Source organism: Armigeres subalbatus, chromosome 1 (genome assembly GCF_024139115.2).
Source record: "Armigeres subalbatus isolate Guangzhou_Male chromosome 1, GZ_Asu_2, whole genome shotgun sequence".
Classification (NCBI taxonomy): Eukaryota; Metazoa; Arthropoda; class Insecta; order Diptera; family Culicidae; genus Armigeres; species Armigeres subalbatus.
In genome coordinates, this window is record NC_085139.1 from 28919314 (window position 1) to 29027694 (window position 108381).

Genomic DNA, 108381 nt, shown 5'->3' on the forward strand with positions numbered 1-108381 from the left:
TGATTATCTTTTTGAAGTGGCTCAAAATTTGTACTTTAGTGAACAGTTGTTTGATGATGCACCGTTAGATGAACTGATTGATAAACTTAAACAAAAGTTAGACAAAACTGATACAGATTTGATTCAACGGTTTAAATTTGGGTCCCGAGTACAGCAACCTGGTGAAACAGCCAGTGATTTTCTTTTTTCGCTTAGACTCCAAGCTGAGTATTGTAACTTTAATCGTGATAAACAGGATCGCATACTTGATCGAATTCTCATTGGCTTGACGGATGACGCCTTGAGACAAAAGTTATTAGCGGAATATGGGGACAAATTGAATCTCGCTCAAGTTGAGAAAATTATTTCTACATGGGAGTTTGCTGCTTCTAATGCAAAAACATCAACACAAAACAATTCTCTTGAACAAATCGCTTCTATTGTTGGAAGCCGTGGTGACCTTTTTCAACGAATGGCAAATTTAAATCAAGGACATGGTCCAGTGAAGAGCCGAGTAGGCTACAGACATTTTCCAGGTGATGACGAGCGTATCGCAAAACCCTACAACAATCGCGCGAATCATCGTTCGGAGACTGGACGGGTTAGACAAGAGCGGCACCATGAACAACAAAGGTGGTACCAGGATGCAGTGGTTCACCCGGTGGAACTCAAAAGCGATGATCAACCAGTAAACGACCACCGAGTGTGCTACTATTGTGGAGTTCGAGGACATGTCAGAAGGAGGTGCCCGAAGCTGGAACATTTCAAGAAGGATTCAATCAACAATATTAACTTTTTTTTTTTTTTTTGGGGGGGTCCCGTAGCGTAGTTGGCTACACGTTCGCCTCATAAGCGAATGGTCATGGGTTCGATTCCCAGCCCCTCCGCCAAACCCTTGTCAGTCGTCAGAAGCGCAGTCCGTACGGTGGCGTTTTGGGGAACGCGCCTCACCGACACGGCTGCCTGATGACGACTGGCAAAACTGTTCTTCTCGGAGGCATTCCTCCAAACGTTCTACGATTAATGGCAACCGAACAAAGCAACGATCACTGGATTCACCACATGGACAAATGAACACAATGGACTCACGATGATATGGACTGGCAACGACAACAATAACGAATTATGGACATCTAAAAATAGATTCTGTGTGGACTCTGTACAGCAGAGAACCACAGTAGATCACGGGACAGTAGCTGTTAAGAACACAGAGTGCCTGCCAAATAAATACACGAATAAAAAAAAAAAAAAATATTGTCGAGTATTATGGGTTGTTGGAAAGACAAAAGTGACGATTCGGATCCATGTGAATTGCAGTGCATGCATGTTTCCGCCATTAACAAAAGTCATCCATGTTTACTAGAACTGGATATTCAAGGCCTCAATGTGCAGATGGAGATTGATAGTGGTTCCGACGTTTCCGTGATTGGTAAGAAGCTATTTTTGGCTAAATTCGATGTTCCACTTGAAAAAGTTCCAATAGTTTGATAGTGGTAAACGGTTCTCGATTGAAAATTGTTGGGAAAGTTGTTGTTTCGGTTGTATTTCGGAATATAAAGGCAAAATTGAAACTTCTAGTGTTGGATAGTGATCATGATTTTATTCCTTTATTTGGGAGAACCTGGTTGGATGTTTTCTTTCCCAACTGGCGTAATAGTTTTGAAAAACAAGTAACTGGAAACAGAATAAGTATACACAAGAACAACGATTTAATGATTTATGTCAAGACTAAATTGTCTGATGTTTTCATTAAAGATTTTTTGACTCCTATTAAAGGTAATGAAGCCGAGTTGGTTTTAAAAATTGACACACCTATTTATAGGAAAGCTATTGACGTTCCCGATGCAATAAGGGATAATAGTGCTGATATTTGTTTGCGATTCCCATTGGAGCAGTCAGTTGCTGATTTGGAAAAGATTGTTAGTGCTTGCAGAAGCATGCTGTTATGGCAGAGCAACAAAAACAGTTGAATAATTTGAAATGTACTCCTTCCACAACACTTTTTGATAGAATACACCAAGAATATTTCTACTATAAGCATTACATTTGTTTATTGAACGCTGATGGCTTTTCAAAGTGGATGGAAATTGAACGGAGGAAATATAAAATGAATGTGAAGAATTGATAAAACTACTGTTAGCATATTTGGCTAAATTTGGGTTTCCAGACAGAATGTCAGGTAATGGTCCTCTATTAAATCCTCATGATTTCAAGAATTTTTTTGAGAGGCAAGGAATACGGGTTTTGGACAGTCTTCCATGTAATCCCGCTATGAATGGCAAGGGGAAGAGACTAGTTCGTAAAGTTAAAGATGTAGTGAGAATGTTTCTACTTGACCCAAAATACTTAAAAGCAAAACTGGAGGATCTAATTGGACTATTTTTAATAAATTTTGAAAACAATGTGACGATGGAAGGATTTATTTCTTCTCAGATAGTTTTAGTCCATACTTTTAAACTGTTAATCAATATGATTAATGTACAGAAATACAAAGACAATAAAATCGTACCATTAATTATTTGTGATAATCGTAAGGGTGAAATAAACACTGGATCTAACAACGGTATTGGTAAAATGCCTAGTAAAAATCCTTTGGATAGTCTGATAGCTAATTATGCTCTATGGTACAAGAATAGTAATCGCCATCAGGCTAAATTGTTAAAAGCGTATTTGTTTAAACGTATCTATAAACATATTTCCCGGAAAGCAACTACGGCGAACCGAAGCCAAATGAAGTTCGTTGACGATGTGAGTATTCGGCGACGCCGATCGATGGTGGTGTATGTCGATGATCCCGGTCCATCACCACCACCACGTAGTACGATCGGCGAGGAGCTTTGCAAGGTGCCTTTCCGGGGATTCCTGGAGCGCGAGTTGCAGAGACGAGAAGATGAATTGCCGCCGGTTAAGCCGAATCGAAAACGGAAGTACGTGAATTTGGCGCTCGATGGCCTGCCGAGGCGTTCGAAGAGAACGCGAAGAAGAATCAAAAGTGAATTTCAATATTTATTTATTCGAATTGAATTTGGTTATACGTATATATACTATTAAGTAACTATCGAGTTGTATATTATATTTTTAATGTGAAATACCATCGAGTTACTTCCGAAGAGGGAAGGACTGATATGTATCCTAAATTGGAGTAAACCAATTTAAGCGTGTATGCGCTATAAACTATTTTATAGTTATCGATATGTCAAAGCATAATAAAATAGGCAAACCGATCTATGTCGGTCTCTTTCGTTATCCAGACATCAAGCTAGTAAAACGTCTCTCTAGCAAGCTCGAAACTACCTAAAACTAATCAAGTAATATTGCCTTTCCGCGAGTGTCCGCCTCTGATCAATAATTGCCGTTGCCTTCTGCTTTGTTTCCCGTACATTTCAAAGGTAATGAAATTATTCCACGAAAGATACTCAATTATCGTATTGACTTTAGTTATATGTAACTACTCATCACAATTGAAGATCAAGGTAACATGGGTTTTCCACTTACCTCATCCCACTGGGTTAAGTGGAAAAACAACTCCTTATTTTTTAATCTTTTTCCACAAATTTCAAGCGACCAAAATGGTATGAATACCCGCACAGTTGGTGCAAAATTGACTGTTTTTGATAGCCCATTTTGATTGAACGCATTTAGATCATTTAAAATGGTGTTACACTAATTCAAACATGCACTATCGATTTTTCCTTTTGCACTTCCCCCAGTGTACCTTATCATAGAAATATTGGAATGATCATAAATAGCAGGTATAATCAAAATATAGGTATAGAGCCGCGTACAGTTTCCGTATTTGCTTTATTCGATTGAACATAATAAAGGAGCTTCAATTGACAATAAATACACCATATCACTCGAGCTATTATTGAAAATTTATCACGCCAGAGGAAATACAATATCATTTTTTTCAAACTATAATATTGAATTTTTGTTACTTTCCTCTCAAAACCGTTCACAGAAAATAACCAGGCTCGTATACAATAATCGGTAGGGAGAGCCTTCACTCCGCTACCAATGACAACGGCCTACGGCTAGTAAATTTTGCTGCTGCCAGAGGAATGGCCATCAGTAGCACCTACTTTGCACGAAAGAACATCCGAAAGCACACCTGGAGACACCCAAATAATGAAACTTGCAACCAGATAGACCATGTTCTGGTGGATGGGCGCCATTTCTCGGATGTTATCGATGTGCGGACATTCAGAGGTCCGAACATTGACTCTGATCACTACCTCGTTGTCAGTAAAATTCGATCACGGTTGTCAACTGTATCGAACGAAAGATCACAGCGAACGATGCGTTACAATATCCAGCGATTGTCGGCGGAAGGAGTATCGGCTGAGTACCGCCAGAAGCTCGACGAACGGATAAGTGCAATCAACGTTAGCGACAACATCAACGATCTATGGGAGTCGATCCATGGAGCGTTGAGCACAACAGCACGAGAAGTGGTAGGCACTGCACAGAGGCGACCCAGGACGGGTTGGTTCGATGTGGAGTGTCAGAGAGTGACAGACGAGAAGAACGTTGCCAGAAGCCGGATGTTGGTGTCAGGTACCCGATCAAATAGAGATCGGTACAAGGAAGCAAGAGCAGCCGAAAAACGAACCCACTGCAGGAAGAAAAAAGAGTACGAAGAACAAATGATTAGTGAGGCGCAGGAAAAAATGGAGCAGAACGATATGCGGAGGTTTTATGGAGTCTGTCAATGGCGTGCGGAGAAAGACAGCGCCATCTCCGTCATGCGCAACGTCCAACAAGGGAATTTGCTGACAGATAAAACTGAAGTGGCTGCCAGGTGGAAGCAATACTTCGAGACTTTGTTGAATGGAGGAAGTGACGGTGCATCGGTGAACAGAATAAATACTAGCGACGATGGACAAGCTGTGGAGTCACCTACACTAGATGAGGTTAAAAAAGCTGTCAAAGAGCTGAAAAACAATAAGGCTGCGGGGAAGGACCAGCTCCCGGCTGAATTTCTCAAACATGGCAGTGAGCAGCTTTATGAAGTTCTGCACCATATTATGTCGAAAATATGGGAAGACGAGGAAATGCCTGCTAGCTGGTTGGACGGCCTCATTTGCCCTCTCTTTAAGAAAGGGCACATACTGGAGTGCGCCAATTACCGAGGAATAACCCTCCTTAATTCGGCGTACAAAATTATGTCCCGTATTCTGTTCAACAGATTGAGACCGCTTGAAGAGTCCTTCGTCGGCGAATACCAAGCAGGTTTTCGTGAGGGCCGATCAACGACGGATCAAATGTTTACCCTGAGACAAATCCTTGATAAATTCCGGGAGTATAACTTGCACACACATCATCTGTTTATTGATTTCAAGGCGGCGTACGATTCAGTGAAACGGAATGAATTATGGCAAATTATGCTTGAACATGGTTTTCCGGCGAAACTGATACGGCTGATTCGTATAACGTTGGACGGATCGAAATCAAGTGTAAGGGTTGCGGATGAAATATCGACGTCATTTGTTACCTTAGATGGATTAAAGCAGGGTGATGCACTCTCGAACCTACTGTTCAATATAGCGCTCGAGAAAGCGATTAGGAGAGCTGGTGTGCAAAGAAGCGGTACCATTATCACAAAATCGCATATGCTCCTGGGATTTGCGGACGATATCGATATTATCGGAATTGATCGCCGTGCCGTGGAAGAGGCTTTTGCGCCTTTTAAGAGGGAGACAGCGAGGATTTGACTCACGATCAATACCAGCAAAACGAAGTACATGGTCGCTGGCAATCAACGTGGGTTCATTAGTGGTGGTGGTAGCGAAATAGTGCTGGATGGTGAAAAATTTGAAGTGGTAGAAGAATTTGTGTATCTTGGAACATTAGTGACGTGCGATAATGATGTTACCCGCGAGGTGAAAAGGCGTATTGCAGCTGCAAATAGGGCTTATTACGGACTTCGTAACCAGCTTAAGTCCCGTAGTCTGCAAACGAAAACAAAACTCGCGCTGTATACTACTCTGATTCTTCCGGTGGCTTTATACGGCCATAAGACATGGACGTTAAAGGAGGCTGATCGGAGAGCTCTCGGAGTGTTTGAGCGTAAGGTGCTGCGGATAATACTCGGCGGTAAAAAGGAGAACGGTATCTGGCGGCGTCGCATGAATCACGAATTGTACCAGGTGTATAAAGGGCTGGATATTATTAAGCTTATACAACACGGAAGACTACGGTGGGCTGGTCACGTTGTTCGTATGCCGGAAGAACGACAAGCGAAGATAATATTTAGTAGAGAACCCGGAAGGCCGCGTACACGATGGCTTTTTGCAGTTGAAGAGGACCTGAGGGCGTCCAGTGGAGAAGGATACTCCATTCGGCGTTCATCGAAGAGCTGTAGCCCATCAAGTATCAAGTAAGTAAGTAAGGAATTACAATGTTTTCAACTTAAACTAAACTTATCCTAGCAATAGAAGATTGCAACGATTTTTATCTAAAATTGGAAATTATTTTGCTGGACATTTGTTGCAACGTCTAACCATTAGAAATTCTATGAAGTTCATTGGTACTATACCACGAAGGCAACTTCACAATCATTTTCAAAAATTTGTTTTGAATCCTCTGAAGTGCCTTCTTTCTGGTATTGCAGCAACTAGATCATATTGGCACAGTATACAACATGGCTGGTCTAAAAAATTATGTGTAAATCAAAAATTTGTTCTTAAGACAAAATTTTAATTTTCTGTTTATAAGTGGATATAGATAATTAATATATTTCTCGGGTACTTATTCAAAAGGACGTATGTGATTTTGTAAACAAAGATTGAAACGTTGATTTCTCCAATCTGATAGCACTCCCACGCAAACAATCACCACAGACAGGTAGGGGGAGGCTTCGGCTACCTGTTCGTGGTGCTGGTTTGCGTGGGAGTGCCATCGGATTGGACAAATCAACGTATGAATCTTTGTTTACAAAATCACATACGTCCTTTTGAATAAGTACCCGAGATTTGTTACATTTGGCTTGAATGCCGTCAATGTGACTTTTAAAAGTTTTGACGTGGGACTTACGTTTTTCTTTACTACCTGGTGTCATTTAATATACTGGTGTCATTTAAATTTTTGAAAATCGGGAGCGTTACGCTAGAAGGGAAGATTTCGAACGTTACTAGCGCCTTTATCTTTCGATGGATTTTTAAGATTTATTTATCAATCGACTCGGACACTCAATTTACCAATTTTATTGAAACTTAAGGTTTTAAACGACAAGCTATTGAAAATTTCAATTTTTGTCAAGGCCTATAAAAATTTCATATATAATCAATCTTGTGCATACCTAACACGGACTTCAAAATGCACTGCCACGTGCCATCAGGTCCACCGCAAGATTTTCTTTGTGTATAAAAGAAGCTGTGCCTCCCGTGTACCAGAAAGTATCGGACAAGCAACACGAACGGTCGTGTTTTTAGCTCGTTTCTTGTATTTTAGTTTTGTCTCGTTCGCGCGTCCAATTACTTGTTCAAATGGACGGGGTTGACACGCCGCATGATGCGGCGGATATTTCATCTGGCTCGAAGCGGCCCAAACGTCAGAAAACTGACCGCCAAACGCCACCTGCACACGATGGGCAGGAAAAACAGTTGCTGAAAAGCAATACATTCGCTCCCTTAGCTCTCGTGGTTAAAAATGTCTCGTTCACGACGCTAATCGAGAAAATGCAGTCGTGTGCTGGCACGCGGCCTATGTTCAAAACCACCAGGTTCGGCACCAAAATAATGTGCGCCTCTCCCGAGGAGTCTAATCGTGTGCAGGACTTCCTGCAGAAGTGTGGGTTTGAGTATTTCACCCACGACAAACCAGGAGACAAACCCTATCGGGTGGTCGTACGCGGTCTCCCACTTGCCGACCCACAAGCTGTGGTGGACAGATTGAAAAAGGACCACAACCTCACCGCCCAGGCGGTACATATTATCAAGCGGAAAAAGGAAGGTTCTGCTCAAGAGGAGCCTTTCTACCTGATCCATTTCCCCAAAGGGCTCACAAACCTCAAGAAGCTTCGAGACGTCAAACACATCGGTCAAATTCTCGTTCGCTGGGAGGCCTATCGGAACAAGCGTGCAGATGTTACGCAGTTACCACGGCCACGGCACAAGAAATTGCCACCTCAAAGGGAGATGCAACAACTGTGGCGATCCTCACGTCACTGAGGCCTGTCCCTCGAAAGAAGCGTCAGCCAAGCGGTGTGCTAACTGCGGCGGCCCACATCCGGCTACAGATCGTAGCCAAACGCCAAAAGCGCGCCGAGTACCTACGGATTCGGAAAACAAGCCACTACCTCACATCAACCTATATCAACATCAACTCCCTGTGACAAAATCGGAAAAATAACAAAAACGGCTTCATTCTTGCAGATCATCTCGGCATCAACATTTCAAAAGGGCGAAACTGCTTTGGTAAACAAGAGCTTCTCACGTCGCTGGTGGGCTAATTTGAGCCCACCCACGCAATCCAACGCCAGTGATGGAAGCAGCGAATCCTCTTCTTTCAATCAATGGTGCTGGATGTTGTCGATGGGCTCAAATTAGGCCACCAGCGACGTGAGAAGCTTTTGTTTACAAAAGCAGTTTCGCCCTTTTGAAATGTTGGTGCCGATCTAAGCTTTGGAACATGCGATATTCATTTTCCGGATGGTCCAACTTTCCTCTCTCCGACCGGAAACACCTCAACTATCGACATGTTTCTATCGGATATGGCTCTTTCGAATCCAACAACCCTTCAGGAATTAAGCTCTGATCACTACCTGGTGGTCTGCGAGTTCGATTGCTGCCCTACTCCAGCAGATGATGAGTCGGGATTTTAATCATTGCATTGGCGTAACTACAGGGGGGCTAGGGGGAGCTATAACCCCACCTAGGATCTGGCTAGCCCCCCTAGAAAATTTGTTACTTTGTATAAGTATTCCACATAGGGAGTGAGTGCTAGTAATGGACCCCGTGCGTATAATGGACCCCCTAAACAGAAACCGAGAGTTTACGCTTACAATTTCCTGCAAACTTCCATAGGATGAAGTTGCTTCACTTATCAGGGTAGTAGTTTCATACAATTGTTTTGCACTGGGAGACTGAAATTTAGATATATTAACTTAATTTATGAATGTAAACGCGCCAAAGGGTCCATTACTAGCACAGAAGGGGGGGTCCATAATAGGCAACAGGAACATGTGGAAATGGAACATGTAAATCAAATGGGGGGACCATAATACGTATGTAAACAAACTCGATGTTGCGTATTATGGACCCGGGGGTGGCCATAATAGGCAACCTGGCTACATAATTTTAAAATACATATTTTAGGGTCTGTCTCATTTGGAGAATTAAACTGAAATTAAAATTAAATGTGGCATTTCAATAATTATCAAATAACCCTGCTCGCAGAGCGAGATTACTTTTGACAGATATCGAATCATTTTGCATCGATGTCTTATTGGAATTGCTGGGTAGCATCAACCATTCTTATGATTGGGTTATTTGCTAATTTTCAAACTATCACTTTTAAGTTTAATTCCCCAAATGAGACAGAGCCTTAGTAGTAAAAATGAATGTTTTACCATGTGTTATGTACGAAACGCGATGCTGATACCTGTTGCTTGTCATCTAGTGCTACAGAATGGCAATTTGTCATGAGTCTTACTCTAGCGAAGCAATTGAAGTAAGTTTCCGTCGTTAAGGGGTCCATTACTAGCACTCACTATTGGGAATATGCAATGTGTTACCCCTTGCTACCAAGTACACTGTCGTGCCCCTTGCTGTCATCATCATCGAATGATCACCGACGCGCCTAGCGGAGCGCGCGTAAGCAGAGAAGTGTGCAGTGAAAATTTGTTTTGTCCTATCTTGTTAACCAACCGAAGTAGACGTGAATTCAAAGCTAATTTCTCTATCGTTAAAGTGTCCGTGTTTTAATTCGATTCTTCCCAAATCCCTACGTGATTTCCACTGCGCGTGTGTCCTCTGTTGCTCACAGGTTATGAGCCCAGGAAGTGCGATTAGGGTAGATGTTCCAGAATTGGCCATGTTCCAGTATTGGCCACACGAAGCACATAATTTAATAGGGTAGAAGTACTATATTTATACGCCACCCCAAAGCGAATATTTGCCGTGATATTTGATTATAACATAAAGGATTTAGTGAAAACTTCGAAAAAAAATCAATTACATTATACAAAGTAAACCTTTTTATGCGTATTCCTTTGAGTTTTCAATATTAAGTGTAACTATTCGAGGTAAAAATCATGTTTAAATTTAATGTACGTACATTTAATTATCGCCACCTGTTTTTTAATTTTCGCCACTCCTGGGAGTCAATTACAATTCGCCACCCAAATGAATATATTTAAAGAATGGCAAACAAGCATTAAACTTTGTACAAAAAGAAGAATAAATAATAGTCTAGAATCGATTTCAACGTTTATTTATAACTCAGTTATAACAATTCATGAAAGTAACATATGAATGAAAAGCCTCTCAAATGCGGAATAATAAACATGGAAGCTCACCACGATGCTATCTAAGCCTTCTTCTTGCGAGCTTTATCCTTCATATCTTATTTCAACTTTTCTCTTCTTGTTTCTTGTTCTTTTCGTTTCTGCTTCTACCTTCCGTTGCATTCAGGATAACTTCTCTTTGGAATTCTCTTTTTTCTTCCTCAGCGCCTTTTGTCTTCTTCCTTCTGCTGCTCAAATTCACTGCTATGAATTCATCCGAAGTCAGCACGTGATAAAGCGTTTAGATTTGTATTCTCGTTTAGCTGTCCGTTTTATGGCGTTGGAGGTCTATTCATGTGAAATCCTTCAATAGGGTTCTGGAAGGGCCAGGTTTCGCAGTTTCCGGAACCATCTTCGGCAGTTCTTCCGGGGTAGCCTGTAATCCGCCAGCTGCTCCTTTTTATACTTGAGGTTCTGGAAGGGCCCAGGATTCGCAGCATCAGCAATCATCTTCGACAGTTCTCCCTGGGGTGGATTCGAACCCATCAGCTTCTCCATTCCCCATCTATGGCGTTGCATTGTTAATATCAGCATAAACAAAATCACACACCGGATCGTTTTTCGGGTACGTTATCCTCCAAGCTTTCGAATATACATCTGGGTAGTTTTGTTCCAACGTTGAAAATATTTTGAACAACGGCACTTTACATCTTCCTCATTATCCAAACAAACGAACTGTGACTTGTACTTTTTCACTCTTGTCTCGCCAATAGCTGGTGCGCATTCTTCGAAATTATCCTCTTCGCATTTATGAGGTTATTGCAGAGAGTTTCGGCGGGATTCCCGGAATCGGTTCAACATCATAGGCTCAAATAACGGTTCTTCAGGATCCTCATGAACAGTAGACTTTCCCCAAGCACTTAGATGGGATCAATGGCATTCCGATCCCATGGGTAAAGTCCAGATGCTCGGAAGCCGTTCTTGATGGTTTTACGGTTACCGAATTACATGAGCAATCTTGCAACACTTTGTTGCAAAATTGTGCGCGATTCACGCCAGCCTTCAGGGTTCTTTTCGCGAAATCTCTGCACAGCTTTCGGCCATGCGTTTTCATTGGTTTGAAGACAAGAAACATCTGCCGGTTGCATTATCCTTGTAACGTTAGGTACAAATGCGATCAAAACAATCCCAAGTTAATCGGCATTTCTTTGATGTTTCAACGTTGATATGGCTACTGTGGCCGTCAATAATAAATACACTGGCTTTTTCACTTTCTGGGCCACTAGATAGGGATCCAGGACGTTTCTGATATAATCACGAAAAACAAGGGTGGTTATCCATCCGGCGGTATCCAGATTTCTAGCCACCCCCCACATTGAAGGAACTGGAATCAGCCACAGCTTTTAGGATTGTTTTATGAGGTAGATGATGGTCGGAGGGATGTGGCTTCTCCGGAAAGCGAAAAACGAAAACATGGTTGTTATATTGAGCTTACTTTAGAGGTTCTCTCTTCTCGACGTCGTAGACGTTGCAGCTTCCACGCATAAAAGCAAAGACGGTTTTGTTTTTGGGTTCAGTGAAACGAAGTTCATCTCCATTTATTATGCGTCGCGGATCTTGAAGAATTTCATGAACCCTTCCTTGGTCCAGGAATAGTTCTACCTGCTTTATCATACCAGGAGTGTATATCCGAAAGTGAGACAGTTGCACTGGCCTTCATGTGGAATTTCGGGGTCCGCAACGACATCTTCGGATGTCGTTTTCAAGTGCTGAATTTCACCCATGTTCGACCTGTGATAAAAATCGAAAGATCTTAAATACTAACAGCACTTAAAAGACAAAAGAATTCTGAACATTTTTACCTGGCATATTTTGCTTGAGGAAATTTGTGTTCTCTGGGGTTCGCATCCAAAAAAATCTTCACATTACTCAGCAGCATCTCCTTGGCAGGAAACCCCCAAAGCTCTGCAGGCTATCGTACACACCCATTCACAATTCCGTCTCTTCATCCTGCGTCAAAACCGTAGTTGGTCCTGGACGGAACACAGTTTAGACTTCTTCAGAAGCACAAGTCTGGATCAGTTGTTGATCGAGGAATCTCCATAATGGTTGAGCAGCTTTTGGCACTCATCTCCTTGCGCTGTGTTTATCGCTACATGCAGCAGCTAGTTCGGCCTCGAATATAGTTCCAGTATTCCTTTAATGTCTATTACTCGTTTCGGTATAAAATAAACGTTAAATTAACGAGTGTTTCATAATTAATTTCAAGAAGTATTAACCATTTTCTCTCAGCAGTGGTAATATGGTGCAACGCAACAAAACGCAACTTCTAGTAATTTCTTGTTTACAAATTTTGACAGCTTGGTTAGGTGGCGAAGATTAACACCATTTTGAGATTTGAAAACGCACAAGGATTTGCCATACTGGCGATAATTGAAAACGTTATTATTTGGTGTGTTATATATCGCCATACCTTTTTAAATTAGTCAAAAAAATCATACAAAAGTGCGGAAGTCATTTATCCACACATAATTGCTGGAATCATCATCAAGAGTGTACTATGGCTTAGAGATGCGGTGAATAGTCTGAATATGCAAATCGTTGGATTTAGTGATTTTCCGACAATATCCATATGTACTTGTTTTCAATGAGTTGGAAAAATTAAGTGGTAGAGTGAAACTCGTTTGATGATACATAATTTATCAATTAAAGCAAACGAATTTTATTCAAAACCAGTGCAAACACGATTTGCCGAACTTCAATATATATCGAATTATTCAATAGTCTAAGCCAGCTAAAACCAATTTATATGCTCAGAAATGCTGAATGTTTCACTGGGTGGCGAAATATAACACAGTGGCGGATTTATAATACATCTACCCTATATCACAAGTAAAATTGGCGATTTTTTACCTTTTCAAGCAAAACCGTAAAAATATGAACATAAATCTTTACATTGAGTGGTGGTAAAAAATTAATTAAAATAATGCAAATTTTTATTCAATAATGAAGAGGATTCTTTTGCCGAAACGTATCAGCTACAGAGGCATTACTATATACCTTTTTTGTACTGAGGAATTCATATTTTTGTTAGAATAATAGATATAATATTTTTCATACTTATGCTACTTCACCAAGGTCAGTGTACCAGCAATTTAATAAAGCGAATTTTAAGTTGAACACTCTTTATTTGATCCCAATTTTAATTAGCACAAATTGTTGTTTTTCGCATTTAAAAATTATATGTAAAATATCGCAGCATGCGCCTGTTTTGGCTAACCCCTGAACGCGCTCTGCTTTTGACAGTTCCTAATTTTCGCCATCCGCAGTGACATCGCTATCGATGCATTTTACTAACAGCAGTTTTTCTCAAATTATTTCAATTGTGAAGGTAAAAATGGTTTAAGTTAACGAGGTACGTATACTTTTAATCATATTTTGTGTATGTTTTTTGTTTTATTGTCTCTTTATCACTTAGCAAAAAGTCCAGCAATACTGGAAACAATGTCGTCACGAAGTCCCTCCCGGCATGCGCACAGTGAAGAAGCAATCCAGAAAGTGTCTCGACGAAATCGTGAAGACTCTTTCTGTAAAATCCACCTGTAATAAATACAGATCTCTCGATCTACTATTCGATTCCCGATTGAGCAGCAAATGGCAAAAAACAACCAAACATGGACCACCCAGTGTTCTCTCTAAGGAAGAAGAAGATAAAATTTGTGTCTGGATCATTGGGATGCAACCATAGATATAATTATCAAGATGTTGGGGTCAGAACAAATTAGTACTCATTTTATGGTTTCATGTACTGTTTCGGTACCCAGTGAAATGAAGCAACGCTTCAAAAATAAATTTGGTAAAACTAAGCAATCCTTCAACTTAGAATTTGAATTTGTTCTAATTTTTAACCGTTGTCATGGATTTAACCAAATTTGTTTTGTTTATCATTTTCCGATCGATGCCGGTTGAGTATTTTGGAGACATGTTGGAGAGATAGAATTTATAATTTTCTTCGCATTTTAATAATTCTGTTTTCTTTTAGGTCGTTTCATATCAAGAACAGGTTATAAAAATCGGAACGTGCTCTTTTCAAACACCTTCGAATAAACAATTATGCGGTACGCGGGGCAGCGTTTCGTGATTTCGCTTGACGATGGTGTGAGTCGGCGTTCTTTTTCTGCGAACATAATGAATATAGGAAATATCTTTGGAGACAAATTTCTGGAAAGTTTCCTCGGAAAAATATTCAGAGTTTCCCTAAAAATGTTCAACAATTCTGGCACGTTTTTCCTGAATTTCCAGATGTACTTTTTTAAATTTACCTTTTAATTTCCAAGTAAATTTTATTTAATTAGCAATTATTCTGAGTTTAAATGGTCTGTTTTTAGATATGTTAACGAAAATTGCTTTTAAATTTCAACGTGAAAGTATTCTGAATGGTCGGGGTAATACAAAATGTTTTTTCTTATCCAGAAATTTGTTAAATACATTGGAATTACCACGACAAATTGTCCGGAAACTTTTCACTGAAAAATTTTCACTGAAATTCTTTTCTTGTTTCCACGGGAAATTCTTGTGGATTTTCGGTGGAAAATTCTTTAAATTACAACGGATAATTTCTCTGATTTCATAGAGAAATCTCTTCTACACTCCAACGAAAATTTCTTTCGGAATTCTCCAACAAGAATTTTTACGAAAGTTTTCAAAAGAATTTTGACTTTGAATTTACTTTCTTAAGCTGGATTTTGAACAACCACGGGAACAAAAATTATGGCGACATGAAACATACCTAAAACCATTTTTTTTCGTGGATCTCGAGCATGAATTTTTCCGGTATATGATTAGTAAATCCGTCATATCTATTTGGAAAGCACATTACTATTCCACCATCAATTTAGAATGATTTACCAAAGATGGATAGAGTATACAACACAGAAACTTTCATGAACCGTATCAACACCGTCTTTTACATATTTGTACCGATTTTGAGATAGAGATCATTGTGAAGGAATTTGTCACAAACTGAAATAATTGGGCTATCAGATGTCTCAAAATAGAACCAGCAGTCAAGTGCCGAGTAAAAGAGATAATGGAACGCACTACGGTGCGTACCAATGAGGCGAATTTCGGCTCAGATGCAGAAAAACACTTGAGAATGTTGGTTAATAAATAGCTGTTTGTGATCAAGCATGTTTCTCTAGTAGATGGAATAAGATGGTAGACTTTTAGGTTATATTCTAACTCTGACTCAAGAAATTTCGCTATCTTTTGGGGTTGTATCTTTAGTCGATCTTGCACAGGCAAGACCGTTTATCCAGCTTCTTGTTGAATCAATGTCGCGGAATTAGTGTTTTTCTGCCACCCTGTTGCATTGAGCCGTGATTCCCGCTTGAACCCATGATACCATGCGTCCATCGGCAATCAAGGACTACTTGAAGCACTTCCTTGGAGCGCTGTGTTGGTATCATGGTTCTTTCAACAAGGTAATTCCGCACGAGTTCCGACAGTCACATGGTGCACATCACAGCTTTATAACAAACAGATTGATTGAATATTTTCTTGAATTATAAATTTTAGTGTAGGAAACAAAATTAATATTGAATAATTAACAACACCACCGGAATTTTTTGCTGTCTACTGTCAGGAGGGGACTAACCAGCACAAGTATGGCCGTTAATCGATTGGAAAAGTTGATCATAACTTACAGTTTGAAGTACTGAAGTAACTCACAGTTTGAAGTTGAATTTCTTAAGCTAATATTATGGTTATGGGACATCATATCGAACTGTTTTTTAAATTATACTGGGATGGTCATTGCTCTCCATCAAGCTTACATTTTGTAGTAGTTGTTTTGTTTTGAAGAAAAAAACAGCCTGCGAAAAATGTTGCTATATGGTTTGCAGTGCTAAAATTTGTTCTAAAGAGGCATCAATATATTACGTACTGAAGCAACGCTTTCATGACTGAGTACCGAACCGTTCAGTAGCATACGAAAGGCAGAACCATGAAAAAATCGCCAGTTTCATATTGATTGCTGATGCAACAGCGGTTTCCCCGTACAGCGCCGTTCTCTCTGCTCCTCAAAGTCCAAGAGTTTTTTGTCTGCTAATCCCAGGAAACTCCATTTAAAAAATGGCCCAATTGCCCTGGTAAATATTCTGTGATATTATTATTGTGTTTGTCAATTCTATTATGCTGTTTCTGGTGTCGGAAATGGTTCAACTCACCTTTATGCGGACGACATCCTACATTTGTCCCCTCCCGAACACCAGAGGAAGTAACATCTACTAGTGCTCGTGTAAGCGAAAAATGATGACTAAGGAATTGGTTTAACAGAAGTTTATCAGTAGCGGCTGGACCGCCATGGAATGAGTGATATCCTAATTGACTCACATCTCGTGTGTTTTAACGGAGATGAAACCTCCTTTTATCTTCATCCGAAAACTAAAGAAGTCAGTTGCACAGAGAAGGAAGCAAAACGTCTACGAAGTGGAACAAGCCTGCCTTCGCAAAACGTTACCGTGGATGTTTTCTGTTCAGCGCATCCGGACTGGTGGTAAATCCACTGGTCATTCTTCCAGGGCAGAGAATTCCAGAAAAGGAAATCAGCGCAAGGATTTCCTCAGAATGGGGGACTTGGGCAGAGGAGCGTGGGTGTATGACTTCTCACAACTTCGGTGAATACATGAAGAAAGTTTTCCACCCTTTCTACTGTCAAAAGGAATCAAAGCTCCCTATAATATTGTTTTGTGGACGGCCATTCTTCTCTCGTATCGGAATAGAAGTGGCAGATTTGTGTCAGCAGCTGGGAGTCATTCTAATTGCTTTATATCCTAACACAACCTGCATTACGCAACCAGCCGACGTCTCTATTTTACCAAACCATTAAAAGATCAGTGGAAGAATGAAGTAGATGACTGGCATGTTCGAAGTGCAACCAGATCGGCTTCATTGCGTCACTTTTTGGAGGTGTACTGAAACAGGTATGGGAATTAAAAGGACAGTGTATTAACGGTTTTTCGTGTGTGCGGTTTGTTCCCTTTCGATGCTGAGAACGTTGATTACACTAAATGTATAGCGAAATCACGTCGAATAACACTGTGTCTCCTCCCAGTTCCCAGTCAGCAGATCATTGACCCAATATTGATACACTCGTAACAAACAGAAACAGCTGGATGAACCCCGTACTGTCCGATGCAAAAAAGTGTTGAGGTATTAATCGGAAAATACTTCAGCTACAGTAACCCACCAACTGTTCACCAGTAACACTGACCCACTCCACATCTGATGTGAATATTTCCATTCACAGTGTCTTCTATATGTGCCCATTCACAAAGACAAAATCAAAAAAGCAATTGATTAGGGGAAGATCTACGGCTTTCGAATTCAACGACTAAACGCTGGTTGTCTCATGAGGGAGCAGGTTCTTCAATATTTCTACAAAGAGTTTATTCGTCCTTTACGACCTTCGCAAATAACTCATTTGAGGACGACCACATTGAACAAATGCAATGGTTGAAATTGAGGAGGATGACACAATAATGGGAGAGTTATTGATCGATAATGACGGAAACGTAATTAACCATCTCGGCGGCTCAACATTTTGAGGAAAAGGATGTGGGGATTTCGTTCCTTGAGAAAGAATCGATGGCAAGCGGTATTTGACATAACCACAGACACAGACACCGAAGCACTCAATAATTCCGTTTCAATGAGCTTTGGCACTACTGAAAATATATGCGTTGGTAAGTTATTTGTTTAAACATAATTGCCAGGGTTTTTCATTAATGTTTTCAATATTTTAGACTCAACTTCTGGTCACCCTGTTTCCAACATTCTCAGAGATACAACAAACGTTGTATCGCAAACAAGGAAGAAAAGTATTTCCGAATTTCTTAAGATTCCACGACGAAGCGCGAAGCATCGAAGCTATACCAAAAAATACTTTCCCGTTCTGACGGCCGGAGAACGTATTGAGGAAATAAGAAAAGCAGAGCAAGAAAAACAAGAAATGAAATTCAAAAGAAAGAAAATTAGAGCAGCAGAACGAACAGAAGCTAGAAGAAGAACCGAAGAAGCCAAGAAGGAGCGGGCCGAGCAGAACGAGCAAAAAAAAGTTGAATAAGGAATCAATGAAAAAGAAGAAAAAGAAAATTGTAATTCGAAGAGAGTTCGAAAATTCGTGAAGAAAATTAGAGGCAGCAGAAGAGCTGTGAAGCTAGAGAGGAAGAATAGAAGAAGTCAGAGCAGGTTGAGAAACAAAACACAAAAAAGGTTGAATGAGGAATCAGTGAAAGAAGAAATAAAATGCGTAATTAGAAGAGAGAAAGGGAAGTTAAAGAAGATACACAAAACGTTGAAGCGTTTGCGAGTGTAATGGAATTGAATTGTAATACAATGATTTTTCAATATGAAACAGAGCAAAATGTAATGTTGAAGTCATTAAATAAAATAATCCATTTTTTCTGTAGAAATAGAATCGTATCTACATTCAAGAAAAGAATATTAACGAAAATGGGCAAAAAATCGCAATTATGTAAAACAAATATAATAACGCCCTATCCATCGATTTACTCGTCTGCAATGTATATGGGAGTCGAGTGAAAAAGAGCTTTGTCGACTGCGTTTTGTTCTACTCGACAGTGACTGTCAAATGGTCAACTCAAGTCACTATGAGCGGAATCGTCTTGAGTTACGAAATAGGACCTCTAAATAACATTACGCATTTTTGGTCACTCTTTCAAGAGTTGGTCTGCTTAGCAGGTTTTAATGGTTAGTAAAGCTGGTGAATTCACCAAAGTCAATTTGTTATCCGAAAATGGTCAGAAAGATTGAGGAATCCTCCTCCTTCCCCCTTCAATCAGACATTTTTGTATGGACGTCTTTGTGTGAGTCATTTCCCAGGAACCCCCAACCCTAAAGCGTGACGTAAATCTTATGGACGTTTCCTAATAACATGCTAAATAAAGTTCTTGTCAGTGTTGCTCCTAGCAACATGATGGGCCAAAAGAGAAACAGGGGGTGGCGAAAAACTGGAAAACAGGTGGCCAAACCAGGAAACTAAAAAGTACTGTTTTTATATATGGAAATGTATCAATAATATCGTCATAATTTATTATCAATTTTAATTAATGAGTTTAACAGAACAAAAAGTTTTTTGCTTCATGTATAGTCAGTGATGAATGCGATAAATCCAGGTTTCACTTCTTTAAACGACGTATGAAACTCGTAGAATACATAGGGTGGCCAAAACTGGTACATCTACCCTACGGAAGAAGGAGAATTTATTGAAAAGTGCGGGTTTTCCGGTTCGTTTTTTTTATTCCGTCGGGCGTGTTTTTTTTTGCGTGCCGGCAAGATGGCGGATGCGAGCAAGTTTTCGTTCGCGAAATTGAACAACAGCAACTGGCAGTGTTGGAAATTTAGAATGGAGATGTTGCTCACGCGGGAAGAGTTATGGTACGTGATTTCGGAACCGAAACCACAGACACCGTCAGGAGCGTGGAAGAATGACGATCAAAAGGCCCGGGCCACGATCGGGCTGTGTATTGAAGAAAATCAGTACAGTTTCGTAAAAAGTGCAACCTCGGCAAAATCGTATTGGGACAATTTGCGTGACTATCATGAAAAAACGACGGTTACCTCGCGTGTGTCTTTGCTGAAAAAAATATGCAATCTGAACCTAGCTGAGAATGGTGATGTGGAAAGCCATTTGGTCGAAATTGAAGGATTATTTGAAAGGCTAACACTGGCTGGTCAGCAGGTGGACGATTCAATGAAGGTCGCGATGATTTTGCGCAGTTTACCGGATTCTTTTTGTGGTTTGGTGACGGCATTGGAAAGCCGTCCTGATGCGGATCTCACTTTGCAATTAGTGAAATCCAAGTTGCTCGATGAGTCTGAGCGAAGAAAAGAGCGATCTGGTGATTCAAATGGTGCAAAGGCAATGAAAAGTGCTACAAAGCCGTGGTCTAAGTCGAGTGGTTCTAAACGAGATTTCGAAAAAGTGTGCTACCATTGCAAGAAGCCAGGGCATTTTCAGCAAAATTGCCGCTTGCTTGCAAAGCAGCAGAGTGAAGGAGATAAGAAGAAGGAGATGAAACCAAATGCCAAGCAAGCGAAGAATGAACATAGTGATGTGTGTTTCATGGTTGGCGGTGAACAGAGTGATGCTTGGTACATTGACAGTGGTGCCAGCTGCCATATGAAAAATGACAAAGATTTTTTCTCGACAATCTCGATGAAGGTTGGTCCGAATGTGATTCTGGCCGATGGAAAAGTTACTGGAACGGCCGGATGTGGGGAGGAAACAGTGCATAGTGTTGACGGAGAAGATAATGTATTTGATGTGTAGCTGGAGAAAGTGCTCTATATTCCGCCACTAACGAGTGGCTTAATCTCGGTTGATCGGTTAACCTCCAAAGGATTTACGGTCGTTTTTCGAGTGGATGGATTTGTTGTCCAGAACGCAGCTGGTAAGGTGGTAGTCGTCGGAGAACGGTCCGGCTGCCTGTATCGTTTGAAGTTAGCGGAGACGTCAAATCGAATTCAAGGTAAGGTACACCATCTAAATTGTCAGCATCAGTGGCACCGACGCTTTGGGCATCGGAGGCCCACTGTGATATCGAGAATCAGCATTGAAAACCTGGGTATGGGCATGAATTTAAGTGACTGTGGGATTCGTGAAACATGTAAACCGTACCTAGAATGAAAATTATCCCGAAATCCAATCCCCAACGTAGCGGAGCAGAAGTCCACGAAGGTTCTGGGTCTGATCTACACTGACCTGTGCGGACCAATGAGAACGTCAACGCCTGGTGGAAAAAGGTTTCTAATGACTATGATAGACGACTATAGTCGCTTTACAGTCGTTTATTTGTTGGAAAAGAAATCAGATGCGGTACAGCGAATCAAGGAGTATGTTCGCTATGTGGAAAATCTTTTTGATCGAAAGCCAAGAGTGATTCGATCGGATGGTGGGGGAGAATATGCAAATAACGAGCTTCGAGCGTTTTTTGCTGCGGAGGGAATCAAAGCGCAGTATACAATGCCATATACCCCCCAACAGAATGGCGTAGCAGAGAGGAAGAATCGTTCTTTGCAGGAGATAGCAACAACGATGCTACTAGACGCCGGTCTCGCCAAACGGTATTGGGGCGAAGCAGTACTTACCGCTGCATACATACAGAATAGGTTACCGTCACGATCTGTTGATACTACTCCGTACCAAAAGTGGTGTGGTCGGAAACCAGAGCTGGGACATCTCAAGGTGTACGGGTGTCCGGCGTACGTTCACATCCCGGACTGGAAACGAGGAAAATTTGAAAAGAAGGCACTGAAATTGAGATTCATCGGATATGCGGATGAACATAAAGGGTATAGGTTTGTCGATACCGAGACCAACAGAGTAACGATAAGTCGCGATGCCAGATTCCTGGAGATGAATAATGGGTCCAACCAGGAAGAGAAGAGCGAAGATTCTGCGAACAGTGACGAAGAGTGGTGCTTTGTCCCGAAGCTGAGCGCAACAAACTGAAGAAGAACTTCCTGGTGAATTAAGTGAAGAAAATAGGGAGGAAGAAAGTGAAGAAAGTGAACATGAGAATTATTTCGATATGAGTGAGGTTGAACTTGGAGAGGATCCCCTATTTGTGAAAGAACTTGATGGAGCTTTAAACGTGGAACCTGAAGGTGTCAGGCGGTCTGATCGCCGTACTCGTGGAGTGCTGCCTGACAGAATGTCCGATTTTGTGGTTGGAATAGCCACACATTCGGTGGAGGAGCCTTCAACTTTTGCTGAAGCAGTGGCTAGTTCAGAACGTAATCTGTAGAAGGCCGCGATGGACAGTGAGATCCAGTCACACCAGAAGAACGGAACATGGGAACTGACAAAACTACCTAAAGGCAAGAAAGTCGTAGGCAGTAAGTGGGTCTTCAAGGTAAAACGTAATGAAGCAGATGAGATCGTGAGATTCAAGGCGCGTATCGTATCGCAAGGGTTCTCCCAGCGCTACGGTATAGATTATGACGAAGTGTTTTCTCCAGTGACGAAACACGCTACCCTTCGAGTCTTACTGACATTGGCTAGCCAACAGAAGCTAGTGTTGAAGCATCTGGATGTTCGAACAGCATACTTATACGGAAATATCCAGGAGGAAATCTACATGCGCCAACCTCCTGGATATGAAGTTCGAGGAAAGGAGGAGTTTGTCTGCAAGGTCCGCAGAAGCATTTATGGCCTGAAACAATCCTCTAGATGCTGGAACCAGAAACTAAGCAGTGTGTTACCCAGCTTGGGGTTCAAGTCAAGTTCAGCTGACCCTTGCCTGTATGTGGCGACGAGAAACGTAGAGAAGGTTTATTTGATCGTGTATGTCGATGATTTTCTCACGGGATGCCGCAACGAGAAGGAGATACATAGTGTTTATGAAGAGTTAAGTTACCATTTTGAGATCGTGTGCCTAGGAGATGTGAAGTATTTTCTTGGGTTGGAAGTGGAAAAAACGAACGGAGTTTACAGTCTGAGCCTGAAAAACAACATTGACAAGCTAATAGATAAAGACGCGAAGATGGCAAAAACTCCGATGGATCAAGGTTACCTCAAAGACGAGACAGAAAGCAAACCATTCGAGGATGGAACGATGTTCAGAAGTGTAGTGGGTGCACTAATGTACATTGCTGTTTGTGCACGCTCTGATATTATGACGAGTGCCGCTATTCTGGGTAGAAAGTTTAGTTCACCGACAGAAGCCGATTGGACAGCTGCCAAACGAGTAGTGCGATACTTGAAAGGCACCAAAGGATGGAGACTACGACTAGGAGGAGTATGTAACAACGAGCTAATAAGTAGTAAGTAATTTGGCTACGACGTTACGTTTGCTTGAGGATTTTGGAGTGAAGCAAAAGACAGCGACCGAAGTGAATGAAGATAACCAAGGTTGCCTTAGCTTCGCAAAGTCTGAGAGATCAACGAAACGCTCGAAGCATATCGAGACGAAACATCATTTTGTGAAAGATTTATGTGACCGGGGCGAAATTATATTGAAGTATTGTCCTACGAACGAGATGAATGCTGATATACTGACGAAACCGTTAGGGCTAGTGAAGCACTACCAGTTTACAGAAAAATTGGGATTGTTTGGTGAGAAGCAAGAGGCCCACAATTGAGGAGGAGTATTAGGAATATGCAATGTGTTACCCCTTGCTACCAAGTACACTGTCGTGCCCCTTGCTGTCATCATCATCGAATGATCACCGACGCGCCGAGCGGAGCGCGCGTAAGCAGAGAAGTGTGCAGTGAAAATTTGTTTTGTCCTATCTTGTTAACCAACCGAAGTAGACGTGAATTATAAGCTAATTTCTCTATCGTTAAAGTGTCCGTGTTTTAATTCGATTCTTCCCAAATCCCTACGTGATTTCCACTGCGCGTGTGTCCTCTGTTGGTCACACTCACTCCCTTTCTAGTCCACTGATTGGAGATCGCAGAGTGCCTTGTTGGGGGCAGCAGGGACAGCAGGGACAGCATGGACCATGTCCAAGGGCTTGACGACCCCTCCCCAGCTGTCTGTGAGTCAGGGAGAACTGCCTAGGGCGTGGTGGGATTTAGCAGTGGGCTCTGCTAAAATCCCTCCCAAAAAACCACAAGTGCCCGTAATCAGACTCTATCAAAGCGACTGTGTGCCGCTTCAAAAGCACAAGCCCAGGGAGTGCCAATTGGCATGGGGAATGTCCCTACTTCGGTAGGGTAGCGCGTGAGCTGCTTCGGCAGGGAGTGAGTGATCTGTTTGTGCTGAGGCAGGAGTGTCATAGCGTGTCGCCGCTATTGTCACCTCGAAGCGCAGCAGAAGTCTGAGTATGGACTGCACATGCTGAGGTAGGAGTCGAGGTAGCTATCGACACCTCGAGGCATGGCAGTGGAGTGTTAGAGTGAGCACCCGAATAAGGGTCACATGGAGCGAATGGTCTTTGGAGAAGCTGCTTCGGCGGCAGGGTAGCAGTGGGTTGTACCCACACACCTACAGTTGTGCAGTGTCCCTGCTTCGGCAGGGTAGCGTGTGGTCTGCTTCGGCAGTGGTGTGATTGATCTGCTCGTGCTGAGGCAGGAGTGTCGTAGCGTAATATCTGTAGGCCCAGGCAGTTACCGCTATTGACACCTCGAGGCATGGCAGCGGAGCGCCTGGGAGAGCATCCAAGTAAGACTCAAATGGTGTGAATGGGGTACGAGCACCCAAGTCAGTCTCGCATGGGACGGGTGCCTGTGTAAGCGATAATGAGCGAGTACGTTTAGTACTGCCATCCCCCAGAAGTAGTACTGGGAGGTAGTTCCTGGCGGAAACGATGGTGGAGCCCAAGGGAGTTTAGTCGGTATTACCGGTATGGTCGAGTCCGACACTCCAGTACACTTCCGTGTGGTAGTTTGGCAACTACAATGCACGTGTACTGGGTTAGTGTGTAAATGCATTCTCCCTTGAAAAAAAAAAGAGTGCCTTGTGCACGGACGGAAGTGTTTTGCATTTCATCCGTCATATTTTTGATTTTCTTAATGAAATAATAAAAGATTTTTTTCCAAAAAAATGGATCGGATGGCATACTAATAAGAGTGATTTTTAATAAAAAGAATAGTGTAAACAGGAGTGATTGTCTTTGTGCCAATGGAGTTTATGTGAAGTGAGCAGAAGAACCTCCATCAAGAATGCGAAATTGACGAATCAAGCACATGAATTCGGTGAGCTAGTTCCAGTTGTTTTCTTTGACCTTCAAAGGCATAATTTTCGTATTCGCTTAATTATTATTATTATTTATTCAGACTAAGGCCGAAGTGGCCTGTGCGGTATATAAGAGTCTTCTCCATTCGGCTCGGTTCATGGCTACACGTCGCCAACCACGCAGTCTGCGGAGGGTCCGCAAGTCATCTTCCACCTGATCGATCCACCTTGCCCGCTGCGCACCTCGCCTTCTTGTGCCCGTCGGATCTTTGTCGAGAACCATTTTCACCGGGTTATTATCCGACATTCTGGCTACGTGCCCGGCCCACCGCAGTCGTCCGATTTTCGCGGTGTGAACGATGGATGGTTCTCCCAACAGCTGATGCAACTCGTGGTTCATTCGCCTCCTCCACGTACCGTCCGCCATCTGCACCCCACCATAGATGGTACGCAGCACTTTCCTTTCGAAAACTCCGAGTGCGCGTTGGTCCTCCACGAGCATCGTCCAGGTCTCGTGTCCGTAGAGGACTACCGGTCTAATGAGCGTTTTGTAGATTGTCAGTTTGGTACGGCGGCGAACTCTATTCGATCGGAGCGTCTTGCGGAGTCCAAAGTACGTACACAGAAAGAAAAATCATTTATCAAACTAAAAAAAACGTTGGTTAAAATAAAAAGTTGCGTTGGTTCTTTTTCGTAGAGAGTTGCGTATGTTTAAAAAAAAAACAGATTAATCCACCTACAGTGAGATTTTGACCCTTCCTTAGTCGTAAGGAAATATTGTCAGACTCCAATATTTAAAACGAGATAAAAATACTCATCATCCCACGGCGATTGAACGTATAAAGTGACAAATTAATTGCCTACCAAAAGGCGGATATCATGTGTGGAGTAACAACAAAATGAATGAATACGCACTGTACGTCATGCTGCCTATCTACACAGAAAAAAATAAAATTGTACCTTTAAAAATTGTGCACTTTCAATCGAAAAAGTTGCAAATTTTCGTAAAAATAAAAGTGAAATAACATTAAAAGAAAGTTATGCATTTTATTCAAAAGTGTTTTTTATCTTTTCTGATTGTAATTTTAAAAGTTCATCTTTTCAATTTCAAAAACTGTTAAGGCTCCCCCAAACCTAAGCGATTTCATCGCCGCGACGGCGACAACTAGTCGCCGCGATTCTATCGTTAGGTCGCTGCAGGCAATGCTCTATTTAGGCTTCCATACCAACGGCGACAGAATCGCTGTCGCCAAGCGCTAGAATCGCGTCGCGACTGTCGCATCGCGTGTGTTTGGGGGAACCTTTAAACTATCAAAAAACTGTTCATCTGTCAACAAAAAGCTTTGAACAAAACAGAGAAGAAGAAGAAGATGGTTTCGAAAGAACACTATGGTACATCGTGTGGAAAAAAAGTAAAAAATGAAATTAATTGTGTTCTTTATGAATTTCAAAGTCATATACATTAAGATGAATACATGTGCGACATTAAAAAATAAAATTTACATAGTATAGTACAATTAGATAATATACTAATTATACTTAAAAAAATTAAAATGAAATTAAATTTTGTCCTGTTATAAAGTGCATCTCACTGTTAGCGCACTTTTGCATCTATCACTGTTGCTGCCAACACCTCGCCCTTGGTCAACGGTCAACATTATAACAACAGTCGCAGTCGTTGCAGCGCGTACGGTTTTTGTTTTTGATGCCGGAATTGTTGTGATTGATTTTGTTGTGCTGCTGTTCTCCAGAATTTCTTTAGTAAAGGAACATCGTGATCGTGAAAGATCCGTGAAATTTATTCGACGCACTTATGTCGGAATACGAAGGTAAGTCTTATTTTTGAAAAATAAAATGCTTATGCTAACAGCATAAGCCAACAATCATCAAAAACAGGGCCCGCTCCGGTGTAGCAAAAGCGTAAGAAGTATCGGAGTTGGTTGGCATCAAGCTCATAATGTTATTTATGTAAAATTTCTCTTCTACAGGTAATTTATGGCGCAATGCCCACATATAACCCCAAATGATGCGCACCCTCACTCTGGCCAGGGGCTGGATCCCGGACTATTATGTCGAAAAAAAGTGGCCACCGTGTTGTGGATGGTGAACCAGCTTACAAGCAGTGTATACATGCGTTCAAATTAGGAAAAATGTTGAAATCATGAAATAAAAAGTAAAAGCAATTATGGGGATTCGATTGATTTTATTTAAAACTGAAAGATGATTGAAGGGTACAAGGGAGAAGAGGGGAGGTTCCTTTAATAAAAAATTGAAAATTTCAATTCCGAATGAAAATAATTTGCTCTATTTTTCACAGTGTGAACATTTTCATTTGACAGTTCTACAATTTAGTTTTGAATGTTCAAACTTTTAATTTCAAAGCGCTTGGCAATTTTTGAACCATGATTATGACGAAAGTTGGCGTACTTTTATTTTGAACATATGGAACTCTCTACGAAAAAGAACCAATGCAACTTTTTAATTTTACCAATGGTTTTTTTAATTTTAATAATGATTTTTCTTTCTGTGTATCAGGCGCTCGTCGGAATAAATAGCTATTGTAACATGATTAGTAAATATCGTAACGCTGGTAACATATGCGTATACTTGAAATTTCCAGATACCTCGATATTAATTAATCAAGAACTAACGAAATCAGCCATTGATCTGAACGAAACTCGATAGCGTTCAATAATAACATATATTTCGCCTTATGGATGCCTAATTTTGTAATACTAATCTTGTTTAATACCTTAAAAATGAGTGAGATTTATATGTTAGTAAATTTCAGAATTTGCACACATACGAACACATACATGCATATAAGTGATCTATTAGTGTCTCAAAACATGCTCACATGTGCTATCTATCATCCACTGAAGAAATTTTTGAAATCCCTTTAAATTTTTACGTTTTTGCTTTTATTGTTTGGTACATGCTTCTATATGTTCCTCAATTAAAATCAATTGTTTCTTTGAAACAAATCAGAAAAATAAGCATATTTCCATATTATATCGTTTGTTATAATTATATTTTCAATATTAAAGTGAATTTGTTCCAAATACCATAGATTTTATTTCATAATTCAAGAGATTTATTGATAGATTAATACGTAACACGCCTGCGTAACGCATACAAAGCGAAATTATAGACACTTCCGAAGGAAGGGTCAAAAAATACGAAAACTTTCGTTACACCCATGTTTCAAAAGTGACATACGGCTCTAAAAATAAAAGTACAAACCTTTCAAAACAACATTGTGAAGCTGTCAAAAGAGAATAGTCGCAATCTGCTATCACACTGTAGGAAAAAAAGTTTTATATTTTCAATTTAACACGAAAGCTTTACTTTCTCAAAATTTTGTTTTCCCATTCCTCTATTTATGCTTTCTTTTGAAACTTAATTGAATCTTTTTTTATTATAATTTCATTTTCAATTTATTTTAAATCTAATATTTATTAATCTGGGATGATTGAATAGCGCACATGTGACAGGTGTCCTTGAAATCTCATGTTATCCATCGTTCAGTCCGACTAGCAGCTGTAGTAGTTTCCAAAACTACCGACGAGGCTTCAAAGTAATCCATCGACCCCAGCCACTTCTGAAGATGCATTTTTGAACGTGCAAATTTTTCTTCCTGTTAAAACTGCCGGACCGAATCTGTGAGGAATAAAAAACAAGTGTTGCATAAGGATCTTCATTCTAAATTTAAATCAGCTCCCAACTCCATCCACGCCATTGAAATGCTGGGTTTGGGTACCGATTTTCCGTGATACTAATTAATACACACTGGGCCCCGGTTCTGCATCGTTTCAAATAAATAAACATATTACTTACCTTTTGATTCCGTATCTCTGTCGGACAACGAATTTTCAAGAGGAGTTTCGCGCTGTCGGAGGCCGGCAAAAACTTCAACGCCAAATTAGGTCCGCAGTATAAGCCGTGTGTCGTGGTTGCGAGAAAGGGCAATAGCTCATAATGAAGTAGCCGATATGAACGGCAAGTCGCTGGGAATATTTTCCGCAGCAGATTTGAAGGCCTAAAAGGAAAATATTTATTATAATCCGTGGTACCAGTAAATGCTTTGGTTCTTGAGTGAGGGAAGGCCAATAGTGAGGAGAGAAACTGATCCGTTAAAACCCTATTTGGAGAGGTTTACTGAATCCTATTGCGTAATTCTCGTATCGAGGATGGAACCACTTGCAGCTAAACGGGAGGTTGCTTATGCAACTAGTACCCCATAAATGAATGCATTCAACTAGTCAATCGTGTGTTTTAATTTGTATTTATGGTTTCGTGATCATTTTTAAATTGATTAAATGATTTGTTTCGCTGCATGTTCAATCATTGTTATGCCGAGCTTATCTGCTTCATTATGCACATTATGCAGTTTTCTGACTTGCATGCAACTTCGTTAAAAGTTTTTTGAGGCTGCAGCATCAGCAGTTAACAAGACTGTATATAGAGTACAAAGTGAGTGTGTGTGGACAAGGAAGGAATGGCTATAGCTTTATGATGACCCGTACTACTAATGCTTCAAAATAAATCTCATAAATACGGTCTATTCGCAATAGGATTCTATTCTTCGATGTTAGTTGTCGCTACACAATAAAATTAATCACTATCAAATAGCTTAATTCCTATACTTACCGTTGTATGGTTATCATACAATGCAGACGATGATGAACTTGTAGGTGAAATCAGGACAACACATTTTAGAGTAGAAATAACACCATAATGATCAATTGGCCAAAGAATACTTCGACTAGTCGTCAAAATGATATTAAATTCCTCAAAAACTGTGATTGTTCTCCATGATTTCAGCCACAAATTCATCGTTTCACAGTCCACGCCATACCACATTAAACACTTTATGTAGACATAATAGGCATTAAACAGTTTGGTTATTCACAGTCATCTATACGCGCACACTGATAAGAGCCGATAACGTTATCATAGCCACAGTTGATTACGATTGGAAATGGCTATACTCCGACATAGCGAAAACTTTAGTGAAATACACAGGATTTTGTTTTTACACGATTTTTTTTCGCTCGTATTTTTGATCGTGTGACTTCAATTTACCACCAAACTCTTCGCAACATGTTTCATAAAATCCAGAATAAATCAAAGAAAAATCACATGATTATTAATATACGTTAAACATTTAGGATGAGTGGAAAATTGAGAAAATGTAAATCGTGTAAAAACAAAATCCAGTGTAAATCATACCGTACTCTAGAGTAACTTTGTACATAATGTAAATATAAATCCGGAATTCTTTCTTATATGTTACTTTTGTAGATTATTTTATTTTGCATGTAAAATTGTTGATTTGCATGTTTTAAATTTTTTTAATTTGTTTTATGTAGTTTAATTTGTATATATTTTATTTAGTTTTGCTTCAATGTTGGTTTATTATATGTGTACAGTCAATTGAGTTAATAAACTATAGAGGACGATTGTCGCTGCGGTTCCCTTTGTTATCGTCCCCAAACATGTTGGGTACCTATCTGTCAAAACGTTCTGATTTTGCCTTTGTTGACATTTAGTGCCCTATCCTCGCCAGCAAAAGATGTTTCGCCAGTGACGACAGCGACAAGCGTCCTCTATAGTTTTTTACCTCTATTGTACAGTCGAATAGGATCGCAGGAGACCGGAATCGTAAGATGTTGATGGTCAGTAGAAGCACAGACAAACAGACATAGCACATTGAACATTCACTCATCAAATTCATCGTCGTTCAAACACTAACGACATCTGTTGATTTCAGTTAGTTGGGCAAATCACGAACCAGATGGCGGTAGTGAGCAAACGTCAAACAAGAGCAAATCCGATGCGAGCGCCACGAGTGATCAATTGGCCAACTAATGATTATTTGAATTGACCAGTAAATCAGTGAACGATGGAAATTTGACGAGTGTTATGTCTGTTTGTCTGTGCTTCTACCACAGACAAAGTAGAAGGTTCAAGCCTTGAAATAGAGTGGAGTTGGAATACCAATGATGAAAACTTATGACCCCGACCCATAATCCGTCTGATACTAAAAATGCTACTCTTTCCCTAGATTGCAGCTTTGATTCGGTATTTTTGAATAGATTTGAGATTTTCAGGAGTCAATTTGTGTTAAAAAAAGAGTGTGTTAGTAAGTTTTGTTTTGTTAGTGAAAATTTTGGTTCAGAGGTACGCGTCACAAAGTTGTTGTTCCTGTGTATTAAACAAAAAAAAAATACGGCTTCACCGATTTTTTTACCCGAGCGGGGGGAGAGTGTAACCAGTGGTGTGTTGATCTGTCCAAGATTGTTGAGATTTTCGTGGTTTTTGTATTCGGTTTTTGTTGTATATGCCTTGAAAGTTATTGATCCATTGAAACTTGACCCAATCAACACCCACTGTGCCGACATCAGCAGCATAGGATAGTTCCGCTACTCAACACCAGGTGTACGCAAGGACATGGGAGGCCATGGTGGGTGGTGTAATGGGGACAGCGATAGGGCGAAAATGTGATGAGGGAAAAAGGTAACGGTCAAGCCCAATGCCAAGCCTTTTCGCGCGAACGACCACCATCGCTAAATGGCAATTAGCTTGCAACTTTTGCTAGAAAAAGACGTGAGTCGATTAGCTATCCGGAAAATTAAAACCAAGAAGTCGAAGATCTGTGAAAAAGTTAATTGCGCGACATAGGAGGAAATATCCAGGTATGGTTCAAACCTGACCATCGATCGTCCCTCATCACTAACCGCCACAAATAACCCCAACACCCCCTCCAATAGGACCCCTTTTTTGGCTAGACCTTAGTGCACCCACATCAGTCTACGTGAACTCGGCCGTGGAGTGTTCTTGGAGTCATTAACCAAGCAGCGGTGGACCGCTAGCGTCCGAAGCTCGACCCTACACGATCTGGGCCAGATTTGCCATTCTAGCACGTCCGTGGCACAACTGTCCAGACACCGCCATTTTGTGGATATCACCAACGCTGCAGGCATTCCGTGACTGGGTTCGAGGAGACAAGCCAGCATCGAAACCTCGAGGTAGTGTCCCCCCCGAGACAGTCCAATACGGGCTATAATTGGAGCTACCCGGTAGCGACGTTAGAGGAAGCGTTTGGAGTAGCGGAACGTGAAAGGGGCCCCCACCGAAGAGAAGTGAGGTAGGAGGTAGATTAAGGAAGTGGAAATACGAAGGAGTAATAAAGGTACCTGTGTGTAATTTGAAGAATCCGGTTTTGGTGTTCAAGTGGAAGTTTCCTGTATTTTCTTGGCCGCGATAATCAAGCGCGTACGCCGACCCTGAGGCTATTGAATAAGGGGGGTCTCATTAGTGCTGGGCAGGGATCGCCCCTTTAGTTACAAGTCTGATGTAGGCTTCCTCCATCTTCTCAAAGTTACGTGCCATAATATCTAGGTATGTCGTCGGCGAAGCCAAATAGCTGGACGGACTTATTGAAAATTGTACCACTCGTGTCAATCCCTGCTCTTCGTATTACCCCTTCCAAAGCGATGTTAAATAGCAGACACGAAAGACCATTACCTTGCCGTAACCCTCTATGCGTTTCGAAGGGACTCGAGAATGCCCCTGAAACTCGAACTACGCACATCACCCGATCCATCGTCGCCTTGATCAAACGTATCAGTTTATCCGGAAATCCGTTTTCGTGCATTAGCTGCCATAGCTGGTCCCGATCGATTGTATCATATGCGGCTTTGAAGTCGATAAATAGATGATGTGTGGGCACGTTGTATTCGCGGCATTTCTGCAATACCTGACGTATGGCGAACACCTGGTCTGTGGTAGAGCGTTCACCCATAAATCCCGCCTGGTACTGCCTCACGAACTCTCTTGCAATTGGTGTTAGTCGGCGGCATAAAATTTGGGAGAGTACCTTGTAAGCGGCGTTCAGCAATGTGATTGAGCGGTAGTTGCTACAATCCAGCTTATCGCCCTTTTTGTAGATGGGACACACGACACCTTCCATCCACTCCTGCGGCAGAACCTCATCCTCCCAAACCTTGGTAATCACCCAGTGCAGCGCTCTAGCCAGTGCTTCACCACCGTGTTTAAACAGCTCTCCTGGTAGTTGGTCAACTCCAGGGGCTTTGTTGTTTTTCAGCCGGCCGATCTCCTCATGGATTTCCTGGAGATTCGGAGCCGGAAGTCGCATGTCCTGCGCGCGTGCTCCTAGGTTCATTACCATACCGCCACAGTTGTCTACCATATCGCCATTCAGGTGCTCTTCGTAGTGGTGCCGCCACCTTTGGATCACCTCACGCTCGTTCGTAAGAAGGTTCCCGTTTATGTCCTTACATATATCGGGCTGTGGCACGTGGCCCTTACGTGAACGGTTCAACTTCTCATAGAACTTTCGTGCGTTATTAGCGCGGTACAATTCCTCCGTCTCTTCACGGTCTCGATCTTCCTGCTGGCGCTTTTTCCTCCGGAAAATCGAGTTTTGTCTGTTCCGCGCCCGTTTGTATCGTGCCTCGTTCGCCCTCGTGCGGTGTTGCAGCAATCTCGCCCATGCTGCATTCTTCTCCTCGAGTCGATTGATAAATAAATCTTAAAAATCCATCGAAAGATAAAGGCGCTAGTAACGTTCGAAATCTTCCCTTCCAGCGTAACGCTCTCGATTTTCAAAAATTTAAATTACACCAGTATAGTAAAGAAAGACGTAAGTCCTACGTCAAAAAAAAAAACACATCAACTGAGGTGTTTTCAGCTTGCAGGTGGCGTATGATTGCATCAACATATCCTCCCCATCTTGAATTGTGCATATTGAGGTTGGAAGGCAACTCCCGTGCTCCATCCATTGGTTCTGTTTGCAATTACCAATCGCGGAGTAGCAACTACGAAATGCACGGTCATCATGCTCAGCCTTTTTGGATTTCTCAAATCGTCAATAAAAATCTTCGCTCAAATTGTAGATAATTTAATGAATATTGTTGCAGTCACAATTTACAGCATTTTCATGAGATATTTCACCGGTGCACAAGAGTAGCTATTGTGGTTATTCAGTATGTCTACTTTATCCCTATTGTATCAGTACATGCCACGCAAACACATTTGACATTTAGCTCAGTCAGAAGCAGCGATTTTCCAGGTTTGTAAACGTCCAAACTATTGCGTGAATGTACCTTTCTTGTTATATACTACATTAGCTTTTTTTTGACATGATGAAGTTTCCTACCTGCATTGCATCATTAGAGCAAAAGTACGTAACAATTAATTTCGACATAAATATAAAAAAATAAATATTCGTATGCGGGTAAAATAAAGCTTTGTTCATATGAAGAATGTTGTTAAAACAAAAAAAAAGTGGAGCTGTCCTACTCCCATAGCCCAAGGTTCGTTATATTTTAATCTCGAGCACAAACATTCATCAACCAATGAGGCTAGCCAAACAATTTGATGAGATATGTGTGTAATACATAATCGCTTTAACACAATATTCAATTTGCTATTGTAAGTACAAACTACCGTTATTAAATATTACATGTTCTAGTTAATCATCTGCTTCGGGTGATTTTCTTATTTCATCTCGCGGCAGCAAGGTTTCTGCGCCATCGATGTCACAGTTGTGCGATGCTGTCAACTTTAATGAAGTAAAAAGCCACCCGAAACCATCGATTCATTCTTATGCTAGCAGCCATCTCTTTTGGAAGCAGTGGGAACCAAATCACTTGCAGGGATGGAGGGAAGCCTCCTTTTTGCACTGACGTTCGAATGGCGAAGGGGTGTCGGAATGTGCGCTGCATAAAAGTTTTGGATGAAAAGACACTCCTTACCTGACGCAAAAAAAAAGAAACCGCAGGCGAACCGCGTCGCTCGTTTTACAAAATCACAAATTCCATCGATTCGTCGTCGTCATCGTCATCGTCGTCCGGTTGAGGCAGATGCAGCGACTGAGAGATTCCACCCTTAGCCGAAAGGGGTGGCGGTGCCGGAGGAGGTGTCCGGTAGAACGATCGCGACGGCAGTTCTATCTGCTGTTCGCTGCTCTTGCCGCGACAGAACACGAACATCGGATACGTTACCTCGGGAAACTGTGCCAGACCGGTCGAACTGGTGAAGCTGCTGCTCATCTGGGGTTTCGCCGGTTGAAGAAACTGTAGGGAGGAATTGTTTTGGTTAGTCGTGGCTCACTGGTCTTTGACCGTGAAGAGAAAGCATTTTTGATACATACCGGCTTCACGCTATCGACAAACTTGAAGAAGTCCTTCCTGGAACCGCAGTAGAACCCGATGCAACAACTCGGGTCCATCTTGGTCAGCTTCATCTTGCGGGGCGACTTGCAGTGGAACGACGAAACCGGAAAGTTCTCCTGGTTCACCACGTCCACCATGTCCTGGCAGTAGTGCGGATCCAGGTGGATTAGTTTGTCCTCTGAAAACAGCATGCGAAGAAAACAGATTGAGGTTAAAAATCAGGAAGTTTGATTTAAATGTGGGGCTTACCCTGGAAACCGACGAAATACAGCGAATGCTTCGGTCGGCCACCGATAATTCCGATGCAATTTTCCAAGCTGAGCATTGCCTTCAAACAATCGTTGTAGATGGGATTCAGCTTTTCCGCTCCGAGGCGTAGCGGTACGAGGAGGATAAGAGATTTCCAGTGTTCAGCAGACGATGCGGTTTCGGCGGTTGACGTGCTATTGCTGGCTGTATTAGGAACTGTGGTGCTGTGACCAGTGTACGATGAGGAGGATGGCGAATTGTTAGCGGAGGTTAATTTTTTCTGCCAGGGGGCTACAGTGGGTCCAGTGGGGACTGTACATTCGTCAATAATGTCCTGAATGTAAACGGCACAGTCCTGAGCGACGTAGACGTTGATCTCATCGAGGTCAGATATCTCCTGGGCCGCTATTTTTACAGCCTGCCTTAGTAGATGAGCAACCGATCCAGGCCCGTACCAATCCCCAGGCTTCTTTCCGGTCTCCTTACCAAGGGCGACCAAGGTGTGAATTGAGAAGGGGCTTGTCCTTGAGGAAGTATCCCCAAACCAACGAATTATCTTCCGGTGGATGTTATCATCGTAGTTGAGGGAATTGTAATTCATTTTTAGATTTTCTGCAGTAGCATCCCAGCGCCAGTTCCGACCAAGAAAATGGACCAGCAAACCCTGCGCCAGCAGCATTTGTCCTGAACGAATCATGCATCCCCAGCCGCAATCGGATGTGTAATTTGAATCGTCCATAGTCTGGAACTCTTTCCTATACGTCATCCAAAGTCGAGTAACGAAGTCCCGCTTGAACGCTTCAATATCCTCCATTTCTACTTCGGGACTGCTCTCCTCGGCTGCATCGGTTCCCGTCTCCTCCGGCGGTGATTCCACGAATATCTGCGACGGTGATCGTTCAACACTTTCGAACACCATCTGATTCGTCTCAACCGTTGTGGCAGCACCCGCAGTGACTAACTCGATCGAATTCTCCATCGACGTCGACCCCGGCAGCGGCTTTTGATGGTAGCATCGCCCTAGCAACCATAGTGGCTGTTCCTTTGAAAAGCTGGTCTTCATCTTGCCACTCCAACCGAACTTCACATTGTTCCACATGGACATCAGCTTGGACTCAACCTTGCCTTTGAGCTCATCTCCTCCACTGCCCGCCCCAGTACATCCCGTTCGAACGGGAGTGCCACCGCCGCTACGGATGTATCCCAAGCTGGCCCCAGCGTCCGTTCGAGCCGCAGGGGATGATATCTTCCTCGTTGGTGTTTCATTATGTTGCTGGTGCTGCTGCTGCTGCTGACGGAACGATTGTTGTCCTTCACTCTCCGATATACTGTGAATTGATTATATGACAATTTAGTTTGCTTTAATCAGCGATGTCATTTATTAAATACATGAATTATAATTTCATGGTGAGATCTCTCCTTACATATGCGTCTATTTACAAGGTTAATATTTATATTCCAATATTGCTTATTTTTCTAGTCTTCGTATGATTTTCATGTACCCTATGAGTCATTTCAGTATGTATCTACCTGGTACCTACTAAAAGTTTTCCATCAAATTACAAATTAATAAATATATTGATTTGAAATATTTGCAAACTTATTGCGATAAGTTTAATTTATATGGTTTAAGCGTTTAAGATTAAAAAATGTTTGATATACTAAAATCCCTTAAATTATTCATCCAATATTGTGGCAGTGGCAATTTCGATTTCTAAACGTGAACCCAAACTTCGTGACTCGCTACCAGCCCTGCAAGAAGGCTCAAAATAGAACGTTGTGCTAATTGTTCGGACCAAAGAACCGTTCCACTGAAATGGCTTTTCGCGAAATGATATTCCGCAATTCGTCATACGATACCTGCGAATGTGTTGGCTAATCGTCAGCCTGCCAATTCCCGTCCGATTCAGCAGGACGTCATAGTTCATATTGGGTTTATCCAAACGCTGAAAAACAATTTTACGGGAAATGAAATCATGAAGCTGCCCGCAGCGTTTGAGGAAACCCCCCACCGGGGCCAGAACCCCGATCAGGTGACTCACCTGGTGGTGCTGCAAGTTGCTAATCAGTCAGCAGAACTTCCCAAACTTCAGCGCACCCCGTCTCTTTGTCTACTGGCTGTAGATTCCCGAGGCTAGTTGAGATCCTTCTACGGGACGAGTTTGTTTCTATTGATTCGATTACCACCGAAACCACATAATCGCGACCTTGATAGGAACACTTTCGTCGATGGCAAGCAAATTGGATGGCGATTGATTTTTATTGACTTTAATAGCTCGATTCTTTATATTAAACTCTTGTTTGCACTTCAATGACAAAAAAATACAACTACGACCGTCCGTGTCGAATCAGATTGACTTTCTGATGTTTTCTTTTCCGTCTGGCTGAGTCCTGAGCCACAGAAAAGCGAACGTCGCACTCAATTAGGAATAGGCGATACCGATACGATATATCGGGAATCGATATTTTCGCTCCGATTAATCGATATATTGTTTCGATTTTTTTATGTTCGATATTTGACCGAAAGATATTTTAGTTACTAGATAAAGATTGTCGCTGTCGTCGCTGTCCGGAATATCTTTTGCTGGCGAGGATAGGGGAGCTAAATGTCAAAGAAGGAAAATCCATACGATTTGACAGCTTGATACCCAACATGTTCCGGACAGCAGAACAAAGGGAACCGAAGCGACAATCTTTATCTACACGCCCATTAGATTCCACTCAATTCATGTTTAACTTTTACTCAATTTAGTAAATTCGCGTCATATGTCAAAAAATGAGTAAATTTATTTTATGAATTGGGTAGTAAATAGTCATACTATTTATGAATGCAGAAAAGATAAATTGAGTGAAAATTTTAAGTTGTCATCAAAGTGAGGACATAAAGAAAGAGGACTTTGAAAATCATTCTTCCTAAAATTTGAATTAATCTGCAATAACCGGAAATCGTTGTGGATATTAAAGGTAAGTTGTATTAAGAATAAGCTAGAAGTATCCCCATAAAGCCAAAAACATGTTTTAATCTCTTGATATTGCAGCCCAAAGGAGCATAGAAGCCGCTTTATGGAGGACCAGTTGGTGTGTTCATTTTCTACTGAAGGTAAGTAAAATCAATAAATATGGCACTGCTCCCATAATCAATTACCGATTGTGACAATTCCAGAAGACTAGCGAACCACCACTGATCGCAGAGATATAGCCACCAGTACGACAACGGGGAAGAGTTTTTGCGTGCCACCAGTGTCGTTAAGAGGAGCTCTCAGGTCTTCATGCTGGAGGACAGGACAAAGAATGGATATAGAACGGACAAATACACCAAGTATAAAATTAAATATGTTTTTGATGCAATCCCATAGATGGAGACGTTTTGTAATATTTTTGTTTCAATAAATGACAAAGATTACTCTTTTCCTACAGTTTGGTTTGAATATTATTGAATCAGGTGAAATTGCAAAAATTAAAAAAATATATTCAGCTAAATTTGAGTGAAAAGTAATCAATATTACATTTTTCTTCGATGATGAATTTGAGTAGATTGTAGTCATTTTTTGACATCATCCGGTCTTTACTCAAAAATGAGTAAACCATTGTTTATTGCGCATAAGCCCCAAAATTTTATTCCCACCTTTGGGTTTCCGCGCCGAGCACTCAGCACCAGACTCGGCGACAAGGTGATAGTGGTCAAGTTGGTACTCCTGATTTTTTGACAACTGATGTCGATTGTTTGTGTGAGTGTACCGGTGTCAAAAAATAGAGCTTTTAGCTGAAAATTTAGTTGTCAAATGCACATTTTGACAGAAATATAGATGTATGAGTGAATAAAATGTGCAAATGCTCTATCGCGGAAGCAGTCGCTGAAGACAAGTGTCAATGGTTTCAGTGACGAAACGAAAAGTTTCAATGCAAAAAGCAATACTCAATTTTTGACTTGTTCCACTTTTACTGAAAATGAGTGGTTTTCCACTCAATTTTGAGTGGTTTCAAACGGGCGTGTAGTAACTAAAATATCTTTTTTTGACCGTATCGATTTTTTATAGCTGATATACACTGCTGGAAATAAAATAAGGATTTTCATAATTCTTGCCTTATGAAACCACATGAGTTCATTAGAAATAGGATCCATAAGTTTCTTACGAAATCGATATGTTTAAGTATATATTTCATAATGTGCCTTATGAAATTCATTGGTGAATATTGTGTGAAAACATAAAAGTCCTTATGAAACTAATTAGTATTTTTGTCGAGTTCATTTTCTTCCTTCAAACCCAACTGTCTTTTTGTTGTTCATTTGTGCTCGATTGATTCAATTTTCATCCGTGATTTTCATGTGGCAAATCAGCAATCTTGTTTAGTTTCCGTTTATTGATAACCGGTGTCCTGTATCTGTATCTGAGTCAACTTCCGGTGCGATACAGAGAAGATATGGATAGATAGAAACCTCGACTGAAAAAGCGACGATGTCAAAATTATACAGCGGAAATCATGTGGAAACTTGGACATGTAGTCACATAGAAAGGCAAGTAAAGTACGGTAATCCTAAGAACCTAAGAACCAATTTACAGGTGGAGCCGGTGGTCTAATTCACGGCAAAGTGCACCACTAAGTAAAACCAGTATAGATAGACTCAAGTCAATAATTGTTTCACGTGTCAGTAATGTTTTCCGTATTTATTCACAGATGGAAGATCTCTTCTGTAGCAATGCTATCATCCGAGAAGTAGTGGCAGCAGATCAAAATACCGGCATTGTTGCTAATGATTCCAGTCATTGCTTAAAAATTGGAACCCACCCGCAGAATTTAGATGGAGCAACCAAATCAGAACCAAATCGCCACTCAACAAACAATTTCTACGTGAAACAACAACACTAGCACAAACTGGAAACACTTCCAAGATCAACCAACTGGCCTATAACTTCCATCGTGAACCGAATAATCTAACCACTTTCCAAAATAGCTTGTTGGAACTGGCATAAGGAAAGAACATAATGGTCCACATGACTATGGCCCTGGTGGCCGGCGGCGATATCGGTACCGGTGCTACCAGTCAACAATCTCGCCTGAATGTGGAAGTTGACACCAACTGATTTCTCTTGTGCACCTGGACCAACGAAACCATACTTTCTACTACTGGATCAAACGGAAGTGGTTAAAAGGAGATAAGTGAGTATTCCCGAAAAAGATATTTTAGTTACAAGATAAAGATTGTCGCTTCGGGTCCCTTAGTTCTGCTGTCCGTACAGAACTGTCAAATCGTATGGATCTTTTTTCATCCTCCCTATCCCAGCCAGCAAAAGATGTTCCGGACTGCGACGACAGCGATAATCTAAACAATGCAAACAATAATTCCCAATCATTTTTATAGCACTTGGTCCACCGGTCATGAAAGAATTGGAGACGGATGGCTAAATTCCTCTACTGATACGGCAAGTAAAAATTGGCCTGGAAACCCATGAATGGTTCGTATGCATTTTGGTAAACAAATTGAAATTAATTATTCGTTATATTATTTTAGAGAACCCAAATGAAAATCGAAAAAAATCCGTACATCACACCAGGAAATATTACTCGTACCTTACGACTGCATCTATATTGTTTCGGCAGAGGATTCGAAGTTGTTAGCAAAGTTGTCATAAAAAAATTACTTCGAGAAGCCTTCGACTTATGTGGTTTTGGCAGCGGCACTGGTGGTGGCAAAACTCCTCATGGCCCTCCATCAGGGTGGTTTGCCGGTGATTTTTTTTGGATCCAACGGATGGAACCAACGTCTGCAACAATTAGTCCGCTAGAGGTAATGGTGGTGGTAGAGGTAATACTGTTTGCATTATTGACGTTCATATTATTTCAGATCGATGGACTCTCGCTGTGCATGCAGTATAGTCCATTGCAAAATTTTCATCTTTACCTGAATCGTATAATGTGTTAATTACACTCTACAAGTATCAATCTCGCGAGGAAGGCAATAAGGTGCAAACGGCACTGAACAATTGTGTTCCAGGCAGTAGGTAACACATCCATTTGCGCCGAATCTCCCACGGATAATGAAGTGCAAACTATTTTGAAGAACTTGAAATTCCGGGAGGCCACAACAATAATAATAATAGTATTAAAATAATATGAGCTCCGCTGATGAGGAGATGGAGGTGGCAAACAACAATTCCCCACAGTGGTGCATCAATGTTTTAGCAGCCGAATGTTTAACGGGTATGTATATAGTCTTTAGAAAACATTGGGAATCACTTAAAAATAAGATCTTTCGAAATAATGCAGTATTTGAATGACAAAATGGTCCCAAATCCACATGATTATTTTTGTAGTTTCTACCAAACGATCATCATGCCAAAGTATTGCAGTATTAAATCAAATTGTGACAAGTCCACTAGTTTTAGTTACGTAGTGGAAAGTGGGGTAAGATGGCCATATGGGGCAAGACAGCCAACGTTAATTATGCCTTAAGTGAGCATTATATTCACATTATTATTACAAGGGATGGTTCACAATCATGTAAAAGGACTATACAACTGAAAAATGCACTTTGACAACTTCACTTGTTCTTGTAATATTGATTTGAAGATGGTTTAGTTGAAATTCGAATTTTCTTATAATTTTCTAGTTACATAATTTAACAATTGAAGCCTTACTCATTTTTCAGGTCAAATTGATATTTACCGAAGCTTTTATATAACTATAGCATATATACAATAATAATTTGAGGAGATTCACAGTAATTAGGTTTGATAGGATATAAATCTTTGGATATACGTCGGCCTGGGGCGGTATTGCCAACTGTATAGGAACAAGGTTATCCCCAGGATTAAGAGTAGCCCAACCCTTAAATGCATTTAAAAAATGATCAAAATAGTTTCTGCCTGAACCAGAGTTGATTTAAAACAACGAATATGGTTTTAACAGTAAAAATTAGTTTTAGGCAAATTCTGATATTGTCATAGTGCCAGTTGTCAAGAAATCAACATGAAAAAACGACATTTCTAAACGAAGCATCATTTGAACATATAATCCAATAATCCATAGAAGTGCAAGAAATGTGTCCCCTATTCTAAATAAATTTAGCACACTTTTGATATAGTTTTTTGTTCATGCTCGTCTTGCCCCGAGGGGGTGGTCATATTGCCCCATATGGTAAATATAGGCATCATAAAAACACCTTTTTTAAAACCAGTTTATAAGATACTAAAACTTTATTAATCAGTGTTTATTGATACTTATGTCAAAGACGGGTCATCATAAAGGTGTTTTATGGACAAATCAGCAGAATTTGAAGGAGTGTCACTATTTTACAAGGGTTACCGCTTAGGATGGCCATCTTGCCCCACTTTCCCCTACTTCATATCAATTGATTACTGGATCACTCATGGAGTATACATAGTGCATGATGTTCAACCAGTGCGCTATTTTGATAGTGTCCTCGAAACTTAATATCTTAATTTCAAGTCCGTAGTACACGCTTGGTCCTTTAATGGCACATATTTGCCAAGTTCATTCAGACATTTTGCAGAATAATTCTCGGACTAACTATATACGGATATCCGTCTCAGGAAAACTTGACAAATACGTATTATTATGACGACAGTACTGATATCTTTCTACATTTATTCTCGAAGTCATTTTATATATTACATGAGAGGCTCTAGAACAAAATATGCTTTTAAATCAGATCATTATACGGATATTAACTCGGATATTAAGTAAACTAAAATGGTGAAATGGTTGAGTTTTCTTATACGCTTCTGTACTCCGGAAATGTACTAATACGACTAGATGAATTAATCAAAGATTTTCTTTCTATATTTCAGATATAAGATTCTGCCACGACCGATGTATACCAAAACCGACGTAGTAGGATATATTAATGTAAAAATATTGCTCCGAGTATTACTTTGGAAAGCAAAAAGCAAAAGTTTTAAATTTTCACAGAATTAGTTTCGCTATTTGGAGTGATCCTGTTGTTCTACCAACCACTGTTGTACCTCAACATCGATATAGTAATTGTAATTTGTAATAAAATTCATAAAGTATTAAAACCATAGTTATATGTATAATTATTCACTGAAATTACTTTATTTTTTAATATGATAAATCATGAGTAAAAATATATATTGATATCGTAAGAATTTCATAAAGCAAACATATAAAATTTCATAAGGTTGCTCAATGAAATTAGTAAGTCAAACATAAGATGAACATAAATGTTCATTATGGACCTGGTTCATCTAAAGTTCATTTTGGTTCATAAGGCTACCTTATGTTTTTCAAACCGAATCCTTGTGGCTAATTTTCATAAGGTAAACTTATAAACTTTGGAAGGTTTTTTACGGCAGTGTAGGATATCGATTTTTCTAATTCCGAGACATTGGGTCGTATATGAATAAAAAGTAGCAAAACTCAACGCTTGTAGCACCGACAAACCGACGGGCCTCTCTGATTCCAAAATTGGCAAAAAATAATACAATCGTTTTACTCCGAGTGTAGTAACTCGTTCTGTCATTACTGACATTAAAGTTCATTTCATAGAAAAAGTCAAGAAGAAGGAAAAGCAAAATGCGCGCAATTCACCAGCTGTTCGATGTCAACATTATATGCACGTTCCAAACAATCTACACAGCGATGTAGATAAAAATAACCAAGTAATAAAAAATCTTTTTTGATGCTTAAATTGACATTTAAGACTTACGATCATTACACACATTTTCGAAAGTCGAATGTATTTCATTTGGCGCACGAATCCTATCATAAAGTTCTAGATATTCATAATATTGAATATTGATTATTATGTGGGAGCTGATGAAATAAATTAAAGCGTGCATGACCAAGTTTGCCCGCACACTCAGAAATTAATTTATGCTATTTAGTTTAAAAGTCATTCTAACTGGCTATTCGCCTGGTTGACCCCAAACTTGTATTTGATCCAACAATACTGGGATAGTATAAACTTAAGAAATTCGCTCTCTAGTATAAGTTTGGTTTATAATTGTTTAGTATATTTTGCATTTGGCTATGGTTTGTAGGTTATGTTCATTTGTTTTCATATTTTTGCATTTCGAAAAGAAAAATCAAAATGATTATATTTTTATTACTTATTTCTCGACTTATTTATTAGAACCTTTATTTTGTTGAAAAAAACTTAAAAAGTAACTTGGAACCACATCATGAGCCACAATGGAAAGGTCGCACTCGACTCGACCAGGGCCAGAATCTTGAATCACATTTTCTGCGAGTTGTCGGTTTCCTTGACGGTGGTGGTCGTTGATGCTTTAGATGTTTTGGCTGGTCCTGATTCGGTGCGAGCGATTCTGCTCCAGAGGATGTTTTTACCGGCAGCAGATATTGCGATAGACTGTACATTGACCTCAACAACCTGGAAAAAATAATTCATTGCAATAAACAACCTCCAGAAATCGATGCTCTTACCAACATAAAATTCATATTTCTTCGGTCGGACCGCCGCCACCGTCAGGGTTATCTTGAATCCGCGATCAACTTGGGTCACTCGATCATATTGAACGTCTGCAGCTGAAGCAACAAATTCCCTGTCACTAGCCGATGATGATTGCGTTTATTGGGCCGATTCGTTTTTAGACGTTTGAGGATAACCACGAATAAGTTCCTCTGGTAAAAATATTCACTATTTCCATTCTTTCGAAGTAAAGAAACCGTTCACATGCAGATGCAACAGCTTCCCACAAACTGCTAACCTCTTCCGTATGTTCCGATTTGTGTACATTTTTACAGCCGATACGAATAATTAGTACTGTAAAATGGGAAAAGACTTTGAAATATTCATGTCTGATTTTTTTCTAAATAGTGTACTTACATGTGTTTCCACAATTGTTGATCCTAATCCAACAGAAGAAATAGCATCGAGTAGAGCGGCGCCATGTTTTTCAACATAAAGAACACAATCAGTAAATAACTCTACGCTATTCCATATCAGTATAAATTATTATCGTTGATAGTATACTTTTTAAACTATCTTTCGTATAACATTCGAAAATGTCAAAATCGTTTAATTTTAATTCTATTTCAGATTTATTCTATTTCTGAGTGCACACTTGTGAGAGCTGTTGTGTAAACCATCGCACAGATGGAGCTAGGTAATGAAAGGAGAGTAATTGCCAAGAAATTTGAAGAACTGTATATGGGAAGGCACGTCGGTTTGTCGGTGCTTGTAGCATCTACTCAAAAATAAAGTCCACAGAGAAAACTACATGTTGGTATGAATAAAAACTTTTTCGAACTTATGGCATATGCTACATTCGAACTTAGCCTTTACTACAGTTTACTACCATTTACTACATGCAGAAACGTCAAAACAAAATAGACCCCATGATGACGATGATGATTTCATCATTTTTTTGCAGCTAATCAACAAAAGACATGTCTGTTTTGTTTGTTTTTCTTAAATTGGACTTCTATTTTCAAGAACAAAACCGATTCGCTTCGATTCTGATGAATAATTTGCATTTTTAACATGAGTAGCAACGCCTTGAGCAGACTACAAGAAATCAGTAGTAAACTCTTCTTTTATTCATACCGAAACAGTTGTTTGTAGTGTGTTCTAAATGTGTAGTGTAGTAAAGTCTCTTTTATTCATACGAACATATTCCACAAGTGACGTTTACTACTCAAAATGTAGTAAACTCGAACTTACTACTTTTTATTCATACGACCCACACGCTTAGTTTACTTCACCTATTTATGGGTACTTGATTCACCCATATTTGAGTATACCATAATTATGGGTGAAATATACCAATAGGGGTCGTTCAAAAATTACGTCCAAGATTTGAGGGGGGGAGGGGGTCCGAATTTTGTGACAGTTTGTGACAGGGGGAGGGAGGGGGGTTCGTCTTATGTGACATCCACCTTCAAAAAAAAAAATTGACTGCATTTTAGGAACAATTTTCATTTTTAAAAGATATATTCAAACTGTTAGTAAGGGACATAACTCACTATGCTATTGTAAAAATAGTGTACGAAAAAGAAAAACTAAAATAATCGCCAAAATAAAAATGACACATGTACGTATAGGGGGAGGGGGGGGGGGGGCAGTGATTTGTGACAGTTTGTGACATGAGGGGGGGGGGGGGGGTGAAAATGCCGAAAAACGATGGACGTAATTTTTTAACGATCCCTAATGTTAGTAAAGTTTACTTATAATGTTGGTAAAGCTGCTTCACTCAAATATGAGTAAATGAGTTTACCCATATTTGGATGAAAAATAATACATTTTCGTTCCTCAGTCGAGAACATGGATACCGGGTGTGCTCCTCGCAGTCGTGTTATTAATTCCTTCGTTAATTTGGAATGTATTGTATTTAAAGATCTTTTTTTCATTTACTGGTGAGTATTCAATTAAATAAGTAACGACAATGGTCAGGAACATTTTATTTCTAATTTTTACGAACATTTCCTTTCGCAATTTCAGATTTTGATTTCGGCCGGAAATCGGCCACTGGGAAATCGCAGGCTGTAACAATGGAAGTTACCTTGCGAGAACTTGCGAATAAATTCATCATACAATGCAAAACAGGAAATTCAGTGGAGTTATTAGCGACTGCCAGAATGAAGCGAAGGATGCGATTTCAAATAAACCATTCTATCTATACGGTGGGCTGCAGATTCACGTTAGTGCTACCGGTCAATCATCAACTGGTCGGCGGCCGTGGAAACATAAGCTGCCCAGAATAAGATGCAACATTAGTGATATAAGCGCAGTAGGTCTCCAGCAACGAGCGCAACAATATACTGCTTTCGGAAATAATAACAGTTTCGGCTTCTCCAGAAGGTTTTTCATCGCAACATTTCCTATGTATTACATACCAGTAATTCCTTGAATAATGATCCTATTTAGTTCATTTTTCCATATTAAATTTGCATAAATAAAGATAATTTTTGTCACGTTATTTTATAAAAATTTTTATTTCGTATTAACAAAAAATCGGAACTTACAAAATGCAATTTTTTACCCCTAATAGAAAAGACTCCCTAAGTAAAAGATCAGGAAAGTACCTAAATTTTGGTAATATTCACCTATAAACTGCTCCTATAATGAAATACCCAAATATGGGTAAACGGTGATTTACCCATATCTAGGTATGTGCACTTTTTGGGAATTTTAGGTATTTGGGTGAATTGAAGTAAGCGTGTAGGGTACATAACCGTGCATGGTATACCACGGTCCTTGTACCACCAGTGTGTCTTTAGTATTAATCATATTTTCAAATCGAAATCAATCCAAAGTGATTAGATGTGGATGTATTTCATGCAAACTATTAACATTTAAAATAACATCTAATTTTCGAATTACAATTGAAAACATGTCATGGAACATTGGAACCCATGGGAAATGCATTTTTCTAATAGAGGTAATAAACTATAGAGGACGATTGTCGCTGCGGTTCCCTTTGTTATCGTTCTCAAACATTTTGGGTACCTATCTGTCAAAACGTACTGATTTTTCCTTCGTTGACATTTAGTGCCCTATCTTCGCCAGCAAAATATGTTTCGCCAGTGACGACAGCGACAATCTTCCTCTATAGTTTATTACCTCTATGTATTATTTTTCTCCATTCGAGCTCATTGCGACATTGGCCCTTATGAAACAACTGTGTCGAAATGAAAACGACGTAAGTATTGCCTGATTTTCTCAAAATTGCACGCGGCGAACCCTTCATGAAAGGTACCGCCGCGCTTTCTGCACCCCGTTTACTTGATTCTTATGGGTGAATAGCATTGCGGTGTATCGTTTGGCGCGGCCGTACCTTTCGACAGTCATTCGCCGCGTGAAGTTTTGTGCAAGTACCCATTTGGGAACATTACAAATGCCGCGCAGTGTATCATATTCAGAAAATCTGACAATATTTACTTTCAGTGTAGCAAGTTGACCTAATTGGCCTCCCCCGCGGAACGGACCAGTTGGTAAAAGAAAACACGCAAAACGCTTGACATTTCGTAAATTCCCGCGCATATCGTAAACATTCAGGTGCGAACAACTTCGTATTTGATAAAGGTTTTGCTCTTCTATTTCTCGAAATTACAGACCAGTTTGCAAAAAAAAAGTAAGATTAATACGCTTATTGGGTAGGTATACATGAAGTAACTGATGTTCTAATCACATCCATTGATTTGTAAAATATTTGTGTAGTTCGGTTAAAGTGATACCGTGAATTAAACACAAGACTGCATTGGATTGGAAATTGCCGTATTCAGGAAAAAACAGGAAAACATCCAGAGAAAAAAAAATGAGCTACAGCGGATTGTTGACCACCGGATGCATCGCCGTAAGTTATTTTATCATTCAATTTAGGCAATTGGTTTACCATATAATTGTTCTTGGAAATAAAAAATAGGATATAATGCGCGGCTCCGAGTTGGAGAAACCGGTGGTACAGATTCTGGGATCGAAACGGATTGCCGGTGGCGGCGATCAGTCCGAACGGTATCGACTGTTGATCTCCGACGAGCAGTACCTGTACAGTTTTGCCATGTTGGCCACCCAGCTGAACGGTCTGCACCAGAACGGCCAGTTGGCCGAGTTCACGGTCATCCGAATCGACCGTTACATCACCTCTATGGTGAATCGCAACGAAAAATCCGAAAAGCGAGTGCTGATCATTTTGGACTTAACCGTGGTCAAACCGGGCGCTACGGTCGGGGAGAAGATTGGCAATCCACAGCCGTTGACGGATCTGGGAGCTGTCGGCACTAACAGCGGAGGTGCTGGCTCCGCTGTTCCGGCTAGGACGGAGTCTGCCGGAAGTATCAGGTTCGTAATTTTACTTTGATTTCTTTCGGGGAAGAATTATATGTATTTTGAAATCGTCCGTTTGAGAAAAACAAAAAGGGTTTATCTTACCACATTCCAGTACAATAAAATCCTGATTAATGGATAAGAATATTATCTGTACACTGACAATGTATATAATTCCCTATCAATCATCTGCTTTTAATAATTAGAAGCTATTAGCAGCTTCGTTGATAAATCATTTTAAATCACAGCATTATTGACAACATAATAATATTTAAAAATGAGTCGATGAGTAACTTTCGCTTGCACTCCATAGTCGCTTTCCTCAGCTCGATTCGAAAAATAATTGATCACCGTACCGTGTATAGCTTCCTAAATTTCTTATATTTTCCCAGTAACGGATCTGCTTACCAGAATCGATCGGTGGCCAACACGAGCCACACTTCAACAGGTGGCGCCACCCCCTCGCTTCAGGATACTTTGACTCATCCCATCAACTCGCTTAGCCCGTATCAGAACAAGTGGGTCATCAGGGCCCGTGTCATGACCAAATCGGGCATCAGAACCTGGAGCAATGCCAAGGGGGAGGGTAAGCTGTTCTCGATGGACATCATGGACGAATCGGGCGAAATTCGAGTCACCGCTTTTAAAGAGCAGTGTGATAAGTTCTTTGACATGATTGAAGTAGACAAGGTTTACTACATTACCAAGTGTCAGCTGAAGCCGGCTAATAAGCAGTACTCTGCGCTGAAGAACGATTACGAGATGACCATGACGAACGAAACCTTGATTCAGGAATGCAATGATGCGGAAATAGCGATGCCAACAATTCAGTACAATTTTGTTCCCATTTCTCAAATTGCAAACATGGAGGCGAACGCCCTGATTGACGTTATTGGCATTTGTAAGGAAGCTGGAGAGGTGGTACAATTTACGGCCAAGACATCCGGTCGCGAGCTCAAAAAGCGTGATATAACATTGGTGGATATGAGCAACGCCGCGGTTTCCCTGACGTTATGGGGCGAGGAAGCCCAGGGCTTCAGTGCAACGAACAATCCGGTGTTAATGATCAAGGGCGCACGTGTGAACGAATTCGGGGGTGGCAAATCGATCGGACTTGTTTCTAGCAGTGTGATGAAGACCAATCCTAACTCAGAGGAGGCTTTCAAAATAACCGGCTGGTATCGAAACGGTGGCTGCAACAATGTTATTAACAGTGTATCAACCAGAACAGGGACCGGCTCGGGTTTCTCCACCGAATGGATGACATTCCACGAGGCCAAGGAAAAGAACCTGGGCAACGGCGATAAACCGGACTACTTCCAGGTAAAGGCCCTCATTCACAACATCAAATCGGGCAATGCCATCTACAAGGCATGCCCACAAGCGGACTGTAACAAAAAGGTTGTCGACCAGGATAATGGCCAGTTCCGTTGCGAGAAGTGTAACTCCGATTTTCCGAATTTCAAATATCGGCTGCTGGTTAATGTAAGTTTTTTTGAATACGTCGAGCTGGATGCTTCAGTTACTTTATATTTCTTGGTTTACAATATCTTCGACAGATGCTGATCGGCGACTGGACCTCCAACCGATGGGTGACCATATTTACGGAACTGGCCGAGCAAATGCTGGGAAAAACTTCGCAGGAAATTGGCGAGGCCTTGGATTCACACACAGAGGATGCGGAGCAAATTTTCTCGTCGATCAGCTTCCAGAGCTTTATGTTCAAGCTGCGCACCAAAGTCGAATTCTACGGAGACTCTGCGCGGAACAAGACTACAGCAGTCGCCGCCACACCGATCAACCACAAGGAGTATAATGCCTATCTGATCAAGAACATCCAGGAGATGACCGGAATCAGTAAGCATTAGGAAGTGGAATTATCGTTGAAAAAAAAACATTGAGTACACATTCACAAATCTCTTTTCCTATAATTATTATTTTTAATCGTCTGTGTAAAAATCGATATTCCTACAAATACAATTACATTTAAAAATTACTCTAAAATGCGTGTTACGTGTGGACCAATTGCCCTCAACCTTTGCCCCTATATGAATAACGGCATTTTACATAGCACCCAGGTGGTAGACTACCTCGCGCAGTAATACATATGGGAAGGTGGGACAAGATGGGTTACGGGATAAGGTAGATCAGTGCCGTTTTTGAACATCGTATATGTGCTATGCTTAGCATCTAATCGGGGTGACTAATACTGTGTAGACTAGAAGGCATAGAATAAAATATAACATTAGAGTGAAAGACGTGTTCTTGTCCCATTAACGGTTCCATCCGAATCAAGGGGTGGGTCGCTGAGCACAATTCAATTTTAATTCATTTAATTTTTTGTGATTATTTGTGCCAAAGGGTGCCAAAGTGTGCCAATTATTGTGCCTAAACTAAGGCTTTGGTCCGATTCGTGAATTAAAATAAAATTAAACTCAAAAGTGACAGTTCGGAAATTATGACATCCCCCGCTCATAAGAATGGCTGGTGCTACCCAGCAAGACCAACAAAACATCTATATAAAATTATTCAATATATTCTGTCAAAAGTAATCTTGCTCTGCGAGCAGGGTTATTTGAAAATTTTTGAACTGTCACTTTTAACACGGAGGAAGTACAACTTGGGCTTTGGTCCGATTCGTGAATTAAAATCGAATTAAACTTAAAAGTGACAGTTCGGAAATTATGAAATCCCCCGCTCATAAGAATGGCTGGTGCTACCCAGCAAGACCAACAAAACATCTATCAAAAAATTATTCAATATCTGTCAAAAGTAATTTTGCTCTGCGAGCAGGGTTATTTGAACTGTCACTTTTAAGTTTTATTCGATTTTGATTCACGAATCGGACCAAAGCCTTGGTGTAAATCCATTGAATGAATGGTCCAATGCACCGGATGAACACAATGACGTTTGAGACGGGCGCTGTTTACTAAAAATGAACACTTACATGAACTCGATGAATGAAAAAGTATTCATTCTTAGTAAACAGCGCACCGCTCAAACGTCAATGATGAACTCGGTGCATTGGACCATGGTCCAATGCACCGAATGAACACAATGACTTTTGAGACGGGCGCTGTTTACTAAAAATGAACACTTGCATGAACTCGATGAATGAAAAAGTATTCATTCTTAGTAAACAGCGCACCGCTCAAACGTCAATGATGAACTCGGTGCATTGGACCATATCCAATGCACCGAGTTCATCATTGACGTTTGAGACAGGCGCTGTTTACTAAGAATGAATACTTTTTCATTCATCGAGTTCATGCAAGTGTTCATTTTTAGTAAACAGCGCCCGTCTCAAACGTCATTGTGTTCATTCGGTGCATTGGACCATTAGGTTCTGCAGCATGACGTCACGAATGAATTCGGTCCTCGTCGAATGAACTTTTTTGACAGTTCAGTAGTACTTTCGACTGACTCCGACAACGGTCGAGCTCGTGATTGGTTGGCTGCCCCTGAGTCCAACAAGAAGTACTACTGATCTTTCACCAGATTGAGGTTACGTACAGATGCTGCAGAACCTAATAGTGGATAAAAATGGGCTGCTGAAATCCACTTCTTTTGTTTCGGATTTCATTCTTTCTATTTATTCGTGTATCTAAAAAGTAGTATAATATGGTATAATGGTATAATTCTCGTAAAGCATTTGAAAAGAGACAAATCTTGAAGACTTAATTTTACCAACAATACATATGTTCACTCTGTTCTAAGAGATAAGTGTAAAGGGAATGGAATAGTTGTTGGAATAAGTAGGGGAATTATTTATAAAACGATCAATTTAGTATAATGTCTGAATGCAAGGGCAAGGGTTGATTTTAACCGAACTTGGAACACATATTTAATATCCCATGTTAAGATCGGAGAGCCATTAAGAGAAAGTGATGTAGAGAAGGGGTACGAGAGGAAAACGAAAAGTTTAGAGAAACTTCTAATCGCAGCGGTCGATTTCAATCATATTTAGAATGCGTGTTCAAAAACATAAGAAAATTACAACAAGGGGGATAAAACAGTATAAACAAGACGGAGGTCATTAACATGGAGTGGAAAATACTATTTCGGTTTTATAATGGTAACTATTTTGGAATGAAGCCATTACACACATGAAATCATACTGTGGCGCCCGGTATTGTCCGTTGCATCAATTTTTGGACTCTACATCAACTTCGTTTTGCTTCGAATTTTTAGCGTGCACACTAGAGTGATTCAAATTTTGACTTTTTTGCTCCCCTATGCTTAAACGATGGAATTTGGTATTTTAATAATCGTCCTAATTTTTTAGCTAATTTGGATGTAATTTGACTGAGCACAAGCAGTTTGAAGCTTATATGCAAATTGCTATGAAAACAGTAACTTTTGTGAAAAACCGTTCCCCATCATTGCCTATCCAGTTTTCCGCGAGCGGTAATGGCCGCCAGCTTGCTTGCGGTTCAGTCTCTGATTTGACGTGTCTGGAGGTCAACTGCACCCACCGCTCCGAGCATTCTGACCAATGTTGCATATAAGAAGGTGCTGATGCAGTGAATTCAAGCCTTCTTATATACCACATTGATCAAAATGCTCGAATGGTGGGTGCAGTTGACCTCCAGAAACGTCAAATCAGAGACTGAACCGCAAGCAAGCTGGCGGCCATTACCGCTCGCGGAAAACTGGATTAAGCTGTAAAAATGTATGAATACTAGAGTGGGGCGTCATGGTCATTTTTTCAAATCAATGGTTTTTCGAAGCCATTCCAGGTCCTGAACAACTGTGCAGAATTTGGGACCGATTGGTTGCTTCCTCGCTTTCCGCATCGCGTATGAAGTTTGTATGGAAATTAGTATGGGAGAACGTATATTTTCAAATTTCTACTACTACAGTAGCCGTTCGATAACTGCAAAATGTTCACTTTGCAGTTAACGAATGCCGTTCGATAACTGCAACGCATTCTAGACGTCAAACGGTTGGTAATCGACGTCAGGTGCAATAAAAGTGCATCTAAATGTGCAGCTGTCATTGAGTCTGACATCAGTTTGAAGTTTAGCGGTCCGATAACTGCAAAACTGTTGCAACTATCGAATTGCAGTTAAAAAGCATTGCAGTTAAATGACTTGCAGTTATCGAACGTCTACTGTAGAGGTTTCAGTTCATCGTAAACCAAGTGGCACATTGCGTTAAAGTATAACCCAAAGGATGCCGAAAAACTTTGCTGAAGAAGGCACGTTGCTGGAACGTCCACGAAAAAAGTTATAACGCTTCAAAGATTGAGTGTTCAAAGCATATGCAAAAAATCGTTTATTCTGCCAGCACTGCCGAACTACGTAGACCAATAATTTAACTGAGTGTTATTTCGAAATAATTGGTCTTATAGGGCTTTAGAGCTAATGGGAGCTATCCGGAATCATTTCACAAAGAAAAAACATCCGACAAGAAGGAAGATGGGTTTTGCCCTTCGATAACCATAGGTTGTCCGGTAGTGCTGGCAGAAACATTGATTTCTTGCATATGGTTTGAGAAATCAATTTTCGAAACGTAATAACATTTTTTGTAGACCTTCCAGCTATGTACCTTCTTCGGCAAAGTCTTTCGGCATCTTCCAGACTATATGCTAACGTATTGAGTCACGTGATTGATGATAAATTGAAGCCGCTAAGAGCAAAAATGTAAAAAAGTACGTTTTCCCATACTAATCTCCATGTAAATTTAAAACGCGATGCGGCATGCGAGGTCGCAACCAATCGAGCCCATATTTTGCACAGTTGATTGGGGTCCCAAAACGATTCAAAAAAACCTTGATCTCACTTTATCGGACGAAATTTACGTTTTTCCATACAACTGCGCCCCACTCTAATGAATACGTTAGTAACATAAGAAAATTTAACAAGGGAAAATATCGTCGTTGTTGCTAAACGATTCGATGCTGGCAACAAAAGTTATTAGGGAAATACTGAACTTTGGGAAATTCAATTTAACACGTAGAAGAATAACATCAATATCAATAATGAGCATTTCTGTTTTCTTTATAATTTTGCTCACAAAAGTCAGATTGCTCCGCAACAACAACCGACTTTCAGCTTAGCACGCTCGTCCAGCTGAACTCAAATTTGGGTCAGCATAACTCAAAATAATAACTTCTACTGAAACGTCAAACTCTGAGTTACTGAGAGTTATGATTTTGAGTAGCTTTGACTCATATTTGCATAAATAGTACCTGAACTCAAAAATGAGTTCACCGTGAAAATTTTCAGAAGTCCAACGATCGCAGGTGGATCTTACTGTATTTTAATTTACTAAATTCTAAGTTTTAGATTATTTATCCATTTCTCGTTCCAGCAATACGACGAGGACATCGAAATCCGCGCTCGAGAAAACGTTTGGAAATACATTAGGAAAGAATAAATTTGAAGAGCATAACCAAGATGTCACAACAGTGAACAGTTTTCAAGACTTCGTCATTGCCTTCATGAAATTCTTCTGCGGTGTATTCACCAGTTGTGGCCTTTGGAGTGGTCACTTCTTCTTCTTCTTCTTAAATGACTCTATAGACTCTATGTATACATTCCAACTGGAACTTGCCCTGCTTTTCAACTTAGTATTTTATTAGCATTTCCTCAGTAATTAATTGAAAGCTTTTCTCTGCCCGCCATTGCATGAGTATGTATCTTGTGTGGCAGTACAATGGATAAACTATGCCCATGGTGTCTAGAAAGTTTCCAACCCGAAAACATCCTAGACCGGACCGAGAATCGAACTCGTCATCTCCGGATTGGCAATCCTACGCTTTTGCTCGCAAGGCTACTGGAGACCCCTTGGAGTGGCCACTATTGACCAGATTAAACAGTATAGATCTCACACCAGGTACGAAGTCACAGAAAGTTATTGGTTTGCCCAAGTCCGCGGTAAGATCCATAGCATGAGAATGTCTCTTATATGTCATTTTTCACTTCCAGACGAGCTCCCATCACAAGCGACCGCTGGAGATATTGAAGGACAGCTATTTATTTATTAAAAAAAACTATGGCTTAAAAATGTTTCATGCTAAAAGAGAGGGAAAAAGATATTATAAACTATAGAGAAAAAGTTTGTCCTTGGCTACAAACATGTTGGGTACATAAGTTTGCAATGTCATTCCCATAGCTACAAATCAGCAACAGATGTTCCAACACAGGAACCTTTCTCTGTAGTTTATAACCTTTCCAAGTATAAGCTGTAATAAATGCCAAATTGTTTCATGAATCTTATTCGAATTCCTTTCTTTTAACTGCGTCCGATTGCCTTTATGAGATTTGACAAACTCAAAATTCTAAATATTTGATTTTATGATTTTGAGTAAACGTCACTCAAAATTCATACCTCCCTCCGTTACTCAAAATTGAGTTAAGGGGCCTTAACTCAATTTTGTCTTGAGCCAGTTTTTACGATTTTGAGTTAATCTGACCCAAAATTGAGTTCAGCTGAACGAGCGTGAGGATCTATTCTACACTCAAAATAATCCACACGTTAATGGTACGTGGAAAATCACGTAGATTGCTAGAAATGAACTTCTTAACAGATTCATCTGACGAAGGTAGCTATTATGTGCTATTATTGATCATCAGATAGCATCTAAACAAACATCCCGTCGCTATTACTCTTATTGCTTCATCACTTCTACGTGAAAATCACGTACACGTCTGAAGTTCATTTTGACACCAGATGCCGTCATTCACTCTAAGGGTCTGTCTCAATTGGATGATTAAACTGAAATTAAACTTAGAAGTGACATTTCCAGAATTATCGAATAACCCTGCTCGCAGAGCAAGATTACTTTTGACAGATATCGAATCATTTTCCATCGATGTCCTATTGGAATTGCTGGGTAGCACCAGCCATTCTTATAACGGGGTGATTTTTTAATTTTCGAACTGTCACTTTTAAGTTTAATTCTTCAAATGAGACAGACCCTAAGGGTCTGTTCACAAATTACGTAACGCAAAAATCCGAGTTTTTGACCCCCTCCCTCCCCCTCGTAACAAAAAGTAACATTTTTGGTACGCCCTCCCTCCCCCATGTAACGCGTAACTGTGAAAATTTTAAAGGCAGATTTTTTCCCTTCTCTGAAACGTTTGGGTTTTGGTATTTTTTGAACACTGTTAGACGGCACATAATCAAAAATTAAGGATATCAAGAATGCAGCTAGTAGAAACGAAAATAGAATTTCCGATCATAACCATTTACATAGTTTTGCGAATCTGTGGTGTCGAGAAATACAATATTCGCTTGGTATTTTTACGCATATTAGTCCCGCTATGTCAGCATGCTTGATTTCGAAAATGACTAATATACGATAACGATAAACAGCAATTACTTCAATCAGTGATTAAAAATAAAGACATTCAAATATTTTTTTATTCGCGTTATGCGTAACATTTGTTAGTACCCACCCCCTCCCCCACCTTTTAGTGTAACAAAGTATAACGCAAGTTGGACCTCCCCCCTCCCCCAGAAGCGTTACGTAATTTGTGAACAGACCCTAAGACTAAACTTAGGGCTCATTCACAAATTACATAACGCAAAAAAGCACAGATTTGAACCCCCACCCACTCCTCCGTGACTTGTTTGTAACATTTCCTTCCTATACCCACCCACCCCCATATGTGACGCATAACGTCTTACTAAAATTTCACAAAAATGATATATTGGTATTTTTAGTGAACTCTTCCTTAACTTCCTTCATAGTGCATGATAATACTGTAAAATTTGAATTTAATTAAAATTTTGTTTTTTATATTATTTTATTATTCATGTTACCCGTAACAGAACTAAACAAACCCACCCACCCCCTAGACAAACCGTAACATTTTGTAACGCAATGTTGTGTACCCACCCACCCCTTGATGCGTTATGTAATTTGTGAATGAACCCTAAATATTTACCCGGTAAAAATCGTTTACTCATTAATGGGTACTTTTTGTCTGCTATCTCTTTCTCTCTGCTAAAAAATTTACCCATTTTGGGAGAATAAGTGGATTTACTCATTTAAATGAGTAGATCCACTTATTCTCTCAAAATGGGTAAATTTTTCAGCAGTGGGAAAGAGATAGCAAAGAAAAAGTACCCATTAATGAGTAAACGTGTTTCTCCGTGTAGGCGGAAGAGTTGTTGCTCTCGAATTTTGGAATTTATAATATTGTTATATATTATAATTTATTGCTAAAAACTTACTGTAGTAATTGATATAGCTACTTTTATGTTAAGCATGTTGAGCGTGAAAGAAAATTAATGCTTTTGTTGTTGCTGTAGTAGTTAATATCGGTTGTGGAAACTCCGGGAACCCGAGATGGCGACGCAAAACAAAATTAGGACGCAAGTGAAAGGAGGTTTTTTTTCAATACTTTTAAAGGGAATAAATATAATGTTCTATAAATTTGCTGGAACTTTATTGAATCGCATCGAAAAAATAATTACCGGGCTACAAACTACACCTTTTTTATTTGCGCTGTATCAACTATCCATTGCGCAAGGTTCTTTCAGAACCTACTGGTATTAAAAAAATACTTTACGTACAAATATGCTTAACATAGCTCAGCTGCTTATGTTTTATTTTAGTTTATTTAATGTTATTTTAATGATATTTTTCACTCGAAAGAAAATTTGGGTAATAATAGCGAGAATAATAGTCAACGAAAAAACACGTGTCTTTTGCTCAAAATAAATGTAAAATCCACTGAAACATTATTTGAAACCTACCGCATCATACCGTGGATGCCACCTAAAAATCACGTAGCTATCACGTGGCACTCTGGTAAACAGGATGTTCATGAGTTCATTTTTTGTTTACTTGCGTTTCACGTAGCTGTTACGTGAAAAAGGTGATGGAAAAAAACCACATATGTTTTCACGTAATATTGACGTTTGGATTATTTTGAGTGTATAATTTGATAATGTACAAACTTATCAATAAGACCAATTTGATAATAAAATTGATGCTCAATCGATAAGGCGTTGTATTTACAGCTCACTGCGCGTCGCATATTTGATTCGCGGTTACCAAAAACACACGCAACGCGATTGTTGTTGTCGCTTGTCGACTCTATCGCAATGTTTCAAAGGCTCCCCCAGACCTAAGCGATTTCATCGCCGCGACGGCGACAACTAGTCGTCGCGATTCTATCGTTGGGTCGCTGCAGGTAATGTTCCATTTGAGCTTCGCCGTTGGTATGGCAACTAAATCACAGTCACCAAGCGACAGAATCGCGTCGCAATTGTCTCGTCGCGTGTGTTTGGGCGCTTCCATACCAACGGCAACAGATTCGCTGACGCTAAGGCGATAGTCGCGTTGTGTTTGTTTGGGAGAATCTCTACAGTTTTCTTAACAAATTTGGAATTATCTGCACTAATTTATAAGAGTATTAATTGTAATCGAATCTCGCTTACTCGACGCATATTTTTATTTGGATATATTAATGGAATTAAAAGTAAAAGCGCTTTTGGAATGAAAATAAAGTGACGAAGATCAATAAACGTCACAAGGATGCGAAAAGGAACCAAAATTATTTAAATATTTGTTGAATTTTTAATATTGGTTTTACCTTAATTATTTTTTTTTGTTATGTACTTAATATTATACTCCAGTTAGCCTTGCGAGCGAAAGCGTATAATTGCCGGAGTTTGCGAGTTTGATTCTTGTTGCCATCCAGGATGTTTTCGAGAGGGAAACATATTCGAATCCTTGCGCATAGTATATCCATTATGCTTGCCACACAAGATACATACTTATGCAATGGCGGCCATAAATGCTTTCAATTAATAACTGGAAATACTATTAGAATACGAAGTTGAAGCAGGCCAAGTTCCAGTTGAAATGTAGAGCCATAGAAGAAGATTACACAAATACCGTGGACCCCCGATAATTTGAACGGTACCTCATTCAAATTACGGGGTTCATTTTTATTTTGAACTTCTTGTTACTCTATTTGCATCAGAAAAACTGGTTTCTCGCTGCTCTCTTTGCTGGTTTGTTTTGATTCTGCGTCCCGCTTCATGATGTTTCAATTTTCTTTTCTCGCTTCCACGTGTTAAATGACGTTTAAACCATTTTTAATTTGGACGATGTTCAAACGAACGTTGAACCCCGTTAAAAAGTGATCTGATTAAAAGCGGTCATATTATTGCGCAGATTCCGCCTTATTAGACCCCTGCGCGAAAATTATTTGCGTGAATATTTTTCCCGTGTCACACACACAAATGAATTGACACTGTTTATTGTTTATTTGAGTAAACAAAAACATGTGGAAGTATTGGCTTGAGAAATGGATTGTGAGTGATTTGACTATGCGTCCAATTTGGGAATCTCGAGCTCGTTCAGTAGCCGCTAGGTTGCGAAGGCCGACTTCGTAGCTTAGTTGGTTAAAGCACCAGTCTAGCGTACTGTACACAGAACGAAAAAAAGTTGTGATTTTAACATTTTCTGTATCTTATATTGAAAGTTGGTAAAATTTGGTATTTTTGAGTGCTAAAATATTGAAATCAAATGCAAAATGTTTAATTTGACAGTTTTTTGCTCAGGTTAAAATTGTTATTTTAACAGTAAGAGCACTCCGATCAAAACTTTTAAAATAGTCGAAATAACTTTTATATTTCGTATTTCTGGCAACACTGACAAAATAAAATTAAACTGGCAGCTCGAAACGATCTGTCAAAACCGAAAATAAAAACCGCGAAAAATGTTCCTGTTTCAAAAATTTTTGCGACGAGTAAGTTTTTATTTGCTGTTTAGATTTTTCAGTGAATTTGATTGGGAACCTATACTTTTTTTCAGAAGACAGCATAAAGGTGCCAGTCTGCTGACCATATAGCATCCGAAAACTCATAAGCATGTTCCTGGAGGAAGTTTTTTCTGAGATAGATTGGCATTGGTATGATGTTTTAATAGCAGAAACACGCAGGTCAAAACACCGAAGAAGCTGCCTTTGCTTGATCGAAACAGATGCGCCGAATGACGATCCAGGTGCTGCAAAAATCGAGAGAACTCGAAAATTTTAATCTGTCCGCTCGTTGGGTCAAATTAAGTGCCTTGGACGTCCCATATGTTGAGTCGATACCGAAGGTAATAAAATTTCGATTATTATGCATAGCGAGCTTTAGTACTATCTTTCCCTCGATCTTTTCTATGTAGAAGCAACATCGCTAAACTGTGCAGCAATGGTGCCTTCTGGAGTCAGGAGAATGCATTCCAAAGCGGAGGCACACCACTGTTATATTGCTGCGACATTCGGAAAAGCTGCTCCAAATCATCAACACAGCGGATGGAAGCGATGCCTGTCGGCTTGTTCAGATTCATCGAACCCATTAAAAATAAATGAAAATAGAGAATAAATAGAAACAAAATAATTAATCATAAATATGTTTTCATTTTGACAAATTTGAATTGAAAATCTCGTTGAAAAGGCACATGTGGAATCAAGAATGGAACAACTTGTTATTTTGAAAGTTTAATTAGTTGATTCTATTGTAAAATTTCATGTCGATTTGAGAGGAAAATGTTATTGTGCATAAATCCCAAAATTTCATTCGCACCTTTGAGTTTCCGCGCCGAGCACTTAGCGCCAGACTCGGCGACAAGGAGATGGTTATCAAGTTGGTATCCCTGATTTTTGACAACTGATGTCGATTGGTTGTGTGAGTGCTCCGGGGTCAAAAAATAGAGCTTTTAGCTGAAAATTTAGTTGTCAAATGCACATTTTGACAGCATTATAGATGTATGAGTGAATGAAATGTTCAAATGCTCTATCGCGGAAGCAGTCGCTGAAGACAAGTGTCAATGGTTTCAGTGACGAAACGAAAAGTTTCAATGCAAAAAGCAATATTTTGAAAAGTTAGCTCTTGTAAAAGTTCTTGCCGATGTGACATGTTTTGAATTGTAGATTTAACAATTCTATACTTTCTACTGAAAATCACTAACTAATTTTCTTAATTTTACCAACGTTTTCTTAACTTTACCAACGATTTTTTTTTGTGTGTAGGGTCATGGGTTCGAGTCCCATCGAAGGGAAAGTGGTTACCTCAATACATTTTCAAATCAATATCTTCCACATAACGTACATATTCACATATGAGTTTCCATAACATTGTAAATTAACGTCCAAGTCGGGTGGTTTAATCCCCGGAAATAGGCAATTACCTTTGATTGAACTGAACTTGAGTTGCGTGCTCTTGCCTACGCAATGCGGTCGGGTCTGAGCTTGACGACCGACTGGCAAATAGCTTACACAACCTCACTTGATCAGTACCGTTGCTGATGAAGAATGTGTATAGCCGCCAGACATTCTAAATACTCACGCTCCTCTAATGTGGACCTGTACAATACACATGTGGAAGTATTGGCTTGATAGATGGATTGCGAGTGATTTGACTATGCGTCCAATTTGGGAATCTCGAGCTCGTTCAGTAGCCGCTAGGTTGCGAAGGCCGACGGAGGTCCTTCGTAGCTTAGTTGGTTAAAGCACCAGTCTAGCGTACTGTAGGGTCATGGGTTCGAGTCCCATCGAAGGGAAAGTGGTTACCTCCAATACATTTTTCAAATCAATATCTTCCACATAACGTACATATTCACATATGAGTTTCCATAACAAAACCGGTGTGTTTGATTACTACACTTACCCATACGCTTATGCAAGGCTTAGTGAATAAGCGGGAATGAAGAAATCGGCAAACTATTTTTTAATTCCCGGTTTAAACCAATATGTATTTAAATTAAAACCTTTAAGATAAATGACTTGTGCTCTCTAGTAGGTAACTAGTAATTGCTCCATATTGTTATGAAATCCAGTGACCGAATAATATTTACATATGTCTAAAATTGTTCTACAGATACAGACAGTTTAGCCATTAGCCCATTCGCCGTTTCAGGTGGACGTCACCCGGCCTTATTAAGACGGTAGAATGCTTCGACTGCCAGCCCTCTTATCCAAACATAGCAATAAGGGATCGTACACTTATTACGTAAGCAATTTTTCTGGTCAGGCAATAATCAAAGCAAAGTCCATTAATGCACACTGCCAGAACCATAATTGTGACTTAACTGACATAATTCTCAATGCACTTTTCAGCACTCCCGGGGTGGGTTGTTATATTGTCAGCTTCAGTTTTAATCCGAGCAAATGAAAAACATTTACATGATGAACATAATTGCGTTGACACCGCGTTTTTTGGGATACCAGGACAATCTGGAGATCTTACACCATCTCATATGCCTGGATATCAAACGCAAGTGAAAGAGATATGTATACTGCCGTTCTACGCATAACTGTCCCATGTTACCTTTAATAAAAAAAAACAGATTAATCCACCTAGCGTTGGTGGTGTCTTGGTGTATTTTTGAAAAGTAATGATCGATGGCGAACCAGCATTCCAGGGTGTTCCGGTATGTGACCAGGCGAACCAAATACCCTCAGAACCCATTCCGCTGAGCTTGTTTTGCAAAATTATGAAGTTTGATATTTAAGTTTGAAGCCAGGTTTCGGAATTGCTCAGAATTGATCGGAATTGATCCCCCAGGAAACTAGCATTCCTGGTTGGCCCGGAATATGACCAGAATGACCAAATACCCTCAGAACACATTTCGCTGAGCTTGTTTTGCAAAATAATAAAGTATGATACGTCACAAGACAGGTTTCGGAAATTTCGGACAGGTTTCGAAAATTGGCCACTTTCCCCAGGGAACCATCATTCCAGAGCTTTTCGGAATGTGACCAGAATGACCAAATACCCTCAGAACACATTTCGCTGAGCTTGTTTTGCAAAATAATAAAGTATGATACGTCACAAGACAGGTTTCGGAAATTTCGGACAGGTTTCGAAAATTGGCCACTTTCCCCAGGGAACCATCATTCCAGAGCTTTTCGGAATGTGACCAGATGGACCAAATACCCTCAGAACACATTTCTATGAACTTGTTTTGCAAAATCATGAAGTTTGACACGTCGCCAGCCAGGTTTCAGTAATGATCAAAAAGTGGCCACTTCCCCCAGGGAGCCAGCAGACCAGGGCACATGGACCACATGCCCTCAGAACACATTTCCATGAACTTGTTTTGCAAAATCATGAAGTTTGATACGTCGCAAGCCAGGTTTCAGTAATGATTAATAAGTGGCCACTTCCCCCAGGGAAGCAGCATTCCAGGGCATCCCGGAATGTGACCAGATGGACAAAATACCCTTATAACACTTTCCGCCGAGCTTGTTTTGCGAAATCATGAAGTTTGACATGTCGCAAGCCAGGTTTCAGTAATGATCAATAAGTGGCCTTTTCCCCCAGGGAACCAGCATTCCAGGGCATCCCGGAATGTGACCAAATGGACCAAATACCCTAAGAACACATTTCTATGAACTTATTTAGCAAAATCATGAAGTTTGATACGTCGCAGGCCAGGTTTCAGTAATGATTAAAAAGTGTCCACTTCCCCCAGGGAAGCAGCATTCCAGGGCATCCCGGAATGTGACCAGATGGACAAAATACCCTCAGAACACTTTCCGCCGAGCATGTTTTGTCCGTGTCCATTTTCAAAACGATGACCAATGTCCCTGAAACTATAGGAATTTTGTGATCGATTGCAGAAAACAAAACCAAATTCCGATGCAAGATTGCTGAGAACCATCATTTTGAAAATTTAGTTTTAAATGAAACTGGGGGTCAGGTACGTAAGTGATATAGAAGACTAGAAGTATACTAAAAGAGTTTCCGCGTCTGATGGTCCTGGTTTCATCAAAATCGAATCATTCTAAGCAAAGTTATGCCGATTTGAACTTCGACAAAATTTGGCCTATCTTAACCTTTTTGTCTAACCCCTGTTGTATATGTGTGCGCACTGCTGAAAAAATCACAAAAATAAGAAATAAATCAAATTAATTTTCATTATGTTGTTCTTTATAGGGTAAATATCGGAGCTATATGAGTTGAAGTCCCGCGGAGCAGTAATCTTATAAAATTATTTACCAATTAAAATTAGCACAATAAAAAAAGATAAAAAAATGAACCGAACTGAGTTTGATTCACTGCCCTTCAATTGAGATTCTCACGTCCGAATGTGTGAGTGGCGATAAAAGGAAAATAAACACTCCTAGATGGTGCTACTCAGCAAAGTTTGGGTAAAAATGAGTATATTTCCATATATTTTTTGACTCCTTCGCAACCATTGTGATGACTCGATTAATTTTGAGGTTATGAGCAGAAGGAAAACAAACATGTATTTACACATGCCGAATTGCACATCAGTGTGCGAGCATTAAACGTCACTCATCTCTATAATTGGAATGGTATACGAAACTTGTCGGAGCTGGAAGGCTATGATCAGGCCTGGGATTTGTCACCTTCATACAGAAAAACCCAGATTAATCCACCTAGCAGTGATGATGCCTTTCTCGTGCATTATAAAATATATTGAAAAATCACATTAGAAAGGTCAAAAAAAAGCTCTTTGGGGGAATAGATCACATTTTTTCGATCATTTTAAATATTTTTGCCTTGCCACCATTCAAAAAAAATTGTTCTTTGAATTTTCAAGGGGGACCTTTGGGGAAAAACAATGTTTTTTCAATAATTCCGAAAAGCAATGATCGGGCCCATTTCCAATAGCAAACAATTCCCCGTCGAATGCAACTTGTTGCGAGTAAATCGGATAATTCTAAGTTCTAAAAAGTGTGCCTACAAAATTTGTACACATACACACACACATACACAAAAAAACAGACGTCACCTCAGTTTGTCGAGCTGAGTCGATCGGTATATAACACTATGGGTCTCCGGGCCTTCTATCAAGTTTTTTAGCAATCATATAGCCTTTCGGTACAACTTTGTTGTACGAGAAAGGAAAAAATGCATATGTTACAAATATGCGATCGTGCGGTAGTACAATGATTAGCGATAGTAAATACAATGATTAGCGATAGTAAATACAATGATTAGCGCAACGGCGCGTTTTGAAAAATATATATGGATTAAAATTCGATATGTTTCCAACTTTCCTGATTCCCACGTAGTGTTTTTTCACCAATGTAATATTAAAGTTCAATAATACTACATAGTTGTATGTCATACATTGATTTTGCATCCCTTTGTGTAATAATTGTACAAGTACATTTGTGAAAATGAAACCAACAATTCACATAAATATAAATGAAAAAAAAGCCGCATAATATGGAAATAAGGAGGTGTATGAAAACGAACGTTATGTTCAAATCACCCATATGCCCAAACTACACCATCATTCCACCCAAACCAACCAAACCACCCAAACCAAAAGTCAGTTAGCCTTAATGACACGCCTCTTCTTTCCTTCCAAAGCATGAAACAAAATGGCAGCAAACGTAACTAGCGCACGAGAAAGCATGCACGTAGGTATGCGATTTTATTTCCAACGACGAAACTTTTACAGCTGTGTTGAGGAGAGCGGATGAAATCATCGGCTTCGGGTCTCTAGCGCGTGTGTGTTCGTCCATTAGTTTTCGTGTTCCACATTTGAAGCTTTGGAAAACTTTGCTTGAGAGGTTAGCATCATCAATAAAGCACGAAAGAAGCAACACAAACATTCATGCTGTCAGTTATATACACGGTGCGAAATTTATTCACCGCATGCAGAAATGCTACACCCTTAATTTGTTTTACTCAATATTGTGCGGTTACTTGCTAAGTTTTTTAAACTTTATTAAGTGTTATTTTAATCTCCAGATTATGTTCAACACCGTACTTGCTAAATGGACACGGTCGGTTAAAGTAGCTGTTCCTTAAATAGTTCGTTAAAGTAGTCGCTAGATTATTCGCTGTTGGTTTGAGCGAGACAGAGTATATGTCAAAAAAATTAACCAGCAATCTGCGGTGTATTGTTCGAAATGAACGTTTATCAGCAATGGACTTTCTGCTGTACTATAGATCTCGCATAATTTATCAAAAGGACCTAAGTAACATCTTTTTCATGAATTAATTTGAGTACTGCAATCAACAGAACAACATGAAAGCTATTGCGATTCTTTTCTAAAATTAGCATACAGTCGCGATTCGCTGGTTGGGCCACGACCTCGGCCAACTAACGAATTCGGTTTTATAGTTGGGTCAACTGACAGCCATTTGAACACGTGTATTTCGACTTGAACATCACAAATGATGTCCAGTGACGCCCAATCCCGTTTTCCGTGTTCACATTGAATTTTGACGTACGGTTGCTTTTTAGTTGGGCCATTGCCCAACCAGCGGAGGCCCAACTAAAAAGTGACCCAAGTATTAAGATCCCAACCAGCGAATCCCGACTGTACTGGCTCACCAGTTACGCGCCGGGTCCCATGCGCCGAGTTGTGCGCCATGCAAAAAGTAAATAAACCAATGTCAAATAGATGTGAGCTTTCGGTAAGCTTTTCCACATTCGCTTGTAAGGTATGTAGCATATTGTCGTCCCTTTACGAAAAGATATTTTTAAGTGAAATTGTTCGAGGTTTAGTAGTTTTTTGCTTTTCTTTCGCCTGTGTTGCGTTCGGGATATTGTTTAAGTGGATATTAGTAGTGCAATTATGTTTAATTTGTGATGTAATATTCTACACTTAAATTGAGTAAAGTACCATAATATGACACAATACCTTAGCGGCGCACAACTAAGCGAGGCAGAGGTGAATGAGCAAAATGCTATAATATCTCGAGAATCACAATATTGATTGCAGTATTCAAATTAATTCATGAAAAAAAATGTTACTTACGTCCTTTTGAAAAGTTAAGCGAGAATTCATGAAAAAAAATTACTTAGGTCCTTTTGAAAAGTTATGCGGGAAATGTAATAAAATGCGTAAAGCCAAAATAGAACTTTTTGGGAACTTGCAAGTGTTCTGATTGTTTAAGTTGACTTTTTGTAAATTTATTGGTCAATATTTAAGAAGTGCAGCCTGCTGAGGGTGGCTGGGTTCGATTCCCGGTGCCGGTCTAGGCAATTTTCGGATTGGAAATTGTCTCGACTTCCCTGGGCATAAAAGTATCATCGTGCTAGCCTCATGATATACGAATGCAAAAATGGTAACTTGGCTTAGAAACCTCGCAGTTAATAACTGTGGAAGTGCTTAATGAACACTAAGCTGCGAGGCGGCTCTGTCCCAGTGGGGGATGTAATGCCAATGAAGAAGAGTTAAAAGAAAAGTGCATACTTAGTTTATTCAAATTTGATTCAGCCTATCTTTTGAAAAGGGTTAAACTTGTTTTTACTGATTTTTTCAAATGGATATAATCGAAAAACGACCCTTCCTACAAAAAAGTGTTGTATGGGTGACTATCGCAAAATCAGTCAAACTTTCTAGTGCAAATATCGGAAACAATCCAAATTGAGCCCAACACTGAAAAGAATCAGTTTAAAAATTTTAAAGTCGATTGAAAATATTAGCAAAAATTTCAGCTCTTTTCAAAGGATAGTCTAGATTAAATTTGGAAAAACATTTTTGTTTTCATTTCGGATCATCTGGTGATTTTTCATTTCTCATTTTTCATTTCTTACTTCTTACTTTTCACTCCTCACTTCGCACTTCTCACGTCTCACTTTTCACTTCTCACTGCTCACATCGGCCCATAGGGAAAGGAATGGCAGAAATGACGCTTAACTTTTAAAAGAACATATGTCACCTTTTATTTATGAATTAATTTGTGTACTGCAATCAAAAGCTATCATATTGGTCTGTTGATCGCAATATTAAAATTCATTCATGAAAATATGTTTCTTAGGTCATTTTGAAAAAATAAACGAGAATTTTCAGTGTATACATGAAATCTTAAAATAGGTACTTTTTAACTCATTAATGGGTTTCTATGTTTCTTTGTGAAGTTTTTTCTTCCGTGTAAGCTGTGTATTCTATGCTGTCAGTGTGCCGGTTTCGAATAAATTGTGTCTTGGTAGAACATAACCTAGAAAATCGATAGCTTATTTGTTACGAAATAATGATGTCTCATATTTGAATATTTACTATTTTTTGAGAAGTGCCATCATTATGAAACTCAATAGTGAACAAGAAGAAAACATTCCCCATCGAATGCAACTTGTTGTAGCAAAATCGATTCAGGTTTAGTACTAGAAAAATTGGCTAATGTTTCAATGTGCACACATACGCACACACACACACGGACACACACACGGACAGACAGACATTTGCTCAGTTTGTCGAGCTGAATCGAATGGTATATAATACTATGGGTCTACAAGCGCTCTATAAAAAGTACGTTTTGGTAGTGAAATGAAAGCCTTTCTGGTACAACTTTGTTGTACGAGAAAGGCAAAACCATGCGACAAAACCAAAGAGAAAACAGTCACCTCAAACTGAACAATACAACCTAAGCAACGTAGCTCGATACAGCGTACTACTGGTCTCTCGCTCCGACAAGACATTTTGAATCTTGTCACATACTTATTTTGTTATGATATATTTGTCATGTGACGCTTTCCATCGCGACTAAGGTTTTGCACAACCAGACGGATTAGAATAGTTGTCATGGTTATTGACAAAAAAGTTCGTCATGTCACCTTTGAATTTTATCGCGACAAAAATTGTTGTCGTTGTCAGCAAAATGTTGTCATTATGAATTGATGACAAAATGTGGGGAAACCACTGAAATGGTGTGGTTTCTGGGTTTTACAGCAGTTGAAGTCGAACTCATTATAAAAACGGCTAATATGTACGGCATAATAATAATGTGTCGAATTTTGGTGATTCTAGTCCAGGTGCTCCTGTTTAACCAAAATGCGTCATTTAATTACATATCTAAAATGTATGTTTAAAAATCACGAATGGTTTGAAATTATCTATATCCGGAAATCTTTTAAGCGGGCCATTAACACTTGAGCACACAAGCTGTTGTATTTTGAACATCATAAACCGAAAAACATATCACGCTGTACATAGCATGAACAAGCCCGCATGAGCGTTTCATGACCGTACACTTATTACGTAAGCACTTATGGAAGGAGTAGGGTATCCAATCATGGTTTGAACTAGTGAAAAGCGTATCATGGTTTGAACCATTTTGAAATCAGTAGAAATTACCATCTCATTGGCAGGAAGTAAACCTAAAACATTATGAATGGCATATTTAGGTATACTGGAAGTAATAGAGTTTATTTGAACATTCGTACATATTGTTTAAGTAAAAAAATAAAGCGATTTAAAAACGTCCTGAATTTGCGCTAAATCCCCCACCAGTGGCATAATTTCAAAAAACTCGTAAAGGACGCATTTTATGACACAGGAGTGAGATCAATATATCAAAAGAACGCTATTTTTATCAGTAATCGATTGGCACCATCATACAATTGAGAAACACTTTTAAATAGTTAAAATCTCGCGCTTAGTTTCGAAGGGGCGTAACTGTATTGATCGATTTCTCTTAATCGATTTTATATTTTGTTAATAACTCAATTGTTTCAAAAGCTACAACCGTGATTCTTGATTCTGGTGCAAGATACAATCATCTTTTATCACACCAAACCATTAAATCATCGACAAACTATGTCAATTCGATACAATAATAAAAAGGAAACATCGACGAAGAGAAATCGATCAATACAGTTACGCCCCTATGAAACTAAGCGCGAGAAATAGTAACTTTTATACAAAGTAAAAACTTACCATGGTTTGAACTAAATTCGTATCATGGTTTGAACTTGTAAATGCAGTCATGTTCTGCTTCTGTCCGCCTATGATACAATCAAAAGTGGGTCCTATCAGACCTCCCTGCAGTAGTCGCTTTGACATAAATACCACTCGAGAATAGACACAGACCGATATCGTGCACGGTTTTGTGCATGCGCTTCTGTCGAGAATTCACCTCCAATTCACGATCCAAGTCTTCCCAGGTCTGAACACGTTCCAGGTTGTAAAACGCTCGGTAGTTGTTGTAGTAGGGGATTTCGCAAGCACGGCATGTTGGACATTCAGCGCGGTCAAATCGATACTGGAGAATGCAATACGGCCATCTTCGAACAACTGGTGATGAACAGATTAAGCGTTTCCTTAGAAGTGACCATCAAGCCTCGAGCGATCTCATCGATAAGTCCGGCCTGCTGGATAAAAACGTCCATCAGTCGAGGAATGTGCAAGCAAAGTAAAGAATCACGATCGCTGGATTACCACGTTGGGTTCTAGTTGTTGTGGGTAAAGAATCATTCCGTAGAGGTTAACTGCGGTTCAATAGCCACTCGGGGATTTGCATTCACCATGAATAGATGTTTGTGACAGGATGCTGGGTCATTAGGCCGAAGGTCGTTAGGCCGAATGGCCATTAGGCCGAATGGCCATTAGGCCGAATGGTCGTTAGGCCGAATGGCCATTAGGCCGAATGGCCATTAGGCCGAATGCGAACTGGGGAGTGAGAAATGAGTTGTGCAAAGTGAGGAAGAAGGAAGAAGGAAGGTTAAAGGAGAAAGGAGGAAGAAGAAAGAATAAGAAAGAAGGAAGACGGGAGAATGAAGGAAGAAAACGAAAGAAGGAAGAAAGAAGAAGAAAGAAGAATGAAGAAGATAGGTGAAAAAAGGTGGAAAGAAGAGGGAAGAAGACAAAAGAAAGAAGGAAGAAGAAAGAAGGAAGAAGGAAGAAAGAGGAAGGAGGAAAAAAGAAGGAAGAAGGAAGAAGGAAGAAAGAGGAAGGAGGAAAAAAAAAGGAAGAAGGAAGAGGGAAGAAAGAGGAAGGAGGAAAAAAAGGAAGAAGGAAGAAAGAGGAAGGAGGAAAAAAGAAGGAAGAAGGAAGAAGGAAAACGGAAGAAGGAAGAAAGAAGAAGGAAGAAAAAAGAAGGAAGAAAGAAGAAGGAAGAAGAATGAAGAAGATAGGTGAAATAAGGTGGAAAGAAGAGGGAAGAAAAAGAAGAAAGAAGAAAGAAGGAAGAAGGAACGAGGATGAAGGTAGAAGGAAGAAGGAAGAAAGTGGAAGGAGGAAAAAAGAAGGAAGAAGTAAGAAAGAAAAAGGAAGAAGGAAGAAGGAAGAAGGAAGAAGGAAGAAGGAAGAACGAAGGACGAAGAAGGAAGAAGAAAGAAGGAAGATGAAAGAAGAAAGAAGGAAGATAGAAAGAATAAGAAAGAAGGAAGAAAACGGAAGAAAGAAAAAAGAAGAAGAAAGAAGGAAGAAGGGACAAGGATGAAGGAAGAAGGAAGAAGGAGAAAGGAAAAAGGAAGGAAGAAGGAAGAAGGAAGAAGGAAAAAGGAAGAAGGAAGAAAGAAAAAGGGAGAAGGAAGATTAAAGAAGGAAGAAGGAAAAAAGAAGAAAGGAAGAAGGAAGAAGGAAGAAGGAAGAAGGAAGAAGAAAGAAGGAAGAAGGAAGAAGGAAAAAGGAGAAAGAAAGAAGGAAGAAGGAGAAAGAAAGAAGGAAGAACGAAAAAGGAAAAAGGAAGAAGGAAGAAGGGAGAAGAAAGAAGGAAGAAGGAAGAAAGAATAATTGAGAAGAAAGAAGAGAAAAGGAAGAAGGAAGAATTAAAAAAAGGAAAAAGAAAAAAAGAAGAAAGAAGAATAAAAAAAGAAGGAGAGAAGAAAGAAGAAGGAATATAGATGAAAGGAGAAAAAAGAAACAAGAAAGAAATAAGAAGAAAAAAGAAGAAGGTTGGGGGAAAGAAGAAAAAAGAAGGAAGAAGGAAGAACCAAGAAAGAAGAAGAAAAAAAGAAGGAAGAAGGAATAACCAAGAAAGAAGAAGAATGAAGGAAGGGAGAAAGAAGAGGAATGCAGAAAGAAGTAGAAAGAAGGGAGAAGAAATATGTAGCATAGAAGAAGGAAATAGGAAGGAGCAAGAAGGAGGAGCGAAAGAGAAAAAAGGAAGAAGTTGGAAAAAGAAGACTGATAGAAGACGGAAGAAGCAAGAAGGGAGAAGGAAGAAGGGGTAAGGAGAAGAAAGCACTCCTCATTTTTCAATTTTTGCTTCTTTTTGCTAATTCGGCCTAATGGCCATTCGGCCTAATGACCTTCGGCCAAATGGCCTTCGGCCTAACGGCCTTCGGCCTAATGGCCTGACACCTTGTGACAGCAGTTCTTTTCATCGGTTGTGATCAGAATTTCCATTAAGTCGCTTGGCTACGCAGCTGTTTCTCCATAAATTTGAGAAACATCCAGGCAGTATTCTGATTAATTAATATTGCGTGTGAAGATTAGAAATGTTTCGTCATCGAGATTTGGTAAAGGGTTTCCTGAAATTGAATTTACGCGAGGCTGCGAAATTTCGTTGTCGTAAATCTGGTAACAGACAGCCAAAGGTGGTAAGAGATTGACCAAATGTCAGATGTTACAATGTTAATTGTTGCAAATTGTTACAATGACCGGTTAGAGTAGGGAACGTAGTAGTTGCTTCCAAATTCTCGCATTGTGGTTCCAGTCACCGGAAAGATGGATCCTGTGATGAATTGCTTGACATCTATCGAATGCAGAACGTTGCTAAAATCGTCACTTCCGATGTTTCCCAGATTGCTATAAAAAGTTGGACGCTTGCGACGAGTTCGCTGTTTGTAGAAAGAATATTAGAATATAACATTGTCCAATTGAACGGATGACGATTATACTCACGAGAGCAGATTGTTGAGGATTTCGCTATCATTTAGTTGGTTCTTTGCCTTGGCCGTCTTCTATTCAACCACATCGATTTTCAGTTCGTCCAACTTCGAGCCACTATGATATAGGTTCTTCCAATTCTACTTTGAATCGTTCCTCAGCATCAAAGCGCCAGTTATAACAGATTTGTTCGCAATTAAAGCGGGTGAGGTATGTTGTATGTATCTTTGCGGATGAGCTTTTGGCTGGGCCCCGGTAACTCCCTTTGCTTTACAGAGCAGCCCCGATAGTTGTAGAGTAAATAAGCGACAGGTAGAATAAAATTGTTGAACTAAATTAAATTGTGTTTAAAATTATTTAACAACGAAAGAAAATTATAATTTGGTTCCTTGGTCACCCTATTGCATGCAGTTCTGCTGAAAACGAAAAAAAAACAACAAACAAAAACAAGAAGAAAAACAAATTTGTTTGCATTTGCTGTTTCCCCTCCGTTGATGCTGATTGGTCCATCGTGTCAGCCCGCAACTATATAAAGCGAGCCGTTCCGTTGTCAAGCTCATTCATCAGTCTAAAGCGAACGACGAAGCATCGCAGGAAGCGGAACACCCGTACACATTCGACCCCTGTTCGTGTTGGCATTGAAGGACGGGCAGTAGCGTGGAAACGAGAAGCGGCTGCCTTGCTGGAGTCGAGCCCGAGAGGATAGCGGCGTTGAGCGGCCATACACATCCAACCCCTGCTTGTGTATTGGCATTGGAGGACTAGCAGTAGCGTGGGAGCAAAAAGCGGAGCCGAGCCCGAGACGGCAGTGGCGTTGGGGGTGAATCCCATTGTGTCGCATTCGTTGAAGTGAGGCAGCGGCAGCTTCGTTATACCAACCCAACGGTCTTCTGTCAAGCTTCGGCGGCGGCGATACTGCTGAGAGAAAAAACATCGAAACAACGGCCCTTATCAGGGCCACCGAGGAAACGGCTTTACGTGCTGTCTGTTGGTAGCAACAAAAAAAAACAACAACAAAGGCCCTTTGTCAGGGCCACTGAGAGGAAACGAGTACAGCGGCAACAGCAACATGCAGTCGACCGACTACGACAATGGCGCAACCGGTAGGAGGGCCGAATCACCAGAGAAGTTCATCAAGTGAGTAAAAAAAAAAAAAAAATGTTTAAAGAACAATCGACCAACAAAAAAAAAAGAGAAAGGTAAGGAAAAGTGTTCAGTTGTAATAAGATTCCGATTGGAAAGGCGGAAGTTTGTTTATTGGACCCCGATTGGAAAGGCGGTGGTCAATAATAATAAGACTCCGATTGGAAAGGCGGAAGTCTGTATGTGACCCCGATTGGAAAGGCGGTGGTCAGCGGTTATAAGACTCCGATTGGAAAGGCGGAAGTCTGTATGTGACCCCGATTGGAAAGGCGGTGGTCAGCGGTTATAAGACTCCGATTGGAAAGGCGGTAGTCTGTATGTGACCCCGATTGAAAAGGCGGTGGTCAGCGGTAAAAAGACTCCGATTGGTAATGCGGAAGTCTGTATGCGACCCCGATTAGAAAGGCGGTGGTCTGCGGTAACAATACTCAAATTGGGTAAGCGGAAGTCTGTATTTATGCGACCCCGGTTGGAAAGGTGCTGGTCGGCGTAAATATGAGCGTTAGTCTGTAAATCCAAGTGGAAACACAGTGGTTACTGAAAACGAGATCCCGATTGAAAAGGCGGTATCCTGATAATGGAAATTTTCTGAAAAAAAAGCCAAGCCAGTGGTCGATTGTTTTTTTGTTAAGCATTTCGAAACTGTTCTCGAAATGAAGTAATGTATATAAAGAAGATGTTATTTCTCTTCTACAGGATAATAAAACGGAAGGCAGCTACAAAAATTGCGGAGGAACTTTCAAAAGTAAAGGCAGAGCTAGAGAAAACCCGAATGGAAAAGGACGAGTTAAGCCGGATTCTGGCAACTAAAGGCCAAGAGGATAACGAGTTTGCACAAGCCAGATCGAGCACAATTCGTGAGGAACATTCTGCCAATGAGACGCTACTTATGACAATGAACAATATGTCATTGGGCAGTCTCAATATCCCCGAATGCGTGCCTGCAACAGGTGAATCGGAGCTAAGCAAGCGAGATTACGATCACTGGAAGAATGTACTGAACGCTTCCTTGAATCTCATTCAAGCTGTTGACGAGTCAACCAGATTCGACCTCCTTCGCATCAAAGCAGGCTCATTGTTACTTGAGTTACTAGATGGTACCACCACACAATGCGACATGCCGAACGAGCGAGAATTCCCATACTCGAATGCAATTGCTAGACTCGATGCTCATTTCGGCTCAAGGGCGTACATGTTGTCGCAGAGAAGCAAGTTGGCTAACATGGTCCAAAGGAGCGGAGAGACGAACATCCAGTTTGTGAAACGAGTGGCTCTGGCAGCGAAACTATGTAACTACAAGGCCGATGAAGAGTTCGAAGCAATTTCCAGATCAGTAACCAGAGGATCAACGGATAGTCGAGTCAGAACCCTTGCCTATCGAGTCCTTACCGAGGGCGGTTCTCTGAACGAGTTGATCGACCAAGTACGCATCCGTGAGGTCGAATTAGAGAACGAGAAAGATTATAGAAGGCTACACCAGCCCCAGTCGGCTACGGTGGCGGCTATCTCGCGACGACCAGATGAATATGTCCAACGACGACGTGGTCCATACGAAGCATCCAGAGGATACAACAATAGTCGGGGTAGAGGATCTTTTGTGCGTGGTCCAATGCGAAATCAAAGACTGGCTCAAACATGTTGGAGGTGTATGAGTGCATATCACTCACCCGAACAATGTTTCCACTCCGACAAAGTATGCCGTAATTGCAATCGGCGAGGGCACATTGCTAGAGCATGCTCAGCTCAATTTAAGTCGGAACCAATGAAGCGCGGATGGACGGGAGACGAAAGTGAACCCCCGACTAAGATTGCTGCGGTCCATAAAACGGAAGAAGAGATGCTTGATACAAAGGTAACCGAAGCTCAAAATTAGTTAATTTATCTGAAGCTGAATTTCACATTTTTTTAAGCCGTTGAACTTGATTTTTTTCTTTGTTAAAACTTGTTAAAATTTAAATTAATGGAAATAAAAGATGAAAACTTCGAAAGTAATTGAAACTAGTCTGATGTTTTAATAGAATGATACAAATGTTACAGGTATCGCATATCATACTGCCTGGTCCGATAAAGTCTGATATTGGAAGGGTCATATCCAACGAACCTATCGAAAAAGCAGCATACATCGTAGCATACGTAGCCGGAATACAAGTTCTATTTTTTATTGACTCTGGGGCACAGGTCAATACCATTACGATGGAGTCATTCAATGCGATTCTTCAAGATAAACATGCGAAGAAAAATTTGCATGAACTAACATACGGATCCGATAAGACATTACGTGCATACGCTACTCAAGGAAGTATTGACGTGGTTGCAACCTTCTCGGCACAGCTTTTCGTATCAGACGAAAGACCAGTAACCACGGAAAAATTTTACGTAGTGCGTGAAAAGAGAGCCCTTTTGGGATTCAACACAGCGGTGCGATACAGCCTGTTGAAGGTAGGCCTAGAAGTATCAGTTGAAGAAAATAACGAGCTAGATTGGCCCTGCGAATTCAACTTACATAGCATCGATGCATCCCTTTCTGAATTTCCGAAATTCAACGTTCCTGCAGTAGTTCTGAGCTACGACAAGTCTATGCCACCGTCGAGGAATGTTTATACTCACATTCCGGCTGCTTTCAAGGAGTTGACTAACCAAAAATTGAATGAATTGCGACAGACCGGTATCATAGAAAAGGTGACGAACGACATGGACAAGAGTTTTGTTCTTCCTTGCTAGTCATCCCGAAGGGTAAGTCGGATATCCGGCTTGTAGTGGACCTTAGAGGACCAAACAAATGCATCATCAGAACGCCTTTCAAGATGCCGACATTTGAGTCGATTTTGCTACAGTTGCACGGCGCAAAATATTTTTCGACCATAGATTTGAAAAACGCGTTTTTTCATATTGAGCTCGACCCAAAAACAAGACACCTTACAAATTTCTTCGCCGGCGATGCGCTCTATAGATGCTGTCGGCTACCTTTTGGACTAACAAACGCACCCGACATTTTCCAGGAAGTCATGCAAACTGTAATCCTGTCTGAATGCGAAGGAACTGTGAATTACCTAGATGATGTCATGGTGTTCGGACAAACGATTGAAGAACATGATCGCAATCTTCAGAAGGTCCTAAAGAAGCTTGAGGATCATAATGTTATGATCAATCAAGATAAATGTTTCTTTGGAAAAGAAATTGTCAAATTTCTAGGTTTCAAAGTAACAAATGAGGGCTGGCAAGTAGAAAGCGAGAAAATCAGCGCGATCCAGGATGCACGAAGACCAGAAACACCAGCAGAAGTGAAAAGTTTTTTGGGCCTCGTAACGTTCATCGATCGATTTATTTTTCAAAGGGCAGATAAAACTCGTCATTTGCGAGAATTATCCAAAGCAAAGGACTTCTACTGGAATCAAGAGCTTGAAGATGAGTTTCTGTACTTGAAAACCAGTGCGTGGAAGCATATTAAAACCCTGGGATATTTCAACCGTGACGATGAAACCGAATTGTTCGTAGACGCTTCGCCATATGGGCTAGGAGCCATTTTAGTACAATACGACTCAGAATCTAAACCTAGGATCATCTCATGTGCATCGAAGGCATTGACGTTGGCTGAGAAGAAATATCCGCAAACGCAAAAAGAGGCCCTAGCCATGGTCTGGGGCGTTGAGCGGTTTTCCGTGTATCTCCTGAATATACACTTCACAATTCGAACTGACGCGGAATCCAACGAATTTATTTTCGGGGGTTCGCATAGAATCGGCAAGAGGGCAGTTTCAAGAGCAGAGGCGTGGGCTCTGAGACTTCAGCCGTATAACTTCAAGGTATGATAGCTCATTAAAAAAAAAAAGCAGACAAACACGACTAATACTTAATGATACTATTCCATGCAGGTTGTACGGGTACCAGGAGAATTGAACATGGCTGATGCATTATCTCGTTTAGTAACAGAATCACAGGCGACTGAATCTTTCGATGAATCCCACGAAAAACACCTTCTCTATTATCTGGATACCGGCTCAATGGAGTTTACCTGGGATGACATAGAGACCGAAGCTGAAAGAGACGCAGAACAAATCCTGATACGTGAGTCGATAAGAACCAACTGCTGGGAGAAGAATCTAAAGAGGTATGAATCAGAAGCAAAGAATCTAAGGGTACTCGGGGCCCTCGTTTTTAAGAATGATCGTGTGGTTCTTCCGTATGCTCTTCGAGATCGTGCTATGCGTTCAGCTCATCAAGGACATATGGGTGCATCTTCGATGAAGAAGATTTTAAGAAATTATTTCTGGTGGCCATGCATGTCCAAACATGTAGAAACGTTCGTGATGGGCTGCGAAACATGTTTCCGGTTGTCTAAGAAGAATCCACCAGTTCCTTTGACCAGTCGCGATTTACCTGACGGGCCATGGGAAATTCTGCAGGTGGATTTCTTCTCATTCAAGGACTGTGGATCGGGAGAGTTTCTGGTTGTGGTAGATGTCTATTCTAGGTATCTACATGTTGTAGAAATGAAACAAATAGATGCGGACAGCACAAATGCAGCATTAAGCAGGATTTTCGAAGTCTGGGGATATCCCATTGCTATCCACAGCGACAACGGTCCTCCATTCCAAGGAGAAAAGTTCATCAAGACGTGGGAAAACAGAGGAGTAAAAATAAGAAAAGCAATCCCCTTGAGTGCTCAGTCGAATGGTGCCGTAGAGCGCCAAAATAAGGGATTGAAAGACACCCTTGCAGCTGCAAAGATAGAGAAGGTCAATTGGAAAATGGCTCTAGAACAATATTTGCATATGCACAACAAGGTTCGACCTCTTTCAAGACTCGGTGTAACACCATTCGAACTTCTTGTGGGGTGGAGATTTAGAGGAACGTTCCCATTCCTCGTGAGAAAGATGCAAAATCTAAGATGGATAGCAAGCAATATGCTGACTTGATCAGAGGAGCAAGAGAATCGAACATTTCCGTTGGGGATAGGGTGCTTCTAGCACAAAGCACTAAACAGAAAGGTGACCCAACATTTTCAGAAGATCGTTACACTGTTATAACCAGAGACGGAGCAAAAATTGTGGTACAGAGTGACAGAGGTGTACAATACTCAAGAAACATTCAGGATGTTAAAAAAGTTCCGATCAACCTTCGTGAAAATCGCAACATGGAAACATCAGATTTGGACGAGAACTCTGCTGAAGTCGAACCTCCTATTTATCTGCAAGAAGACGAGTTGCCGATTGAAAAACCTAAGCGTACGAGAAAAAACCATCGCGTTTTGATGATATGGTTTTATTTTGCGTGTTCGACTGAAGAGTAGAGGTGTAAAGCATTGTAGAGTAAATAAGCGACATGTAGAATAAAATTGTTGAACTAAATTAAATTGTGTTTAAAATTATTTAACAACGAAAGAAAATTATAATTTGGTTCCTTGGTCACCCTATTGCATGCAGTTCTGCTGAAAACGAAAAAAACAACAAACAAAAACAAGAAGAAAAACAAATTTGTTTGCATTTGCTGTTTCCCCTCCGTTGATGCTGATTGGTCAATCGTGTCAGCCCGCAACTATATAAAGCGAGCCGTTCCGTTGTCAAGCTCATTCATCAGTCTAAAGCGAACGACGAAGCATCGCAGGAAGCGGAACGCCCGTACACATTCGACCCCTGTTCGTGTGTTGGCATTGAAGGACTGGCAGTAGCGCGGAAACGAGAAGCGGCTGCCTTGCTGGAGTCGAGCCCGAGAGGATAGCGGCGTTGAGCGGCCATACACATCCAACCCCTGCTTGTGTGTTGGCATTGGAGGACTAGCAGTAGCATGGGAGCAAAAAGCGGAGCCGAGCCCGAGACGGCAGTGACGTTGGGGGTGAATCTCATTGTGTCGCATTCGTTGAAGTGAGGCAGCGACAGCTTCGTAATGCCAACCCAACGGTCTTCTGTCAAGCTTCGGCGGCGGCGATACTGCAGAGAAAAAAACATCGAAACAACGGCCCTTATCAGGGCCACCGAGGAAACGGCTTTACGTGCTGTCTGTTGGTAGCAACAAAAAAACAACAACAAAGGCCCTTTGTCAGGGCCACTGAGAGGAAACGAGTCCAGCGGCAACAGCAACATGCAGTCGACCGACTACGACAATAGTGTTATGCGGCGAATAGCTCAAAGTTGTTGCATCGACGTCATCTACCTGCGCTCAAACTGTCCAGCTTCTGATGCACCTCGGGATCTATAAATCCATCGTCGCTCGCTGACGACAAAACCGATGCCGGTTGCTCGTCCATCACAGTACAGTAGTACCTAGTACACTTGATATTACGGAGCTGTCGCCCTTGCTACGGCTACTTTCACAGCTTTCTGATTTCCGTGAATACTCCACTTTGCAAGAAAGCCGCTTATGAAGCGACCAGAACTGGTTAAAGTTATTGTGATTCTCTAGATATTATAGCATTTTGCTCATTCACCTCTGCCTCGCTTAGTTGTGCGCCGCTAAGGTATTGTGTCATATTATGGTACTTTACTCAATTTAAGTGTAGAATATTACATCACAAATTAAACATAATTGCACTACTAATATCCACTTAAACAATATCCCGAACGCAACACAGGCGAAAGAAAAGCAAAAAACTACTAAACCTCGAACAATTTCACTTAAAAATATCTTTTCGTAAAGGGACGACAATATGCTACATACCTTACAAGCGAATGTGGAAAAGCTTACCGAAAGCTCACATCTATTTGACATCGGTTTATTTACTTTTTGCATGGCGCACAACTCGGCGCATGGGACCCGGCGCGTAACCAGTGCTGTCATGGCAAATCATGAGCTGGTTACTCATAAATTTAAAATTTTGCGCCCCTTGGAAAATCCGCCCATCAAACTTTATTGATTTGAAAATTGCGCCCCACGCCTAAATGTGAATAAATTCAATTTAATACTTATTCTAGATCAAACAAAACACGTAATACCGCCAGAGTAACACCAGAAATTAGTTTGATGCGTCATATACATCTGCATAAACAAGAATTCATATGTAAAGCACAGACAAACAGACATAACACTCCTCAAATTCCCATCGTTTACTAATTTACTGGTCAATTCAAATAATTATTAGTTGGCCAATCGATCACTCGTGGCGCGTGCATCGTTTTTGCTCGAGTTCAATTGGCATGTTAGAATGAAAGTGAAACTCTAATGAAATAGGATCTTCAAAATATACACTGTGTTGGAACGGAGCTCCTATAGTTTTCAAAATACCAATGAAATTTCGCTTTCTAAAATCATTGAATGTAATGCATCGTATTATGATTTTTACAGGTTTATGTGCCGACTTCTTTCAAAAACAATTATGTTGAAGTAAAACATTGATCGAAATTTCAACTGTATTTTGTATTGAATATTTGATTATTTTTTTCTTGATTACTCCGCCCTCTGTCCAAGTCAAGTTTTTATTGTCTATCTAAATCGCCTCCATTTAATACCAATGCATTTTTATCTAAAAAATGTTATAGAAAACTCTTACTTAATTTAGAGGTCCTACGCGCCTCGAATTGATGACTGCCTCAACAAAGGTTGTTTTTCATACGAAATGCCTAACTTTGACAAGCTAGCCTTTCTATTTACCTCATATCATTAAAACATTTTCTAAAGGAAATACCGCCCACTTAGAATGCTTTTTTGAAGTAGCTTCAAACCAGTATCCAGTAAACTTCTGAAGATATTTTCACTAATTTGCAATGCTTTTAGGAAAATTTTGCACTCTGATCATTTGCTGTAAAGAAAGGCTATCATTCCACTCCGACAACGAACTTTTCATAAAAGGCTCTTAGACCCATAGTATTATATACCAATCGACTCAGCTCAACAAACTGAACAAATGTCTTTACGTCCGCGTCCGTTGAATTTCGCCTGCACCCGACATTTTTTTCTTTTTTTTTTAAGTTTCGTCTCCACAAATTTAGGTACCTATCTTCATTGAACAAACATTCCATAAAAATACTTGTTTTCACACTCCTAAGCTTTACTTCATTAACAGTTTTACGCCCATGTGTTTTGGACGTTTAAAATGCTTCTGGGTAACTTCAATCGTCTAGTGGCATGTGCTGTGAAATGTCGGTTTGATTCCTACCCTAGTAAAAAGATTTTTTTTTCGGCATCGGAAAATTTATCACTAATCAACAAAAGTGTTGCATGAGAGTGCTGTCCGTTGTCTAAGCCAAGACAAATTTGTTATCGTGATGTGTCACGGTAAAATGAAAACTAATAATGTGTACCGGCTTAAATTTCAATTTTAAATGTTCATCAATCGACCAAAACAAACTATTTACTATGAATGCCTTAGAGCAATTAAATTGTACTCCAATTGCTACTAAGGCCGCCCTCACATGACTCACAAGACCGCCAAACTCACAATGAAGGTCTCAGAGTAACCATAATGTACTCAAATCGAATCTGTGTCTAACTTCATGGGTTTCAGACGTTCGCTGAGCTCATTATGGATGCCTCGAATCAAACATATTGTACTAAAATTGATTCTATGTCCGCACTACAAAACTCAAAGGATCTATCAACTTACTATGAAGGCCTCAGAGTAAATCAAATCTATGACCGCCCACTCAAGGGAATCAGATGATCACTCATTTCACAATGAACACCTCAGGCTCAGAGTAATCAAATTGTACTCAAATTGAATCTGTGTCCGCCTTCATGGGACTCAGATGATCGCTCGATTCACTATGAAAGCCTCAGAGTAACCGAATTGTACTCAAATCAAATTCATGTCCACCCACATGGGACTTAGACGATCACTCATTTAACTATGAGCACCTTCTTTTTCTTCTTATTGGCATTACATCCCCACACTGGGACAGAGCCGCCTCGCAGCTTAGTGTTCATTAAGCACTTCCACAGTTATTAACTGCGAGGTTTCTAAGCCAGGTAACCATTTTGCATTCGTATATCATGAGGCTAACACGATGATACTTTTATACCCAGGGAAGTCGATACAATTTCCAATCCGAAAATTGCCTAGACCGGCACCAGGAATCGAACCCAGCCACACTCAGCATGGTCTTGCTTTGTAGCCGCGCGTTTTACCGCACGGCTAAGGAGAGCCCCATGAGCAACTATGAGCACCTAGTAACCTAGCAACCGAGTAACCAAACTGTAATCAAATCGAATCAGAATCATGCCCTCATGGGGCTCTAGCGAGGGCTCAAGACACTATGAACGTCTCAAGGCAACAGTTTTGAACTCAAACTCATGATGTATCCGCCCTCATGGGGCTCTGGCGAGCGCTCAATTCTCTATAAACGTCTCAGAGTAACAATCTTGTACTCAAATTCATGTTGTTTTCCCCCTTATGGGACTCTGGCGAGCGCTCAATTCACTATGAACGTCTCAGTGCAACAGATTTAGACTCAAACTTATGCTGTGTTCGCCCTCATGGGACTCTGATAAGCGCTCAAGTCACTATGAACGAATCAGAGTAATAATGCTGTGTCCGCCCTTATGGGACTCTGGGGGGCACTCAATTAAATAACAAATTTTCAAAACGACTTATCTGGTTTTGTAAACAAAGATTCAAACGTCGATTTGACGAATCGAATGGCACTCCCACGCAAACCAACACCATAACAGGTAGCCGAAGCCTTCACTTACGTGTAGATGGTAATGCTTAGCGTGGAAGTGCCATCAGATTCGTCAAATCGACGTTTGGGTCTTTATTTACAAAAGCAGATAAGTCGTTATGGAAATTAGGTATTGAATTCACTATGAACGTCTCAGTGCAACATATTTAGACTCAAACTCGTGCTGTGTTTGCCATCATAGGGCTCTAGCAAGCGCTCAAGTCACTATGAACGCCGCGCCCACGCAAGGTATCCAGTAGACTCGCCCAGGAAACAAAAAGTTGTCGAATTCCACGCCCCCTTGGATTGTGTCTTATGGTGAGAATATCAATCCCTCAAAATTTCAGCTCAATCGCTTGTAGCATTTGACTCAAAGCCCCATAAAAACATCTAATCAAATGCGCAGCTTTTTGATTAGATGTTTTTATGGGGCTTTGAGTCAAAATTTATAGGAAAATACACCTACGACATTCAACATTCGATTTGGAAATTGGTTCTGATCGCTCGATTGTTGGTATGTTACAGAACAATTTCACAGAACATTGTACGATGATTAAATGAACTTTGCTATTTTTGAATATTTAATATAAAATGTTGGGTACTTAATCTGCACATGATTTTATAGTTGATATTTGGAATTACTTGAAGACAAATGTCGCAAATCTTAAACAATTTAAACGCTAAAACTTAAATGAGGTTTGAGACATGCAACTTATCGATGTTACAACGATTGAATTACCGTAGTAAATGCGAAAGTAAGTTAAATTAGCTGAAATTTTGAAAGTTTATTACGTCAATCATGATATCATGGGTAGTACTGTTCACTTTTTACATTATTGGAGTCGAGCCAGCCTAGGGCTGAATGTCTTCTTAATAAAGATACAAAAATAAAGAAACAAAAAAGGTTTTGTTTTCTTGTTAATAGATTTGTTCATTTTAAATTAACATTTCCAAAAGCAATATGATGAAATATGGTTATTATACACGGATCGATCAAACAACCTAATTTTTGAGTTGTTTTAGTTGTCTCATTCCACCCGATGATATCAGAAACAGAAAAAGTAAACCACCTAACGATAGCAGTTCGATGGAGAATTAAAAATTGGGTTGAAAAGGTTTATCTCAAACTTAGGTTTTTTGAACCTATTCAAACCTTTCGTTAGGTGGAAACAACTTAGAATTCAGATACTTTTCTACACATGATCAAACGCAAAATCAAATACTAAAATCAAATACTAAAGCTCAGGCTGACCCATTCGACAAAAATTTGGCTTCCCCCAGCAACGATAGAGAATTAACTTAATTTAGGGAATGAACTTAATTTTGACTTGTTTGAACTTCATTTTGGGTAGATGAATTCAACCATGTGGCAATGAGAATTATCTTAGGGGGGTCTACCCATGTATACCACGATGGAAATTGTGCCTTTTTTCGGAAGACATGTAGAAAATATATACATGCTTGCTTGTACTGAATGTATCCGCATAACAATTTCATTGAAAATTTTCATAACTTTTTTAATCAAAAATAAATTATTTTTATGAAAGAATTAGTTCAATGGCTTATGTCTCTACTCATAACTAGAGCAATCCACATTTTTTTGTAGATTTTGACCCCCTCCTCCTATGTCCTCAAAGTGTTTTTTCTTGAACAACCGTACTATCACACTTCACATATTTTTGGTAGTTTTCAACCAAGTGAAAATGTTTTAATGCCAATTCAGGATTCTGTTATCATTGGTTCCACGATGTATGATTAAACTTTCAACTTTTGTATCTTCAAGTCCAGAAAACCTTTTAATATTCAATTAGAGGCAAAATTCTTTTCAAATATGGTTTTCCCAACTATAAGAGGTTTCTACGAAATCGCAAAGTCCTGCTGCTAATAGCTGAGGTCTTTACAATATCACTTTTTTCTAAATTTTATCCGGGTTTCTAACAATCTACTTCTATTTATTGTGGATTAAAACTATGAGACGGTTAGTAAATGTTATTAAAAAGTAGTGTACGATTGCTGAAATGAGAAATAAATTTTAGGTTTATTAAAATAAATGAATTGATCTCACATCGGCACTGTGACCACCCCCAAGGATTCAAACGAGCGCTCATTCTACTATCGCCTTAGAGAAACATAATTGAACTCAAAATGCTACTGTGCCCGCCCTCAAGGACTCAGATGAGCAGTACAACCAAATTGATCTCATATCGACACTGCGACCGCCCCAAGGATTCAAATGAGCGCTCAATCTGCTATCTCCTTAGAGAAACCTAATTGAACTCAAAATACTACTGTGCCCGCTCTCATGGACTCAGACGAGCGCTCAATCCACTATAATCACATAAGTGCAACCAAATGGATGTCATATCGACACAGCGCCCGGCCTCATGGACTTAGACGAGCGCTCAATACACTATCACCACATAAGTACAACCAAATTGATCTCATATCGACACTGCGACCGCCCCCAAGGATTCAAACGAGCGCTCATTCTACTATCGCCTTAGAGAAAGCTAATTGAACTCAAAATGCTACTGTGCCCGCCCTCATGGTCTCATATCGACACTGCGCCCGCCTCCATTGACTCAAACGTGCGCGCAATCCACTACCAACACATAAGTTGAACCATTTTTTTTTTTATTCATGTATTTATTTGGTAGGCACTCTGTGTTCTTAACCGCTACTGTGCCGTGATCCACTGGGGTACTCTGCTGTACAGAGTCCACACAGAATCTATTTTTAGATGTCCAGAATTCGTTATTATTGTTCGTTGCCAGTCCATATCATCGTGAGTTCATTGTGTTCATTTGTCCATTTGGTGAATCCAGTGATCGTAGCTATGTTCGGTTGCCATTAATCGAAGAACGTTGGAGGAATGCCTCCGAGAAGAACAGTTTTGTCAGTCGTCATCAGGCAGCCGTGTCGGTGAGGCGCGTTCCCCAAAACGCCACCGTACGGACTGCGCTTCTGGCGACTGGCAAGGGTGTTGGTGGAGGGGCTGGGAATCGAACCCATGACCATTCGCTTATGAGGCGAATGTGTAGCCAACTACGCTACGGGACCCCCCCCCCCTGTTTAACCAAATTGTTCACATATCGACACTACGACCGCCTCCAAGGATTCAAACGAGCGCTCAATCTACTATCTCCATTGAAAAAACTAAATAAACTCAAAATGCTACTGCGCCCGCCCTCATGGACTCAGACGAGCGCTCAATCCACTATCATCACATGAGTGCAACCAAATTGAACTTATATCGACACTGCGACCGCCCCAAGGATTCAAACGAGCGCTCATTTTACTATCTCTTTAGAGAAACCAAATTTAACTCAAAATGCTACTGTGCCCGCCCTCATGGACTCAGACGAATCAATCACTATCACTCAATCCACTATCATCACATAAGTGCAACCAAATTGAACTCATATCGATATTGCGCCCGCACTCATTGACTCAGACGAGCGCTCATCACATGAGTGCAACCAAATAGATCTCATATCGACACTGGGCCCGCCTCCATTGACTCAGACGTGCGCTCAATCCACTATCAACACATAAGTTTACCCCTTTTTTCTCATATCGACACTGCGACCGCCCCCAAGGATTCAAACGAGCGCTCATTTTACTATCTCTTTAGAGAAACCAAATTTAACTCAAAATGCTACTGTGCCCGCCCTCATGGACTCAGACGAGCGCTCAATCCACTATCATCACATGAGTGCAACCAAATTGAACTTATATCGACACTGCGACCGCCTCAAGGATTCAAACGAGCGCTCATTTTACTATCTCCTTAGAGAAACCAAATTTAACTCAAAATGCTACTGAGCCATGAGGGCGACTCAGACGAGCGCTCAATCCACTATCATCACATAAGTGCAACCAAATTAAACTCATATCGATACTGCGCCCGCCCTCATTGACTCGAACGAGCGCTCAATCCACTATCATCACATAAGTGCAACCAAATTGAAGTCATATCGACACAGTGCCCACCCACATTGACTCAAACGATCGCTCAATCCACTATCACCACATAAATACAACCAATTTGAACTCATATCGACACAGCGCCCACCCTCATGGGCTCAGACGAGCGCTCAATCCACTATCATCACATAAGTGCAACCAGATTGAACTCATATCGATACTGCGCCCACACTCATTGACATAGACGAGCGCTCAATCCACTATCATCACGTAAGTGCAACCAAATTGATCTCATATCGACACTGCGCTCGCCTCCATTGACTCAGACGTGCGCTCAATCCACTATCAACACAAAAGTTTACCCCATTTTTCTCATATCGACACTGCGACCGCCTCCAAGGATTCAAACGAGCGCTCATTCTACTATCTCCATGAAGAAACCTGATTGAACTCAAAATGCTACTGTGCCCGCCCTCATGGACTCAGACGAGCGCTCAATGCACTATCCCCAGACAACCAGAATGCATGCATAATGGAATTGTTTTTCTGTTATGCGATGCCTATGCGCACAAATTTTATCGCTTACCAGTCGCGTAAACGCTTTTTGCAAACAAAAGTGGAGGCGATATATGTGTATTTCTTATCCGACGTTACACGGTAGTTTCTGCGATATGCACGATTTTTATGCGAGTTTGTTCGTTATACATTACGATGCAGTGTGTGATAACAAACTCTGTTTGACAAATAATCCGATTTCATTTGAGTTTGTTTGCAGGAATACGCGATGTCAACATATGAAGCTGGAATAAACTCGCAAAATAGCCTACTGTGCGGGAAAATTTATAAATAAACTGATGAGCTTCGCACCACAATGCGATTTTGATTTGGATCGGTAAACGATTTTAATCGTACATTCATATGCGATGTGTGGTTGTCTGGGTCATCACATGAGTGCAACCAAATTGAACTCATATCGACACTGCGACCGCCCCAAGGATTCAAACAAGCGCTCATTTTACTATCTCCTTAGAGAAACCAAATTTAACTCAAAATGCTACTGTGCCCGCCCTCATGGACTCAGACGAGCGCTCAATCCACTATCATCACATAAGTGCAACCAAATTGAACTCATATCGATACTGCACCCGCCCTCATTGACTCAGACGAGCACTCAATCCACTATCATCACATATGTGCAACCAAATTGAAGTCATATCGACACAGCGCCCACCCACATTGACTCAAACGATCGCTCAATCCACTATCATCACATAAGTGCAACCAATTTGAACTCATATCGGCACAGCGCCCACCCTCATGGACTCAGACGAGCGCTCAATCCACTATCATCACATAAGTGCAACCAAATTGAACTCATGTCGACACTGCAAGCCCTCATTGACTCAGACGAGCGCTCAATCCACTATCATAAGTGCAACCAAATTGAACTAATATCGATACTGCGCCCGACCTCATGGACTCAGACGAACGATCAATCCACTATCACCACATAAGAGCAACCAAATTGAACTCATATCGACATTGCGCCCGCCCTAATTAACTCAGACGTGCACTCAATGCACTATCATCACATGAGTGCAACCAAATTGATCTCATATCGACACTGCGACCGCCCAAGGATTCAAACGAGCGCTCACTTTACTATCTCCTTAGAGAAACCAAATTAAACTCAAAATGCTACTGTGCCCGACCTCATGGACTCAGACGAGTGCTCAATCGACTATAATCACATAAGTACAACAAAATTGATCTCATATTTACACTGCGACCGCCCCCAAGAATTCAAACGAGCGTTCATTTTACTATCTCCTTAGAGAAAACAAATTTAACTCAAAATGCTACTGTGCCCGCCCTCATGGACTCAGACGAGCGCTCAATCCACTATCATCACATAAGTGCAAACAAACTGAACTTATATCGATACTGCGCCCACCCTCATTGACTCAAACGAGCGCTCAATCCACTATCGTCACATAAGTGCAACCAAATTGAAGTCATATCGACACAGCGCCCACCCACATTGACTCAAACGATCGCTCAATCCACTATCGTCACATAAGTGCAACCAAATTGAACTCATGTCGACACTGAACGCCCTCATTGACTCAGACGAGCGCTCAATCAACTATCATCACATAAGGCAAACAAATTGAAATCATATCGATACTGCGCCCACTCTCATTGACTCAGGCGAGGGCTCAATCCACTATCATCATATGAGAGCAACCAAATTGAACTCATATCGACATTGCGCCCACACTCATTGACTCAGACGTGCTTTCAATGCACTTTCATCACATAAGTGCAACCAAATTGAACTCAAGTCGGCACTGCGACCGCCCAAAGGATTCAAACGAGCGCTCATTTTACTATCTCCTTAGAGAAACCAAATTAAACTCAAAATGCTACTTTGCCCGCCCTCATGGACTTAGACGAGCCCTCAATCCACTATCATCACATAAGTGCAACCAAATTGAACTCATATCGACACTGCGCCCGCCCTCATTGACTCAGACGAGCACTAAATCCACAATCATCACATAAGTGCAACCAAATTGAACTCATATCGATACTGCGCCCACCCTCATTGACTCAGACGAGCGCTCAATCTCCTATCACTACATTAGTGCAACCAAATTAAAGTCATATCGACACAGCGCCCACCAACATGGACTCAGACGAGCGCTAATTCTACTATCTCCTTAGAGAAACCTAATTGAACTCAAAATGCTACTGTGCTCGCCCTCACGGACTCAGACGAGCGCTCAATCCACTATCATCACTCCACTATCAACACATCTTCTTCTTTTTCCTATTGGCATTACATCACCACACTGGGACAGAGCCGCCTCGCAGCTTAGTGTTCATTAAGCTCTTCCACAGTTATTAACTGCGAGGTTTCTAAGCCAAGATACCATTTTTGCATTCGTATATCATGAGGCTAGCACGATGATACTTTTATGCCCAGGGAAGACGAGACAATTTCCAATCCAAAAATTGCCTAGACCGGCACCGGGAATCGAACCCAGCCACCCTCAGCATGGTCTTGCTTTGTAGCTGCGCGTCTTACCGCACGGCTTAGGAGGACCCCTACTATCAATACATAAGTGCAACCAAATTGAACTCATATCGATACTGCGCAAGCCCTCATTGACTCAGACGAGCGCTCAATCCACTATCATCACAAGAGTGCAACCAAATTGAAGTCATATCGACACAGCGCCCGCCCACATGGACTCAGAGGAGCGCTCATTCTACTATCTCCTTAGAGAAACCAAATTGAACTCATATCGATACTGCGCCCGCCCTCATTGACTCAGACGAGCACTCAATCCACTATCATCACATAAGTGCAACCAAATTGAAGTCATATCGACACTGCGCCCACCCTCATTGACTCAGACGAGCGCTCAACCCACTGTCATCACATAAGTGCAACCAAATTGAACTCATATCGACACAGCGCCCGCCCTCATTGATTCAGACGAGCGCTCAATCCACTATCATCACATAAGTGCAACCAAATTGAACTCATATTGACACTGCGCCCGCCCTCATTGACTCAAACGAGCGCTCAATCCACTGTCATCACATAAGTGAAACCAAATTGAACTCATATCAACACTGCGCCCGCCCTCATTGACTCAGATGAGCGCTCAATGAACTATCATCACATAAGTGCAACCAAATTGAACTCATATCAACACTGCGCCCACCCTTATTGACTCAGACGTGCGCTCAATGTACTATCATCACATAAGTGCAACAAAATTGAACTCATATCGACATTGCGCCCGATCTCATTGACTCAGACGAGCGCTCAATCCACTATCAACACATAAGTGCAACCAAATTGAAGTCTAATCGACGCTGTTCCCACCCTCATTGACTCAGACGAGCGCTCAATCCACTATCATCACATAAAAGCAACCAAATTGAACTCATATCGACACAGCGCCCGCCCTCATTGATTCAGACGAGCGCTCAATCCACTATCATCACATAAGTGCAACCAAATTGAACTCATATCAACACTGCGCCCACCCTTATTGACTCAGACGTGCGCTCAATGTACTATCATCACATAAGTGCAACAAAATTGAACTCATATCGACATTGCGCCCGATCTCATTGACTCAGACGTGCGCTCAATGTACTATCATCACATAAGTGCAACCAAATTGAACTCATATCGATACTGCGCCAACCCTCATTGACTCAGACGAGCGCTCAATCCACTATCATCACATAAAAGCAACCAAATTGAACTCATATCGATACTGCGCCCGCCCTCATTGACTCAGACGAGCACTCAATCCACTATCATCACATAAGTGCAACCAAATTGAAGTCTAATCGACGCTGTTCCCACCCTCATTGACTCAGACGAGCGCTCAATCCACTATCATCACATAAGTGCAACCAAATTGAAGTCAAATCGACACTGCGCCCACCCTCATTGACTCAAACGAGCGCTCAATCCACTGTCATCACATAAGTGAAACCAAATTGAACACATATCAATACTGCGCCCGCCCTCATTGACTCAGACGAGCGCTCAATGAACTATCATCACATAAGTGCAACCAAATTGAACTCATATCAACACTGCGCCCACCCTCATTGACTCAGACGAGCGCTCAATCCACTATCAATACATAAGTGCAACCAAATTGAACTCATATCGATACTGCGCCCATCCTCATTGACTCAGACGAGCGCTCAATCCACTATTAACACATAAGTGCAACCAAATTGAACTCATATCGACACTGCGCCTGCCTTCATTGACTCAGACGGTCGCTAAATGAACTATCATCACATAAGTGCAACCAAATTGAACTCATATCGACACTGCGACCGCCCCCAAAGATTCAAACGAGCGCTCATTCTACCATCTCCTTAGAGAAACATAATTTAACTAAAAATGCTACTGTGCCCGCCCTCATGGACTCGGACGAGCCCTCAATCCACTATCAACACATAAGTGCAACCAAATTGAACTCATATCGATACTGCGCCCAACCTCATTGACTCAGACGAGCACTCAATCCACTATCATCACATAAGTGCAACCAAATTGAAGTCATATCGACACTGCGCCCGCCCTCATTGACTCAGACGAGCGCTCAATCCACTATCATCACATAAGTGCAACCAAATTGAAGTCATATCGACACTGCGCCCGCCCTCATTGACTCAGACGAGCGCTCAATCCACTATCATAACATAAGTGCAACCAAATTGAACTCAAATCGACACAGCGCCCACCCTCATTGATTCAGACGAGCGCTCAATCCACTATCATCACATAAGTGCAACCAAATTGAAGTCATATCGACACTGCGCCCGCCCTCATTGACTCAGACGAGTGCTCAATGTACTATCATCACATAAATGCAACAAAATTGAACTCATATCGACATTGCGCCCGATCTCATTGACTCAGACGAGCGCTCAATCCACTATCAACACATAAGTGCAACCAAATTGGACTCATATCGATACTGCGCCAACCCTCATTGACTCAGACGAGCGCTCAATCCACTATCATCACATAAGTGCAACCAAATTGAACTCATATCGATACTGCGCCCGCCCTCATTGACTCAGACGAGCGCTCAATCCACTATCATCACATAAGTGCAACCAAATTGAACTCATATCGATACTGCGCCAACCCTCATTGACTCAGACGAGCGCTCAATCCACTATCATCACATAAAAGCAACCAAATTGAACTCATATCGATACTGCGCCCGCCCTCATTGACTCAGACGAGCATTCAATCCACTATCATCACATAAGTGCAACCAAATTGAAGTCTAATCGACGCTGTTCCCACCCTCATTGACTCAGACGAGCGCTCAATCCACTATCATCACATAAGTGCAACCAAATTGAAGTCAAATCGACACTGCGCCCACCCTCATTGACTCAAACGAGCGCTCAATCCACTGTCATCACATAAGTGAAACCAAATTGAACTCATATCAATACTGCGCCCGCCCTCATTGACTCAGACGAGCGCTCAATGAACTATCATCACATAAGTGCAACCAAATTGAACTCATATCAACACTGCGCCCACCCTCATTGACTCAGACGAGCGCTCAATCCACTATCAACACATAAGTGCAACCAAATTGAACTCATATCGATACTGCGCCCATCCTCATTGACTCAGACGAGCGCTCAATCCACTATTAACACATAAGTGCAACCAAATTGAACTCATATCGACACTGCGCCTGCCTTCATTGACTCAGACGGTCGCTAAATGAACTATCATCACATAAGTGCAACCAAATTGAACTCATATCGACACTGCGACCGCCCCCAAAGATTCAAACGAGCGCTCATTCTACCATCTCCTTAGAGAAACATAATTGAACTAAAAATGCTACTGTGCCCGCCCTCATGGACTCGGACGAGCCCTCAATCCACTATCAACACATAAGTGCAACCAAATTGAACTCATATCGATACTGCGCCCAACCTCATTGACTCAGACGAGCACTCAATCCACTATCATTACATAAGTGCAACCAAATTGAACTCATATCGATACTGCGCCCACCCTCATTGACTCAGACGAGCGCTCAATCCACTATCATCACATAAGTGCAACCAAATTGAAGTCATATCGACACTGCGCCCGCCCTCATTGACTCAGACGAGCGCTCAATCCACTATCATAACATAAGTGCAACCAAATTGAACTCAAATCGACACAGCGCCCGCCCTCATTGATTCAGACGAGCGCTCAATCCACTATCATCACATAAGTGCAACCAAATTGAAGTCATATCGACACTGCGCCCGCCCTCATTGACTCAGACGAGTGCTCAATCCACTATCATCACATAAGAGAATCCAAATTGAACTCATATCAACACTGCGCCCGCCCTCATTGACTCAGACGAGCGCTCAATCCACTATCAACACATAAGTGCAACCAAATTGAACTCATATCGACACTGCGCCCACCCTCATTGACTCAGACGAGCGCTCAATCCTCTATCAACACATAAGTGCATCCAAATTGAACTCATATCGACACTGCGCCCGCCCTCATTGACTCAGACGAGCACATAATCCACTACTATCACATAAGTGCAACCAAATTGAACACATATCGACACTGCGCCCGCCCTCATTGACTCATACGAGCACTCAATCCACTATCATCACATAAGAGCAACCAAATTGAACTCATATCGATACTGCGCCGCCCTCATTGACTCAGACGAGCGCTCAATCCACTATCATCCCATAAGTGCAACCAAATTGAACTCATATCGACACTGCGCTCGCCCTTATTGACTTAGACGAGCGCTCAATCCCCTATCATCACATAAGTGCAACCAAATTGAACTCATATCGACACTGCGACCGCCCTCATGGACTCAGACGAGCGCTCAATCCACTATCATTACATAAGTGCAACCAAATTAAGCTCATATCGACACAGCGCCCGCCCTTATTGACTCAAACGAGCGCTCAATCCACTATCATCACATAAGTGCAACCAAATTGAACTCATATCGACACTGCGCCCGCCCTCATTGACTCAGACGTGCCCTCAATCCACTATCAACACATAAGTGCAACCAAATTGAACTCATATCGATACTGCGCCCACCCTCATTGACTCAGACGAACGCTCAATCCACTATCATCACATAAGTGCAACCAAATTGAACTCATATCGACACTGCGACCGCCCCCAAGGATTACAACTGGCGCTCATTCTATAACCTCATTAGGGAAACCTAATTGAATTCAGAATGCTACTGCGCCCACCCTCATGGACTCAGACGAGCGCTCAATCCACTATCATCACATAAGTGCAACCAAATTGAACTCATATCGACAATGCGCCCGTCATCATGGACACAGACGAGCGCTCAACCCACTATCATCACATGAGAGCAACCAAATTGAACTCATATCGACACTGCGACCGCCTCCAAGGATTAAAACGAGCGCTCATTCTATAGTCTCATTAGAGAAACCTAATCGAACTCAGAATGCTACTGCGCCCACTCTCATGGACTCAGACGAGCGCTCAATCCACTATCATCACATAAGTACAACCAAATGAAACTTATATCGACACTGTGCCCGCTCTTAAGGACTCAGACGAGCGCTCTCTCCACTATCATCACTTAACTGCAATCAAATTGAACCCATTTAAACACTGCGACCACCCTCACGGACTCAAACGAGCGCTCAATTCACTATCATCACCTGAGTTCAGCCATATTGAACTCATATCGACACTGTGCCGGTCCTCAGACGAGCGCTCATTCTACTATCTCATTAGAGCAATCAAATTGAGCTCAGAATGCTACTGCGCCCACCCTCATGGACTCAGACGAGCGCTCAATCCACTATCATCACATAAGTGCTACCATATTGAACTCATATCGACACTGCGCTCGTCCTCTTGGACTCAGGCGAGCGCTCATTCTACTATCGCGTTGAAGCAACCGATTTGAACTCAAAATGATACTGCGACCGCCCTCATGGAATCTGACGAGCGCTCAATCCAAACAGATTAAACGAACGCGTCCGGAAGCATTCCCGCTGCTTTCCGGATGTTTCCCCCGTAATTTGTAAACAAAATCTTCCGGATGCATTTTTCGCTGAATTTCGCAGCCCGGAACATACAAATCGCATGGTTCCCGCATTGGAATGGCCTCTGCATGCTGGGGATTGTTGATTCGAAGCGTACCATCATGAAACGAACGCGTCCGGAAGCATTCCCGCTGCTTTCCGGATGTTTCCCCCGTAATTTGTAAACAAAATCTTCCTTATGCATTTTTCGCTGAATCTCGCAGCCCGGAACATACAAATCGCATGGTTCCCGTATTGGAATGGCCTCTGAATGCTGGGGATTGTTGATTCGAAGCGTACCATCATGAAACGAACGCGTCCGGAAGCATTCCCGCTGCTTTCCGGATGTTTCCCCCCTAATTTCTAAACAAAATCTTCCGGATGCATTTTTCGCTGAATCTCGCAGCCCGGAACATACAGATCGCATGGTTCCCGCATTGGAATGGCCTCTGAATGCTGGGGATTGTTGATTCGAAGCGTACCATCATGAAACGAACGCCTCCGGAAGCATTCCCGCTGCTTTCCGGATGTTTCCCCCGTAATTTGTAAACAAAATCTTCCGGATGCATTTTTCGCTGATTCTCGCATCCCGAAACAAACATTTCGCTTGGTTCCCGTATTGGAACATCTTCTGAATGCTGGGGATTGTTGATTCAAAGCGTACCATTATGAAACGAACGCGTCCGGAAGCATTCCCGCTGCTTTCCGGATGTTTCCCCCGTAATTTGTAAACAAAATCTTCAGGATGCATTTTTCGCTAAATCTCGCAGCCCGGAACATACAGATCGCATGGTTCCCGCATTGGAATGGCCTCTGAATGCTGGGAATTGTTGATTCCAAGCGTACCATCATGAAACGAACGCGTCCGGAAGCATTCCCGCTGCTTTCCGGATGTTTCCCCCCTAATTTCTAAACAAAATCTTCCGGATGCATTTTTCGCTGAATCTCGCAGCCCGGAACATACAGATCGCATGGTTCCCGCATTGGAATGGCCTCTGAATGCTGGGGATTGTTGATTCGAAGCGTACCATCATGAAACGAACGCGTCCGGAAGCATTCCCGCTGCTTTCCGGATGTTTCCCCCGTAATTTGTAAACAAAATCTTCCTTATGCATTTTTCGCTGAATCTCGCAGCCCGGAACATACAAATAGCATGGTTCCCGTATTGGAATGGCCTCTGAATGCTGGGGATTGTTGATTCGAAGCGTACCATCATGAAACGAACGCGTCCGGAAGCATTCCCGCTGCTTTCCGGATGTTTCCCCCCTAATTTCTAAACAAAATCTTCCGGATGCATTTTTCGCTGAATCTCGCAGCCCGGAACATACAGATCGCAAGGTTCCCGCATTGGAATGGCCTCTGAATGCTGGGGATTGTTGATTCGAAGCGTACCATCATGAAACGAACGCCTCCGGAAGCATTCCCGCTGCTTTCCGGATGTTTCCCCCGTAATTTGTAAACAAAATCTTCCGGATGCATTTTTCGCTGATTCTCGCATCCCGAAACAAACATTTCGCTTGGTTCCCGTATTGGAACATCCTCTGAATGCTGGGGATTGTTGATTCAAAGCATACCATTATGAAACGAACGCGTCCGGAAGCATTCCCGCTGCTTTCCGGATGTTTCCCCCGTAATTTGTAAACAAAATCTTCAGGATGCATTTTTCGCTAAATCTCGCAGCCCGGAACATACAGATCGCATGGTTCCCGCATTGGAATGGCCTCTGAATGCTGGGAATTGTTGATTCCAAGCGTACCATCATGAAACGAACGCGTCCGGAAGCATTCCCGCTGCTTTCCGGATGTTTCCCCCCTAATTTCTAAACAAAATCTTCCGGATGCATTTTTCGCTGAATCTCGCAGCCCGGAACATACAGATCGCATGGTTCCCGCATTGGAATGGCCTCTGAATGCTGGGGATTGTTGATTCGAAGCGTACCATCATGAAACGAACGCCTCCGGAAGCATTCCCGCTGCTTTCCGGATGTTTCCCCCGTAATTTGTAAACAAAATCTTCCGGATGCATTTTTCGCTGATTCTCGCATCCCGGAACAAACATTTCGCTTGGTTCCCGTATTGGAACAGCCTCTGAATGCTGGGGATTGTTGATTCGAAGCGTACCATTATGGAACGAACGCGTCCGGAAGCATTCCCGCTGCTTTCCGGATGTTTCCTCCTGTGATTTGTAAACAAAATCTTCCGGATGCATTTTTTGCTGATTCTCGCATCCCGGAACAAACATTTCGCTTGGTTCCCGCATTGGAATGGCCCCTGAATGCTGGGGATTGTTGATTCGAAGCGTACCATCATGAAACGAACGCGTCCGGAAGCATTCCCGCTGCTTTCCGGATGTTTCCCCCGTAATTTGTAAACAAAGTCTTGTGAATGTAATTTTTCGCTGAATCTCGTAGCCCGGAACATACAGATTGCATGGTTCCCGCATTGGAATGGCCTCTGAATGCTGGGCCTCTGAATGATTGTTGATTCGAAGCGTACCATCATAACACAAACGCGTCCGGAAGCATTCCCGCTGCTTTCCGGATGTTTCCCCCTGTGATTTGTAAACAAAATCTTCCGGATGCATTTTTTGCTGATTCTCGCATCTCGGAACAAACATTTCGCATGGTTTCCGTGTTGGAACAGCCTCTGAATGCTGGGGATTATTGATACGAAACGTACCATTATGAAACGAACGCGTCCGGAAGCATTCCCGCTGCTTTCCGGATGTTTCCCCCGTAATTTGTAAACAAAGTCTTGTGAATGTAATTTTTCGCTGAATCTCGCAGCCCGGAACATACAGATTGCATGGTTCCCGCATTGGAATGGCCTCTGAATGCTGGGCCTCTGAATGATTGTTGATTCGAAGCGTACCATCATAACACAAACGCGTCCGGAAGCATTCCCGCTGCTTTCCGGATGTTTCCCCCGTAATTTGTAAACAAAATCTTCCGGATGCATTTTTTGCTGATTCTCGCATCCCGGAACAAACATTTCGCTTGGTTCCCGCATTGGAATGGCCCCTGAATGCTGGGGATTGTTGATTCGAAGCGTACCATCATGAAACGAACGCGTCCGGAAGCATTCCCGCTGCTTTCCGGATGTTTCCCCCGTAATTTGTAAACAAAGTCTTGTGAATGTAATTTTTCGCTGAATCTCGCAGCCCGGAACATACAGATTGCATGGTTCCCGCATTGGAATGGCCTCTGAATGCTGGGCCTCTGAATGATTGTTGATTCGAAGCGTACCATCATAACACAAACGCGTCCGGAAGCATTCCCGCTGCTTTCCGGATGTTTCCCCCGTAATTTGTAAACAAAATCTTCCGGATGCATTTTTCGCTGATTCTCGCAGCCCAGAACATAGGTATAGGAGATCCTGCAAAGGGTTATCCTGTAGCGGACATTTTTTTTAAATCAACAGGGGCGCAAAAAAGTTAGAGGAATTCATATAGGACGGCGGAGATCCTACAGAGGACATATTTCTAAATCCATGGGGGCGCAATTTTTTTTAATAATACGTTCTAGGGGAGCGGAAATCCCGTAGAGGACATATTTTGAAATCTAAGGGGGCGCAACAAAGTTAGAGGAATACATATAGGAGGGCGGAGATCCTGCAGAAGGGGCGCAAAATGGAAGAATTCGTATAGGAGGGCGGAGATCCTACAGAGGACATATTTCTAAATCCACGGGGTGCAAAAAAGTTTGAATAATACGTTCTAGGGGAGCGAAAATCCCGTAGAGGACATATTTTGAAATCTACGGGGGCGCAAAAAAGTTGAAGAAATTCGTATAGGAGGGCGGAGATCATGCAGAGGACATATTTTCATATCCACGGGGGCGCTAAAAAGTTCGAATAATACGTTCTAGGGGGGCGCAAAAAAAGTTAAAGGAACACGTATAGGAGGGCGGAGATCCTTCAGAGGACATATTGCTAAATCTACGGGGGCGCAAACAGTTCGAATAATACGTTTTAGGGGAGCGGAAATCCCGTAGAGGACATATTTTGAAATCTACGGGGGCGCAAAAAAGTTCGAATAATACGTTCTAGGGGGCGGAAATCCCGAAGCTGACAATTTTTTTAGAATCTACAGGGAGCAAACATGTAAGAGGAATACATATAGGAGGGCAGAGATTATGCAGAGGACATATTTCTAATTCTACGGGGGCGCAAAATTTTTTTGAATAATACGTTCTCGGGGGCGGAAATCCCGAAGCGGACAATTTTTTTTAATTCTACCAGGGCGCAAAAAAAAAGTTAGAGGAACACTTATAGGAGGGCGGAGATCCTGCAGAGGACATATTTCTAAATCCACGCAAAAAAGTTTGAATAATACGTTCTAGGGGAGCGAAAATCCCGTAGAGGACATATTTTGAAATCTACGGGGGCGCAAAAAAGTTGAAGAAATTCGTATAGGAGGGCGGAGATCCTGCAGAGGACATATTTTCATATCCACGGGGGCGCAAAAAAGTTCGAATAATACGTTCTAGGGAGTGGAAATCCCGAAGCGGAAAATTTTCTTAAAATCTACAGGGCGCAAAAAAGTAAGAGGAATACATATAGGAGGGCGGAGATCCAGCAGAGGGCATATTTCTAAATTATTGAGGGCGCAATAATTTTCGAATAATACGTTTTATGGGGCGGAAATCCCGAAGCGGACAATTTTTTTTAATCTACAGGGGCGCAAAAAAAGTTAAAGGAACACGTATAGGAGGGCGGAGATCCTGCAGAGGACATATTTCTAAATCCACGGGGGCGCAAAAAAGTTTGAATAATACGTTCTAGGGGAGCGAAAATCCCGTAGAGGACATATTTTGAAATCTACGGGGCGCAAAAAAGTTGAAGAAATTCGTATAGGAGGGCGGAGATCCTGCAGAGGACATATTTTCATATCCACGGCGCTAAAAAGTTCGAATATTACGTTCTAGGGGGCGGACATCCCGAAGCGGAAAATTTTCTTAAAATCTACAGGGCGCAAAAAAGTAAGAGAAATACATATAGGAGGGCGGAGATCCAGCAGAGGGCATATGTCTAAATCCCCTTGGTGGTGGCGCGGTCATAAAAGTTTGAACAGTACGGAAATCGGAAGCGGAATTTTTCTTTTTAAATCATCAGTTGCGCAAAAAAAAGTTAGAGGAATACGTATCGGAGTTCGGAGGACATAGTTCTAAATCTATGGGGGCTTGAAAAGTTCGAAAATTACGTTCTAGGGGAGCGGAAATCCCGTAGAGGACATATTTTGAAATCTTAGGGGGCGCAAATAAATTAGAGGAATACGTATAGGAGGGCGGAGATCCTGCAGAGGACATATTTCTAAATCCACGGGGGCGCAAAAAAGTTTGGATAATACGTTTTAGGGGAGCGGAAATCCTGCAGAGGACATTTTTTTTAATCTACAGGGCGCAAAAAAAGTAAGAGAAATACATATAGGAGGGCGGAGATCCAGCAGAGGGCATATGTCTAAATCCCCTTGGTGGTGGCGCGGTCATAAAAGTTTGAACAGTACGGAAATCGGAAGCGGAATTTTTCTTTTTAAATCATCAGTTGCGCAAAAAAAAGTTAGAGGAATACGTATCGGAGTTCGGAGGACATAGTTCTAAATCTATGGGGGCTCGAAAAGTTCGAAAATTACGTTCTAGGGGAGCGGAAATCCCGTAGAGGACATATTTTGAAATCTTAGGGGGCGCAAATAAATTAGAGGAATACGTATAGGAGGGCGGAGATCCTGCAGAGGACATATTTCTAAATCCACGGGGGCGCAAAAAAGTTTGGATAATACGTTTTAGGGGAGCGGAAATCCTGCAGAGGACATTTTTTTTAATCTACAGGGCGCAAAAAAAGTTAGATGAATACATATAGGAGGGCGGAGATCACACAGAGGACATCTTTCTAAATCCACGGGGGCGCAAAAAAGTTTGAATAATACGTTCTAGGGTAGTTTAAAACTCGTAGAGGACATATTTTGAAATCTACGGGGGCGCAAAAAAGTTGAAGAAATTCGTATAGGAGGGCGGAGATCCTGCAGAGGACATATTTTCATATCCACGGGGGCGCAAAAAAGTTCGAATAACACGTTCTAGGGGTCGGAAATCCCGAAGCGGAAAATTTTCTTAAAATCTACAGGGCGCAAAAAAGTAAGAGGAATACATATAGGAGGGCGGAGATCCAGCAGAGGGCATATTTCTAAATTAATGAGGGCGCAATAATGTTCGAATAATACGTTTTATGGAGCGGAAATCCCGAAGCGGACAATTTTTTTTAATCTACAGGGGCGCAAAAAAAAGTTAAAGGAACACGTATAGGAGGGCGGAGATCCTTCAGAGGACATATTTCTAAATCTACGGGAGCGCAAACAGTTCGAATAATACGTTTTAGGGGAGCGGAAATCCCGTAGAGGACATATTTTGAAAACTACGGGGGCGCAAAAAAGTTCGAATAATACGTTTTAGGGGAGCGGAAATCCCGCAGAGGACATTTTTTTTAATCTACAGGGCGCAAAAAAAGTTAGATGAATACATATAGGAGGGCGGAGATCACACAGAAGACATCTTTCTAAATCCACGGGGGCGCAAACAGTTCAAATAATACGTTTTAGGGGAGCGGAAATCCCGTAGAGGACATATTTTGAAATCTACGTTGGCGCAAAAAAGTTCGAATAATACGTTCTAGGGGCGGAAATCCCGAAGCTGCCATTTTTTTTAAAATCTACAGGGAGCAAAAAAGTAAGAGGAATACATACAGGAGGGCAGAGATCATGCAGAGGACATATTTCTAATTCTACGGGGACGCAAAAAAGTTTGAATAATGCGTTCTCGGGGGCGGAAATCCCGAAGCGGACATTTTTTTTTAATTCTACCAGGGCACAAAAAAAAAGTTAGAGGAACACTTATAGGAGGGTTGAGATCCTGCAGAGGACATATTTCTAAATCTACAGGGGCGCAAACAGTTCGAATAATACGCATTAGGAGAGCGGAAATCCCGTGGAGGACATATTTTGATATCTTAGGGGGCGCAAAAAAATTAGAGGAATACGTATAGGAGTTCGGAGGACATATTTCTCAATCTATGGGGGCTTGAAAAGTTCGAAAATTACGTTCTAGGGGAGCGGAAATCCCGTAGAGGACATATTTTGAAATCTTAGGGGGCGCAAATAAATTAGATGAATACATATAGAAGGGCGGAGATCACACAGAGGACATCTTTCTAAATCCACGGGGGCGCAAAAAAGTTTGAATAATACGTTCTAGGGTAGTGGAAATCTCGTAGAAGACATATTTTGAAATCTACGGGGGCGCAAAAAAAGTTGAAGAAATTCGTATAGGAGGGCGGAGATCCTGCAGAGGACATATTTTCATATCCACGGGGGCGCAAAAAAGTTCGAATAACACGTTCTAGGGGTCGGAAATCCCGAAGCGTAAAATTTTCTTAAAATCTACAGGGCGCAAAAAAGTGAGAGGAATACATATAGGAGGGCGGAGATCCAGCAGAGGGCATATTTCTAAATTAATGAGGGCGCAATAATGTTCGAATAATACGTTTTATGGGGCGGAAATCCCGAAGAGGACAATTTTTTTTAATCTACAGGGGCGCAAAAAAGTTAAAGGAACACGTATAGGAGGGCGGAGATCCTGCAGAGGACATATTGCTAAATCTACGGGGGCGCAAACAGTTCGAATAATACGTTTTAGGGGAGCGGAAATCCCGTAGAGGACATATTTTGAAATCTACGGGGGCGCAAAAAAGTTAGAGGAATACGTATAGGAGTTCGGAGGACATATTTCTAAATCTATGGGGGCTTGAAAAGTTCGAAAATTACGTCCTAGGGGAGCGGAAATCCCGTAGAGGACATATTTTGAAATCTTAGGGAGCGCAAATAAATTAGAGGAATACGTATAGGAGGGCGGAGATCACACAGAGGACATCTTTCTAAATCCACGGGGGCGCAAAAAAGTTTGAATAATACGTTCTAGGGTAGTGGAAATCTCGTAGAGGACATATTTTGAAATCTACGGGGCCGCAAAAAAGTTGAAGAAATTCGTATAGGAGGGCGGAGATCCTGCAGAGGACATATTTTCTTATCCACGGGGGCGCAAAAAAGTTCGAATAACACGTTCTAGGGGGCGGAGATCCCGAAGCGGAAAATTTTCTTAAAATCGACAGGGCGCAAAAAAGTAAAAGGAATACATATAGGAGGGTCGAGATCCAGCAGAGGGCATATTTCTAAATTAATGAGGGCGCAATAATGTTCGAATAATACGTTTTATGGAGCGGAAATCCCGAAGCGGACATTTTTTTAATCTACAGGGGCGCAAAAAAGTTAAAGGAACACGTATAGGAGGGCGGAGATCCTTCAGAGGACATATTTCTAAATCTACGGGGGCGCAAACAGTTCGAATAATACGTTTTAGGGGAGCGGAAATCCCGTAGAGGACATATTTTGAAATCAACAGTTGCGCAAAAAAAAAGTTAGAGGAATACGTATAGGAGTTCGGAGGACATATTTCTAATTCTATGGGGGCTTGAAATGTTCGAAAATTACGTTCTAGGGGAGCGGAAATCCCGTAGAGGACATATTTTGAAATCTTAGGGGGCGCAAATAAATTAGAGGAATACGTATAGGAGGGCGGAGATTCTGCAGAGGACATATTTCTAAATCTACGGGGGCGCAAACAGTTCGAAAAATACGTTTTAAGAGAGCAGAAATCCCATAGAGGACATATTTTGAAATCTACGGGGGCGCAAAAAAGGTAGAGGAATACATATAGGCGTGGAGATCCTACAGAGGACATATTTTTAAATCCACGGGGGCGAAAAAAAGTTCGAATAATACGTTCTAGGAGAGCGGAAATCCCGTGGAGGACATATTTTTAAATCTGCAGGGGCGCAAAAAAAGTTAGAGGATCACGTATGGGAGGGCGGAGATCCTGCCGAGGACATATTTCTAAATCTACAGGGGCGCTAACAGTTCGAGTAATACGTTTTTGGGGAGCGGAAATCCCGTAGAGGACATATTTTGAAATCTACGGGGCGCAAAAAAAAAAGTTAGAGGAATACGTATAGGATGGTGGAGATATTTAAATAAATAAATTCTTCGGGGGCGCAAAAAGTTCAAATAATACGTTCTAGATCCCGTAGAGGACTTTTTTTGTAATCTAAGGAGGCGCAAATCAGTTAGAGGGATTCGTATAGGAGGGCGGAGATCCTGCAGAGGACATATTTCAAAATCTAAGGGGGTGCAAAATTTTCGAATAATACGTTCTAGGGGAGCGGGAATCCCGAATAGGATACATGGAGAATATAAGGGGGAACGATTTTAGAATGGTAGGAGCAGAAGAAAATTATTTTTAGTTTCGGTGAAAAGTAAGCAAAAAAAAATTTTTTTTTGGTCCCGAGAGCTGGTTACTCAGTGAGTAACTTGGAGTAACCACCATGACAGCACTGCGCGTAACTGGTGAGCCAGTATGCTAATTTTAGAAAAGAATCGCAATATTTAATTGAGAACAAAATTGGTCGGACGGGGCGGATCCAAAAAACAAACAGTACGTATGGAAAACCTGGAAAACTGATAAAAAAAACTTTATCATAAACATAAACAAAAACTCACAGCAAAAAAGTCTACACTTAACACAACACTTTCAAATAAATTTACCCTAAACATGAGTAAAATACACTAGCGCCTCTGGCGGTGCTGGTCTCGTCAGCTCTTCTGGGTTGCATGAATTTTTAATCGGTTCTTCGGGACAATCACGTCCCGGTTATTAGTTCCTGCTTCAACATCGTTCACAACTCGCACAAACCGATTTAAATTTCCACGAACACGAACTAAACTTAAGAGCAATAACTATTTATGATGCTCAAAGCATTAAGCGCAAAATTGATTATTAATTTATAATTTTGACTCCCAACGAAACTGATTCAACTCTTCAACTGAGCTGAGTCAAAAATCAGAAGCACCAGAAGTAAACAAAAATGAGTAACTGACAACTGTTGTCAAACTGACGCGATTCGAGCTGAGGGGCTTCTCAACGGTCGAGTGGTTGTAATCATTGTAATATTTCACTCCCCAGGAGTACAAAGTGGTGCCCGGAAAACTGACCACCATTCCGTCTATGTATTGGTCGATGATACTTCCGCCTCACCAACAAGCATTTGTTTACTTTGCTCGATAGGTAGACGGTTTGACAGTTCAATTGGTAGATTTGGCTTCACTCTTTGCGCAACTCTATATATAATAGACTCTGGTTCACCCCAGAGACGTTGTTTATAGATAGAGACCCGCAAAGGGTGAAGCCGAAAGTACCAAACGAACCGTCAAACGCGGTACCAAACGAGCAAAGTAAACAAACATTACCAATCGGTACTAAATGCAGGACGGGTATTGTAATCTACATCATAGAAATTATAAAAAAGTTTGAAAAGTTCAGTAAATGAAAATGTTTTCAGTGTTCTCATAGCAAATTTATATTTTGTACTTAATCATATGTATTGTTCAATATATAGAAATGGTACTAAAGAAGACAAACTATGTAGTTGGAGCAAACGAAAAAACTGCTCACAATGAGAGTCACTTCAAGTTCTCACAAATTTTGATGTTGCCGATCGCACAGGATTTTTTTGTCTGCTGGCCGTGAGACCAGAAATGCTTTTATTCTCTCCGCGTGTCTCTATATAATACCACAGACAAACAGACATAACACTTGTCAAATTTCTATCGTTCACTGATTTACTGGTTAATTTAAATAATCATTAGTTGGCTAATCGATCACTGCGGCGCTCGCATAGGATTTGCTCTAGTTTGACGTTTGCTCACTGACGCCATCTGGTTCGTGATTTGCCCAAATAACTGAAATCAACAGATGTCGTTAGTGTTTGAACGACGATGAATTTGATGAGTGAATGTTCAATGTGTTATGTCTGTTTGTCTGTGATAATACCTACCATCGTCTCTGGTTTACTCTAGAGTCCTATAAGAAGAGTAACGTCATGTGCCACGTTTGACAGGTCTCCTGCTCATTTGGAACGCGCATTTGTATGGAACTGACAGCCGATTCTGTTCCAATTCTGACACTTGACGACACTGTTATTATAGTCACTGTAGTTTACCCTACTATTTTGCTCACTTCGCAGTCCGTTCGGAATATATTCATTGCACCCTACTGTCATCGCCTATCTCTCCACCCAGCAAACAAGGTTACTCTAACTTGACCCTAACATGAGTGTAACCTGTTAGAA

The 108381-nt window shown here is 41.1% G+C and overlaps 4 protein-coding genes and 5 long non-coding RNA genes across 11 annotated transcripts; 6 read left to right on the forward strand and 3 right to left on the reverse strand.

Annotated features, from left to right (window-relative positions):
- Positions 1–17931: 17931 nt before the first annotated feature.
- LOC134206051 (uncharacterized) lies at positions 17932–18551 on the forward strand (the record flags this gene model as incomplete). The annotated part of the gene is given in 2 exon segments (XM_062681731.1): positions 17932–18004; positions 18130–18551. Coding segments are annotated over 2 exon segments (495 nt in total), but the record flags the coding sequence as incomplete, so codon positions are not given.
- Positions 18552–28518: 9967 nt separating this feature from the next.
- Positions 28519–30037, reverse strand: LOC134208211 (uncharacterized). Its single transcript, XR_009978548.1, has 3 exons — positions 29782–30037; positions 28969–29170; positions 28519–28791 (listed from the first exon to the last, which is right to left on the reverse strand). It is a non-coding gene; the product is annotated as an uncharacterized LOC134208211 (long non-coding RNA).
- A 4004-nt stretch (positions 30038–34041) lies between these two features.
- On the reverse strand, positions 34042–37960 carry LOC134223263 (cysteine protease ATG4D). The gene is made up of 5 exons (XM_062702420.1): positions 37625–37960; positions 37443–37528; positions 35583–36910; positions 35312–35511; positions 34042–35234 (listed from the first exon to the last, which is right to left on the reverse strand). The coding sequence occupies exons 2-5, from the start codon at positions 37508–37510 to the stop codon at positions 34959–34961; spliced, it is 1872 nt and encodes a 623-aa protein (XP_062558404.1). The 5' UTR covers positions 37511–37528; positions 37625–37960; the 3' UTR covers positions 34042–34958.
- Positions 37961–38480: 520 nt separating this feature from the next.
- Positions 38481–38991, forward strand: LOC134208212 (uncharacterized). The gene is made up of 3 exons (XR_009978549.1): positions 38481–38546; positions 38621–38682; positions 38746–38991. It is a non-coding gene; the product is annotated as an uncharacterized LOC134208212 (long non-coding RNA).
- Positions 38992–40263: 1272 nt separating this feature from the next.
- LOC134208213 (uncharacterized) lies at positions 40264–41431 on the forward strand. The gene is made up of 3 exons (XR_009978550.1): positions 40264–40742; positions 40945–41038; positions 41095–41431. It is a non-coding gene; the product is annotated as an uncharacterized LOC134208213 (long non-coding RNA).
- Positions 41432–44736: 3305 nt separating this feature from the next.
- On the reverse strand, positions 44737–45638 carry LOC134208214 (uncharacterized). 2 transcript variants are annotated; one of them, XR_009978551.1, is made up of 3 exons: positions 45412–45638; positions 45013–45348; positions 44737–44955 (listed from the first exon to the last, which is right to left on the reverse strand). It is a non-coding gene; the product is annotated as an uncharacterized LOC134208214 (long non-coding RNA). The 2 variants fall into 2 exon arrangements; XR_009978552.1 differs by having other exon boundaries at positions 45009–45348.
- Positions 45639–48521: 2883 nt separating this feature from the next.
- On the forward strand, positions 48522–51346 carry LOC134223274 (replication protein A 70 kDa DNA-binding subunit). Of its 2 annotated transcripts, none has more exons than XM_062702428.1 (5): positions 48522–48680; positions 48745–48880; positions 48950–49365; positions 49743–50835; positions 50910–51346. In XM_062702428.1, the coding sequence occupies exons 2-5, from the start codon at positions 48842–48844 to the stop codon at positions 51216–51218; spliced, it is 1857 nt and encodes a 618-aa protein (XP_062558412.1). In that variant the 5' UTR covers positions 48522–48680; positions 48745–48841; the 3' UTR covers positions 51219–51346. The 2 variants fall into 2 exon arrangements, with proteins under 2 accessions (XP_062558412.1, XP_062558418.1); XM_062702434.1 differs by having other exon boundaries at positions 48522–48658.
- A 9632-nt stretch (positions 51347–60978) lies between these two features.
- On the forward strand, positions 60979–61692 carry LOC134208215 (uncharacterized). Its single transcript, XR_009978553.1, has 3 exons — positions 60979–61067; positions 61133–61420; positions 61490–61692. It is a non-coding gene; the product is annotated as an uncharacterized LOC134208215 (long non-coding RNA).
- A 12453-nt stretch (positions 61693–74145) lies between these two features.
- Positions 74146–80711, forward strand: LOC134206052 (uncharacterized). The gene is made up of 6 exons (XM_062681732.1): positions 74146–74987; positions 75690–76845; positions 77031–77699; positions 77993–78796; positions 78866–79777; positions 80571–80711. The coding sequence occupies exons 1-6, from the start codon at positions 74920–74922 to the stop codon at positions 80709–80711; spliced, it is 3750 nt and encodes a 1249-aa protein (XP_062537716.1). The 5' UTR covers positions 74146–74919.
- Positions 80712–108381: the final 27670 nt, after the last annotated feature.

What these genes read in the sequence shown, in the direction of transcription:
- LOC134223263 (XM_062702420.1), bottom strand. Translation starts at nt 37,510, where the DNA reads ATGAACTATGACGTCCTGCTGAATCGGACGGGAATTGGCAGGCTGACG. An exon ending in GTATTTCGTCGGTTTCCAGG is followed by an intron (nt 35,512 to 35,582) that starts GTAAGCCCCACA and finishes TGCTGTTTTCAG; the next exon opens with AGGACAAACTAATCCACCTG. An exon ending in TTGTCGATAGCGTGAAGCCG is followed by an intron (nt 35,235 to 35,311) that starts GTATGTATCAAA and finishes TCCTCCCTACAG; the next exon opens with TTTCTTCAACCGGCGAAACC.
- LOC134223274 (XM_062702428.1), top strand. Translation starts at nt 48,842, where the DNA reads ATGAGCTACAGCGGATTGTTGACCACCGGATGCATCGCC. An exon ending in TGACCACCGGATGCATCGCC is followed by an intron (nt 48,881 to 48,949) that starts GTAAGTTATTTT and finishes AATAAAAAATAG; the next exon opens with GATATAATGCGCGGCTCCGA. An exon ending in AATATCGGCTGCTGGTTAAT is followed by an intron (nt 50,836 to 50,909) that starts GTAAGTTTTTTT and finishes TATCTTCGACAG; the next exon opens with ATGCTGATCGGCGACTGGAC.
- LOC134206052 (XM_062681732.1), top strand. Translation starts at nt 74,920, where the DNA reads ATGCAGTCGACCGACTACGACAATGGCGCAACCGGTAGGAGGGCCGAA. An exon ending in AAGAGATGCTTGATACAAAG is followed by an intron (nt 76,846 to 77,030) that starts GTAACCGAAGCT and finishes CAAATGTTACAG; the next exon opens with GTATCGCATATCATACTGCC. An exon ending in ATTTGCATATGCACAACAAG is followed by an intron (nt 79,778 to 80,570) that starts GTTCGACCTCTT and finishes CTCATTCATCAG; the next exon opens with TCTAAAGCGAACGACGAAGC.